Raw genomic sequence first — 144,179 nt, forward strand, 5'->3', positions numbered from 1 at the left:
TGGTTCGCACGTATCTCCTTAAAACTTGAACAAACAAAAAAACTCACCAACACAATATGCGACATAGGAATCACCTTGAATCGGACGGGCGCTTTAGCCGAAGTGGTTAAAGTGTTGGACCTTCAATCTGAGGGTCCCGGGTTCGAATCTCGGTAGCGACACCTGGTGGGTAAAGGGTGGAGATTTTTTCCGATCTCCCAGGTCAACATATTATGCGCAGACCTGCTTTATGTGCCTGAACCCCCTTCGTGTGTGTACGGCAAGCAGAAGATCAAATACGCACGTTAAAGATCCTGTAATCCACGTCATCGTTCGGTGGGTTATGGAAAAAAAAAAAAAAGAACATACTCGGCATGAACACCCCGAAAACGGAGTATGGCTACCTACATGGCGGGATAAAAAATTTTAAAAATTTTAAAAAATAAAAACCGGACATACGCGTACAAGCCCACTCGTGTACATACGAGTGAACGTGAGAGTTGCAGCCCACGAACGAAAAAGAAGAAGACTGGGAGGTTTTTTTGTTTTGTTTTTTTTTTTCCCCTCAGAGGGAGAGCATGGCTGGGACCCAAGATACGACCCGTTCATGTACCCCATGTTCATGGCCATGGGGCCGGCCTTCAGGAAGGGCGTGAAGAACGCCGACCCGTTCCGCATCGTGGACATCTACCCCCTGATGTGTCACCTCCTGGGCCTGGACCCAGCCCCCAACAACGGGTCCCTCAACAACACGGCACACATCCTGCGCTCTCCTCCTCCTCCTCCTCCTGCTGATCGCTCCGTTAGTGTTGGAGGTGGGTGTGTATCTATCTGTCAGTCTATATATCTATCTATCTCTCTCTCTCTCTCTCTCTCTCTCTCTCTCTCTCTCTCTCTCTCTCACACACACACACACACACACACACACACACACACACACACATATATATATATATATATATATATATATATATATATATACACACATATATATATATCCATGTATTTTTGTCTATATGTATATATCTATCTGTATATCTTTGTTTATTCATTTATATTATATATCTATATGTATATATTTGTTTAATCATTTATATGTATGTGTATATAGATAGGTAGATAGATATAGATAGATAGATAGATAGATATATGGATATGTATATAGATGTAGATTGTGTGTGTGTGTGTGTGTGTGTGTGTGTGTTAAGCTGAATGCTGGTTGGCTTGTTGCAAAAAGTATCATGTGTGTGTGTGTGTGTGCGTGTGTTGGGGGTTAGGGGTGTTTTGTGTGTGTGTGTGTGTGTGTGTTCGTGTTGTGTGTGTGTGTGTGTGTGTGTGTGTATTTGCTGTGGGTGTTGATTGTGTTTTTGTGTGTATGTGACTGTGTGTCTCTGTGTGTCTGTGTTTGCTGTGGGTGTTGGATGTGTGTGTGTGTGTGTGCGCGCGCGCGCGCGCGTGTGTGTGTGTGTGTATAGCATCCGTTTTGTCACCAGCTTTGAAAAGCACATATTGTCATTATCATTGTTATGCTTCGCTAATCAAAGCATCCGTTGAATTCATGGAATGAGTTGACGCAGGGCTCAGTGAACCGATGTCATGAGTGTGGGACAATGTTTAACGTAAGTAATTATTTGATGGAGTGACATGGTACATGAGTGATGGCCTAGAGGTAACGCGTCCGCCTAGGAAGCGAGAGAATCTGAGCGCGCTGGTTCGAATCACGGCTCAGCCGCCGATATTTTCTCCCCCTCCACTAGACCTTGAGTGGTGGTCTGGACACTAGTCATTCGGATGAGAGAATAAACCGAGGTCCCGTGTGCTAGCATGCACTTAGCGCACGTAAAAGAACCCACGGCAACAAAAGGGTTGTTCCTGGCAAAATTCCGTAGAAAAATCCACTTCGATAGGAAATAACAAATAAAACTGCACGCAGGAAAAAATACAAAAAAATGGGTGGCGCTGTAGTGTAGCGACGCGCTGTCCCTGGGGAGAGCAGCCCGAATTTCACACAGAAATCTGTTGTGATAAAAAGAAATATAAAGGAATAACCACGCAAATCCAGCTGCTGACCAATAAGATTTCCACTCATATAATTACTGGAGAGTTCCTGAAACTGTAGAAGTTGGGCACAGTGAAGGAAGCTTGCTGAAAAAAAAAAAAATTTGTAAACGTGAGCACTGGTATAATGTATTCGTTCAACCTGTGTTATGTGTGATACAGTTGTATGTGGGAAATAGAAAGTTTAGGCTAAAATTATTATTATGTTTGGAGATCGAATTCGTGGGCCAGCTTTGAAAATGATTATGTTAGTGGCGGTGCTGTTCGTGAATTTGTTTCCATATTTGGGGTTCGCTGTTCTTGTGTGTGTGTGTGTGTGTGTGTGTGTGTGTGTTATAATTATTACATGAAGTTGAAGTCGGACTTAGATAACTTTTTATTCTTTCTTTTTTCTTCTTTTTTCTTTTTTTTTCTCTTTTTTTTTCTTTTTTTTTTTTTTTTTTTTTTTTTTGAAGGGCAGTGTTATAGTATTTTGATGAAGAGATATTTTACAGGAATAAGCATGTAGCTGTTGAAATGAATTTTTTTTTTATAATATATATATATATATATATCCACTCATATAACCAGACTGAAGAGATGACTGTCAGCTGTGGGACTGTAGTTATAATTCATGTGTGACTGATTTTAGAAACAGATGAATTACATGGAGTGCAAGCAGTATTATGAACTAAGTGTGTGTGTGTGTGTGTGTGTGTGTGTGTGTGTGTGTGTGTGTGTGTGTGTGTGTGTGTGTGTGTGTACATGCATGTGAGTGTGTTTCCACATACATGTGAGTGTGTTTGTGGAGGAATTTTTGTTTAATGTCCCGTCACACATATCGGTGATTGAAGACATTTTGTTAAAGTATTTATGAATACATCTGAGTATTATCGGTTAGAAGGGGTGGGAGATGTGGATGTATGGAGGGTTGGGGGAAACTGGGCAAATGAGGGTAAAAATGTGGGTGAAATTTGGAAGACAAACAAAACAAAACAAAACAAAAAAAACAAACAAAAAAACCCCTCTAAATACAGTTACAGGAAATTACTTAAAGGACTTCGTAAGGAGTGTGTTTGTGTACATGCATGTGAGTGGAGTGTGTGTGTGTGTGTGTGTGTGTGTGTGTGCGCGTGTTTGTGTGTGCGTGTGTGAGCGCGTCTCTGTGTGTGTCTTTGTGTCTTTATCTCTGTGTGTGTGTGTGTGTGTGTGTGTGTGTGTTGCAGTCATCATCGGAGTCTTTGTCGCCTTTCTTGCTGTTGCCGTCATCATCTGGGGTGTCATCAGAAAAATGCGTCAGACTAAAAACGTCAGAGCATCCTACAAGCTGGCCTTCACCAAGGACGGTTCTGCCGAGGACTTGATTGAGGATGGAGAAGTTGTTCTCAGTGACGAAGAACTTTGAAAGGATGAAATGAGATGTTTGCAAAAAATCTGGATGTTTGCAAAACTGATGTGATTGCAAAAACGGTAATCCAGTAGTACTGCGGTATTTGTTTTCATCGTCCATATATCAGATAGGGCGAAAAAAGTAAACTTTTATCTTTTTTTCTTTCTTTTTTTTTACATTCAAAGTCGTATAACCAAAGCATGATTTTATATTTGATAATACAACAGCAATATCAGATCATAATATAATCAGCAAAATATGATCACGACCTTTGACGTCAGCAATGGGTAGTAGTTCTGGCCACACACACACACACACACACACACACACACACACACATGGCTTATATATATATATGTGTGTGTGTGTGTGTTTGTGTCATGGCTTCTATTGCACTCGATCAACAAACGATTCATAAAGTGATATCTCCCAGTGTGCAAGATCAATACGCAACGTGCAAATAAAAATCACAGCGCATACTTCAGTTTATGGAATCCGTTTCAATAAATCTCACCAGCCAACATAACCGTCAATGCGTTTATCACAGTTTAAATCAAGCACTGAAAATGAAAATGCAATGTCAAAAGAAAGGGGACATTTTGATATTCTAAGAAATACAATCTAATCATAAAGGGGGAAAACCACAATTTGAAAAGAAATACAATCTAATCATAAATGGGCAAAACACAATTTGAATAACTCTTTATTTAATTAAGTTCTCGTAGGATGAAATCAATGAATAAGCTTTTGTTTATTGATTGCTTTGGTTGCAGTCCATGAACGAACAAATAATATTTCAAGGTCCTTTTTTTTTCTTTTTTCTTTTTTTTTTTTTTTTTTTGCAAACAAGCATTTGTCACCCTTTTGGGAGCTGAGCACTCTTTGGAATTACTTTTTTTTCTCTTTTTTTCCGATTTGTTGTTGCTTAGACCTCAGACTGGACGTTTACTTTCAAAGGAAGCTAACAACATTCTTTCCCGCGACTGCAGCTTCTAAAGAAAACCTCCAAGATAAAGCTGACAGCGGAGAATTATTACCTGGATAGACTCTGATGGAATTTATTTCAGTTCATCATTTTTCTATTCTTTCTGTCATTCAATAAATTGGAGAGGAAAAAAAAAAAAACAACAACAGATTTTATACATCAACTAACGCTGCGTTAAACCAAAAATCTATTCAGACGTACCACCCAATTCAACAATACAAACTGTCACTTCCCAAGGTGTTTTTTGAATTAATACTGTTATGACTGGTAAATTTAAGACGCTTTCTTTCACTGTGAATGTGTTTGGTGAAAATAGAACCGGTTTTATTGTATGGTTGATAATGTGGGCTATTGTGAACACTGATGCTTTGCTTACACTTTCTGCAGCTTTTTGGCTTGTTTGTTTGAACTTTATTTTGGCTTATTGACGCACGTGTGTAATCAAAGTTGATCGAAATTATGTGTGTGTTTGTGGTAAACTTAATTTTGCCTCCTTTGTAGGGTAAGCACGGTGACAGGTCAAGGTCATTGTTTGCCAAAAAAAAAAAATAATAAAAGAAGTTTGAAAAAGACTGTATCATTCATCCACTTTTAATCAAACTCGGTATTGCGACTGGCGATCGGTACAAGAGCCGTGAAAAATAACGAGGTCAAGGTCACAACATGGATACTTAGTTTAATTTGTGTGTCCAGAAATTTGAAAAGCATGATAGAAGAACTAAGGTTTTGCTTCTTCTGATTTTTATTATAAACTTTTTCTTCTTCTTTTTTTCTGCACCATCATCTGCGCCGTTTCGATGGCATTACTTCCACGCCGCTTATTCCAAATCCCCATTACACAGCCACACCCAGGTTTGTCTGTCATACTGAGTCCCAGCGCCGGGAGTTCACTAGGAACTATGGATGTTAGGTCGCCAGAAGGCCACACACGATAGGAGACCCTGCACTGCTACTGAGTCATATCGGTGTGTTCAGATCAGTGGTGCCTGTTCTGACTTAGGAAGGACGCCACCTACAAAGCCACCTTCTGATGACCGAATAATCGATAAGTTGAGGATCCATACTGAGTGAGCGTTACCCTCAGAGTGGAGACCGCCACCACGCCCCTCCAGCGACAGTTCCCCCATGAATCTGCCGACACTGAAGACATTGACAGGACTCACCCCAAGCATAGAAGTGGAGGGGGGTCGAAACTGAGGTCACTATAAGAGCAGGTCATAAAATGGCACAGAGAATGGAAGGTGCATTAATCATGGTATGTCATAGCATGGTTTCTTTTGGTGAGAACATCAATGTTTTGAAAATTTAAAGACGAAAGGTCAAGGTCACACATCAGTGTGTGTCTGTTTGCAAGATGAAGTTTTGAGGGATGTCCGGGTTTCTTTGTTGTTTTGTTTGTTTGTTGTTGTTTATTGACTAAGTGTGAATCACACGCGAGTCTTGAAGGCCGTGCCTCTCTTGTTCATCATCTTAAGAAAGCGTTTTTAACGGTTGATGATTACAATGACGAGTAAATGTCTGGCGAATGTTTTCTTTTAGCTGATCACGCACATATACTTACTGATTCTGCATATACATATGACATTGAAATGAATGATTGAATGTCATTTTGTGTCCCATGAATAGGGGCGGACGCAAAAGTATATCTTCCTATACATTTCAATTATGTTTAACAAAAATAAATGAACGGGAAAATACACAAAAATGATAAATATTGCTTTGGTTATTGTGCGCACATGTCACTTGATACAACTGGGAAAACATTTGCAGTGTTTGTGTGTACTGGTTCATGAATAGTTCAGGTATGTGCGTGCATGTACGCGCGCGCGCGCAGCACGCCTGTGTGTGTGTGTGTCAGTGTGTGCGGGGAATTTCTCACTGGTGTTTTTCAAGTGTATCTATTGTTCATTTCTTTTATGCTATTCGGATTAATTCAAATTATGATGAATCTGTTTTTCAAAATGTATAGCATGATGCATAGCATGTAAATTGCCTAGTTTGGTAGCAGTTTGATTTTCAATGTGTAAATATTTAAACGAGCGGGGCTGATTATTAATTAGTCATTGCTTTGGTATATAAACAGCTGTGTCAGAATATACTGCACACACACACACACACACACATGGAGATGAGATGAAGAGTTCTTGTGGTGATTTCATAGTCATCATCATCGTCGTAAAACAGGTTGATGCCGCAATAAAACCAATATGTCATACTTGTTTTCTTTGCCATTTTGTATATATATATATATATAGAGAGAGAGAGAGAGAGAGGAGACTGTATATGCAGAGTTAAATCTCGCGCTTTCGTAATCATCATAATCATTATCACCACCGTTATCGTCTCCTTGTTCTTATTGTTGTTGTTGCTGTTCTTCTTCTTCTCCTTCTCCTTCTTCTTCTCCTTCTCCTTCGTCTTCTTCTTCTTCTCCTTCTTCTTCCCCTTCTCTTTCTTCTTCTCCTTCTTCTCCTTCTTCTTCTTCACCTTCTTCTCCTTCCCCTTCTTCTTCTCATCCTTCTTCTCCTTCTCCTCCTCCTTCTTCTCCTCCCCCTTCTTCTTCTCCTTCCCCTTCTTCTTCTCCTCCTTCTTCTCCTTCTTCTCCTCCCGGCCCCCTTCTTCTTCTCCTTCCGCTTCTTCTTCTTCTCCTCCTTCTTCTCCTTCTCCTCCTCCTTCTTCTTCTCCTTCTCCTTCTTCTGCTTCTTCTTCTCCTTCTTCTCCTTCTCCTTCTTCTCCTTCTTCTTCTCGGGGTGAGGGGGAAGCGGAAGAGGATGTGGGGCGGGGGGAGGGATAGGGAGACTGAGACAGACAGACAGAGAAACAGACAGACAAAAAGACAAAATCACTACTTGAAACAAAACTATCGAGTCATGTAGGTATTATATGAAATATTTTCTTCTTCTTTTTTTTAAAAATTTTTATGAACTTTTTTCTTTTACATTTACATTGTACGAGTACGTACTTTCAAGTAATCAAAACAAGCACTGAGAAAGAATAATTGAAACATTTAAGCAAAAGATATATATATATATATATATTGTGTGTGGGGGAAAACACATTATGATCATCATCAACATCAATAACATGTGTTTCACAGAGAAGTGTGATTACACCTCTTCACTCCCTTGACTGACCCTCCGTTTCATATACCTCTCATGCTTCTCATGCAACCATTCACCCGTTGGATTATTTTCTTTCTAGTTCATACGAATTACAAAGAGAAAAACCCCCTGACTTTGACTCTGACATTGATGCAGATTTATTCACTGATTTTCACTTGAAAAAGTAATTTTGTGAGCTTTTTTTTCTTTTTTTTTTCTTTTTTTTTTTTGGATATTTTCGGGGGTGGCGGTGGGTAGGTCAACGTCCAGTAAGAAGTCTTCTTCTTCCTTATTGTTCTCTTCCGTTTTCCAGTTCGTCCTCCCCCCCGAACCCGAACCCACTATTCAGTCATTGCTTTCAACACAAACCAAATGAACCCTAATACGCAAAGCAAAGCACCGTGACGCGCGCGCTCACACACACACACACACACACACACACACCGGCACACACACACACTGTCACACACACACACACACACACACACACACACAGATGCATGCTTTGCACAAACTCATGCACACCGTAACACATATATGCATGCAAGTGTACACTACACACACACACACACACACACACTGACAAAGATACTCACACACACACACACAGGCGCGCGTGCACGCATGCACCCGGCCCACGCAGGCACGCACACACACACACACATACACACACACAGAAGGTTTGCTGCATAGTCCTATAGGACATTTGTTATAGATGTTATAGTTGTTTGATGTTGGCGTTTATAACGTTTCCATTTTTCCTAGCGTTGTCTTTCCCTATTCACCCTCCACACATACACACACTTTTACCCCTCCCCCTCTCACAGCCCCTACCCCCACGTTTTGTTGTTGTTTTTTTGTTTTGTTTTTGTTTTTTTTGTTGTTTTTTTGTTGTTGTTTTTTTCTTCGTCTAATATCACTTCAAGTGGAATGACGTTAAACTGAAGACAACAACAACAACACACACACACTACACACACATACACATACACGTGTCACTCACGGCACGCAAACGTGCGCACACACACACACACACATGTCGCCGCGGCACGCACAAACACACATACAAACGCACATACTACACACGGCCAACACACGCAGAGACAGATATACATGTCTGAGTGTGTATGTGTGCGTGCCTGAAATCTGATTGAATGACACAGGAAACGAATCAGTGATGAGCGCCTACTGGCAGTGGCAGCCGTCAATCGGCTCTACCCAGGTAGCAGGCAGCCAGTTGTGCAAATGACCCCGTGTTTGTAAAGAGCTTGGTCACCGACCGAGGATAGGCGCTATAATTATAAGTATCGGCCGCATATCAATCAATCAATCAATATACATACAGTGGCACTGCCGGGCACTGACTCGGCGCAGGCACACAGACACGCAGAAGTGTGTATCACACAAACACACACTACACACACACACACACACACACACACACACACACACAGAGAGAGAGAGTATATGCATGTATACATACTTAACAATGAACAGGACAAACTGAAACCATAAAGGTCCAGTTGGTGACAAATACAGTACAAACACACGCACATGCACGCATGCACAACGCCCCCACACCGCTCCAATCCTTCGTCATCACTTTCGTCTCTTCCACGCACTCGCGCGCGACAGCGCACACACACACGCAAGCACTGGGACCTGCGTTCCAACCACCACTTTCTCAACCCCCTCACACATAATACACACCTGTTCCCAGAACAACTATAGGTGTACTGAGTATCATGATGCCAAGATTTCTTTTAATAGCCAGTTCAGTGAAATGATTGGTAATTTCCATCAGTTTCTGCGCACAAAAACTCGATTTCAAAACCAACTTGTTTGACTGATTCCCTTGTGTTTTTAAAAGTAAAACTGAACAGATCTGAACGAGCTTTTTTCGGCACCTGCTGAGTGTTATTTTAACTCTCTCCATACGAACGGCGAAAGAGACGACGTCAACAGCGTTTCACCCCAATTACCATCATCAAAATATTGCAGTCGGAAGGCTCTTATACTGAAGAGGTAAATTGTGACAAAGAAAACCACAATTCTGACGATGGAAGCTAAAGGTTGGGTCATTCAGACACCCACTGGACATCCGAGGGGTCTGTGTAGAGGAGAAGAGAGGACTGGCCGTACTGAGTGAGTTAAAGATGTTCGTTTGATTAAGTTTCAGTTTCAGTTTCACTTTCTCAAGGAGGCGTCACTGCGTTCGGACAAATCCATACACGCTACACCACATCTGTTGAGCAGATGCCTCACCAGCAGCATAACCCAACGCGCTTAGTCAGGCCTTGAGTGCATGCTTACATATTTGTGTACCTATGAAAGTGGATTTCATTTTACGTAATTTCGCCAGAGGACAACACTCTCGTTGCCATGGGTTCTTTTTCAGTGCGCCAAGTGCGTGCTGCACACGGGACCTCGGTTTATCGTCTCATCCGAAAGACTAGACGCTCAGTTTGATTTTCCAGTCAAACTTTGGAGAAAGGGCGAGAGCGGGATTCGAACCCACACCCTCACGGACTCTCTGTATTGGCAGCTGAGCGTCTTAACCATTCTGCCACCTTCCACCTTAATCGTTTGATTAAGCAAACGAAAACACGCCTGTGTCTTACCCTGCGATAGCGTCGATTTTACTGACATCTACCCTTTTTTTTTTCTTTTTTTTTTCCTCAAGGCCTGACTAAGCGCGTTGGGTTACGCTGCTGGTCAGGCATCTGCTTGGCAGATGTGGTGTAGCGTATATGGATTTGTCCGAACGCAGTGACGCCTCCTTGAGCTACTGAAACTGAAACTGCATCTGTCAGGCAAGCAACTGCATGTGTCAATCACAGATATATATATATATATATATATATATATATATATATATATATATATATATATAGTTGTATATGTATCTCAGTGGTGTCAATGACACACCCTGCCATTTCCATGCACTTTCGTTTCTTCTGTGTTTGCAGCAAATATTAGGTGTTGTTTCATTGGTGTTTATATTATGACGTCAGAAAATGGCTGCTTTCGAAGAGTGAACAAGGTGAAGTCCAACTTTTCTTTCGCGTAAGTAATCGGAAAGTAATGCTAACGCAAACCTTGATTTCTGTCTTTTAAACCGCTCCATCACATTAGTATGAAACGACTATCAACAATAATTGCTGAGTTGCAAACTGATTGATTAAAAGTTGTGCAGTTTGCTGAGAATAGTTGTATGTGACTGAGCGCGTGTTTTGATGACCGTGTTTGGTCACGGATCGAGTTGTTACGGCTCAGTTGCGGATTCTGTCGAAGTTGCGTTGCTGCTTGTATGCCCTATGTAAGTTGCCTTTCTCATTCAGAAGTGTATCACAGTGACATTTCGCTGTATGCCGTTACCATTAGAATGTAACCTCTGACATCAAGGCATTTCAGTTGGATTATCCTTCCTGTTCGGGCACGCAGTTCTGGAACATGTGCACTGTCATGTTACTGCTATTCAGACATCTCAGCTACAGTAAGAACTGCTGATTGAACATAAAAACTTTTTACCATACATATAGCTATTTGTGTCCAGCAGCACATGTGAAATTTAGATAACCATCCACATTGTACATCATATAATTAAAACTAAAAATTAGTGAGAAATAAAAAGTATGATCATTTGACAGGTGAGAGTTGTTTTAAGTTCCTTTCAAAGAGATGTCAAAGTCAGCAGACTGATCCATATAATTATGCTGTTCTTCATCTGCTTAAAAATAATAATAAATGCCTGCTGTACAAATAGACCCAATGCACTGGTCAGGCCTTGAGAGCCACAATATTTATTTTCCTATTCAGTGTAATAAACTATTAAACTAAAGGCAATCTGTCGCTACAAACACACTCCCCAAACCAAACCAGGGTAGGAAAGTGGCTGTCTGACATTTTTTGCTTATAGAATACTTTGGCTTAGGAATTATTTTTGGGGAAAAAAGAATTCCTGTAATGCCCCATTATAGGATTCCAGAACATCAAACACAGGACTGATGTCTGATCCTCTTAATGAATAAAGATAAAGTGTTCTGTGACTATGAGTATAATTTATAATTTCATTTCAAGAGGTTGTTTATTCAGTTTTGTGTAGCAGCAGAAACATTATTTTAGTGGAAAATCTTTAGTTACATTAACTTCATGTGTCTCTGATTTGTTCTCCAAAGCTAGATTAGGTTGGGTTTGTGTGTGTGTTTGTTTTTCTCAGATGGAAAACTAAGGAGCTACTGAAAATAACAGGCCATGAACAAATCACATTATTACAGAGTTGTCTTTTTACATATTGGGTCATAATGAAAAAATAACATCTTTGTCATAACTAAAAGTATTATGATACTAATCTAATCATGGACTGTGTATATATTAATAGATGTAAGTTCATGTGTGTGTCAAGAGAAAAGTAGGGTTTCACTTCACAAATGGTTTTATAAACAGGGGTAAATCACATCATTTGTGAAAATTGTGCACACAAGAAAAAAGAAGAAAAAAAGCAAAAGTGTGGAAGAACATATTAATCAAAACAATATTCAAAAGGTATGAACACTGAATTTTAACACAAAGAGTATGACTGCTAAAACTGGTTCCAGTCAAAAGAAATGTATGACATTGCAGAAAAGTTGATTTTGCCTTAATCAGGCTTTAAGAGACCTGAATGGAAAAAAAAAAGCTTTTTGTTTAATTTGAAATCAGTTAAGGCCTGGTAACTTGTAAGTGATATCTACTTGTCAGAAGTATATGCACACACATTGTATTTGAGCATGCACACACACACACACACACACACACACACACACACACACACACATACACACATACATACATACATGTGCACACACACATGCACATGTATACATGTGCACACACACATGTGCACACACATGCACATGCACATACACACACAGAATAACTTTTGCACTCGGTGACACACATGTATAAACAAACACAAGCATGTATCAGTTAAGTAGCTGAAGGAGGCATCACTACGTTCGGACAAATCCATATATGCTACACCACATCTGCTAAGCAGATGCCTAACCAGCAGTGTAACCAACGCGCTTGGTCAGGCCTTGAGATACAAAACAAGCAACAACAAAAAAGTTGAAGGTCTAACTCTGAATCACTGGGGGTTTTTTGAAAAGTGCTGGTCAAATCAGAGCCCAGATCCTGGAGAGAAAAAAAAACAAACAGCTGTACCCTGCCAGAGAGAAGAGCACAAATGAACACTGACAAGCATACCTGTATCCCACTGGGCCATGACTTACCATGATAGGTCTGTGCCTCTGCCACCAAATCACAGCTGTATCCTGGCAGCTTTTGTCCATTAGTGGGGTGGGAGAAGGGGATGGTGGGGGGGGGGGAGCCTAGCTGACCAGGCTCAGATGTCTTTCAGTGGCAGTAACGTGAAGGTGTTCAGTGGGCATGTAAATGTATCAAGAATATGAGTTTCCCCCTGTGTGCTGAGTTTGTGTTGATGACATTTCTTGAGTTGTATGTAATAATTTTTTTCATGATTTTTTTTTTCTTCGGCAGGCTCTTGTAGTTGTAGTAATGTCTTTCACCAGCCCTTGATTCCGTCTTTGAGGCTTACAAATGAGTTTATTCCATTGTAATGAGTGAATTTCTGTATCATGTTAAGAGAGAGTGAGTGAGCAAGTGTGTACTTGTGGAGATTTTTTCTTTCTTTTTTTTCTTTTTTTCATATTTCCATTTCTCTCTCTCTCTCTCTCTCTCTCTCTCTCTCTCTCTCTCTCTCTCTCTCTCTGTGGCTGTCTTGCTCTCTCTCTCTCTCTCTCTCTCTCTCTCTCTCTCTCTCTCTCTCTTGTTCTTTCTGCTCACCATATCCATAACAATATTCAGTAGACTAAGTTAAAGGGAATAAAAACTGCAAGATCATTAGTAACAAGACCATAGTCCACACACACACACACACACACACACACACACACACACACACACACACACATACACTTATACACACAAAAGACACATAGAACCCACACACTCGCACACCACACGCAATCGCACACCCAATATTCCTTGTGACCCCGGTACACTTGGTAATAAAAACATATTCTATTCTATTCTATTCTTTTCTGTTCTATTCTATTCTACATACATATACACATGCATGACTAAAAGAACAGAGACAATAGTGTGTAGAACCAGAAGTCTAGTGGGACAGGTTCCACTGTACATTTTTGAAGGAGGCAGCACAGGTGGATCTGTCAAGCAGGCAGGCAGAATCTCACACAAACACACACACACACACACACACACAGAGCATGCATGCCAGAGCCAATGGCGGGAGATGCTGCTCTCTCCCAGTCTCCCAGTGTGCATTTCTGCTGTTGGTACCAAAGGCACCCCTCGCACTGTGGCAGGCATGTCAGTCATACCTGTGTGTTTCCGTGTGCTCCACCACGAGAGTTTTGAGTGCGCTGTGCAGTTTTTTTTCTTTGGGAGGTGGGGAGAGGGGAGGAAATCTGCTTATGCTGCATACCTCATTGTTCCTGTTAAAACATAGTCTCACACTCACAGTTGTTTTGTGGTTCTGGTGGTATTTTGATACTCAGGGAGTGGTGGAGGAGAAAATTCGTTTCTGCTGAATTGGTTTTGTGTGCTTAGTTGTTGAATAGTGATACCTGGGGGGTGAGGGGGGGAGGTTATAAGGTGTGTGTGTGTGTTGTAGTAGTAGTAGTAGGATTTGTGGATTGATTCAGCGTCAGTTTTGTGATTTTTTTTTTTTTTTTTTTTTCATAATTTCTAATGGATTTTTTTTTTCTACGCGTGAAGCTCACACGAAATAGTTTTGTCCTTTACACGTGCATGTGTGTGTGCGCATCACATGCAAATGCACGCGCACGCACACACACACACACACACACACATGAACACAGAAGGGGAGAGAGAGAGAGAAGAAAAAAAAAGAGACCGAAATATCACTCTTTCAGTAGACTGCCGAGCCATTGAAGCATTGCATGACATTTTGTGGGGGAGCTTATTGCCCGGGCTGCCGGTTGTTAACCAACTGTGGGAGTGGAGACATTTGTGTTAGAAGTGAATACTTGCTGGGCCCGTGCTTACCTACCTGACTGACTGGTTGGGCCTGTCCTGGTTTCCTGCCTGCATAGTGTGTGTTGTGTGGGGGGGTGAGGGGGGTACATGAGTATAAGGGGCTAAAGGATGGGCCCCACCTTCTCCTATATCGCCTGGGGATGTGGAAAAGTAAGCTGGCTGAAGTGCATTGCTTGCATGTTTATTTTGTGTGCATGTGCTTTTTTTTTCTTTTGTATAAAGACTGTTGCCTTGACATTAAGACAGTCTAGTGTTGTTACTGCAGATGTAGAAGTGTTATGTAATAATGCTCTTTTCTATCAGATGCTTTTTTTTTTTTTTCTTTTTTTTTTTTTTTGTGAAAATATTAGTGAAGTTTGTTCTTAAATGAGTAAAGGTTCATCGTCTCAGTAATGGATGCTGGATGTTTGTTGTGTGAAAGTTTTATTATTATTATTATGAGTGTCATTATTAGTGAAGTTAGATATGTAATAAGCAAAGACTTCAAATTCATTGATGGAGACTGGATGTTGTGTGTAAAGTTCTGTAAATATTTTGATAGCACTTTGTGGTTTGTCTTGGATACATTATGGTGTGAAATACAGAGTCAGTGGTGCAGCATTAAGAGATATAACTTGCATAAGTTTGTTTCAACATTCATCACATGTCACTGATAATTAAAAATTTAAAAAAATTCATTGTCATATGTGTAATACTAATTACTATTATTAGTATTACTAGTATTAGCTTCATGATTTTGTGTATGTGTGTGTTTTGTTGTCGTTTTTTCTTGTTTAGATGGTTTGCGTTGTACTTTTAATTTTATTTTCTTTCCTATTTAAAGATTGATCATGAATCTCTTTTTCAAAAATAATAGAAACAGTAAATTGTAGGGTTCTTTGAAAATTTTGTTCTCCTCCTCACCAGTTCACAGTGCTTTGATCTATTTGTATCCTTTCTTTTTTGTGGTCTTCTTCTTCTCCTTCTTTGCCTTCGTCTTTTTTTCTTTTCTTTTTTTTTTCTTAGGTGTGCCGGCATTCATTTCCAACCACCCCTCATCAATCTCACACCTTCTTATCACAAACCTTTGCTTCAGAGAATCAAAGCAGTCCTACAGCGATGGGCTCCGCTTCCATGTTTATTCATGAAACCTTTGTCCACAAAGCTAGGGGTAACACTGTAAGCTGGTTCCTGTTCCGTTCACTGTCAGGGAGCCCTGTTTATCTCAGGCCATTTCATCTCTTGTTTATTTCATATGGAAGTTGGAGAGCCCTCTCTTGGTGAATCTTTTCGTTCATTTATTTGTAGAAGCTTTGTACGGTAAGCCATTTCCACAGATGTACGTTCACTTAAGAAATTACAGCAGTTACAGGGTAACCATCCACTCCATGTTCAGTTTAAAATCTTCATGCACAAGTTCTGAAACTAGAAAGGTTGGAATGGGTGTTAAGGTGTGTTGGGGAGGGGGGAATGGGAGTGTGGACTGGGGTGGTTTCAGGTTGGGGATGAGCACAGAAAAAAAAAAAGATTTTACTTTGGAACATTGATAGAGATATATAGAACGTGTTCCTATTTTGCTTTCTGACATTTTCACAAACTGTCTCCCAAGTTTCTTTTGAACAGTTGCACAAAACATCTCCCTTGTTTACTATGTAACATTTCTAAACTCTCTCTCTCTCTCTCTCTCTCTCTCTCTCTCTCTCTCTCTCTCACTTTTTAAACATTTGTACTTTTTTCCTTTCTTTTTTAAACATTTGTACATTATGTCTCCCAAGTTTACTTTGGAACAGTTATAGATACAGAGCAGTTATACAGAACATCTCCCTTGATTACTATGTAACATTTCTGCAGAACAACTCCCTAGGTTTTTGGGGGGTGGGTTTGTTTTGGTGGGGTTTTTTTGTTGTTGTTTTTTTAAATACAGAATGTTTCCTTAGTTTACTTTAGACCGGTTGTACAGAATATCTCTCAGATTTACTTTGGAAACGTTTTACAGAATATCTCCCTACTTTGCTTTGGAACCTCTTTACTGAACATCTCCCTACTTTGCTTTGGAACAGTTGTACAGAACATCTCCCTGCTTTGTTTTGGGACATTACAGAACATCTCCCTACTTTGGAACATTTCTACAGAACATCTCCCTGCTTTGCTTTGGAACATTACAGAACATCTCCATACTTTGCTTTGTAACAGTTGTACAGAACATCTCCCTGCTTTGCTTTGGAACATTACAGAACATCTCCCTACTTCACTTTGTAACAGTTGTACAGAACATCTCCCTGTTTTGCTTTGGAGCATTACAGAACATCCCCCTACTTTGCTTTGGAATATTACAGAACATCTCCATACTTTGGAACATTTCTGCAGAACACCCCACTTCTTTGCTTTGGAACAGTTGTACAGAACTGCTTCCTGATTTACTCTAAGTTGTTTTGTTTGCTTAGAACCAAGAAGACACACACACACACACACACACACACACACACACACACACACACACACACACACAAAAAAAAAGATGGCTGGGGTCCAGACTGCCAACTGAACCTGTGCAAACACAAGCACAGTTGCCTTTGTACTTTCAGCAGTGATGAACATCCACCTGTTTCAGTCTCTTCTTTTCTGCGAACCTTCTGACATCTTTTTTTCTGTCTTCTCTCTCTGTAGTCTCTGTCTTTCACTGTCTCTGCCCATCGGTCTGTCTCTCTGTGTCTGTGTCTGTCTCTCTCTGTGTTGTCTATCTCTCTTGGTCTTTCTCACTTCTTTGTTTTGTTTTACAATGATGGTTTGTTAAACAGTGCAGCAACTTCTAAGAAATTTTCAATTATGCACCAATAGCATACAACTACAAGACAAGGTAAATACCGAAAGTAAACTAGTATTACTGCAGAATTAGGCCTATGTAATTTCATAATCGGTGAATGAAGAAAAGCATTATGTTCAGTTCAGTCTTTGATAGCCACAATCTACTAGTAATCTACTAGTATAGTCATACTCATAGACATATATATAATAAGAAATAAACAATTAACAAATATTAGGTCTAGGATAGTCACAATCTAAGATACAGACTTTATGGAAATCTATGTAGTATATATTTTTACATGTATCATGTATTATATATATATAGAGAGAGATACATACAGATCTCAGTAGTCAGGCTGTATAATGTATATAAATATATTTGGTATTTTACTTCCTTTGATATTTATATAAACTAAAAGGTTTTTATGTTTAGATGTTGACCTGTCTGAGATACCCACGATATGATGTCAAAGAATGTCATACAAGTATGCTGGTGGAAGGGGGAGGGTGTTTGTTTTGTTTTTTGTTGGGTTGTTTGTTTTTTTTGTTGTTTTTGTTTTTTGGTGTTGTTTTGTTTTTTTTGTCCTGGATTATCAGTCTGCTCTAGGATAGTCGAAGAATGTCAAATATATCATATATTGTCCTGACCTGTTTGCGTTAATACCGTTCATTGTGTGTCTGCAACTAGGAAAGAATCCATTTCAAAAAACAACCAACCAACCAACCTGCCAAAAACAAAAACTGGTATATTGTCACAAATCATGACTGCCAGTGTCAGTTTTTTGTGAAGCGTCATGAAAGCGGCACGCCAAGTGTTGGTGCTTTCCTGTGTGATCAGCAGGTTTCAAGAGGCAGCCTGAGCATGTTTATTTTTAGATTTTTAGAGAGTATGAACCCCAAAAAATCTTGGCAGCTAGAGGGGGGTTGAAGCAAAACTTTATTCTGCCGTCTTTTTTGTTGTTGTTGTTGTTGTTTTTAATGAAAGATATCCATTTTAACTTTTTGGAGAGGGGAGATGGGTGAGTGGAATTGGAAATGCCAAAGAATTAAAGTCTGATGAAAAGCAGAACTAGGTAATAATGCACAAGAACTCTGTGTGTGTGTGTGTCTCTCTCTCTCTCTCTCTCTCTCTCTCTCTCTCTCTCTCTCTCTCTCCTGTTTTCTATCTTCTCTCTATCTGTTTATCAATTTATCTATCATCTCTCCATCTGATATATATATATATATATATATATATATATGCTCCTCTCTCTTTTATGCTTCTTGCCTTTCATCCCCAGCCATGCCTAACCTCCCATTTCACCCTTGGCCCTCCTCCCACCCTCCTTCCTTCCTCTGCCCCCTTTCCCGGCTCCTTACCCTGCTCATTTGTAAACCTGATCTGACCTTGTGTGTTTGGCTTGGCTCCAAGTCAGATTGAACTTTTTAATTGAATGGTGCATGTGTGTGTAAGTGCATGTTTGTGAATGAGTGTGTGTGTGTGAATGAGTGTGTGTGTGTGTGCATATATATATATATATATATATATATATATATATATATATACACACACACACACACACACATACATGTTTTTCCACTTTAAGTGATATCAGTTTGTGTGAAAGTGATTGTGTGTATGTGCATGTGACATAGATAGATAGGGTTGACGGATCTCTTTGGCTGCAGTTGTTATTAAACTGTGAAATATGTATCATGTGTTTACCACAGGAGCAAGAAGAAGATCCAGAGGATTTGTCGGCCGATCAAGAAGTGAAAGAAGCTGCCAAACCCATCGACGGTCAACAGGGTCTGCCAAAAGAAGAACACCATCACCCCTCCACAAAGAAACCGGAAACACACACAAAACCAGAGAACATCCACACTGTTGGTGAACCGTCTGTCGCTTCCAGCGGTGAAGAGACTGCAGCCCACAGAACAGTTGGAGATACACCAAAGTCACAAACAGAACCATTGGCAGCAGGAGATGTGCATGTTACAACATCAGAAGCAAAACCATCCGAATCTGCTGTAACGTCTGTCTTTCCTGAAACTGTAGAATCTTGTGGCACTACTGGTAACGTTGGTAGTGCTGCTGCTGATAACACGTCATCAGTTGACGAGAACTTCAGCATTCACAACCAGTCAGTTTGTGCAGGATGTGCCAGTGAAGAGGACAAATCAGCATTAAGCAAGGATACTGTCTCAGATGAACAGGCAGATGATCACGCACAAATTTTACCAAGCCAGGACACTGCGTTGTTGAAGTCAGAAACAGATAGTCAAAAAGAAGCTCCATTCGGCCAGGATTACAGCTTGGACATTGATTGTCAGAGAAAAGAAGCACCATCGAACCAGGATATCATTCCAGGTGTACAAACAGACTCTGATAACAACTCGAGCACAAAAGAAGACACCACACATTCACAGGAGACTGGTTCACAAGCACAAGGTGTTATTCACCAAGAGCACACTGTATCATTGCATCAGAACAGCAGTTCTCAACAGGACAGTTGTTTAATCACACAAAGAGACCACACCAAAGAAGAACCAGCATCAGAGCAGCCTACCCAGGCAGCACCTGAATCCCTGGAAGCAGCATCAGGCAGCACAGTCCCAGACAGCACAGTCTCTAGTCAGGCAGATTGTCATTCCCAAACCATGGCCACAGAGGTTGCTGAGCCCTTGGCGACACATCAGGAGGCAAGCATGGAGGACCGCTCTCCACAAGACGACCTCCCACCTGTCCCAAGCAAAGAAACGGACAGTGGCAGCTCACCGGCGGAAGATCGCCTGTCTTCTAGCGAGTCCCCGGAACCGGCAGGGGAGAGCAGAACAGCAGCAGAGGGCGCTGGGAAAGGGGCAGGGGGGACAAACGGGAGCGCAGCGGCAGCTCCGGCGGCTCCAGAGAGCAAGTCTGAACAGGAGGGCAAAGCAGCAGCCGCCAAGACCAAGAAGAAGGAAGACAAGAGCATTGGTGAGTGATTAATTAAGGCTGTTAGGTTTAGTTTAAAGGAGGTGTCAAAATGTGCAGACTGATCCATGTATGCCACACCACATCTGGTGTTTTTGTTGTTGTTTTTGTTTTGTTTTTTTTGTTTTTTGTAAGGGGAAGGAAGAGAACAGATGCCTGACCAATGCATGGACCCAGCCTGCTGGTCAGGCCTTGATGCGGGCGAAACCCAAATAAGTAAATTAATTAAAGTAGAACAAAAAATGAAAAAAGAAATTTAAAAGGCAGCTAATTGAGGTAAGAAACCTAAATAGATAAATAGATTAAAGTAGAATAATAATGAAAAAGGCAGCTAATTGAGATAAGATTTTCAAAATGGGCCATGTTTTGCAAAATGGGGAAAAAAAAAAATGGGCCGTGGGAAATCAGGAGGTAACTAAAAGTATGCATCAGGGGGAAGTATGTGGTGATAGAAGAGTTTAGGGTGCTTGTACAATTGAAAGGTAGTCCTGAGAAGGGAGTAGAGAAAGGCGAGATAAGGAGAGGAGGAATCGTGGAATACATGGATGAATTTTTTTATCAGTCTGCTTGTCTCTTACTTGAAATATTAACTTGTGCTGTTGATTTTTTTTTCCCCCAACACATACTTGTGCATTTAGACACACACAAACACACACAAAACAAAACAAAAAAATACCCATACAAACACATCATGACATATAAGCATTCGCACAAATTTCAGAATACAAAATCATTCATTGTTTCTCGATCAAATATAGTCGGGGTTTTACAAGTAGCAGTTAATTGCTTATAACCTAGACAGTGTGATATATATATATATAAACTTGTAATGAAAATAAATGTTGCGTAAATCAGATGAATTACAATAACGTATTTTTACGCATCATTCAGCAACTGATTCTGGATTAGTATAGATGATATGTTTACAGAGTACATCCTGCGAGCTCTGAGCAGCCTGAACTCCCCTGAGGAAAAGTTGGCCGCCTTGTGCAAGAAGTACGCTGACCTCCACGAGGAACATCGGGTCCTCCAGACCTCGTTCAAATCACAACAACGTAAAATGACCGTGGTAAGTGGAGATGGTAACATGGTTTCATTAACAGTCCTTTTTCTAGAGTAGACAGTTCAGATGTTTTGATGACATGCTGTAAATTGCTACTTTGATTTTTTCTTGCCTTGATTAAATGTTTCTGTCATGTGGTGTTCATGAGATGTATTCACAAACTTTTTTTTTAATGTTGCATTACCAGTATACTGTTGATATTGTTGATTACTCATTGTTGATTATTCATTGACGGGCGCAGTAGCCAAGTGGTTAAAGCGTGGGACTTTCAATCTGAGGGTCCCGGGTTCGAATTGCGGTGACGGCGCCTGGTGGGTAAAGGGTGGAGATTTTTACGATCTCCCAGGTCAACATATGTGCAGACCTGCTAGTGCCTGAACCCCCTTCGTGTGTATACACAAGCAGAAGATCAAATACGCACGTTAAAGATCCCGTAATCCATGTCGGTGTTCGGTAGGTTATGGAAACCAGAACATACCCAGCATGCACACCCCCGAAAGCGGAGTATGGCTGCCTACATGGCGGGGTAAAAACGGTCATGCACGTAAAAGCCCACTCGCGTATATGTGAGTGAACGTGGGAGTTGCAGCCCACGAATGCAGAAGAAGAAGATTATTCATTGATTATACTAGATACATTACATACAAGAACAAATGCGCCATGGCAGAATATTTTAAAGCATTGGACTTCTGAGCCAGTTTTCAACAGGGGCCAGAGTTAAGAGGCCCTGATCCGGTATGGTATTGTGTCCCAGGGAAAGGCGCTTGTCTTCAGTTTCCTTCACCCAAGTTGTCAACCCATAAAATGTGAATGGGTACCTGACTTAGTTGGGGAAGGTTAACTCACTTGGGACAAGTTTTCTCCCTTGCTTTTCCCCACAGACGGCCCATTTGTAAGGGTTTGGAAAAAAATTACAAACAATACAAAATACAGAGTAAGAAAATGAAACTTTCAGAACTGGTTTATTACATGTTGAGCTATTACATATAAAAAAAAATCAAATTTCTCATCTTATTTTTACAGTTTTGCCATATGTAGAAAATACTGCCAATTTTTCACCCCGAATCACCATACCCATGCTCGCTTTCTGCATTAAATTCGCTTTCTTCTTCGTCATCATCCACCTCTTCAGTGTCCGACCCTTCAGTTTGTAGCATTTCAAGTACTTCGGCAACCCTAAAACGTTGCCGTCGCTGCCTTGTTCGCTTCACAACATTTTGAGAAGAGCCCGCTTTGCTAACAGGCTGGCATGCGAGCAGACGACCGGTCAGTGACTTTGTCAGCGTGTGTGCGAGACGGGCCACACATGGCAGGCTGACCAATCTTGCCATTCGATTGTGGAGTGACCCAGAATAGCGCACTCTGCTTGGCTAATCACAAAATCACGTGTACAGCTCATGATGGATTTTTATTTCTTGAAAATGCTATTCCATTCCGTCGTCTGAAACCGAATACATTTTATGTAGGAATGCTCATGCATTCCTTCGTCCGGAGAGAGTTAACTTAAAGTGGTAGAAGGAGAGCGTTTGGCCCCATTCCTGTGCCAAGCCCCAGACACAGTGAATAGGGATTCACTGTCCAGGTAACCATAAAAGTTATCTGTTGATGGAATAGATTTTTTTTTAAATGAATAAAAGATTGAAAAAATTTTTAAAAAAGAAAGAAAGGGGTGTGGCTTTGACTGACTAACGGGGTGTTGACTGCATGGGCAGGTTCAGCGAGAGAAGGACCAGCTGCAGGCAGAACACACCAAGGCCGTCATCGCCAAGAGCAAGCTGGAGTCACTGTGTCGAGAACTGCAGAAACAGAACAAAGTTGTCAAGGTAGGTTGGTCTTGAGGTCAGTTATTCCAGAACAAAGCCGTCATGGTAGGTTGGTCTTGGGGTCAGTCATTCCAGAACAAAGCTGTCATGGTAGGTTGGTCTTGGGGTCAGTCATTCCAGTGAGGGGCTCATGGTGATTGTGTTAGGTTAAGTCCATGCTGACACACAGTTTTGCAGATGTGTTTGTGTACAGACACACACATGCATCAGCATGCACTCACAGAGACACATACGTACACGCACGCACGCAAGCATGCACACACCAAGAACGCGGAAGATTACTGAAAACATGTGCTTCCCAGCTCTGTGACTTGTTCTGTAAAATTTCCAACTGGTCTCTCTCAAGGACTGCTCTGTCCCCAACATCTGGAAAAAAATCCACTTTCTGTCCTATCTCCAAGAAAAAGAACCCAGCTGCACTAAATGATTACCGTCCTGTTGCCCTGACTTCAATGGTGATGAAATGCTTTGGAAAAATTGTTCTCCGCCATCTACTTCCTTTCACTAAACGGCATCTTGACCCTCTTCAGTTTGCTTACAAACCACACAGAAGTATTGACTGTGCTATCCTAACTCTCCTTCATAATGCTTTCCTTCATTTGAATAACACAGGATCTTTTGTTCGTATCTCTTTTTGTTGACTTCTCTTCTGTTTTTAACACGATACAGCCTCATCTCCTTGCCCTCAAACTGCTGGGCTTGGATGTTGATCTGAAGCTTACTCTTTGGGTTATAACTATAAGCTTTCTCCTCAGTAGAACTCATTCCATCCGTTTTCATTCTGCCCACTCTTCTCTAAACTCTACTTCTGCTGGTGCACCCCAAGGTACAGTGCTGTCCCCTGTCCTATTTACACTGTACACAAATGACTGTAGAGGCACAGAGGAAACTCCCTGTCATAAAATATTCTGATGATTCAGCTGTTGAAGATATGTCCAACTCTGATGCTATTTACTTTACTGAAATCAAAAAGTTCTGTTCTTGGTGTGAGGAAAACTATCTGGATCTGAACATATTGAAAACAAAAGAAATGTTGATAGATGTTCAGAAAGACCCATTGCCTGTAGCTTACCTTGTTATAGATTGTCAAACAGTGGAGAGGGTGAATGAATATAGATATTTAGGGATTGTCTTAGACAGTAAGCTGACTTTTGACAGGAATGTTGATTCCATTCATAAGAAATGCCACCTATTTATAATATTTTGTTTGCAGAAACTTAGAAATATTGGTATAAATTCCAATATTCTTCAAAGTTACTATCAATGTTGTATCAAGTCCGTGCTCACAGTTTCATTCTTGTGCTGGTATGGAAGTTTGGGAGTGAGGAGTAAGCATGTTTTGAATGATATCATGAGTGTGTGCAGTAAAATTGTGGGAGTGAAACAAGCCAGTATGCAAGAGCTGTATGAGAAGCAAATGGTTGAGAAAAGCAGGCAGACAACAGCTGACGACGCACATGTTTTCGCCAAGTATTATGAGCTACTGCCATCAGGACGACGCTACAGAACTTTTAAGTTGAAATCCAGAGTACTGAAAACTTTTTATTCCATGTTCAGTCCACCTCTTAAATTCTTGAGAACTATGTGTGTGTGTATGTGTGTGTTATGTATGTGCACGCGCTTTCATGTGAATATATGTGTGAAAGTCTGTGTATGATAGGTTGTACCTTGTTCTAGTGTTGGTACTAAGCTTAAAAAATAGTTATTATGAATGTGCAGTATGCAGGATGAATGTACAAGCCTAATGTTGACGTTCATATATTGAATATATTTGCATTACTAATTATGATGTAATAATGATTAAATTGCAATGTTTTTTAAAGCGAATATGTGAAATGCTTTTATTTGAAAACATATGTTTATTACTCCTGTTTAATCAAGTAATCCGTGTGTTTGTGTGAGAGCGTGTGTGTGTGTATGTGTGTGTGCTGATTATCTGGTTGTGTTTTGCCGCTCCCGATGCAGTTTATCTTTATGAGATAAGAAAGTTATTTATATGATTTATAATCAATGTGCAGTATAATTTGTGCTGATTATCTGGTTGTGTTTTGCCGCTCCCGATGCAGTTTATCTTTATGAGATAAGAAAGTTATTTATATGATTTATAATCAATGTGCAGTATAATTGGTTATGCTCATGATTATATTCAAAATAATGTTTATTAATTCTTTGTTTTTACATTTAGAATATTACCTGCAATGTGTGGTCTCCATGTTGTTTACTTGTCTATGTTGTGATAACGTACCTGACCAAATTTCTCTGGTTGCCTGTTGGAGATAATAAAGTTATTCTTATCTTATCTTATCTTACCTTATACACCAAACACACACACACACACACACACACACCCGCGCGCGCGCACGGACATACATCTGTACACAAGCATGTGCACACTCTATCTCTCTCAGTCTTAGAATGGGGGATAAGGATGGCATGGTTTGGAGCTGTGAAGCATACATGCATTGGGGTTTCGTTTGCATTTTGTGCATTACCATAATCATTTGCCACAGTTTTGAACGGATTTGCTGGTGTTATTTTCCATAGCTTTTCTTACAGATTGGTGTATGTTTGTGTGTTATACAAACATGCAACTACTCACACACATACAACACACACACACACACACAAACACACACACACACACACACACACACACACACAGCATGCACAAACATACACATTCTGCCATATCGACACACGCACTAGAACACTGTCACAGATATCAGTGCACATCATCCATGTGTGCACTCGCTCATTGCCACACACAGACATGTACCAAGATGTTCCTGAAAAGTGAAGATTAACAAATTAATGTATTGTTATGTTGCAGGAAGAAAGCATTCTGCGGCAGAAAGAAGAGGAGGAAAAGAGAAAGGAGATTTCTGCCAAATTCCAGGTAATTGTGGTCACACACACGCCACACTCCCTGACGGGTACAGTTGACTGATTAAAGCGTTGGACTTTCAAACCTGAGGGTCCCAGGTTCAAATTCGTTGAAGGCACCTGGTGGGTAAAGGGTGGGGATTTTTCCACTCTCCCAGGTCAACATATGTACAGACCTGACAGTGCCTGAACCCCTTTCATGTGTATACACAAGCAGAAGATAGAGTACGCACATTAAAGATCCTGTAATCCATGTCAGCATATGGAAACAAGAACATACCCAGCATGCACGCCCCCGAAAATGGAGTATGGCTGCCTACATGATGGGGTAATAACAGTCATACACGTAAAAGCCCACTCGTGTACATATGAGTGACAAGTAACAGCCCACGAACAAAGAAGAAATATTCCCACTAACTGGCTGACTTGACCGAGAATGGTCGAGTGAAAAGATTTGTTTGCATATGTATATGTTGTTGACTGCTGTGCAACGTCTGTTTACAGCACAAAAATGATCTCACTTCCACAGAAATTTTTACTGTTGTACGCAATATTGAAATGCAGTAGCATTTTTGCTCCTTTAAATGAGGCAGATACATAGGTGAGAGATATTTGAAAGCACTTTATGATTGTAAAATATTTACTATGATCATTACTACTAGTACCAGTAGCTGAAGTATTAGTAGTTGTTGTAGTTGTAGTCATAGTAGTAGTAGTAGTACATCATGCCAGTGCTACTCAGCTCTTCCAGTGAATGTGCAAGCAGGTATACATGGTGACAAAACAGTAAAGAAAAAAAATCGCTCACAGTTGAGTACAAGTGAGAAATGAAAATACATAATAATGAACTCTTTGTCTTGAAAATGACTTGGCAAAGAAAAGTATCATCATTACCACCACCCCTTTCCTGGCCCCCTTGACTTCACAAAAAAAAAATATCATCATTATCACCACCCCTTTCCTGGCCCCCTTGTCTGGCAAAATATATCATCATTATCACCACCCCTTTCCTGGCCCCCTTGTCTGGCAAAATATATTATCATTATCACCACCCCTTTCCTGGCCCCCTTGATTTGGCAAAATATATCATCATTACCACTACCTCTTTCCTGGCCCCTTTAACTTTGCAAAATATATCATTACCACCACCCCTTTCCTGGCCCCCTTGATTGCAAAATATATCATTATTGCCACCACTCCTTTCCTGGCCCCCTTGTCTGGCAAAATATATCATTACCACCACCCCTTTCCTGGCCACCTTGATTGCAGAATATATCATTGCTACCACTCCTTCCTGGCCCCCTTGTCTGGCAAAATATATCATCATTGCCACCACCCCTTTCCTGGCCCCCTTGTCTGGCAAAATATATCATCATTACCACCACCTCTTTCCTGGCCCCTTTAACTTTGCAAAATATATCATCATTACCACCACCCCTTTCCTGGTCCCCTTGATTTGGCAAAATATATAAGCATTACCACCACCCCTTTCCTGGCCCCCTTGTCTGGCAAAATATATCATCATTACCACCACCTCTTTCCTGGCCCCTTTAACTTTGCAAAATATATCATCATTACCACCACCCCTTTCCTGGTCCCCTTGATTTGGCAAAATATATAAGCATTACCACCACCCCTTTCCTGGCCCCCTTGATTTGGCAAAATATATCGACACTATCACCACCCCTTTCCTGGCCCCTTTAACTTGGCAAAAAAAATTTCATCATTATCACCACCCCCTTTCCTGGCCCCCAGACCTCGAAAATGACTTGGCAGAACATATCATCATTATGACCACCCCCTTTCCTGGGCCCCTGCAGACGACGATCGGGGAGATCCAGACGCAGATGACGGAGAACCACGAGAAGAACGTGAAGCTGCGCGAGGAGAACCACGACCTGGCCAGCAAGCTGAAGAAGTTCCTGGAGCAGCAGGAGCTGAGGGAGCAGCAGCTGGACAAGCTGACAAAGCACCGGGAGCTGGAGAGTCAGCTGGCCGAGACCAAGCTGGCCCACGCCGCCGCCATCATGAAGGAGCAGGAGGAGAAGCACCACAAGGAGAAGGAATTGGTGAGGTCATTGTGGTGGTGGTGTGTGTGTGTTTTGTTTTGTTGGAGGTTTTTTTTTTGGGGGGGGGGGGGGGGGGGGGATCTGGATGCTTTGTTCAGAGCCATGGAAGTCTTGGAAATAGAACTGGTGAGGTGGGTTGTTTCTGGTTTTTTTGTTTTAGTGTGGGTGTGTGTTTTTTTTTGGGGGGGTTTTGTGGGGTTTGGGGGGGCGTCTGGGGTGTGGATGCTTTATTCAGAGCCATGGAAGTCTGGAAAAAGAACTGGTGAGGTGGTGGTGTGTGTTTTGTTTTTGTTTTATGTTTGGGGGAGGGGGGGGGGGGTCTGGGGGCTGGATGCTTTATTCAGAGCCATGGAAACCTGGAAAAGCCTCGGCAAAATGAAAACAATTTCCATGGCTGTTTTGCTGTTGATAGTCAGTTTTGTGGGTAGGGGGCGTGCTTTGGTACTGCTGAAGCACCTGAGGAAGAAAGAACTGATTAGTTTGTTTGGCGAGTTTTTTGTAGGGTGCTTTACTTCTGAAAAAAAATTGTGAGCTTTTTTAGGGGGGTGGTCCTTAGCATTGAAAGCTCTGGTAAGGTTTTTGTAGGGTGCTTTAGTGACAAAAGCACTGGTAAGATTTTGTGGGGGTGCTTTAGTAACTCTCTCCAGCTGTCTGGATCTGGAAAACAAGGTGAAGAAAATTTAAACATCAGTACCAGGATATCCACCAGTCACTTTTCTGAGCAGTGTACCAGACGATTTTTTTTTCAAATTCATTTTGGCTTTGTGTTTTGTATAGAAAATTTTCTGGTATTAAAAAGTATGGAATTTTGATTGGTGGCACCTGAGAACCTTGTTAAGAATAACAAATTTGTTACAACTGTTCACAGTTTGTTATGCATGTAATTTTTCATGTTTTCGTTTTTGGTTAAACCTCATGCATGTGCACTTTAGACAGAATCTGAAATGTTAACTTTCGCCCTCCCCCCCGGGTTGCTGTTGCAAATTCTATTTCTGTCATACTTTGTTCAGAAAGTTGTTGTCCTTTTTATCTTTCAACTTTCTTTGCTTCTTTTCAGCTTCTCTTGCAAACTGCAGAATCACAGAAGAAAAATGCCATGTTGGAAGCACAGGTGAGTGTGTCTTTATTTTATTAATTTTGTTTCTTGTTTTGATTATTGTATTGAAGAAATCATTTTGCCAAAAAAAAAATTCACACCTGTTTCTGAAAAGGAGTTATGTCCCTTCCCCTGGTGAATGTTCTTGTTCAGACTATCAGTTCCAACATTTTATTGGACTGGTTGCTTTTATGTCTTGGAATTTGTATGGGTGTATCTCTAAAAATTTAGTTCATCTTGTTGATAATTAGATGGTAGGGTGATGTCAAGAATGCTGTATATGGGAGAGAAAAAATTGTGTAGAATGACTGCTGTTAACTTCACCAACTTACATGACACAGTCATGATTTTTGTGGCAGCATTGAAATTGAAATTTGAGACCTGGTTGTGCATATGTATGAACTACACACACACTGAAAATGAACGAGTGAGTGAATTCATTATGGATGCTTCTTTGTTTCGTGTGCCTGCATGCATAGATTTGTATGAATGCAGGTTTGTACCCAGGTGTGCTTCCTTCTTTGTGTATCCATGTTGCTGTTTGTACCCTGGTGTGCTTATGTCTGTGTGTATCCGTGCTGCTGTATGTTAGTCAGAGAGTTTTGTTACGATCCTTGTTTTTCTGTGCTTGCAGCTCAATATGTATAAGGATCGGTACGAGGAGTTCCAGGGAACCATCAACAAAAGTAACGACATGTTCCAGAAATTAAAGTCAGAAATGGACAAGGTACGTACATCAGAATGAATGTACCTCACTCATGCTGTTCTTGGAAAGCTCCAGTGTGTCTCCGTTTTGTATTTGAAAGTTTAATTTGTATAAGAATATGCTTAAAGCTGTTCTTTGAGAGGTCCTGTCTGTCTTAGTATTTGGAAGTTCATTTGTACATTTTGGATCACTTGGGGTGAATGCACAGGTGCAGAATAATCATAGTAAAGCTTTTTATCATTCAAAGTGAGCTCATTCATCTTGCTTGATTAATGACTACGGTGTAGTCTTTGAGCAAGCAAGGTGATTATATCGTGACTTGTTCTGTGACAGAATTCCTTTGCTTTCTCTCTTGGTTGATTGCGATTTTTAAAGGGTGAAGCTTGGAACTTAATACCACCATATGCAAAGTAAGAAAGGAGAAATATCAACTGCAGAGTATGCAGCACCAGGCAGTCTGCCTGTAGAAAATATTGTCCGAAGGTACACCACATCGTTCCATTGTACATTCGTCCTGTCCATAGAAAATGCCCATGAGTTCCTGGTCATTGTCTGTTATATAACATATCTTTGTTCCTAAGCACTGATATACCACAGTCATTGAAAAATCTACAGAGGTTTTGGATTCCACATGGGTCTGTGAGGAAGAAAGGTGTCTGAGGCACATGACGGTAATGGTTGATGCGAAAGTGCTGCGCCATGAATGAGAGTATTGACGTGGAAACAAGAAGGGATATGTGGAAAGTGTGTGAGAAAAAAGTGCATGGTGCACTTAAATTGTGACAAAGATGGTTATGTTTGTTTTTGTTTTGTTTTGTTTTTTTTAATGCTGGATGACTGGCAGGATGTAAAATCTGAAAAAGAGAGAGAAAAAAAAACACTGACAGTTAGGAGGATTAGGTGTATTAAACCCTTTCGATAGAAAGCGGTAAACATTTTGAGCTTTGCTTTTTCCATGCATCTTTTGTTAGTGTCCCTATGTCCAGGAGAGTATGGCATAGAAAGGGAATGTAGTGAAAATGTCTTTTGGCATTTTTCCCTTTCTTTCATTGTACTTTCAATCTTCTTGTTCGTTCGTGGGCTGCAACTCCCACGTTCACTCGTATGTAAACGAGTGGGCTTTTACGTGCATGACCTCTTTTTTTTTTCTTTTTTTTTTTTTTTTTTTTTTTTGCTGCCCCATCATCTGCACCATTTCAGTGGCATTACTCCCACGCCGCTCATTAAGATTCCCCAGTACACAACTACACCTGGGTACGTCTGTCACAGTTCCATCATCAGCAGTCCGCAGGGAACCATCAATGTTAGGTCGCCAGGAGGCCACACACCAGAGGAGACCCTGCACTGCTGCTGAGTAACTTCGGTGGTGTTCAGTGGTGCCTGTTGTGATTCAACATACTTAGGACAACACCTACTAAGCCACCTACTAATGACAATAATAGCTTAGTCGCAGAGCCAGACTGAGTGAGCGTCCCTCCCAGAGTGGAGACCGCCACCACGTCCCTCAGACAACAGCCCTCCATGAATCTGCCGACACTTACGACATTGACAGAACTCGCCCCAAGCACAGAAGTGGAGAGGTATCGAAACTGAGGTCACATGAGAGCAGGGCATGAAAGGCCACAGACTTTGTGACTGTTTTGTTTATATTGATGATGATGAAGGAGGAGGATGACGATGACGATGTTGCTATGGAGGTCCATTTTGGTTTGGGACGGCGTGACAAGGCTGTACTCTACGCTTCCTGTCATAATGATATCGTGGCGTTAACCAGGCCCAAGAGAAACAGACACTTGCAGTGTTGGTCAGGTAATTAGAGCAACACACCCAAAGACGCATCCTTGAAGTGGATGACACTCGACTGTGTGGTCCCAGTCTCCCCATTTAAGCCCACAGCACACTCGACTCTGGGTAGAAGCCGGCCACGGGCTGAAAAACCCACCTCCGCTGGGATTTGAACCCACGTCCTCCCAGCCGTCAGTCCGCGACGCTAACCACTTCGCCACAGCAGCTGGTGCATGACCTTTTTTTTTTTTTTTTTTTTTTTTTTTTACCCTACCATGTAGGCAGCCATATCTCCTACCTTCACCCACCAGGTGCACAGAACTGAGATTGAAAGCACTCTGCTGTCGCAACCCTTTGTGGCCCTGAAATGATGGCCGTGCTGGGTGTGCAGATGGGCAAGAGGATCAAGAAGCTGGAGAAAGAGGGAGCACAGTGGAGAGCCAAGTGGGAAGCCAGCAACAAAGCCCTCCTGGACATGGCTGAAGAGGTGAGTGTGGCACAGTGAGAGTGTGTTGGGGGGGGGTGTCGGTAAAGACAGGGGTTTTGGTTAGAGTCGGAGTTAATGACTTGATGGCTGATGCCCTTAAGGTCAAGTTGGTTCAGGTCACGTTGTTCGGGGCTAGCTCGGGTTGTGTTTATCGAATAGGCAAGTCCTGGATGTCTTATCCAAGTTACAGGTCCGCCTGGCATTCCAGGGCAGAGTCCTGACTGTCTGTAGGGAGGTATATTCCTGGAACTTCCTCTGGTGTCACATGGACAGGGTTTGGGTGTGCTGAGAATATGTATATATATTCTTACATGACTGTCCTAAAGAGATGGCACATTGTCAGTCTTGTAGAGACAGCAGGCTTCACTTTATGCCAGTTCCTAAAACTCATCTTAAAGCCAAACTTTAATGGACTCTCAGATCAGTGTACATGTTTTCATGCAGCTCTTTTTTGTTATTCGTTTATTTTTAGATAATCATTTCTCTTTTTTTTTTATGTTGAAAGATGTTACAGATGTAACCTGATCAGCGATGCTCAGAACAGTTAAAGTGTGATATTTTTAATAATAATAATAATAATGACATTTGGTATGCCCAATCTAATGATATGAAAGCCCTGGAGCCAGTTGCATTGCTTGGACAGAAGAGCCTAGTATGTTCGTAACCCGCTACTGACTGTGTGTAGTATGGAACTGACCAACGGCATAGTTCGGTCAACCTAAGCATATAGTCACTTTTGACTGTCAAAAAGTTAGAACCAAGCAGTGCAACTGGCTCCTGGGCATTTACGATAAAAAACGCAATGGCATGTGCATACTAGTAACACACAGATACACCCACACACGCAGATCATCCCATTCCAACTCTATCCCACAAACCCACACCCACTCCACACAAAATGTAGATACACGCACGCGTGTGCACATGCACATCCCAATTGTTCGAGGCATATGAACATGAGTATGTTTAAAAATAGTAAAAACAATAGAAGTATAAAAAAAATATATATATAAAAAAAAAAAAATAAAGATGAAAAAAAACCTTCATTAAAACAACAGTGAAGGACAAGGAGTTATTTACTGATTTGAATGGCTGGAAATGCATGAGTTTTCAAAGAGGTTTTGAAAGAAGGGCAAGAAACAGAATGACGGACAGGAAACGGGAGTGAGTTCCCTGTGGAAGAAGCCTGGAAAGAGAAAGTGCGTTTTCCGTATGATCTGGTTCTGTAGGAGTGAATTTTTAAATGATATCGTTTGATTGACAACATGAAAAAACAGAAGTATTAAAACTGACTGTTACACTGGAAGCGATAATACTATAGACTTTGAGAATAATGAACTCAGATTTTTGCCTTAATGCGAATGTTCGCTTCTTTAGTAATACTTGTACAGTTTGTTATAGTATGCCATTTTATCTGTACCTATAAAGGTACTATTAAGCATGAATAACACAGCAGAAATAATAGTGAAAATACAGACTTTGTCCTCTAGAGAAGTTACTTGAAAGTTACCACACAACTATGAAGTGTAAATCAAATTACAAAGAATTTCTGTGTCATGTTTTAAATGTATGGATTCATTTCATGTGTTTTTTGTTATGTTATTAGTTTTTTTTGTTTTTTTATTATTATTACTACTACCTTTTTTATATTATAATTATTATTTATTTATTTATGTAAGCTTATCTATTATTTATTCACCTTTTTTTTCAAGGCCTGACTGAGCGCGTTGGCTAACACTGCTGGTCAGGCATCTGCTTGGCAGATGTGGTGTAGCGTATATGGATTTGTCCGAACGCAGTGACGCCTCCATGAGCTACTGAAACTGAAACTTACACATACATATATGTGTGTGTGTGTGTCTTTCCCTTCCCCAGAAAACGCGTTCAGACAAAGAGAAGCAGTTGCTGCAGACCAAGATCATCAAACTGGAGTCCTTGTGTCGGGCCCTGCAAGGAGAGATGCACGGCAAGAAGTCAGCCAGTCCCCAGCCCTCCTCCGCTACAGGTGGGCACTTCTCACCTGCACTCTGTGTGAGATTGTTGTCATCTTTGTTAACCCGGAGAGCGCGATGAGCCACGATCGTGGCTTTCCCGGTAAAGTGCGATGGGCCACGATCGTGGCTCTGTTTACATAAGGTCTGACATCGTACGGCTATGCTCGGCAGCCTTCGTAAAACTGCCTCGTTCTGGTGTTACTGCCTCCCTGCTTGTGTTTGCACAAACTTTGACCAAGTTTATAAGTCCAGATCTTTGTATTTTTTGTAAACAATGAGTGACACTGAAGTTGACAAAGCTCAGGAAATGAGTGACCTTGTCACTAGTGATGATTCATTTGCTGACAGGGATTCTAGTGAAAACGGCTTTGTTATTTTGACACTTGGGCATGCTGGCTTGCTTGTTGTTCATTCAGTTTTGTGTCTCCAGCCACAAAAACTGGGGGGTGGGTGATGGGGGTGGGGAGGGGTGGTAAAGTGGGTTAGGCATGGGTCTATTGCGATTTCTTGACCAAATCAAGCTAGAAAACTGGAAATTATTTTGATTTAAAGCATTCTTGCTGCTTTTGAAGGCAACATGAGCTAAAAGAAAACATTTATTTATGTTTTTGCCTGTGATTGCATAAAGTATTGTAGATGTGCGCGTGCGTGGCGTCGGTGGGTGTGTTTCAAAGAAATAATACAGTGCTTATAATTTCATTGTTTCAGTTATATTCATTTCATGATTCTGCAGCCAGAACATTTTCTGCACAGTTTAATGCCAATTTTGAGATTTTGACTCTGTAAAAGATGTGAAAATACCTATAAACATTGTGGTTGACGATTTTGGAAAACAAGTTTGCAAAATTTGTTGTTTATATCCTGTGGAATATCTCCAACTACTTACAAGGTACAGCCTTTTTCTTACTTTTATCTGATTCTTCATTCACTCTACTTTCCAAAAATGTATAGGTTTACCTATTTATTCTTACTGATAAGCATACAAATGCCCCAAATCAGAGCACAGGTAGCGGAGGCAAACTATCCCTTTGTTTTAAGCATGATTTCTGAAAGTATGTTTTATTATATCCAGCACTTTGAGGGTTAATATGTCTCTGCTGCACCCTTGTGTGAGAATGTGTCATCTTTGTAAATACATCTCTGCTACACTCTGCATGAGAATGTGTCGTCTTTGTGAGAATGTGCCGTCTTTGTTAATACACCTCTGTTCCTTTTTTTTTTTTTTTTTTTTTTTTTGCCCTGCCTTTATTTGCTGTGCCTTTTATAAATTTTGAATATACTATAGTGTGGGCCACTGATGCAGACACTGACAGGGGTCTGTTTCCGGTCTTCTACAGAATACAGGTCCATCCAAGTGGGCAAAAGCAAAAAGTAGCTGCCACTAAAATCCTCCCACCCTTGTATATTACCTCCCTTGGCAGCAGCCCTCTTCCTTTCCTTTCAGTTTCATGAATAACTCACAAAGTTTGTTGATAGGGGACTTGGCAGCTGGTCGCTGTATCAGCATCCTTAATCATCAGTGTTGGTAAGTGAAAGAAGCAGCATTTGAATCTTATCTCTTGGTCTTCCAGAGGGAATTTTTTTGGTTCTTGTTGCCCATTAACCTGCACCGTTTCAGTGGTATAACTTCCATGCCACCCATCCGGATTCCCCATTCACAGCCAACCTAGTTTCATCTGCCACAGTCTTTGTACTGGCAATCCACAGGCTGTCAATCAGTATGTAAGGTCGTCAGAAGGCCTCACACCAGAGCAGACCCTGCGTTGCTGATGAGTCAGCAGCTGAACATTGTTCAACATTCTTGGCTTTTACCAGAAAAGTAATGTATTTTGTGTGTGAGATCAGTGAATGGAAGTGGACAATAAAACCTGTGCTTTCTCTCCCAACCCTCTCCCCCTTTCATTCTTCACCAGACACCCCCATCAAGGTGCATGTTGCGTGGCTGGTTGGTTTCACTTTCAGCATTTTTGTCCCCATCCCATGAATGCCAAGGATGTTTTCTCACAGTTGACTGTCATTGCATGGTGTAGTACCCTGTGGTTCATACTGATGATTGAACAGGACAACAACAGTTAAAAGTACTTTATTATAGTAAGTAGAAAAACCTGCAAACATGCTTCTGAAGTTTCAATTATAAATCAGTCCAATGTGTTGATTATTACAGGATGGTGTAAGTAGAAGAAAGGGGTGGAGGTATAGGGAGGAGAGTGTGTTTTGCAGATAGATTTTTATTTTCAATTGCTTTGAGGAGAAAAAAAGAAGCATGTTTTGATCAGTGAATAGGATGCTTTTGTCAGTCATCTCACAACCCAGGTATGCAGCGTACAGTAACATTCCCCCCCCCCCCCCCCCACCACCCCAACCTTCCTCCTTCAATTTCAGACACTGCCCAAACCACCACCACCACCACCACCACAGCCCCTGCAGAAGGCGCCGCCCCCGCCAGCACCACCGCCACGCCGCCCAACACGCCCGAGGAGAACACCTCTCGGGCCAGCCCCAACCCGGAATCCCCCGCCTCCCTCCCGTCCGCCCTCCCCACCGGTCAGAACGGTCCCATCCCTGCCTCCCTTTCTGCTCCAGAGGCGGAGTCCGGGTCAGGGTCTGAGGCGGTGGGGGAGGAGGAGGAGGAGGGGGAGGAGAGCTCAGCAACGACAGCGACTGAGGGGGATGAGGAGGAGACGTCATCAAAACCTCCTCCAGTGCCTGTTGAAGCAGTAACGACGACGACAACGACGACGACGCAGCTGTCTGAAACATCGTCTTCTTCTGCCCCTTCGTCAGACCAGCAGCAGCAGCCTTCTGCCCCTGTTGTCCCATCCAACGAGGATGAGGCTGTATAGATGGTGGAGGGTGTTTTTTTTTTTTTTTGTTTGTTTGTTTTTTTGTTGTTGTTTTTTTTTATGCAGTATGTATACTTGTTCAGTGGAATCTGCTGTTCAGTGCCCGGCTTTCCAGTGTAACTTTGGGGGACCGTAGCAGCTCACATCATGTTCGGTTTAGAATGTTGTTTGGGGTTATTTTGTAGAAAAGGTGGGGGGAGGTTTGTTGTTGGTCTTTTTGGGGTTTTTTTTTTTGTTTGTTTGCTTTGTTTTTGTTTTTTAACGAGAACCTGGGGTTAGTGAAAGAGCCTCTTATTACCAGTGCACAAAGGTCTGCTGTTTTAGTCGTTGGAAAGTAGACATCCTTTCGTAGCTATGTTTGACAGCAAGCGTCTTCTGTCACATGTTGTTCAGTGCTGGTTTTGTTTTGTTGGGTTGTTTTTTTTTTTGCTTAACCTGGCAAATCCTTGTCAACAGGCACATAAGGGAAAGAAGATCTATTATAACATATATGTATTCATGTATATATAAGTATATAGTTGAACAGAATTGGGGGGTGGAGGGGGAGTGTTGAATGGTCAGGTTTGCTGAAGGATGAAGTAATTTTTTGTGTGTGTGTTCTGCCCCCAAAGGATACATTTCATCAGTTGTGTTGTGTTTTTCTTTTCTTTTCTTTTTTTTTTGTGCAGTGTGAATGTGTTTGCTTCAGTTGGCTTGTTTAACCATTCTGCCTTGTTTATTTATTATTTCTAATATAAGTAGATTTAACTGTTCTGGTATGTGTTTAGTGAAGGGTGCATATTGAAGTATGATCCTTTGTAAAAAAAAAAAAAAAAAAAAATGTTTGTTTTGGGGCTTTTTTTTTTCTTCTTTTTTATTGTAACCCAACCTTGTATTTCCCAACTTAAAGGTACGGATTCCGCAACGTGATAAATACTTGATAAAGGTAGATGGAGGTTCTGAAGAAAGATAATTAATTTCACCAGCCATTCACCCTTTTTCTCACAGTTTGTTTTTTAGCTGGCACAAATCTGTTAGTGCTGCCATGCGTATACCAGAAACAAAATTCATCCCTTGGTATGCAGAAGATACAGAAAATCTTTTTGAAATTATTTTTCCCCTCCCAGCTCAGCCCATCGTGCACCAATTTATCCTTGAAAACCTGGGAGTGGAAGAAGAATGGGAAATGTTCCAGCTGTGCCATTATGATTCAGAGACCAGAAACAAAACGCATCCCTTAACTTACTCAGTACAGCCAGTCTTCTCTTCTCCTCTACACAGACCCCCTCGGATGTCCAGTGGGTGTCTGAATGACCCAACCTTTAGCTTCCATCGTCAGAACTGTGGTATTCTTTGTCAGCATTCACATCTTCAGTATAAGAGCGTTCCACTTGCAATATTTTGATGATGGTAATTGGGATGAAACGCTGTTAACGTCGTCTCTTTCGCCGTTCGCATGGAGAGAGTTAAAATGAGGGAGTAATATAGGGGACGGAGATTCCTTCCCATTCTTGCCTTTGACAGACTAAGAATGAAATCCATCCTTTGAAACCACTGGAGGTGTGACTCTTACATCCACACTCTGGAAATAGAATGATGAATCATGTGAAATCTAAGCGTAAACGATGATTTTTTCCCAAAAAAACTTCTTTGGGATATGGAGCCAGAGGAATTATTTTCATGACTTGAAGATGGACTAAACTACATTCTGGATAATAATAGATTAATTCTGATACATGCTTTTATTTTGCAGCAAACTGTTAGTGGGTTTTTGCAGTCTTCTGTTAAGTGACAGGATTTTGAGGAGGTGGTGGAAGAGTAGTGAAATTATCTGTGACAGAAACTCCAATCTTCTCCCATTCATTCATATGAAAAAAAATCAGGGCACAAAGACTGTTTAATGAATCATCTTTCTCACCAAATGAACTGATCTACATCTCTCCTACCAAGGAGCAAAATTCATCTGCAATCTCCATCTCTGTAAATAGGTTGTGACATTGGTTGCTTTACAAGCAAAATGTGCTATATGGGATTTTGTCTCCTTGTCTTTGAGTTGACTGGGTTTTTGGGGTTTTTTTTTCCTGTCTCATACCCTGTGCTTGAATTATGAATTCATTTGCTAGACATACATGACACCATGTAGCTTTCGAAAAGCTTTTTTGTGTTGCTTTTTGTGTGATATCTGTCAGATTAGGCATTACTCTTGACTTCACTTTAAAAAAAAAAAAAAAACATCACTGCTTAATCGCAGACACAAAAAATTAACCATGCTTTTGTTCTGTTTTATCTTGTATTGAATGTTAAGAAAGAACAACAATTTTTTTCTGTTTAGAAAAAAAAGAAGAAAATGTTAAAAAAAAAAATGTGTCACATGAGAATGCTTGGCTTGAGTTTGCATGGTGTTCCCACGGTACATGTTTGACTGATTTGTCCTTATGAAGGAGACCTGTCTAAAATGTGCAAATAAAGTGCCGTTACCCTGCCTCTTAAATCTGTGTCCATCTTGTCTGTTCTATGCAGGTGTTGTAGGAGCCGATGAGGTTTGCTGTGAAAGCGGTGCTGTCGGAGTGATCATTCATAATGGAATTTCAGTTTCTAGGAGAAGTCAAAGCATACATGCTGATCCATATACTCTGCACCAAATCTGCAGGGGAAAAAAAAACAGATGCCTGCCCTGCCAAACAACATACTCAAGGAAAGAACTTGAGCATTTATGGGCTGCAGCCACCACGTTCACTTGTGTGTTTGAGGGAGCTGTTATGTACATGACTGTACGTGCAGACATTCTCAGTTTTCAGGGATATGCCAACTGGGTATGTTTGTGTTTCCATAATTAGTGATAGTCTGCTTGAATATACACACAAACATAATTATGTGTAGACCTATGAGTGCCTGAACCCATTCCGTGTGTTTACGCATGCATAAGATCAAATCTGCACATTTAAAATACTGTAATCCTTGTCAGCATTCAGTGGGTTATGGAAACAAGAACATATCCCCCAGCATGTGCACCCCTGAAAACTGAGTATAGCAACCTACATGGTGGGGTAAAAAATTTATAAACCACTGGCACATACAAGTGAACATGGGAGTTGCAGCCCACAAACAGGGAAGAAGACCGGTCTGAGTGCTTAGCTTATAATAATTCTGATGTAATCCAGGCCCAGGAAATACAGACTGCTGAAACACTTGTCAGGAAATGTGAGCAACACTTTCAGTGACACATCCGTGAAATGGATGACGTGCTCCATTGTGTGGTCATCCTAAGTCTTCCAAATTTAATCCTGCAGCACATAACTCTTGGGTTGACGCCAGTCACAAGACAAAAATCCCATGACGATTAGGTTATCCATTTCTTTTGTAATCTGAAATCCATGTGATGTGGGGGGAGATAATGGTTATCCGTATCATCAAAATGATTTGGCTCCCAGTTTAAATTGGTGGAAAAACCAGCATGGAAAGTATTCATGGTCATGTATGTCTAATTCAAATTAACTGTTCTTTCTTAGTTAAGCCAGTATGAAACATACCTGATTCTATTATTTAAAGTGTCAGAATGAATATCGTACTTTAACATACTTTATTAGCAGTAAAAGTCTGTTGTAGTTGTTGTTGTCTACATTCATACGGGAGCAGTACTGGACAAGGAAGTATAGGCATAAAACTGCACGATTTTTTGTTTGATCCGTTATGAACGGAATAAAAGCGAATAAAGCTCTGTCAATGATGTTAAATGCAACATGGCAGGTCATATTCCGTGCACGTGCGCGGCTCACATACGACTTCCAATTCATTTACTTGTGCTGGAGCATGTTTAAAGCATACAAAGGGCACTTAGAAAATGAATAAATAAATGAATTTTTAAAATTTAAAAATAACTCTTAAGTCACTCTGCGCTGTTGATGATGTAATTAATCAACGTTGTCGTCGGTGATGTGATTCACGGAACACTGTCATAGTTGGTTCTGTCTGTGATGCAACCCTGTCGCAGACTCCCCAAGTCACACACACACACACACACACACACACACACACAACGATGATTCAGAACAGACCGACGACGCGACGGATTGAGATAAGGTCAGCGTGACCAGCATCGTGTGGCCTTCACCCTGTCACTCCACCAGGCGGCAAATCGGGAAAACTAATACCAAGGTCACGCGGTATGCTACGCGCGCGTGCAGCGGCAAGTCGTCTGCTGTTCCGTAAGCCGCCAAGGTCACGCGCGCGCGAATGCAAGTCATTCGTCGACTGTCCGGTCGTTAAGCGCGTCGGCACCACTAAAAGTTGACATGATGAAACGTGCAAGCAGCAACCCGTGATTTACCGGCGGTGATGCTGTCTGAAAGCGAATGACTCACAAGATGCACGTGGGTGCAGGCCCGGGCACGTGCTTTCAGTTCAGTCAGTGGTGTAAAGATTTATTTTTAGATGGCACGAGGGGTGGTGATATTACATCAGCAAAATATTTAAACTGGCTTCTGGGATTGAAATTCTTATTGATATATTTTCAGTGTGCCGATTTTATTCAACCAAGGCCTGTGCGCCTGTACGCACTGCTGAACACACGCAGCCACTCACTCACACACACACACACACACACACACACACGCAAACAAACGCGAGCGCGCGCGTGCGTGAACTCAGTTTCGAACTTAAGTGCACACATGTGCGCATACATTGACATACTCGGATGCCCCGGTACACATACACGCGCGCTCGCACACGCACAAACGCACACGGATCCGCGGCACACACACACACACACACACACACACACATGGACAAACACACCGGGGCAGACAATTGGACAGTAGCTGTCTGACGTGTCGCCGACAAAGGCGAATTTCACCTCGTGTCTGTTCGATCGCTTCTTGAGCTGGTGTGTGTGTGTGTGTGCGTGTGTGTCTGCAGTGTTTGTCTGCCGGTGGGTCTGTCTGTCTGTCTGTCTGAGTATGTGTGTGTGTCAGTGTACACGCGAAATACCTTCCATATTCCTCTCTCTCTCTCTCTCTCTCTCTCTCTCTCTCTCTCTGTCAGTCATTCTAGTCGGGCCGAGCCAGTCACTGACGTCAGTTATCAGGCCTTCTAGTAACCCACCTGTGACAGGAAGAGTGATGCACAACTTGGCGGCAGTCACTGACTGTACAACTGTCTGAGTGCAGCCGGCATCGATTCTGCACCACTGACGACCGTGACTGACTCATCGTCGTCTGCTTGCGCCGGATCCGCGGCGGCGGCACTGAAAACTGACGTGCGCCCTGTACAGTGACTAGCTGGGGTCTGTTCTCCACCCCCCTCAGTCCCAGTACCCCTTGTTACCCTGCCTCCCCCCCCCCCCCCCCCCCCCCCCCCCACCTGTTCCCCCTCCCTCCCCTCTCCTCTCCTTAGTTTTCCAGCACATCTCCTTCCAGTCACACGGCCTCGTCCACACACACACACACATACACGTGTTCACACACACACACACACATCTCAGTCTACTCGGGCCTGTCTCATTCTGAGTTTTGAAATATGTTTAGCGTGATTTGATTTTTCTTTCTTTATTTTTTCGTCTTTTTTTTTTTTTTTTTTTTTAATCTGATTTTCCAGGTGAAAAGAAAGACTGAAAGATCAATGTAAACAGTTTTGCTTTCTTTTTCATTCCACGCAAACTCCACCGTGAAAAGCTACGTTCTGACGCATCTACAGTTGTGCTTACTGGCATTCATTGTGAAAGTACACTATATGGGAGGGCAGAGTAACCTTTATATGTGGAGTGATGGCCTAGAGGTAACGCGTCCGCCCAGGAAGCGAGACAGAATCTGAGCACGCTGGTTCAGTCGAATCACGGCTCAGCCGCCGATATTTTCTCCCCCTCCACTACACCTTGAGTGGTGGTCTGGACGCTAGTCATTCGGATGAGACCGGATAAACCTAGACCCCGTATGCAGCATGCACTTAGCGCACGTAAAAGAACCCACGGCAACAAAAGGGTTGTTCCTGGCCAAATTCAGAAGAATCCACTTCGATAGGAAAAACAAATTAAACTGCACACAGGAAAAAACAACAACAAAACAATGGATGGTGCTGTAGTGTAGCGACGCGGTCTCCCTTGGGAGAGCAGCCCGAAGTTTCACACAGAGAAATCTGTTGTGATAAAAACAAATATATGTATTTGTATTTCCGGAGCCGGCACTATCACAGATATGTATATACGTCGATTACCTTTCGGGGACTGTGAGACAATGGACTCTGAAACAATGGCGACTATTGAAAAGGCAGAATGATATCCCACATAAATGTCCCCAGTGCGCAACAGCATTTAACTAATTGAAGTTTAAAGTTTTCATAAAACTGTGATCATTACTGAATCACATGCGTGCTAAAGTTCTGAAAGGTTATTATTATTATCATGTTATCATTATTGTTATTATTATCATTATCATTATTTATAAATTAACTGCTTACTACAAAAGAGTTAAATGAAAAAGAGGAGGATAACTTTTGATAGAGACAATTTTGAGTTCCAGTACAATTTCAGTAGTATTGGCGAAGTTGATGTTATCTCGGGAAAAAAAAATCTTCATAGTAGTAGAGTCTATAGTACTTTTAAAAGGGTACGTGACTTTTGTTACACGTTTTGTATATTTTTGTGTTGCTGCAGCTTTTTTTTTTTCCTTGAAGAACAAAAAGTATTTTGACATTTGTTGGAGAATGTGGCCACAGTTTTACTACTTTCTACCTGGCGTTCCCGGCCGACTGACAGGCGTAAGTGAACTGAAACTGACCGTCAGTGCAGGAACGTTCAAGTTATTTTCAGTTTAAGTAAGTACATTGTTATGAAAACGTTTGACATATACACAGCCTAGCATTGTTTTGAACTGCAGCATGTTGTGAAGTGCATGTACGTAAACGCGCCAAAGTTTCATTCAATTCATTTGTCAAGTTTTGCCGGGTTCCTTCAGAAGCAATTCAGTCTGCTAAATCAAAATCCGGCAGGTAAAGGTTACTTCCCCTGTATCTGCCCCTTATCGCCCTGAGGCAAAGGCTATTATCGGCAACCATGTATTTGTTCTGTATTGTCCATGTGTTCTGTGTGGCTTATTCAGGGTTAAAGAGGCTATGCCAGTCTTGAATAAAAGCTAATGTCCATGCGTTCTGTGTGGCTTATTCAGGATTAAAGAAGCTGTGCCAGTCTTGAATAAAAGCTCATTTGTGTTTGCACATTTCTTCTGTCTTTGCTGCTGTGTGCACATGTCAAATGATTGGTATAAGGACAGGCCCGGCGCTTCCTTTTTGAGGAAGTGTCTGGGTTTGTTCCAATGTACCTTTTACTTACCTGTGTGCTAGCTGAATCGGCAGCGTAAGCATCACTGACTTGAAGTTGTGTACCTTGTGTAATGGAGAGAGTTACCACTCTTTACTATTCAGTGTTAATCATATCGTCTCCTGGCCTCATTATTTGTTAATTAAAAGGCCTAGTCCTCTGAGTTGTATTGTATTGTATCGTATCGCATTGTATTGTCTTGCATTTTGAGGCACTGCAGTGTGTTGTATTGCATTGTATTGCATCACTCCTCACCACAACACTTCTCGGTGTATAATTATGCCTACTGTCTTCCCCGAGACCAAATCAATTTTGTATGTAATCCTTTCTGTGACAGAAGAGGCTTAACCTATTCATGAAAATGCTGTAGTGTTATCCCGGGCTGGAAAGACCACAAGAGCTGATATAACCTTCCAGAGATAGAAGCTGAGGACTCAGTTCAACAGCCTTAGTGTTGAACGGTTCACTTTCCCGAGATCCATCCTGGCACTGAGTTTACAGTGAAGGAACCAAACCAGAAACTCTCAAGAGTAGCAAAGACACCATCAACCATACAGTGGAGTGATGGCCTAGAGGTAACGCGTCCGCCTAGGAAACGAGACAGAATCTGAGCGCGCTGGTTCGAATCACGGCTCAGCCGCCGATATTTTATCCGGCCCTCCACTACACCTTGAGTGGTGGTCTCGGGACGCTAGCCATTCGGATGAGACGATAAACCGAGGTCCCGTATGCAGCATGCACTTAGCCGGCGCACGTAAAAGAACCCACGGCAACAAAAGGGTTGTTCCTGGCAAAATTCTGCAGAAAAACCCACTTCGATAGGAAAAACAAATAAAACTGCACGCAGGAAAAAATACAAAAAAAAAAAAAAAAGGGTGGCGCTGTAGTGTGCGACGCGCTCTCCCTGGGGAGAGCAGCCCGAATTTCACAGAGAGAAATCTGTTGTGATAAAAAGAGAAATACAAATACAACACTGTCACAACTGAAACCTATCATGGTAGGACAACATCTCCATGAGACACAAGATCACTAAGGCTCCTGTGTGTACTGGCATTGTAATGTTTCGTCATTCGCCAAAGACGTGGAACAAGCTCCCTGATAACCTCCGTCATTCTGATTCCCTCGCATCTTTTAAATCTCGTCTCAAAACTCACCTTTTTCCTCAGCAATAAGTTCAATTGTGGCAGGTCCACTTCCTTTGCGTTAGCTGTGCTTAACTATGTGTGTATACATATGTATGTGTACATAACTACATGCATGTATATGAATGTGTATTGTGTGTGCGTGTGTTTATGTAAGTTTGTGCCTGCCTATGTGTGCGTATGTGTTAGGGTAGCTGTTAGATACACATGTATGTTAAAATGTATGTATGCAGCGTGTGTGTGTGTGTGTGTGTGTGTGTGTGTGTGTGTGTGTGTATGTGTGTGTGTGTTTGTGTAGTCACATTTTGGTGTGTGTGTATGTAACATAGATATAATGTTTTATGTTAACAAAAGCGTTTTTGTAAAGCACCTAGAACAGATTTCTGGATAGTGTGCTATATAAGTATCCATTATTATTATTATTATTATTATTATTATTATTATTATTATTATTATCCTGTATGCATCAGTGTGAGACATGGACCCACCTGCATGGTGGATTTGGAAAGAATCCGATCCACGGACATGAGGTGTTATCGCAAGGTACTAGACATCAGATACACTGATAATATATATATATATATATATATATATATATATATATATATATATATATATATATATATATATATATATGTGTGTGTGTGTGTGTGTGTGGTAGTCAGTCGTGTCCGACTATGACCATCAGAACAGCAGAGGTGGCAACTGCTGTTCCGACTATTTGGGCTAGAATTTGATTATAGTGGAGAGTGTCTTGCCCAAGTACATCCCCACTCTCTCGGCCAAGAGGGTTTTAGGACAGTCGGCGTTGGGATGGTTCCCAAAGGCCATCTAGCCCACAAGGCTGCAGCACTAAGAGCCAGTGCAATTTTGCCTCCAAGTTTAAGAGTCATAGTCCTTCACAAAAGACTAAGCTGTAAATGGTTTCCCATTGACTGGAGAAATCTGTCAATCTGTGATATAAGCCGAGTGTTGGGCCTACTGATAATAGATACAGTGCATGCAAAAGCATCCACACTGTGCACAGTATGACAAGTAACAGAACATCTGCTGCAGTTTCTGCACCCTCCATGAGGTGAACAAGGATGACGCACTGGCACCATGACCCAGGCTACTCCAGTGACCAAGAGGCTTCATTTACGGCTGTGTGGAGGACTGACCTGTAGCGTACACACACACACACACACACACACACACACACACACACACACACACACACACGTACAGCTGCCTTCATCGTGGAGTCTGCGGTGTCCATCTGACGAGCGAGAAGAAGAAAGAAGAATTAAGATACACCGTGATCATACAGCAACTGATGAACAAGTTCCGCGCCAAAAATTAATACGATCAAGCGGTACATTGGTTCAAAATCGGACGTCAGCCGGTGTAAAGAATAAAGAATAATAATATTCGTTGGTATGGCCATGTAACAAAATCTACAGGCTTTGCAATAACAATCTTCAAAGGAACTATATTGATGGAGACGGGCGAGAAGACAGAAAACACCCACACATCCACACACACACACCCACGCACACACGACCATCACCACCACCACCAACTGAACAACAACAACAACACAAAAACCAAAAGCAAAATAGATTGACTGTCATTACCGAACGGACGGGAAAACCACTTGCAGAGACCAAAGTTTGACACACAACCAACAGACGTGGACAAGAATCTGGTGAAGAATTCTTCACCCATGCGGCGCCATCGGTACTGACCGAATTAAGAAAGATGAAGAAGTATCTGGAAAGAATGAATGAAGCGACTGGCGGTTTTTTTGTTTGTTTGTTTTTGTTTTGTTGTTGTTGTTGTTGTTATAAATTAGCTTTCTCAGAGCACTTCAGGTCTGTTGCAATGGTCAAGTCTTCAGAGTTAGTTAATGTGTGATGAATATACTTCATTTTGGTTCCTATTGTTTTACTTTGTTTAAGCTGAAAAACTCTCATCCGTAAAGTTTGACATAAACGTGCATTCCTGCAAACAAACAAACAAAAACCAAAAAAAAAAACCAAAAAACAAACAAACAAACAAACAAAAAACAACGATCTGTTTTGGTCTTTTTGTTTCATATTTTATTCTTCACATCATAATCATCTTCACTACCTTTTAAATTTTTTATTTCAATTTTTTATATATATAGATTTCCAGTCAGTTATTGCTTGCTCTTGAGCCCGGCGAGCTTTTGAATGACCATGCATGGTGCTACAGGAATCTGCATTGTCTGTCTTGTGCATTGTCTGCATTGTCTGTCTTGTGCATTGTCTGCATTGTCTGTCTTGTGCATTGTCTGCATTGTGTGTCTTGTGCATTGTCTGCATTGTGTGTCTTGTGCATTGTCTGCATTGTGTGTCTTGTGCATTGTCGGTCCTGTGTGGGTTGATGTCAGTGGCAAATATTTTTTTGTATTTATTCTCTTTGTTTCATTTATTTATTGTTCGTCCCTCTTGATTAATTATGAAACTTGATCAGGTTTGCGAATAATTATTTGTCCGGCAAAGGCAGTGACGCCTCCTTGAGAAATTAGCAAATAATCAAGGGAACAGTTTTTTCCCCATCAACCATCCCCGCCTGGAACTCCCTGCCTGCAACAGCAGCAGAGGCTCCCTCCTTGGTAGCTTTCAAGAGGGAGCTGAACAAGATCACAGTTTAGTCCACCTTTTTTGGAGGTGGTGGGGGTGGGGATCCTCTGGAGGGACGCTGCGAGTGACGGTGGGAGGGAATATGTATACATGTTCCTTCTCATTGTCACCCCCTCCGGTAGGAAGATAGGTTCTACTTAGGTTCTGATTAGGGTTGTTTTTTTTATTATTATTATTTTTATTTGTTTTTTTACGCCTCTGCGCACACAGGTCATTAATAGTCAGTAATGACGGCTGACCTTCCAATTTGAAGATTGAAGACGAAGGAGTCAACCTGAAGAGTTCTGTCCTTTGTTCAAGGAAAGAGGAACCCCCCCCCCCCCCCGCCCCCCCTCACTCACCTCACCCCCACCTTCCACACTCAGTGTTCATGTTTTGTTGAACTTTCAGGTTTCTATCTGCTGCGGCTATCCACTTTCATATCACCCTTTCCATTATTTTTCATTTCACGGTGCAGGTAGGTCTCTTGGATGGAGATGGTGGGCTGGTGAGACTGAACAACTGGAACAGGTTGTGCAAATCAGTTGGCTCTTTCTTTTCTGGAACTTGACAAGTCAGGGAACGGATTTTTTTTTTAAGGCAGGAAAAAACAACATTGTTATGGCATGACATAAGTCTGAGTTTGAGTTATGATTGATTCGTGTACTGCGTCTCGTATACCAGATGTGCATGAAGGATTCATTATGCTTATGCTTTACTGATGGGGACGACAGTTTTACACACATTCTCAGCACAGTGTTGTGTCTGCAAATGTTTCTGTACCACGCTGACAAAACGTCATTTATTTATTATTATTATTTTATTATTATTATCATTACTACTACATTTTTTGTATTATAATTATTATTTATTTATGTAAGCTTATCTATTATTTATTCACCTTTTTTTTTTCGAGGCCTGACTAAGCGCGTTGGGTTATGCTGCTGGTCAGACATCTGCTTGGCAGATGTGGTGTAGCGTATATGGATTTGTACGAACGCAGTGACGCCTCCTTGAGCTACTAAAACTGAAACTGACAAAACAACATGAGACAGAGACAGAAGCAGATGGGGAAAAGAAAAACAACAACAAAGAAATAGAAAAACAAAGTGAGACGGAGAAACAAAGATAGGGAAGGAGATAGAGACAAACACAGACACACAGCACTCATGCAAAACAAAAGCACAACCACTGGTCTTCCAACAGGTCCAACTTTATTTACACTTGATATTACAACCAGGATGAAAATGGTCCATGATAGTGGCTCAACAACACAAGCCATGCCTATAACACTTCTGTACAGTTTATGGTTCAAGTACGAAAGCACCAAGTTAATCAGTGACATATTGACCATCTTCATAATCATCGCCGCATCCTTCATAACCTATTCACACTGAATGCCATTTCAGTCAGTCAATTCCTCTCCAAACATGCCTTTTTTTTCAGTACAATCTTGCCAAAGCTGGAAAGCGATGTGTATCTGGACCACAAAAAGGAAGGTAATCAATAAAGAAAAAACAACAACAAACAAAAAAACAACCAACAACAACAAAAAACAAACAAACATGGGTTTGATGTGCTATTAAGGGTCACTTTCTTCTTTGCAAATTGATTTCCATTGCCAACTCAAATTAAGATATAAGTCTATGAGACAAAATACAAGTTCAAAGGCAGACTAATGCTAATAATAAGGCAAACATAAATCATAAAAAAATTTAAAAAAAAAAAAAAATCAAAAAAAATCATAGTTATAATTATTCATAACAAGTAAAGGCAAATGTCACAGAAATACTGAATCATCAAAATGGAATAAACAAAAGCAAAAAACCCAAAAGAGACAAAAGAGAAAGTGAAATTACAAAAACATAAACACATAAGGCCAGAAGCGCCAACAAAAATTTCTCCCCAAACATTTCAAACCCAAACCCTACAAGCAAAACAAGTTATCATTTTGACATGGTACAGTATATGACACCAAATATCAATTTAACAGTATTATCATTAAAACAAAAAACAAAACCAAACCATACATACATACATTGTTATTTTAAAATAATGGAGGGGGGGGGGGGTAGATCTCCAAAATCTCCTAGAGATGGGAGGTGGAGAATGTGTTATATATATATATATATATAAAGAACAAACAAAAAACAAACAAAAAAACAAAAAATATAGATATCATGTCAAAACATTCTGGGAAACCCTTGAAGCAAATAAAACAAAACCAAAATATTTTTTTAAAAAGGAGGGGGTGGGTGGAGGTTGGGAGAGAGAGGTGGCAGGGCACTGATCTTCACAAACTTTTAAAGATCTCAGATGAAAAAAAAGAAAAAAAAAAAAGAAAAAAAGATGACGACGATGACGACGGACCACAGCTCATTACATGTCACTGCATGGTGCTCGGGGGAATAAACCAACTGCACACTGGAAACAATTTGTGCTGTGTTATCATGGGGGGGAAAACGCAAAGGAATATAAAAGAGAGAACACGCAGGGAGACGGAGGAGAGGGTGGGAAGGAGGGGAGGGGAGGGGAGGGGAGGGGAGGGAAGGGAAGGGGGAGGGGGAAGCCAGCCAGACACAGAAAGAGAGAATATGAGATATGAAAAATAAAAATGTAAAAAAAAATTATTAAAAAAAAAAAAAAGAAAGGGAAAAAAAAAGGAAAGATAATTTTGAAACTTACGGAGGACCGAAGTGGGGAGGACATGTATGTGAGAGAAAGACAGGGCAGGCTAACAGACGACAAACTTCAATTTTTATGTACATTTTTTTTTTTTTTTTTTTTTTTAAAGGTTCATTCTTTTGCTCAGAGTTTAACCGGAAACAAGTAACGGAAATAGCTAAAATGTAACTTTTTTTCCTTTTTTTTTTTTAACATATTTTTTTTAAACAAGCAAATCAGTTCTGAAACATCCAACAACAATAATAAACGTGAGTGCAAAAAAAAAACAACACAACAGAATATTAAAGAAAGTCAAATTCTATGGATATAATCTGAATATCCTCAAACTAATCTGTTCTGTAGTTCTAGGCCTGATAAAGAACCTCAAACTTACCCTATTAACAGATCCTGCAGACATCATTATATCATGGAAATGCAGATTCTCAGAATTAGGCACCACCTCTCCTTTTCCGATAGAAACGTTGTTGGAAAAAAATTCAAAACAAAAATTAATCTGGGAAGAGACAATGAAAGCGAAAGACAGCAAGGATGATGACATAGGGTGTGGGGGAAAGAAGATTGAGCCATCTCCTACATTACAATCCTCTCAACCCCCCCCCTAACCCTTTATGTAAAATACCCTTTACTTGCTCCACATGTACATTCTGTGTGACAAACCTACCACCGTCTCGTATTTTTGAACCACTTGCAACAACAGCCTACACAAATGACACGACAAAAATTCCTGGTAACTGATAGTCAAGAATGTCACAGCCGCACGCCTGCTGGGGTCAGAGGAGAGAGAGACACAGAGAGAGAGAGAGAGAGAGAGAGGGAAGAGGGGGCAGGTCAGACAGACACGAAGCGACTGCTTGTTAATGCAGTGCGCAGCAAGCTTATTACACCACAGTGGTGAAAACAGCAACGGCAACAACAACAGCAGGAAGAAGAGTAAACAAACAGATGAAATAAAGACTTTGGACACGTTCCAAGTTGGCCCCTCCACACTCACACATGCATTATCAATGAATCAAACCAGGCCTGCAAAGCATGCACAAAACTGACTCGGTGTTGGTGAGCACTGAGAAGATCCGTACTGACAAGCGCTCACAAGAAACCCATTAACTCACTCAGTACGACCAGTCCTCTCTTCTCCTCTACACAGACCCCTCGGATGTCCAGTGGGTGTCTGAATGACCCAACCTTTAGCTTCCATCGTCAGAATTGTGGTATTCTTTGTCAACATTCACATCTTCAGTTGTAAGAGCCTTCCACTTGCAATATTTTGATGATGGTAATTGGGGTGAAACGCTGTTAACGTCGTCTCTTTCGCCGTTCATATGGAGAGAGTTAACAAATGCACATACACCCCCATATGGTCAATATTCTCACTTTCAGGTTTTGTGTACATTCCTTGTTCTGTTTTCTGTTGGTGGTTTTTTTTGTTGTTGTTGTTGTTGTCATTATTCTTCTTCCCCAACACATTCCGGTATTTTTCTCTACTGTAGAGTCCTTCAATTTTTTAAAGTATGTTTTTCATATTCCTCTGAAGTCATATGTTTGGACTTTTTCTTTCCGTCTGTGAAACTGGTGGGGAGGAGAGGGAGGGGATTGATCAGCAGCAGTGATTTGGCAACCTAAAGTTATTTATAACAAAGTTAAGGGGACAAAAATCCTACACCAGAGTCTTTTTTTAATTTTTTATTGTGAATCTTAAATTTCATTGTACAATGCTGGTAAGTTATTTAAAGTACCAACCATGTATACTTTTTCCTTTTCTTCTTGCATTAAAAAAAACAACAAAAACCCGATTATCTGTTGAAAGATAGGTGATAAAATGTGTTTCCATCCAATTTGTGCACCATAAAAAAAAGAAAAAAAAGAAAGAAAAAAAAAGAAAGAGAACCCCGCCCCCCAAAAAAAAATACAGATTACAATTAAATGTGTAAGAGACAAAAAAACCAACCAACCAACCCAACAACAAACCAAACAAACAAAAAGGCTGAACAGAGAAAGACAGAAAAAGACGCACACAAAAAAGCAAGAAACAGCAGACTGGAAAGAAGAAAGGCACGGAGAAATACAATCTGTACATGATAGTCAGTCGTGTCCGACTATGGCCATCAGAACAACAGAGGAGGCAACTGCTGTTCCGACTATTTGGGCAAGAATTTGATTATAGTGGAGAGTGTCTTGCCCAAGTTACATCCCCACTCTCAAGTGGGTTTCAGGACAGTCGGCGTTGGGATAGTTCCCAAAGGCCAACCAGCCCACAAGGCTGCAGCACTAAGAGCCAGTGCAATTTTGCCTCCTAGTCTGAGAGTCATAATCCTTCACAAAAGACTGAGCTGTAAATGATTTCTCATTGACTGGAGAAACCATTGATAACACAGCTCTCTTTTTGCTGTTGGTCCAAATGTAAACTTATGTCAATCTGTGATATAAGCCGAGTGTTGGGATACAATCTGTACAGAAAGAGCAAAAACGTAGGTGTTGGGAGGGAGCAGTCAAAAAACAAACAAACAAACAAAATCTGGCTTATCAACCTCCACAAATCTCAACAACGGCAAGTTTCCAGCTGAACCGCTAGCTAGCTTGCACCGTACCCTTCAGCATCACAGAAAACCTGCATACAGACAAGAAACAGAAAGGCTCGGCAACATTCCAGTGACAGGATAAAACGCTTGCCAATTCTGTCTGTTACAAGAGATTCTGACAGGTAATTTGACCACGTTCCAATTCAAGCCTTTTGTCAGTTACTGGCTGAAACACACACACACACACACACACACATACGTACACACCCACCCACCCACCCAAAAAACCTTGGTGAAAAAAGGAGGCAAGAGGGGACAGAGAAAAGAGAAAGTAGTAGAGGGGAGAGAGAGGGGGTTGGGAGAGAGAGGGGGTTGGGAGAGAGAGGGGGTTGGGGTGGGGGGGGGGGGGGGCAGAGAGATATATAGAGAAGCTGAAAGAACACATAATCATACACATAATACAAATAGAACAGTACAAGACAAGACAAAATTCTTTATTTCGTGGATAATAGATAAGCACTGGTGTGCTTTTTTTTTTTTTTTTTTACAGTCCAGTCCCTGCCCTGAATACGGTCTACACTACACAATACTAAATAAAATGAAAGCATGGTGTTAGTAGAGATACATATAACAGGGAAGAAAATAATGAATAAATAAATAAAACAGAACAACAAAAAAACAGAGCTTGATGGAGACCAAGATCTTAGGACATTCCACTGGAACAATCTATCAATATTTACTTCAAATAGAAGAAAAACATGCTTTATTTCCAGAAAGACTGGAAAAGACTGATAATCCAAACTTAATACCTAGGTACCAAGCATTGCAAAATATGAAGGACAAGGTAAAGAAAATACTGACAGCGGAAAAGTGGTTACAACGCTGGACTGTGTTCCTTCTAAGACGAGTGGTTCAAATCCCTGCAATATCAAGTATGGTGTATTAAAAGTTGAGGTTGTTCTTTTTTTTCCAATCTTCCAGTTTCTGTACATGTGCACACCAGTTGATTCCAATCATCTGTTTACGCATGCTGAAGATTGAGTCCGCACACTGAAAGATCCCATAATCTGCGTCTGCATTCGCCAGATTCAGAGAGTTATTATGAAAACAAAAACATAATCCAGCATGCACCCGTACCTGAAAAATGGAGCGTGTGACTGCCTGAATGATGGGGCGGGATGGGGGTGGGGTTGGGGGGGCGCATCATACATGGAAAAGCCCACTTGTGGAAACGAGTGTAAGTAACTGAAGAAGCTTATAAATGTTCAAGCATCTATTGTAATTTCTGCGCATAAATAGGAAATATAGGCAATGGGCAGACCGTGGTTGGTGAGGATAATATTGCATATCTATGACATCCATTGTAATACCTTATAAGATGTCTGAGGAATGAAACAAAATCCATTCTGCTTTTAAAATGAAAACTCATGGAACAGCAGCAATACACATTTATATAAAAAAAAAAAAAAAGAAAAAGAAAAAAAAAGGCATGGGACAAGGAAGAAAATAATCCTTCATCCTACTAAGAAACATATTTCACATTTTCATAGCTGTGCTACGACGCTTCGTCCTCTTAATTAATGACAAGAACTGAATGTAAAATGAAACAACCCAGTGCAATCATGGTCAGATTTAAAAACTGATAACCAGATACAAAAGACCCAACTAATTTACACACACACACACAAAAAGCAAACAACAGACCCAATCCACCACTGAACAAATGTCAGTCTTATAACAGAAACAGATCTTCCCCTCCAAACAAAAAAAAAAAAAAACAAAAAATAAAAAACAAAAAAATAACTTGATTCATACACAAAAAGCAAAAAAAATGGAATGCAAGAGCTATAAACACAGCTGAACAAGTATTGTTACTGATCAAATCAAATCAAATTATGGTGCTTAGAGCCTCGCTGACCATTATGGTCAATGTTACTGATCAGTAGCAATGAAACATGTTAAACGCAGGTAAAAAAATACCAACAGTCTCTTCCCCAACTGGGAAAACAGACTGAGCCAAAAGCAGAGGGAGAAGAGGCCAGAAAAAGAAAAAAAAGAAAAAAAGAAAAAAAAAAAGTGAACCCACATTAACAATAAAATACAGCAACATCTACAGTCGATAGCAGTCAGGTTTTCTACTGATAAATTATTTGTTTTTTTTTCCCCATGTAGAACAAAATCAATCTTCTATGTAGAGTACAGGGAAGATGTGATAGTGTGTATATTACATGCGTGGGAGTGAAAGAGACACAGAGAGAGTGAGAGAGAGAGAGAAAGAGAGAGAGAGAGAGAGAGAGAGAGAGTGCGTGCATTTCTGTGTGTTTGTGAATGTATGTATGCATGTTTGTATGCATATTCACCAATATGTCTGTTCTGTGTGTGTGTGTGTGTGTGTGTGTGAGCGTGCACGTACCTGACTGCATGTTGAACTTGTATATACATGTATGTAAACTAAAAGGTGAAGCAATTGTGTCAATCTTCCACACAAACACCATACTTATAGCATTGCAAAATAACCTAATGCTGTATGATGACATCTGTTTTAGGGGTTATTCAAAACAAGGAATATAAAAAAAACAAAACAAAAAAAACAAAGAACAACTCGTGAATTACAAAGAGAGGAAACAAAAGCAGAAAGGCAACACAATTATACAACACAATGAAGGATTGTACTAGCAACAACACTATGCAAAGCACCAGGAAATGTTTTTATAGTACCAGCAACAACGCTATGCAAAAAGTACCAGGATTTTTTTTCTTTTTCTCTATTTATTTTTTCTAAGAAAAAAAAAAAGTTGAAGATGAGTCAGACAGATAATTTGATTACCTGGAAATAAAAGACTTCTGCACCAAAAGAGTGCAATGGCTTACTTCTTCTTCTTCTGCGTTCATGGGCTGCAACTCCCACGTTCACTCGTATGCACACGAGTGGGCTTTTACGTGTATGACCGTTTTTACCCCGCCATGTAGGGAGCCATACTCCGTTTTCGGGGGTGTGCATGCTGGGTATGTTCTGGTTTCCATAACCCACCGAACGCTGACATGGATTACAGGATCTTTAACGTGCGTATCTGATCTTCTGCTTGCATATACACACGAAGGGGGTTCAGGCACTAGCAGGTCTGCACATATGTTGACCTGGGAGATCGTAAAAATCTCCACCCTTTACCCACCAGGCGCCGTCACCGTGATTCGAACCCGGGACTCTCAGACTGACAGTCCAACACTTTAACCACTCGGCTATTGCGCCCGTCTCAATGGCTTACATGTAAGGGTATCTGCAATATTCTCTTTTCTACCGAGTTGTGAATAACCAAGAGAAAACTTTTCTCACGAGGGGCTGCTCATGAGACGTGGTTCGTGAGGCTGCTTGGGGGGCCCCCTGTGGTCAGTGTCCAGCCTCCCAGCATCCTACTATATACTGAGCCAAAATTGTGGGGTTTCGTCGCTTGTAATATTTGTCAAGCTTCAGCGATGCCAACATCGATTATTCCAACGCCACCATTCATAACTGATTCCCAGGATTCTACGGACTATTTTTTTCGCAGCGATTCATCTGCGGGGAATGTGTCTGTTCACGATGTCACATCGGGACCAGCGGATACCGGCTTGAATCAGAGGGAAATCCATGCTAACTCGGATGCAGTGTGGAGACAAATGTCTCGAAAGATTATTTCCCCTTCCTCCCAGCATCCTACTATATACTGAGCCAACATTGTGGGTTTCGTCGCTTGTAATACTTGTCAAGCTTCAGCGATGCCATCATCGATTATTCCAACACCACCATTCATAACTGATTCCCAGGATTCTACGGACTATTTTTCACAGGGATTCATCTGCGGGGAATGTGTCTGTTCACGATGTCACATCGGGACCAGCGGATACCGGCTTGAATCAGAGGGAACTCCATGCTAACTCAGATGTAGTGTAGAGACAAATGTCTCGAAAGATTATTTCCTTCTCTGCTCTGTGTCAATAAACAAAACAATTGAACTCAAGTGTGAAAGACAGAAAACTTGAGATTTTAAAATGAACAACAAACAAAGAACAAATTTCTTCAAGCAAATTTCAGACCACCACCAACAAAAAAGAACAGAAATGATATTTACAGGTTTACAATGCAATTATACATACATGTCATACATAGCACTGATAACAATGCAAAAAGCTATTTACAAGATTCCCATGGAAGAAATATAGAGAAAATAAATGTATGGATTTTTTTTCCTTTGTTGTTTTTTGTCTGTTTATTTTCTTTTGCTTTCTTTCCCAGACTGGTGACATGACATTCACACAACAAAGGTCACCATCAATCAACCGATCAATAAAAGCTGCCTTTTAAAAAAACATGAGACTGTTGTAATCCTTCTCTCTTTGTCATCAAGCCACTGGCTCTCACAATACAAACTGTACAACTCTTTTACGTCGCAAAATACTGCAAGCCGGGGAAAATCTTGCATCCACAAAGAGTCTGGCAACATGATCATGCCAAACACGCATCAATGTTCTTCTGCTGACAAACTTAGGATGAGGGGAGAGGAGAGGAAAAAAAAAGTTCTACAAGCACTTATAGTAATTGTTCATGTTAAGAACACTCCAGTTTCTCAATATCCAAGAACAGCTGATGACGGGGGCAAGAAATGGGAGGTTGGGGGGGGGGGGGGTATCCTGTCAGAAGGCACCCCAAAAAGAAAACGTTAAAAAAAAAAAAATTTAAAAAAAAAAGAAAAAAAAGAAGACAAATGAGTCAGCAAACTAATGAAGATGAATACATGCTGTGTTAAAGTCACTGAATCAATGTCAACACCGATCATTTAATTTTCACAAGAGACTTCAATACATGTGCCCATTTTGATTAAAATTTTGAATGAAAAAAAACAACATAAGGTGGGAGTGAATCTGAATGATGGATTTCAGATAGGTCTTCTCTTAACTTTGAATTAAATAACATATTATTACTACAAACAAACACAAAAGATACCACTACTAAAGTGCACACAGAACACCAACAAAGATTCTGATAATTTGAAACTAACATTAAACCTTTTAAAATCCAGCTTGGGACACAACTGAAGCATGTGTGAAAACGAAAAGCAAGCAACAACAGAAAATAAATAGCATGTATTACTCCCCCCCCCTCTCTGTAATTGGGTAAGAGATAAACAGGTTCTTCATGATGGCACAACGTCTGCAATTCAAAGGCAGGAGAGGAAAGGTTAAAAACGTAGAAGAAAAATGAAATGCGCAATAGCTTAAAAGGTAGTGATCATGCCAGCATTTTTTTTTCAACTTTGTAATGAATGTAGATGATTTTTTTCATCCCAAACCGACATAATGATGGATGTTAAATATTTAAATCCAAAACCAAACGGTAATGGCTATAGTTGATAATTGATAACCACTTTTGCTAAGCAAGACTCGCAAACAAGCACAGCAAAAAAGAAAAGAAAGAAGGGGGGAAAAAAAAAGAAAAAAAAAAGAATGACAAAAGCATTTCATGAGAAATCAAATGATAAATGTACTGCATCAACGGGATACAAACTCGGTTCCATTTTCCACTCCACATCATTTTGGTTTGCGTGAGAAGGCCGACAACCTATGGTCCATCAATATGAAGGCTGCAAACTACGCCAGCATCAACTACATAACATTGGGGACCGCAGCTGTTAAAGACATTATTGAGTCTGAGGGCGACACTGATGGGACACGCAACAACATACGACCTTCGTCTGGGGCAACGAGCTGTGCGAGAGAGAGAGAGAACATCAGGAGGTGGTTGTGGTGGTCAAGCTACAACAGTCATCCTACACCATTACTGACATATAAGCCCTCGCAGACCACCGCTCTCCTCCGACGTCAGGAAGGTTTCCGTCAGGCTGCGAATGAAATGGTAGTCGTTGGCCTTGCAGTACGGGCAGATGATCATGTGCGAGTACTGGGAGTAGTAGTCAAGGCCTTTGTTGATGTCGATGACAGCGCGACGACAGCACTTGCAGGTCAAGCGTTTCTGGCAGCAGGGCACGGCTGCGAAGATGTCGTAGGTGTACATGGAGCCTATGACCAGGTTCCGGCCGTCCCAGGGCTGCTTGCAGGCCACGCACTTGACGATGTTCTGACCTTCCAGACAGGCGATGCATGCTGCGTTCAGGAACTGCAGGCGACCGTCCCAGATCACCTGGAAATAAACAGTAAATTATTTACCTATTAAATGCTGTATTCACAATGTTTGGGAAGTTCTTGTGGCTGTTATCAAATGCTATGCAAGACGGGCACAAAAGCTGAGTGGTTAAAGCGCTGGACTTTCAATCTGAGGGTCCCAGGTTCGAATCTCAGTAACAGCGCTGTGTGGGTAAAGGGTGGAGATTTTTCCAATCTCCCAGGTCAACATATGTGCAGACCTGCTAGTGCCTGAACCCCCTTTGTGTGTATATGCAAGCAGAAAATCAAATACCCACGTAAAAGATCCTGTAATCCATGTCAGCATTCAGTAGGTTATGAAAACAAAAACATACCAGCATGCACACCCCCCTAAACAGAGTATGGCTGCCTACATGGCTGGGTAAAAATGGTAATATACGTAAAAGCCCACTCGTGTATATAAGAGTGAATGTGGGAGTTGCAGCCCACAAACGAAGAAAGAGAATTAGCAAAGAGTTCTATTAAATGCTGTATTCACAATGTTTGTGAAGTTCTTTGTGGCTGTTATCAAATGATATGCAAACTCTGCAGGTGACCATCCCAGATCATCCGGACATAAACAGTAAATGAGCATAACATTGTTTATCAAATGCTGTATTTGCATTTATTGTTTGGAGAAAAATTGCTGGCTGTTTTCATATGCCATGCAAACTCAGTAACTGAACAGTGCTGTTTTACCTTTTTCCCTAATACCTTTTGACAAGTTTATGTGGTTTTTTTTTTTGTTTTTTTGTGTGTGTGTGTGTGTACTTTGTTTTGCATGTAAAAGTGGAATTTATACAAATTCAAGTATGTTCAACACTTTTATAAACCCCTTTGAGTCTGACAAATTATTTGTAACATTGTATTTATATAAAATTACATATGCATGCACATCAGGCAGTATTCACGTCTTTGCGTGAGTTCATGTGTGTAAGTACTTGTTATCTGAAACAACTGGTGAGAAGGTCTACAAAACAGTTTCCCTCCTGAAGATTTCCAACACTGCTAAAAGTATTACTTTAGTTTTAAAAAACGCAACAACTTCAAACCCTTAAAAAAACAAAACAAAACAAAACCCCTGAGTTGGAAAACGCATGGAGGTCTATGGCGGATTGCCAAATGTGTAGATCATGTGTCTCTGTGAGAGTATCTTTCTGTGCAGATCTGTGTGTGTGTGTGTGTGTGTGTGTGTGTGTGTGTGTGTGTGTGAGTGAAATCTAGTCACTACAGCGGCATCACGCAAAATCAATTTGTTGTCGAAGTAGAAATGAAGCTTTAAGTATGAAACAATAGCAGAACAAACAAACAAACAACAACAACAACAAAAAACCAAGCAAAACAGAGGCAAACATTTAAATCTATGGCTTGCATTCAGGAAAACAGTCATGACTTTCCACAAATAGTACTTGTCTTTTCCCACAGATCATTTGTACAACACGCAGCTGGCACAATTTCTCTCTTAATAACTTGTAAAAAAAACCCAAAAAAAACCACCAAACAAACAACTAAAACACAGTAATTGTATGCAGTATTTTCTGACGGCACCAGAAATGGCTTATCAGTATTTAAAAAAAAAAAATCTATGGCTGCTTATTTTCTGAAATGCTTTTCTGCACTTGGCAAAAAAAACAAACAAAAAAAAAACAACATCCAAGCGTGCATGATTTCTTGTTCTCCCTGACCGGAATGGCAGTTTGATGTAATTTCACTGAACCTGCTTTGGCTGGGGAGCAGAAAGATGTCTGACAGTTCAAAGTTTCTAAAAAAAAACAAAAAAAACAAACAAACAAACAAAAAAAAATGTTTTGTTTCCTGCCGTCTCCTCACATTTTTATCTTTATAGGGAGAGGACTGAGGGGAGTATACCAAAACATTCTTTGCTATGCTTCAGCTTTCTGTTTTCAGCATTTGCCTTTCGCAGTCTGAAAAGAATGTCCGAGATGAAGCCGACAGCTGGTGATATTCAGTGCTGCTGACGTTGGCAAGAGAAAAGTACATCTTTCTCTTGTTTTTTGTTTTGTTGTTGTTGTTGTGTGTGCTTATTTCTTAAGAAATTATATGACAAAGCAAAATAGCATACGGATGGTAATATTTTAGAATATATATACACGTTAAGTTTATAACCGAAAAACCACACCCCACAGCAAATAATGTATGGCATTTCCTTGTCGAGGAAAAATCACATTTGTGAAACAGCTTGTGATGTGCATTTAATTATTTTCATGGGCAACACGAGCACCAGCAAATTTTCACTGTGTATTTTGTAAGAAATAATTAATTTCTTGTGCTGACCATGACTTTAGAAAAGACTATATCAACAAGGATCTTGATCTCTGTTATTCCAGAAGCTTAATATATGATTAAAATCATACATTCTTCTGTGGAATTTCTGCAATAAATAAAATTATACAAACACACACACACACACATATATATATATATAGAGAGAGAGAGAGAGATCTGGTTCAAGCAAACTCACCTGTATGGCAACTTCATCGTAGGACTGCGGAGACAAGAAGAAGGTTCCATCCAGCAGAGGGAAGCAGTCAAAGACTGGCAGATGCACCTTGCAGAGGGCGCAGCGCGTGCTGCACATCTTCTTGTTCAGCAGGTTACTCAGAACAAAGTTGCGGGTCTCCACATCACATCCCCCAGCCTCAGCCGACATGTCTGCATGGGGGTGCACCTTGGCCGCTCCAATGGAACAGGAGGAGGTGAAGGCATAGGCCAGGGTGTTGGCATCTTCCATGCGGATGTGGTAAGGGTTCTGCTTGTTGCGGGGCAGGGAAGCAAAAGCTGATAAATTCAGGCGCTGTCTGAATCCCATGGCTGAGACGGGGCCGTTGTCTGTGGATGCATCGCTTGACTTGCGCGTCTTGAAGAACATGTCTCCGCTGACTGGGGAAGATGATATCGGAGAGGCAGAACCCGCAGAGCTGGGAATGCTGCTGATGCTGCTGCTGTGGCTGCCAACACTGCCTATACTGCTCACGCTGTTGGTGCGATGGCGCATCTGAGGGTGGGCATTACTTGAGAACATGTTGAAAACAGCGTCGCTGGTGTTCTGCTGTGTGCTGGTAGGTATATGGGTGGATCCACCGGTCTGGTTGTCCAGGTAATCTTGTTGCTCAATGTTTCCATTGTTGTCATTGCTCTGGTGTTCAGGTCTGGTACTGGTGCTGGTCTTCCTCCCAGTCTTGGTACGAGAGCTGCTGCTTTTACTGCGCACACCCGCGCTGCTGACTGGGTTGTTGTTCACCGTGGTGGACGCTGAATTTCCATTTCCATTCAGGTGTTGTGCAGCCTGACTGCTGTGGCTGTTTGATTTGTGGGTTGTGCTGACCACAGGCATGGGTTTGTCATTTTTTTTCTTGTGTTTCTTGTGCTTCTTGTTCTCATTGAAGGGTGGTGGGATATAATCCAGATCTTTTCGCAAATGTCCACGGCCACACTTGCAGTCACAGGCTTTAAAGGCCAAATCATATCCCTTCTTGGTCCACAGGTTCTGCAGTCTCTGCTTTTCGCTCCAACTTCGAGCACGTCCACATGAACGTAGGTAGGCCAAAACGGACTGCTCAAAGTCCTCAAAGCAGTCTTTATGCATCCACGTGCCTTCCCCGCAATTCTCGTTGTTGCATACAACTTTCACAGCGTCGAATGCGTCCTCCGGGTCTATCGCTTCGTCAGGAAAACGACAAGACCCAGGGGAACAGCATTTCTGCAGTTGCGCTCCGTTGTTGTCGTTTTGACGCACATGATGTCCCGTAGTATTCCCCACTCCGACCTCACGCGGGTTTACGGCCGGTATGGCCGCCGCTTGCTGGTTATTATTGTGAGCATCTTCATCTCTGTGGCGGTGATTGCGCTGATGCCGGCTATTTGGCATGTTGACAAACCGTTTATAGAACGTCGTAGAAACAGTACACTTATCTGTCACTTGCAAAACTCTCCGTTTTCCATCAGAGAAGTTCGCCTTCTGTCACCGGTTCTCGCTGGCGTACTTGCTTGTTTTGGTCCAGAGAAGAGGTGTGTCACAAGCTTTCTTCTCCAAGTGTAAGGCTGAATGTGATTGGCTGGTTTGTTATTGCAGCCAGAGAAGGCTTTTTCATTGGTTGGCTGTGCGTTATGGCCTTGAGGACCTCAGACTGAGATATGCAAATGAAGCATGTGCTGTTTACATCGCGTTGTTTTAGGTCAAGGTCACTCAAAGCGGCCCGGCAGAGCCGATTATTTTTGCACCAGTACTTTCAATGCCAAGCTGCCGTTCCGCGGAACTGCTGGCGTTTTGCTTTTATCTTACTTTGAAACAAAACTGAAAAAACTTTCTCCACATTTACAGCTCACTCTCACTAACAAAATCCTCATCATCTAGTCTGAACGTTAAGGGATATACTTATACTTTTATCAAGTAGATTTTTATTGCCTCCATTTGTTGAGTTTAAACAATTAATTACATTGAAACCTTGGGCCGGTTGTAAAGGCAGGTTAAAATTTTGTAATCGATTTTGTGACTAACTGGAGAAAAAAAAGGCCAAAGTGCTGAAGTTGAGAGAAAAAAAAGAAGAAGAAGAAAAAAGAAAAAAAAAAAAGAAACGGAGAAAATCCTCTCTTGCCGTTATGCACTAACATGAGCTCACCTTGCAATCCGGCGAAAACTGTGAAATCAAGTTGGACGTTATCAAAACAACAATACTAATAATGAAACATTTTCTGTAGCGCACTCCTCTGATATAGTACGGGAGATATACTCCCTTCTACTGACAACGAATAATGAATGACGTGGTAACACTTCGTGAATGAATTCAACACGTTATAAAGCCCGGGGAGCGCGGCGAATCAAGTTAGACGGAGTTCCTCAGTTTCAGAGTGTCAGAGTTTAAAATAGCAGCTTAGGACAAGGATCGGCTGGTCTATTAATTCGAGATACTGAAAATATCTTTTAGAAAAGAAAAAAATATATATATATATATATATTTGTGTATCAACAGTCCAAAAAAGTCATAATCTCCGTTTCCAGATCTGAGAATAGGGGGAAAAAAAATGCTATACTAAAATTTTCCGTGCAGTGGCTCTGAACGGTTATGACGGTATGTTTATATAGTCATGTGCTCATCACGGTTTGACATCACCGTGCCAACTGACTGGGGCTGGAAAAATGTCAAAACTGAATACAGGTTAACGGCGTTTTTGTTCCCCCATAACTTTCCCGACATAACTGACAGTTTCACTGACATTTGATGAAATGCATAACTGTTCAAATAAATGAAGAAAAAGACACGTTTTGCAAATCGTATATAGCCTACGCTCTCAGTCTCAGTCTCTCTGTCAGTGTGTGTGTGTGTGTGTGTGTGAATGAACGCAAAGATTAATACTGTGATACCTTCCTTCTTTCTTTTCATTAAAAAAAAAAAATTTCTAAAGAAAATGAAGGTCCAACCTGGCCTTTTTAGTTTCTGAATGAAAAAAATGTTTATAAACTGAACAAAAAGACAAAAAGATTATCTTTAAAACAACAACAACAAACAAACACACACAAAAAACCCACTGAAACAAACAATAACCACCCCCCCCCCCCACCCCCCACCCCCCGAACTGAATAACAGATGGCAGTAGAAAAGCGAGAAACGGCGAAGGAGAAAGGGAAGTTGGAGGCCGCATGAAGACAAAAAGATTATATGACATTAAAGGGGCATCAAGTGCCTAAACCATGTTAGACGTGCAGACGGAGAACTGAAGACGAGTACGTGACTGGTGAGAAGAAGCGATGAAGATGAAAAAAGGCCTCACTGATGCAACTGAAGAAGAAGACTACTATCTATCGAGTGCCCGCAGCAGTCGATACGAGAACACATCAAGTGCGGGCGCGGGGCGCCGCGTTGGGTGGGAGGAAGGGGGTGGTGTCAGTCGGCGGCAGAACTGCACCGGGCCGGGCCGTCGTCGACTCTCCGTCGCCTTGACCCAATAAACTGAAACCAAGTCGGCTGCCAGTGCAGAACAACAATATCCACGTCCCGGTAACCGGCCCGCGACCCCCTCCCCCCCTCACCCCCTCTGCTTCCTGGCTCCTCAACCCCCACCCCACCCCCCTCTAGAGCCCCACGCTGCACTTCCTGACACTCATTGGTGCACGTGCCTAGCGCGCGACACACGTGCTCAAGTCATTGTTAGTGCCGGTGGTGCACGACTGAGTTGTTTAATTTGACTGCTGCCATGATGCCATACAGTCCGCCGGCCTAACTCTCCCCCCCCCCCCCCCCCCCCCCCCACACACACACACCCTTTCTCTCTTTCATGCAGGTTGTCGATGTGCGTCTGTCAGTCTGTGTGTCCGTCTGAATCAGTACTGACGACGACCGCTGCTGCACACGTGGTGTGAAGGTTGTGATGCGGATCGTGCAAGCGTGTCACGTGCGCACGATATTCACTGAATAGTTGAAAGTTGTCATTTCCATGATCGCTTTACCATTTTGTCGGTCCGTCGAAGCTGATGAAGATGTCTTATTTGAACACAGCGGCACAACTGCAACCACCACTACTACTTCAGCTACTACTACTAGTACCAGCGGGGAAGGGGTGGGGGGGGGGGGGGGGAGGGCCTAATCAGTAACTACGCGGTTGTGATCATCGACAAAGACTTAGCTTGAAGTAAGAGGTGAGGGGCTAGGAGGGGCAGTGGGTTGGGAGTGAGGGGTGGGGGAGGGGGGGAGCTAGGAGTTGGGGGGTGGGGTAAAACAAAACTGGAGAAGACAAAAAAAATTATTTAAAAAATTAAAAATAAAAGAAAGAAAGAAAAATCCGAGAAAACAACTCACAGACACACACACACTCACACCGAAACACACACACACTCACACCGAAACACACATTCACACACAGAGCAAGGCTACAGCCTGTTACGCAACTCACGCCGCACAACCAAAGACCGCGTGCAGGGTAGCCGGCGAGCGCGAGCATCACGTGCAGGTCATCATAATGTCAGGAAGAGTGACTGAGACAGACAGGCAAGACAACACACAGATGCAACTTTCAGGGGCACGAGAAGCACATATATCAGCAGAGCTACTCTGTTGAAAGGCTCGACTATCTCTTTCCAACGTTTCTGTAGCCTGAACAATTGGCTGTATCAGTGAAAGATAAATCGAACTATACATGTAGGGAATGCTTGGACACGACTGAGACAGACGGACGAACGTAATAATAGTCTTATCTCGGTTGGTTGGGAGCCGGAGATGTCGAACATAAAATAGATCAGCGCTGAGTCTTGTTTACTTCTGTGCCAATCAGCACTCTCCCACAGTTCCAGTTGAAGCCAGGCAAGGGCGGACTTTAGCGAATTCAATTGACTTGCGAACCTATACTTTTTTTCTTTTTTTTTTTTTTGCCTAAATTTTGACGCTTTGGTCACGGTCGTGTCGTCAGTCCTAATCTTCATTGAGTCAGACTGATGTGATCGAGTGACACGGTATAATTCACCCAATGGCCTTGCCCTTCGTTACATCTTTTAATTTGAGAAAAGAAAAACATATGCGTTCAGTCGTCACGGTGACAGAAGAAGCGATTTATCAGAGGGATTAAAATCTATGTGACCTTGCCAAGTAATCCATTATCTACTTTATTTCCTCGCATGTCATGTGGTGTTGCATAACCACATGTAGTACTGGAGAGAAGACACATACAGGGGCCAAAGCATAATATAGGAGTTTGCGGCGCCACATGCATATATAATGTATAGTGTATTATGTACGTACATGAAAGACGTAGAATTAATTGGAATATATTAAGATGTAGCCTACCGAGTTTAGAAGGACAACAACGAAAATGGTGAAGAAGAACATAAAAAGCTCACAAAAGACGGACACTGGATTGAGAAAGAGAGAGAAGCATGCATGCATGCAGACAAACGACACGCAGAAACAGACACTCAAACGTCTCAATCTCCATCACCCACGCTCACCCTCCACCCCTCCTCCCAACTCCCTTCCACTTCAGATAGTTCAATGTATCAGGATGACGGCTGCAGTGGGAAATACTATTAAAAAAGAAAAAAAAAAAAAAGCGATGACTGGGCCAGTAAGCTCAACGTGGCCAGAGGTGGCCGCGGACGTGACGTATCCGATACCTCCCACGGCCTCATTTGCTGGTTACTGGCCTTTATCGATTCCAGAGCTACGATTGAAGAAACGCAGTCAGACATGGCAGCTAAATCGATGACAGCGAGGGACTAACGTTCCTGTGTGACCTTCGATGCCACGATCACTGGCACGACTGACTTCTCTCTCTTATTTTGCCTCTTTTTCTCTCTCTGGAGTGTTGTGAAGAAGAGAATAGTGAATACTATATAATATAAAGTGTTGACAGCAGTTGTCAGCACGTACCACTAGTCACGCCGTAGTCATGCTGCATCTACAATCTCCCCCCATTCAACCTGCGGCTCTCCCCCTTTTAGAATGAACACATACACACACACGCGCGCGCGCGCCGGCGCACACACACACACACACAACATAACACATATACAAACGCAAAATCAAAACAACTGAGCACTTTTGTGCGAGATGAACACGCACTCTCGTTAAAACCAAACCAAACCAAAACAACCGCTGGGCCTACGTATATTCATACACTCTCTCAAATAGCCTGCGCACAAATCAGATCTCTCTCTCTCTCTTCTTGTTTTTACTGGTCAAGCGAGCGTGGGAAGAAGTTTTTCTTTAGGGGCCTGGATGCATCCGATCATGGTGATGAAAGGTATCTCGTCCCATCACACACTTTTTGGGGGAGAGGGGAGGGGGAGGAAGGAGGGAGGGCAAGGAGAGGTATAGATCATCACAAGACTGATCCACGAGTTGCTGTTAGTCTATGTTTGAAGACTGGTGCGACATCGGAGTAGTTAGAGTATTGGACTTTCAATCTGAAGACCCGACCCTCAGTTCAAATCCCATTCACGGCGCTTGGTGATTTAGAGGTGATCAGTTTTAATTTCTTCCTGATCTCCCACGCCAACAATAACTGATATGCTGATCTACGTGTGCTTTAACCTCCTCACTGACAAGTGCAGAACACATAATACGCATCTTAAAGATCCCATTATGCTTGTTTGGCGGGCTCTTCAGTAAACACTGACGGACATGACCAGGTGCACACTCTCAAAAATGGGGAATGGAACTGTTCCAAGTTCGGGGTAAAACCGGTCACATGTAAAGATCGACGACCTCATCCACAAGACTGTGCAGCCCACGAACGCAGAAAAATGTGCTAACAAATACCTTTTAGCAATGTGTCCGCTTTGTTCTTCATTTTCCAGGTGCACGAAGAGAAAATTAACTCGGAGTCACATTCTTTGTTTGTGAATTTACAAACCTGTAAGTGCTAGATCCAAACCTCTCTGAAATACCAAATGTTCGTTTAAAAAAACTTGACGACAACAACAACATGAGCTGAGGAGATTCGCTTATGCAAATTCCCATTATAGAGCTATACATTTTTTCCAGCCGTAAAATAAAAGACTTTTCTCCTCTGTCGTCCGAAGGCTGCATACTTCAAAAGACAAGGAAAGAAAGAGAGTAGGAAAGGTTGTTGCACTTCCACAAAACATTCTCACGTGCATGTCTACGTGCATAATTTAAGTGTGTGTGTGTGTGTGCGCGCGTCAAGTCGCCGTGACTTGACAAAGAACAGAAAAAAAATCGAAGAAGGAAACTAATCAGGGAAGGAGAGAAAATCAAAACAAGACCCTGACCGACTTCCAAACATCGTAGATCTCCGCCCAAAAGCTCATGACCTTGATGCGAGAATAACTTCCGGTATAGCGTCAGGGTCGACAACTACTACCAACGACGGATCCGGGCAGCGGACAGGACAGGAGACAGCGGTCATCATAATTCAGTGGCGACGGCTGGGCGTTCTCAGTGTAATTATTTGTGGTTGGACGAGGCTGGCCGCAGCAGCCAATGAGGGAGTCAAAGACAGGATGGCATGAAGGTTGGAAAGGAGATAGGGGTGTGCAGGGTTTAGTTTCCGTGTGAGGTTTTGTTCAAATTGGCAGTTCAAATTCATACGCACACGCATGTATACACGCACTTACGAAAAAAAAAAATGCATACACGCGCGCGCGCGCGCACACACACACACACTGATGACGACATCATTGTTTTTGCTGCGATACTACCGTAGTTCAGTGAAAGAACGTTTGATGCTCCTTTTTTTCCGGAAGATTGAAGAAACGCAGTAAATGTAATTTCCCCACAGAATTGCTAAATAACATGTTTGAAAGATAAGATTGTGTGTACCCGATAACGTACTCACTGACGCGAACTGATGGATGTGTATTTGCTCTTTGTGTATACCAATTTAAAAAGACTGAAAATAGAGCAAAATCACATTGGAAATTTGTTCAGTTATCTATTTAATTTTTATTGTTGTTTGTTATAACAAAAGAAGAAGAAGAAATGATGATACTGGACGGTGACGATCATGGGTTGATGGATGATGACAATAACGATGGTCATAGTGATGACGACTGATCAATCATGATGATAGTGATGAGAGGAAAGAGCTAATAAACACTGGATAACTTCGGGATTCATGTGGCGATGATAGAAGTGCTGATGATGATGATAACGATGGTCGTGATAGTGATGATGACGCTTATGAAAGGAAAGAGTCAGTTTATTGTGTGGGTCAGCATAGGAATAGGCTGCAGCTGATGGACGATATTACCTCCCTTTTCACCATTATCCCCCGTGCCATCCAACCCGGCCACCCAGTCTCCCCGCCCCCTCCCCCCCCCCCCCTTCCTGTACCCCTTTTTCGTGAATTCTCAGTAAAGTATCAGTATATAACTGTGGGAACACAGTACGTACTTCTAACAGCCCATATGTTCGATTCGTTACTGAACCTTTACCCTACAGTCATCATCATGTATACAAATACTCTCCGCTCATCATCATCACCATCATCAGTCATCGTCGTCGTCAAGATCGCTCTCCCCTAACTCTCTCTCTCTCTCTCTCGTCTCTCTGACATAACGCGCGCGCGCGCGCGCGCACACACACACACACACACACACACACACACACACATGGCACACACAAACACAAGGCGGAAAGTTATTTTTATTTATTTATTTTTATTTTTTGGCTTTGCATAGAGGGTGAAGGGTAAGTGGAGACGGGCAGGTGGGGGAGACCTACAAGGACATCAGTGGTCAGCCGGTGTCAGCGGTCACACTGTCTAATGAACTGAACAAAGCCGTTTTGTCAGGGGACACTGCCAGGGGGTGGGGGGAGGTATGGGGAAGGGAGGGAGGGCTTGGGGGGGGGGGGGGGCGGTCGTCCATTCGGGCAAACTTGGGGTCAGGGACGTGGGTATTGACAATGTCCGCCGGAAGAGGGATGGGGCCACAGAGAGAGAGAGATCGAGAGACTGAGAGAGAGACAGAGAGACAGTGGAAAGAGATGAAGGGAATCAGAAAGAGACAGACAAACAGACAGATAGAGAGACAGAGCTGAAAGAGACGGGATGCAGAGCTTGGAAGCCCAGAGACGAAGAGCGGAGAGAGAGAGAGAGAGAGAGAGGGGGGGGGGCATGGGAGAGAGAGGATAGAGAGAGAGAGGGGGGGGGCATGGGAGAGAGAGGACAGAGATTGAGAAAGAAACGTACAGAGTGGAGAGACAGACAGTAGGGAAGGTGATTCGCGTGCACACACACACACACACACACACACACACACACACACACACACACACGGAGAAAAAGAAAAAAAGGAAGGATAGAGAAGAAAGCGGGAAGCCAGGGGAGCTCACCCAAAACAACACGGCAACGAAAGGGAGGAGATCAACAAGACGTGACGAATTGACAGGTCAAGGCCCCGGCACTACATGACCTTGACAACAGCTCGCGGCCTTCATGTTATTGAGTTGAGGACGACAAGGGGAGGGCAGTGGAGGGGGAGGTGGGGGAGCGAGTCTCACAATGTAGGGCCCAATTCCATTTCATTTGTGAAGCTTCACCTCGCAACGGAACCAAGAGGCTGTGGATCCAGTTTTTTTGTTTTTTTAAATTTGTTTCTCACTTTCTTTGTTCATGGACGTATATATCATTTCCGATATAATGTTTTGGAATTCCTTAGGGACAATTCCTTCGCCATTGCACACTAGTGCTGCCAGCTGTGGGGTGGGAGGGTGGGCGGGGGGGAGAACGGGGGAGGGACAGGGACATGAGTCCCGCGGCATGAATTGACATGCACTGTCGTTTGCAAAACTCAGTTTAATTGCCGAGCTGAGCTGACTGACTCAGGAAGGAAATTGGATTAAGTTCGAGAATGACAGATTATATTGAGTGCGTGAATCAGCCGCGGCCTCGCTAATGGTCTTATCTCGAACGAAATAAAACCAGAAGCGTTTACCAAATAGTGACAACAATTCGCAGCAAAATGCATTACTGTTCTCACCTTGACAACGTAAGTGCACACAACTCTGGTAAGCATAGCATTTTGAATAATTATAATGCACAAGCTGACGAAATAAATGGGAACCAACTGTGTGGTAAACTTTTTTTTATCTTTCTGTCGGGTAAAGTTTAGTTACATTCAGGACAACATCCACCTCCTGCATGTGATATGGCCAACGGGGATAATTGTCTCAGAAGCAGGGAAGAGGACCTAGCTAGCACTGACTGCACTGACGCAGCATAGAGCAACACGTCAAGATGGACAGCCTGTCCATCTGGCGGCCAGAATGTCAGTGTTTTTTGGGGGGCACCGTGGAATCCCGGCAGCCCCAAACGTTCCCATTCTAACCCGGCGCTCAAGCAACTGATCAGTGTTATAATAACACATTTGAAAGAGAGTCCGTCTGGAACAGTCACAAGATCCCATTGATGATTGTGGAACACGTACACCCAGCAAAAAGCAAAAGTGCGATCACAAGTTATCTATCCTTTATGACTGACGGGAATATGCCTTGTGTCTTGACGTATTTCCTTCCTATTGTGGAATGTACACATGAAAATGAGTAAATACCCCGCCGTACAAAGAATAGTGTGTACAGTTTGAATCAACATCTAACACAGATTTAGAAACTTGACAATGTCGGCGGATTCGTGGGGGACTGCCGTTGGAGGGAAGTGGTGGCAGTCTCCACGCTGGGAGGGACGCTCACTCAGTCTGGCTCCGTTTCTAAGCCATTATTGTCGTCAGTAGGGGCCTTAGTAGGTGGTGTCCGGAGTAAGTTAAATCAGAACAGGCACCACTGAATACCACCGAAGTGATTCTGCAGCAGTGCAGGGTCTCCTCTGGTGTGTGGCGACCTAACATCGATGGTTCCCTGCGGACTGCCAACGCTGGGACTGCGATGGACGAACGCGGGTGTGGCCGTGTATGGGTGACTCGGAATGAGCGGCGTGGGAGTAATACCACTGAAACGGGGCATATGACGGGGCAAAAAACAACAACAACAAAACAACAACAACAAAAACAAACAAAAAAACTTGACATTGAATCAACAGAAAATAAATGGGAAAAGACAACGCCTGTTACTATTAGTTTTAACTTTATCCGTCATTACAAGGAAAAACAATAAAACAAAAACAAAAAAAAACAACAACAACAAAAACCACCACCACCACCACCACCAACAACAACAACAACAACAAAAAACAAAAAAAAGAGAGAGAGAGAGATACAAAACAAAGAAAAGAACATGCATTTGGTTCCTGCTTCAAATTCATTTTTTGAAATATACACACCGTCATAGAAAACCCACCTGGATCTTATATATGCTTTAAATGAGAGAAAAAACACACGAAACAAACAAACAAATAAAAAACAAAACAAACAAACAAAAACCGCGAAAAAAACACACACACACAAAACACAAACAACAACAACAACAGCAAAACATTCAAACATTCTAACTTTCAGTTTTGCCATCAATGCACCACACATCATCTTGATCGGATTTTCCATTCACTGGCAGAACAGGAACACCACTCAATGGAATCAGTGTTGGGGGAAAATACACACACACAAATTTTGGACACTGTAATTTCAGAGTTTGGGTGGAAATTGAATATGTCAACTGAATTTTATTCGTTTTTGTTTTTTTTCAACAACACTGCGACCTTGAACACAGAACAAGTCCGATCAGAGTATCAGAGGGGGAAAAAGAAGAAGATGAAGAAGAAAATAAAACGGATCGTAAACCAAAAGTGGCCCAAAGCTTAGTGACAGACAGATCGTTCACCTTCAGGCAGATTAATGTATTTGGCGTTCTTTCCGGAGATGGAACGCTGATTAATAAGAACTGAGTTACCGCCCGTCTGTGCCAAGCACCGATCGACACAAGCGACGTGCCGTTTTCTACACCAACCGTCAAAATAGGACCCGGGGTCTCCGGCCAGTCCCTCCCGCTCCACCCCTCTCCCCCCCCCTCTCCCCCCCCCCCCCGCCCCCACCTTCCCCTCCCCACAAGCACCCTCACCCCCACGTACTTTCCCCTGTATCCCACAATTTCCCTTAACAATTAAGAAGTCTGGCCCCCCCCCCCCCGAAAATCTGTACCTCTTCCCCTCCGTCCCTCAGCGAGGGAAAACGCCGGTGTACATACCGCACCGCGCACTACACTGGATCGATGGAAGAAGCAACGTGACTGAAGCAGATCGAAAGGAATAGATGATGGTAAAAATAAGAAGAGCTGTTTTTCAGTTTTTTTCAGTTTTCAGTAGCTCAAGAAGGCGTCACTGCGTTCGGACAAATCCATAGACGCTACACCACATCTGCCAAGCAGATGCCCGACCAGCAGCGTAACCCAACGCGTTTAGTCAGGCCTTGAGAAAAACAAACAAACAAACAAAAACAAAACAAAACAAACAAAAAACAAACAAACAAAAAAAAGGATACTGTTTGAGAACGGTAGGAAAATTGACAGTGCCAAAAGATATGTTTTAAGGAGATGAGTTTTTAGCGAAGAGTGACAGGCAGAGGCAGAAGAGCTGTAAGTATGGGAAGTGGCCTCAGTAAGAAAAAGAGCAGTTCAATAGTTATATACGATTTTGTAGCAGACAAAAACAACACACGTAACAAATAATTAGTTTACATCGCCGAAGTGAAAATACAAACTTGGTTATGACTCAGGACCGGTGCGACGGAATGGGGAGAGGGGAGGGGGGTTGGTCAAGAGTGGGAACATTCCAGCTATCCTTTGACGGTTCGAGGCAGAAACCATGGACCTGAATGTACGTTCTTATCCTGTTCACTGTCAGCACGTCTCTCTGTTCAAGGATTTGCTTTAATATCTGGTAGGCCTGTAACCCGCGTAACATGATTATGTATACGGAAGGGCCGCCTCACAAAAGAAGAGATGTAGATTGGGGATTCGTTGTTATAAGGAAGAATTTGAATCTTGTTCTCACGCTAGAATATGAGAGTGACCATAATGTTATTTTGATCAAATGTTACACAAATTGACAACCATACAGAGAGAGAGAGAGAGAGAGAGAGAGAGTGTGTGTCTTTGGGGAGACGCGGCAGCAGCCTTCAATGCAATGCAGAGGGGACGTTCACACATTGTGGCTTTTTTCACCACTAACCGATTAATGTCTACAGTAGGTATACATGATAGTCTGTCGTGTCCGACTATGACCATCAGAACAGCAGAGGAGGCAACTGCTGTTCCAACTATTTGGGCTAGAATTTGATTATAGTGGAGAGTGTCTTGCCCAAGTTACATCCCCACTCTCTCGGCCAAGAGGGTTTTAGGACAGTCGGCGTTGGGATGGTTCCCAAAGGCCAACTAGCCCACAAGGCTGCAGCACTAAGAGCCAGTGCAATTTTGCCTCCTAGTTTGAGAGTCATAGTCCTTCACAAAAGACTAAGCTGTAAATGGTTTCCCATTGCTACAGTAGGAGGGCTCAGTTAATATGCGGCGGTGTCCTCAGTGCGTGTGGTGGATCAGAACAAGCACTATTAAACACCACCTGAGCAGTGCAGGGCGTCCTCCTCCTCAACTGTGTGGCCTCCCGACGACCTAACATAGATAGTTCCCGTGAACTGCTAGCGCTGCGACTGCGGCAGACGGCGGCGGAACTGGAACCAGGGTGTGGTTGTGTAAGGGAGGAATCAGGATGAGCGGCGTTGGTGTGATGCCGGCCACTGGAACCGGGGTGGCAGACCATCGATGGCCAGTTCAGTCAAAGAAAGGAAAATAAAACAAAAACAAAGCTACACATTCTTTTAACGAATTATTTCCCGGGACTAAAAAAAAAAAAAAAAAAAAAGGGGGGGGCGACCGGACGTTTTACTCAGTGCTGCGACACCACCGCAGCTGTCGGTCGTTACTGCTGCTGCTGCATTGTCATTTCAGTGCAAAGACGAAGCCCGGTGTAACAGGCCAGAACTTACCCTGGCCAGAGTTTACCCCGGGCAACTTCTTCTTCTTCTTCGTTCGTGGGCTACAACTCCCACGTTCACTCGTATGCACACGAGTGGGCTTTTACGTGTATGACCGTTTTTACCCCGCCTTGTAGGCAGCCATACTCCGCTTTCGGGGGCGTGCATGCTGGGTATGTTCTTGTTTCCATAACCCACCGAACGTTGACATGGATTACAGGATCTTTAACGTGCGTATTTGATCTTCTGCTTGCATCTACACACGAAGGGGGTTCAGGCACTAAGCAGGTCAGCACATATGTTGACCTGGGAGATCGTAAAAATCTCCACCCTTTACCCACCAGGCGCCGTCACCGTCCGTGATTCGAACCCCGGACCCTTAGATTGAAAGTCCAACGCTTTAACCACTCGGCTATTGCGCCCGTCTACCCCGGGCAACAACTCGGGTGATATGGCACTCACTCAGTGACACGAAGATTCCCCCACAAAGACCAAGGTACTGAACATGTAACAAATAAAAAGAATCACACGCGCACATGAAACGACGTACTACCCCAGCCCCATACTTGAGCTGATGAAACCCTTGTTAATTAACCCTTGTCCACTGACGAAGAAGCACTCAAACTGAAGCAGGAAGCTGACACTCGACAGCCAAGATCATTGTTGGTGACCCTGACCTTGCACCTTGACCCCACTGCCCGCCCCCCCCCCCCCCCCCTCACCCCCCACTCCCTCCTTGTTGATTGACCCGCAGGGTATCTTTTGATCCGCTGTGTATGATGGTCAGGGTGCATTGTGTATGGCCATGCAGACCCTGATCGGATTTTTGAAGCGCATGTTGGTGACCATCTGCCCGTCTGCTGTGGTTGTTCCCACTGATGCACGCTTCGTGAGGCCTTCGTCGAACACACAATGAATATGCCTGGGATACAATACAATACAATACAATACGATACAGTACGATACGATTCAACACAATACGACACGATGCGATACAACGCAGTACTACAACTGAATATGCCTGGGATATAATACAATACAATACAATACGATTCAACACAATACGACACGATGCGATACAACACAATACTATATAATACAGTTCAATGCTGTGCAGCTCGACTGATCTGCACTGCACTGCAAAATGTGCAGCATAATACATCACACTGCAACACAACACAACTGACAAGTATGCGCCACGGCTACCGGGTACAATCCACGATATATGTGGATTACAATTCTGTGTGTTGAAATAACTCCATAGTTTCTTTGATTAAAACTACACAAAACTTGACGAAAGAAGAAGTAGAAGAAGAAGAAAGCCTATACTGAAACACATTTTGCAATGATTCTTTTCTAAAATGAGTTGAAGACTTGACCCGGAGAGCGATGTTATATTCGGTAGAACTTAACGTCGGTGTGTGTGTTGGCAGTGTTTCAGTTGTTGCGATTGATCAAAGCGGGCGAGTCCATTTCATTTCTCCGGGGAGGTGCGGGGGGGGGGGGGGGGGGGGGGGATCTGATCAGGCTTGTGATTCCTGCCAGCAGTGGTTGCTATGTGCATGCATGAGTTCCCAGAGAACCAAATGGACCGTCGATCGCTTGCTTTGGCGAGTGAAAACCACACAGCGTATCCTGTTGTGTCCCTCACCCTTTGAAGATCGTGCGTGTACTAGTACGTGCGCGGCGCGTGCATGCATGTATGCATGCATGCGTGTGTGTGTGTGTGTGTGTGTGTGTGTGTGTGTGTGTGAGAGAGAGAGAGAATACGAATGTGAATGCGAGTATTCATTTCAGGTGAAGGCCTCAGTCCATATTGAAGGAATTTATGCGTATTTGATTATGTAACACAAGACACGGTTGTTTTTCAAGTAGTAATTCAAAACTAAATCTAAATAAAGGAAAGTTTATAAATCCGAATGCATGATAGAAATGAATTTGTGTTTTCCACTCGTTATTTTACAGTTTTGTTTTTTCTTCTTCAAAAAGTCACGTCCTTTGACAGTGCCCTCATTTTCATGATTTGAGCTGGCTGAAACGTGACTGAATTTATATATGGACGTACAATCACAGAGTGATGTTAAGAAACAGAGGGATAGACAGATAGATACAGAGAGAGAGAGAGAGAGAGAGAGAGAGAGAGAGATGAATCATTTTCCAACGATGGAGATATCAGCATTATGACCGACTTATCAGAGAGAGAGAGAGAGAGAGAGAGAATCCTTTTCCAACATGGAGACTGCAACATTTTGGCCGACAGACACTGACACTGACAAATTTTATTGTCCAATAAGCGGTTAAGCCCTGAGAACAAAGAGGTAATAATTTCATTCAACAATAATATCAGCAGAGCTCAAACTCCAACATGAGCTGGCGCGCCCACTCGCGCATGCTCAATACACACACTGACACACACGCGCGCGCGCGCGTGCGCACGCACACTGCTAAATGTAGACTAGATCATCTTGAGATTAACTAACACTGTGTTCAGAAATATTTTTTTTCTAATACGCATTGCTTCTGCATTGTATTTAGCAAGACTTATACAGAGAGAGAGAGAGAAGTTCTCTCCCTCGATCTCTGATTTTCTGTCCATACGTCGCCTCTCAGTTGACAACATTCGACCCGGCCAAGGCCAACACCTCCCCTCCCCCAACCCCCTCCTCAAAGACACTTGAATTGTTCTATCACGATCTGAGTAACGTGAACAGGTCTTAGATTTAACTTGACAAACACACATTTCCGAAAATTCAAAAAAACAAAAAACCTCACACAAAAACACACACACACACACACAAAAAACACGTCTGTTTCTGCAACAGCGTCAGAAAGTAAGCAAAACACAGAAGCTGAGGTCGCCAAATGTGGGGACAGCTATAGTTTTATTTCCATGCAGTGCCACAGAGAAACTGGGGCAGTGGAGCAGGGCGAGTAGACTTGCACGGCGGGGGGGTGGAGGTCGGAGAAAAAGGAACGGGTAATTTTCGTCATGATTAGTAGATGCGCGCGCCAGCTCTCACAGAACAGTGGCTAGCTCAGCATACATTGTGTGCACCTCAGTCGTTCTCAAGAGAAGCTATTTGGGTAGTGAACCGGATCGGTTATAAGTGTTATTTGACAAAAACAAAAACACACCCAACAATAACAAAAAACCGCTTTGCAAATGCGATTATTCAGTTACCGGACAGTGTGTAATAACAGAACCAGGAAAACTGAAATAGTATTTTATCTAAGCTCCATGACCTTGAGAGCGCTCATGCACAGACATTGTTGTTTAGTGTTATTTACGTATGAATGGCTGAGGTCCTAAATTTGTTTTTCTCTAGTGTTTTCACAGTGGAAGATGTCACCAATGTTCCTTCTTTTGAGTCAGAATGCAAGGCTTCAACAGATTATGTTGAAGTTTCAGAAAAGATTATTAGTGACAAACTTTCACAGTTAAAGGTAAATAAATCCACTGGTCCTGATGGAATGCACCCTTATTTGCTAAAAGAATTACATAATAGTTTAGCTATTCCCTTAAAGATTCTGTTTGTTAAGACTGTATCATATGGTAAGATCCCACAGGCATGGAAAGTAGCACAAGTAAAACCAATATTTAAGAAAGGTAACAAACAAGACCCTGGAAACTATCGACCAGTAAGTTTGACATCGGTTGTATGTAAAGTTTTTGAAGGTTTCATACGTGATACTTTGAATAAACATTTGATTGATAACAACTTACTGTTTGATTATCAGTTTGGCTTTACCAGTGGTAGATCCTGTGTGACTCAGTTGTTGAATACTGTACATGACTGGATGCAGTCACTTGAAAACAATAAACCAATGGATGTTATTTATCTGGACTTACAGAAGGCGTTCGATAAAGTTCCACATAATAGGTTAATTGCTAAATTGCAAGGGTACGGTATTTCTGGTAAATTGTTGGAATGGATAAAAGATTTCTTAGATGAGAGAACACAGTACGTATCAGTAGGGACTGAGTCATCGTGTCCTGTTAAGGTGAGTAGTGGTGTTCCCCAAGGCAGTGTCTTGGGGCCCACACTCTTTGTATATTATATAAATGACATGCCTGACATACTAGACTGTTTTGTGAAAATCTTTGCAGACGATACAAAGATCTATGAGGAAGTAGATTCTGATGTCGGTAGATTGAAATTACAAGTTAGTATTGATAATTTAGTACACTGGACTGATAGATGGCAAATTAAATTTAATAACAATAAATGTAAAGTTTTACACGTAGGCAGAAATAATCCACATTATAAGTATTATATGAATGGTACGGACTTGCAGGAGACTTCATCGGAGAGAGATCTTGGAGTCATTGTTGACTCTGGTCTCTCTTTTGATGTTCATATTAATGAAACCATTAAAAAAGCCAATAGATTGACCGGAATGCTAGTTGGAAACATACAGTGTAAAAGTAAAGACATAATGGTGCCATTATTTAAGTCATTAGTCAGGCCAGTCTTAGAATATGGGAATGTTGTTTGGAATACGGGTTTAGTGAAACATACAGACAGTATTGAAAATGTTCAACGAAGATTCACTAAAAGAATCATTGGCTTTGCTGATATGGACTATGAAAGTAGGTTGCAAGCACTTAAGTTACCTAGTTTAGAATATAGAAGACTGCGTGGTGATTTAATAGAGATGTATAAAATGACACATGGATTATATGACAGCAGAACCATAAACTCTTTGTTTACATTGAATGAGAACAGTACCACAAGAGGCCATTCATACAAACTATTAAAAGTTTCAGTTAAAACTTCCAGATTTGCACATTTCTTTACTAACAGAGTAACAAATGTTTGGAACAATTTGTCACAAGATGTTGTTTCCGCAGGAACAGTGAATACATTTAAAAATTATCTTGATATTCATTTGAAAAATTTAAATTACAAAACTCATTTACATATTTATTGATTTTTCAAGCATTGCGCACTCAATGTTGAAAAATGCATCAGACATATGTGGGGACTCTCTTTTTCTTCCCCACATCAAGCGGGCAAAAGGCCTCGTCAGGCCTGCACGCCTTGATATGATATGATATGATATGATAATGGAGGGAGAAAAGGTTCTCGGTAATCACATCCACATCGATAGATCCCCTCGCCGATAGATCTACACATTGATTAATCTCCGCGTCGGTAGTTCTTTACATTTTATGTTTACCGTCAATGAATAGTTTATTTCTGTTTTCTTTTATCTTTTTAGAAGGATAAAAAAGCACCGTCAACCCTAAAAAAATTATTTAAAAAAAAGAAGAAAAAAAAAGAAGAAGATTACTTGCACTTGTTTCATCCATTGGTCTCCCTTGTTCCACTGCCTCTCTGGCAGACACTCAACAACTATGCAATACTAGCTATAATTTGTGAGTTTTTATTGATGTAACCATTCAGTTTTGGATGATACTGTGTCGTCAAAGGTGAGGGGGCGAAAGTTGTCAATGGTGTTGGGGAGGGGAGTCGATTTTACTCCATCTGGGATGCACGAACGTTGCGAAGTATTGTGTACAAGTACTTAGGGTCAAACCGATCAAATCACATTTTCCCGAAAGACAAGAGCGAACGTTGCACAAAGTATGGTGAATTGTTTGGGTCAAACCGAACAAATAATACTATGTTGAAAGACGGTCTGACAATGAAGGCAATACCATGGTTAAAAAACAGCAACAAACAAAATAACTACTATAATTCACTTTCAGTTTTTCTCAAGAGTTCTATTTTAAGGTCGTTCAAATGAAATATGCAATTTAGTTTTTCTGCTAAAATGATTTCCATATATTTTGGACACATATAGTATATACTGCACAATGTTTCAAAGCCTGATCATGTCAAATGACCCTCTCCTTCTGAGATAAATCAATCCCCATATGCTGTTTCTGATGGCTTAAAAAAAAACCCAAACAAACAACCCCCCCCAAAAAACAACAACAAAAAAAAACAAACAAAAAAACCAACAATATTGTAATTCTTTATGGCTTTGTAGGGAAACACACCCAACAACCTGTTTATGCAGTATGATATGCAATCTTTGATCATAAATCTATGTATTTGACACCACCTTTCTTGAGATATTTCTTTCCACGCTGTTGACCATACTTTGACTACTCTGCGTCTCCATTCGTTTCTTTTCAGTTGATCTGGCAAACAGTACATTAACGGCTTAGACAACCCTCACACATAGTGAGGGAGAGAGGAGGTGAGCAGAATTTGGAAAAGGATTAACCTGGATATATGTAAAAATAGCTGACCGCAATCATGGTGGCATTGAGGTGGATTTCTCTGAGCCAGCTTTAGGACTTGTGCTTTATCATTTTCTGCTTTTAAGTTTGTCTACATCAGTTTGAAAATGCAACCACAGACACAGTGTAAATGAACCGACAGGGCTTTTGAATATGAAACCCACCATGAAGAAGGAAGGGGAGTGGGGGTAGAGTGGGGAGGGCCAGCACATTTATGAGAAGAGGTATGTCTGCAATGCAAGAGGGCATTTCCAAGCCATAGTGATTTCCTTTTCAAGACGTGAAAATGTGGTATTTCGGAAGGTTTTCAGAGACATACCATACTCCTGTGATGCAAGTGGGTAGTAGATACCGAGAATAAAATATGTGGGGGTATTCTCTGAGGCTGTCACCATGATTTGAATGATACATAGCCTATTTCTCCTCCCCCCCCCCCCCACTCCAATAACTGAAAACAGCAACACCACCAAAAAAAATGGGTATGGTGGAGGGAGGGGGGCTCTGTGTGTGTGGGGTGGGTGGGGTGGAATGGGGTGGCTGAGGTGGGGCGGGGCAGAGACGTGGGATTTTGCTTAGACACATGTTGACCATGAGGGCTATTCCTGTTATCTATGGGAAGGTACCTAGCAATATGGCAAAGGTTATTCTTGAACTTTCAGAAGATATTCCTGTACAGGAGGAACTGACAGTGTGTTCAGAGGGAATATACTTGTTGAGGACGGGAGAAGTATCAGAAGGTTGGGGAGGTGGTGTTTCTAAGGCTTGACTGATATTTCAACACAACTTTATCTGGGACTGTTTGAGACATTCCTTTTTTTTCAGCATGACAAAAACATTTATTTTGTACAACCAAATCCAAGGCGAAGCAAGTGAACATACACAGTCTGATTTTGCAATGTTTCAAAGCCCGAGTTTTGTCGAGCATAGCAAATGACCCTCTCCTGAGAGAAATCCATCCTTCCCAAGCCACTGTTTTCTGAAGGCTCCAAATCATGAAAAAAACATTATGGAGACACATTAATGTCATTTTTTACAGCTTTATGGGGAAACACATCCAACAACCTGTTTGTGCAGTTTGCAACATTTGATCATTTATCTGTGTATTTGACAAAACCTTTTTTGAGATATTTCTCTCCATGCAGAAGACTATACTCTGTTCGACAACTCATGTATCCATCCATTTTTCAGCTGATGTGGCAATAGCACCCAGTCTGATTTTACACAAATATGCTTCATGAAAATGGGATGGGTTTGGGGTGCTGGGGAAGCAGGTGGGAAGAGGGAAAAGTAGTGATATTTAACCCTTTAACGACCCATTCATGGAGACTGGTCTTCGCAAAAGGGGCTGAACATCTTTGAAAACAAAAGGAGGAGTTTGTATTATGCTCCATGTTTGGTGTCATATACTGTACCATGTCAAACTGATGCAAACTAGGCCTATCGGTTTGCTCTGCTTGGCCAAATTTCGTGCGGCTAACAGTGAAAAGACGCCCCTTCTTGCCCGGTCCGCTCTTCGCCGAACGCCTCTAAAAGCTATAAGCAGAAACAAGGGACTGTGGCCCTGGACTCTCTTCCATGCAGTGTGTGTGGACAGTTGTGGGCATCTAGGACAGGTCTTCATTCCTACCTGAGGACCCACTCCAGCTAAAAAGATGAAGTCTGTTTTTTCTACTCAATCATTGTGCTGACAGAGAGACTCCAAGAAGAACCACTTTGCGTTCAGTATTTCAGCCATCTATTTGTGCCATATATAAGGGTCTTAGCTTGTTCTGAGATGTGTCACACATTAAAATGTAATTTTAATTACACATACTTAACTGTGACCCACTAGTGCAGACTCCGGCAGGGGTCTGACATTCCTGTCCTGTGCAAACTATTATCCGCCTATGCGGAGAAAACGAAAGTAGCTACGGCCGATAACCTCCCAGAAGTGGGTAATCTCCTGTAATTTTTGAAGAACACTGGAGCATTTCTGGAGCATACATTTTCTGGATACTGAGATACTTGCTACATTGAACATGTTTGCAACTTCCCACCTACTAATCTTCACCCCCCCCCCCCCCCCCTCACAGGTTAGAGAATTACTTTGAGTATGGAGACAACTGCAATGTAGTCATACTGTGTGCACTTCCAGTTTGTGTGATGAGTGATTGCAGGTTCAAACCAAACATGTAACAAAGAAAAAAAAAAAAAGAAGAAAAAAAAAGAAGTCTTGCAATCATGACACGGAACCCAATACTGAGGAAAATCAAGCCCCAGGTATCCATGCACAAGAGACAGCTAAACCTATTACTTCTGTGGCTTTCGGATGTTGGAATTGTTGTGTGAAGATCCACTTTGTGATTGCGAAAGACACAGGCCTGTGTTGTGTGGAGAAGATGGAGGAATCATTGTACCAGCACTGAAGAACAGTTAAAAGAGAGAGAAAAATAGTTTTGTTGGAATGGAGAGAGAGAGAAAGAGAGAGAGAGAGAGAGAGAGAGAGAGAGAAGCATATTTTTGTTTATTCAGATTAGGCCATTGCCTCTGCATGAAAGGGGGTATTAGAGACAGTCGCTCAGAGAGAAACAGAGACACGAGGAAAGATAATATATTACCAGCAAAAAAAACACAAAGGCACCTTGTTAAACTTTTTATTCCCTCTATACAACATAACATATATTTTTTTTCTCGCATGCTCTCACACAAGCATCACTATTTTAAAAAACATCCACATGCATTTATACCGCCTGCATTATGTCAAGTGTACTACTGAAGACTGACATGCAAAACCACTTTTGGCGTCTGCAAATCTGTGCTACTGAAGACGAGTGGAAAACATTTTGCATCTGTGGGCCACTACAGATGGATATAGAACTACTTCCTGCATCTGCATACTCTGTACTAATGAAGACAGATAATGGAAGCTATTTTCTATTTTCAGCATCTGCAAAAAAACGAGGGTAACCGGTTTTGTTGTAGTTGAAAAATTATCAAATAGAATGATATTGTGTGAATGATAACTATCTGTGAAAACAACAGACTGGCACATCAAGCATGATGTTCTAACAGCAGACAGACAAAAAGTAACATCCTGATGAAATTACAATGGAACAGTTTCAGTTGGGGTCATGTGTCCCCGTGTATAAATTTTGTTTCAGGAGAAAGAAAGCACGAACGGTTTTCAAAATAATGTCAACATTATGTGCTTATTAAACTCACAACCTGATGTATTCTGAAATACACTCACAGTGTGGAGAGATGAAACACAATGGAAGAAAAGATCAATAACAGTTTTCCTTTTCTTTCCTGGTACTAACCAGATCAAACCGACTACCAGGGCTATTCCATTTTGCTTGAAAAAGTCTTTGCTGTTTCAATACATTTCAAGCTTACATGAAAAAAACCCCCCAAAACAAACAAAAACAAATATAAAAAAACCCACACACACACACAAAAAAAAACCCCACAAAAGAATAAAGCAAACAAAGTAAATCCCCCCACAAAACAACAAACACATAAATGAAACTTTTGGCTATCTTAACTTCTTTCTAAGTATTTTGCATCATACTTAATGTTATAAATCAGTTCCCCAAAAATGAGGAAATTGTGCCGTTTTAAAACACACAAACACCTGTCATCCATCCACACAAGAAAAATAATACATGTCATTTAAAAAAACAAACAAACAAAAACGGAAATCAATATTTGCATATACAGCCACAGATTTGTACGTAAGTACAAGGGAAATCTAGAAACCATCTCTGTGTTCATTCTCTTTGTTGTCCTCATCCAAACTTCAAATTACTTCATCCTTCTGAAAAAAACCCACACTAAAACCAATGAAAATAAAAGAAAAAAGAAAAAAAGAAAGAAAAGTTCATCTCATAATGAAAACTGAAATCAACCTTTTGACATCTGATACTGAGTCAAGACTGATTCTAAACTACCAATAAGCAATCCTGAAACCCCCGTTTTCCCCTCCTTGGTATGAACATTTCCTTTTTCTGAAACTTACCAGAACTTGCTGCAGAAATTCAATCAGTGACATTCCCCTAAAAATATAGATATATATGTATTTAATCCCTCTTGACTGGATAACATTAGACAAAATACCCCAGGAACCAATCATCAGAAATGAAAGACAAGCTCACACTTTTGCACACACACACACACACACGCACATGCTAACTACCTCCATGATCTTGTCATCAACTGAAAATAAATCCACATTGTACAGATATAAGTGTCACCATTAATTTCATTTTTTTTAAATCCCACCATGTCAAAACCAGACCGCCAGTGCAAAAAACCATCTTTCTTCTTCAAGTAGAGAAAGATGTGGGAAAGAGTAAAGAGTGAGTTTTGGAAACTGATGTGATATTAAGTATCTACAACAAACAACTGGGTGAATGATACCCAAAGGACTGAATACAAAACACCAGCATCATGAGTATGGAAGCAAGAGACCGTGAGGGGTGGCAGCAGGTGACAGGGAGATACAAATATATGTTTGATATTTCTGTTAGGAAGTTCCAGATCAGCACTATGGTGGATGATATGAAGAAGACACTTTCTAACACAAGAAACAAACACGCCCCCTTCCTCTCCCCAAACCTCATCACCATTCCAACAACAATAAACCAACAAACAAAAATCCCCTTTCTGCAGGCTTATAAACACACAGGAATATGTAAAATGACAGACAAACCAACCAACAAAAATCCACCTTTCTGTGGATTTGAAACACCCAAGACAGGAATCTGTACAATAACAAGACAAACAAAAAATCCCCCTTCTATATAGATTCAGAAACACCTAAGACAGGAATTTGTACAATGACAAAATCATCATGCCTACATATAATTATACACCCACGTAATATGAACTTACACTTAGGCCACATATTAGAATTACAATTACTGACACACACATACCAAGAAAGTTTGTTTATAATCAGAAAAAAAGCAGACCTCGTTGTTCAGTCAAGAAGTACTATTCATGATGGATGTTTGAAAGCATGAAGAGAAACAAAACATAGTGAAGCCAGTGGTCTGGAAAGCGTGGATTTTTTTACACTTTTTGAAAATATACCTGACACATGATATCCTCAATCCTCCTGCATTAAATTTCTGAGATATGCTCAGAGAAAGTAAGAGGCGAAATAGAGAGGGTGAGGGTGGGGGGGCTTGGAGAAAGACACAGAAATCTGTGTCTGTGTTTTTAAATGTGTGTCATGATTTATGTCTGGACATTCACCTATAAACAGTGCGTGTGTGTGTGTGTGTGTGTGTGTGTGTGTGTGTGTGCATGCATATGTGCATGTGTGTGTGCTGGCATGCACACATGCATGTTTGCATTCATGTGAGCATGCATGCAAATAATGTGAGAAATGAACTGAACTAAGGTATGGCTGTCTACAAAATTCTATCCATTGACTCAACAACTGTACAAAACAAAACGAAAATGTAAAAAAACGGAATTGCTTTTGGACAGAACTGCTTCCCACACCTTTAAACAACACTCAAAACGTTTTGATGCATGGACCTACAATTGCATGAATGTGCCCCATCTAAGCTGTCCTACACAGACTTCATAATGCAGATAAGCTACGTAAGAAATGGCATTCACAAAGCAAATTTCTCCCTGTCTTCTCCTTTGCAGCAATGTGCATCAAGATTCCAGCCAGACGCCTAACAGGAAGAAAACACCAAACACAGGCTAAATAACAGATATAGATATATATTCATATATATTCCTCATGCTAGATTATGATCACAGTGATTTTTTTTTGAAAAGAAGACCAACAGCCCTGACTTCAGATGAGTGCATGGAACAATGACACACACTGTAACATTTCTCTTCTTTCAAACTGGTACCGGGTAGCACTGAATGGAGTTGTAGAGACACAGCACAAGCAGATGTTCATATATATATGTATATATATCACTTGCAATAGAATGTCAGTTTCAAAATCAATGGAGACATGTATGCATCACCAAACACTGAACACCAAAGAAACAGAAACCAGGTGACCCCCTTCAAAAAAAAAAAAAAAAAAAAAAAGTCAACCACCCAAACAGTATCAAGAATCGCAAGCAAAGGACTCTGTTACCAAAGCATTTAAAATGTGTGAAAGGGGGCTGGTGGGGGGAGGGGGCAAGCGTATCTACAAAGTCAACAACAACAACAAAAAAAACAACAACCCAAAGCACCACTGCATTTACTAACTGAGGCCCCGGAGAAGGATAACAAAATTTAGCAGAAAACTCAAGAAAAAGGCTTTTTAAACCCAAAGAAGAAGAGCGACTTAAAAACAACAACAACAACAAAAATCAAGAAGAGAAATGGAAAGCATAAGGTGAAGAAAGAGAACACAGAAAAGAGAGAGAAAAAAAAAAAACGAAGACAAAACATTGGCGCAGAGATGGAACAAACCTCAGAAAGACAGACAAGGGCAGTGAAAGGAACAGAGAGGTACCCATGAGAATGAAGGAAACTGAACGGACTAAAAGTAGCTGCTTGGGTAACGTGTGACGGAGGGGAGGGGGTGCCTCTTTTCATCCTGTGCTTTTATTTACATGACGGGGAGGAAGGGGGGGGGGGGTCAGGGGGGGTAGGGAGGGGAGGACAGAGCCAGTGGTTAAGACAGAGGACAGGACAGAGAGAGAGAGAGAGAGAGAGGGAAAGAGACAAACACAGGGAGGGCAGGGCCGAGTGATAAGGAAAGACGGAGAGGACAGTAGAGAGAGCGTGAGGGGACAGAGATGGAAGCAAGGTGGACAGAGTGAGAGAGGGGAGGGGAAGATGCAGAGAGTACAGGAGAGAGAGAGAGAGAGAGAGAGAAAGAGAGAGACAGACAGACAGACAGACACAGGGAAGACAGTGAGAGGGGAAGGGAGTATAGAAGACAAGAGAGAGAGAGTGGGAGGGGAAGATGCAGAGAGTACAGGAGAGAGAGAGAGAGAGAGACAGACAGACAGACAGACAGACAGACAAGCAGACACAGGGAAGACAGTGAGATAGGAAGGGAATATAGAAGACAGTCAGTCAGTGGGAGGAGATAAACAAAAAAACGCAGAGTCAGAGAGAAAGACAGAAAGACAGAGAGAGAGAGAGAGATCAGGCAGAAGAGGCAAACACAAAAGAACAAAGCTAGAGAAAGATATGACACACGCTTGCATTCTGTGAAAAAGGGATCTTGGTTTTTTTTCTGCATCAGGAAATAATTTTCACCTTGCTTAACAACACGATGATAAACTTTCCTTAAAAAAAAAAAAAAAAAAGAAAAAAAAAAGGGCGCAAACAAAAGTCCACACATACTCCTCTGGTCCCTTCGAACTCCCCCCTCCCCATGCTCCTGCTCCCCCCCCCCCATCCCCCACCTTGAGCTGGTGGCTCAGGGTCAAACTAGAGGCTGTTAAGTGGCTGCTAGTGGCTAATGGGAGGTGGTGGTGGTTCCTTCCTCATCCTCAATCTGCTGCAGGATCTCTCGCTCCAGGTCAGGGTCCTCCAGGTCCTCCGTGCCTCTCACCATCTCATAGTCCTGCAGCTCCTGCTGAAGCTCCTTCTCCCACTCGTCCATCTCCACTGCACACACCACGACACAACGGTTTTCAGTTTCTCAAGGTGGTGTCACTCGCGTTCAGACAAAATCCATTTACGCCACACCACATCTGCGCTGACCAGCAGCATAACCCCATGCACTTAGTCCTTGCGTGAAATCTGTTATCTGTTTGCCTTTATTGAAAACGAAAGGAGCAATGAAGGGATAAAGCTGGATTTGGAGGAAAACAGGAGCCTTATGAAAGGGGGTTGAAACAAACATACATACATACAACAACAACAAAAACCCAACGAACAACAAAAAAAACAAAACAAAAATAAGCACCTCCAATCTGTGCTCAGATGCTAAGTTGTCTGCAAGTGTAAAACAGTTTTTGATGGCAATGAAAGGTGGTTAACGCTATTTTATTCTGGGAAGACTTGTCAGGTTTACTACCTCTAGTTGCAAACTATATAGTTTTTATTATATTAGGAATAAGAGGGGGAGAGAGAGAGAGAGAGGGAGAAGGAAAAACGGTTCATCTATTTCTTACCTAATGTAAACCATTTTACATACAATATGTCTGTACATTTCACTGACAAGTAGCATGGCTAAGAATGTTTAAGAAAAACAACAACAAAGAAACAAACATCTATAAATCTGATAACAAACGCCGATGACCTGTTCAGGAGAAAAACACCAGCGTTAGCTTTTGGAACCGAAGCACATACATTTTCAATCCATTCTGTCCCATTTCTCTCTAACTGCACCATACTACAGCAACCACTTTAGCCTGCTCTGGCTCTCCAAAGTAAAGAAGCAAACACTGGCATTACATCAATAAGCCTAGGGAGTAAAAGGTGAACTGCCGCAGCTGCAGCGAAAGATTATTTACCAAACCAATCTGCTGCTGTGCTTATAAACAAAAGCAGGCAAGCTCTAACACAGCAGTTTAAAGAAAACAAGAGGAATAACTAATCAACCCAACCAATGGCAAAACAAGCACCAAAATAAATACAACACACTCACACTGAAATATGTACATGTGTGTGCATACACACATGCATTAAACACACAAAAACATATCAATATCTGTGCCCAGGTAAAATGCTGTGACAGTTTATCTACTGGTGAATCCTTAAGGCCTTCCTCTTTTCTGACAATGCCAGAAGCAATTACATACCATTAAATGATTAACCTATATTCTAAACCTCTTGTTTATTGTTATCTTCAATACACTGTACAGATCACAAGTGAGACAGAAAAAAAAACCCATTAAAGAGAGAGGGGGAGGGGGAGTGGGAAGGGGGAGAGTGAGATACACATACATTATACACATACACCGGGAGACGGAGAGAGAGAGAGGGAGGGGAAGAGGTATGGATGGATGGAGGGAGGGGCAGTGGGAAATAAAGTGTTGTGCAGTGCAGAAGCAATTCATACAATCACCTTCCCTACACAGACATATGCCTCATCACTGTCTGCCAGTATGAACCTACCACCGCACTCCTGACCTCCTCCCAACAAGTAAGTAATTATATTTTCATGTCCATAGAAAGAGAAAACACTAATAACTCAAATGCAAATTCTGTCAGCATGGAATGGATAAACTCAAGATCAATATTTTCAGAAGCTGAAATCAGAGGGGTGGGGGGGGGGGGGGGGGGGGACAGCAAGGTCAGTGTTTTCCGGAGAGGTGGTTGCATTGACAAAACTTAGAATGTATCAGAATAAAATCAGCAATTCTGTTGGTATTACAAACCAGTTAAGTGAAAACGATATATACATAAAAAAAAGAGGAATGTTTATCAACCAAAAAATAAAGAAAAGAAAGGGAGAACTTCTTTCCTGGCTTAATTAATGTTGATAAAAATGAAGGATCTTGCTCCACGCACAGTAAAGTCAACAACACGCAGCAACATGAAAATAATGTGCATTGGAGAATAATGAAATTCTTGTTATGCTGTCCATATAAGGACATTCATGAGATTCAAGCTGTCTTGTATCTGGTGTAAGTAAGATATGAAAACCAAGTGAGAAAGGAACCACACATTCTCTCCCAAAGCTTTGGAATAAAAAAAAAAAAAGAAAAAAAAAAAAAAAGGAAGAGAGCGAGGGTGCAAGTGAGCCGCAGTCTACACAGCCTTTCAGAAATACAAGCCCACAGTGAAAACCAAAAGCTTTTAGACGCAAAGGTCTGGCTGGACCTTCACGTTATTTGTTGGTTGCTTGATCTGATCCTGCTCTGTATATAAAATTCTAAATTTAAATCATGAACGTCTCCAGCTCATTGAACTTAACAATAAAAACTACTGCTCAAAATTCAAGTGCATGCAGGTTTTGTGAATCAAATGTGAAAACATGCAACGAAAGGTAACTTTAGAAGAGAGATAACCTTGTGTCAAATTCTACAAAACAGACAGATGGTCATCCAGACAGCAGGATTTCATCTGATGAAGATATCCACATCCCAACTCAAACACACACCCACATACAACTGCTAGTGCCTGCTGTTGTCATCACCCATCAGAGTTATAAATTTTCATTTCACACAACAAAACTTTTTACCTTCACCCAGCTGTCCATCTGCAAACACAGTTTCCATGCTGGACTAAAAACTCTCCGCTTGTCAACGGATAGCAGTGCTAAATATCCACAGAAAGAAATGCAAACCAACCAACCAACCAAAAGAAACCCTCAGTTAATTAAAAAAAAACGACAACCCAAAACAAAAAAACCAACAAAACCCCCCCAAAGAAATGAAAAGTCTTTAGCATCTGCAGCTATCTCAGAGGAACCACCCACACTAGGAAGCGCAGTAGTCAGCACCATGGACTGAGGACTCCAAGGAGCTGTAGGTTCAATCTTCAAGGCTCAGCGGAATCCTACCATGCAGCATTTCTTTTTCTTTGTTGTTGACCCCCCTCCCTCCCCAACCCTTACCTCTTCCCCTACCACCAACCCTTTCCATTCCACCCAAGAGGGTTCCTTCCTTCCCAGAGATGGCTGTGCAACAGGCTGAAGAGACACAACCTTGGGACGACACATAGCTGTGGCAAACCAAATCCACAGATTTTTCTTGCATGCTCTTTGAATAGTGTTGCTCAGATCTCAAGATCAGCACTGCATGTGTGACATCTGTATCATGTGTTTAGGGCCTGGTTGAATGGAAGCACTGTATAAAACATGAAAGGATGCGCACGGGATATGCCAAACCACTACAGTAAAGTCTCAAACCTAAATGGATCGACACTGCATTATTTTCGCATTTTCACCCTCTTCAATCATGAAAACAACAAAAGCAACAAGAAACAAGCAAAGAAAAATTTTAAAAAAACCTCTCCTCTTCTTCTTCTTGTTCGTAGGCTTCAACTCCCATGTTCACTCATGTCCACAAGTGGGCATTTACCTGTATGACCGTTTTTACCCCACCATGTAGGCAGCCATACTCCATTTTCCGGGGTGAAAAGAACTCTCCAATTCTGTGCCTCTGGATGCAGAAAACCTGTCCATTCCAGAGGAATACGTGGAAAATGGGAAAGGTACTGGGAAGGGTTCAGGTTGGTTAGATTAATGAAAGAGCATTTGGGCAAGGTTATGTTAATACGGTACCATAAGTTAGATGTAAAGAGTGCATTTATTTGAATTAAAAAAAAAAAAAAAGAAAAAAAAAAGAGAAAAACCAGCAGCAAAAGAACCCAAGACAGGTGGGGAGGGAAAAACAACAACAACAGAACAAATAAACAAACACCACCAGATGGATATATGGACCTCCCCCCTGAGAAAAAAAAAACGAAAAAAAAAAGACCACCTGTGTGCACCGCCCGCACATTAACAAATTACACCAAATTACACCAAAGACCCCTTGGGGAGGAACACCTACCCCCCCACCCACCCAGCAGCCTAGCTGGGACCAAGGCGGTGGTGTGTTGTGTTGTGCATGCAGAGGGTCCTTCCTAGTCCTTCATCTCCATCAGCTCATCCATCAGCTCCTTCTCCCACTCCTCGTCCACCTGGTCCTCCTCCTCCTCCTCCTTCTTCCCTCCTCCACCTGTGTCAGTTCACCACCAGCTCCCCCACGTCACACATCTAGCTCTTCCCCCTTCCTATGGCACAGACGATGCCAACATCCCCACGCACCTCCCACCCCCCCCAGCCCCCTCCAAACATCAGTTTATCAGTTTCTGTATGTACAGAAATTAGAATCTATTATATACTTCAGGTTTTGGTTGTGACTGGTTTCTCTTCTTCATCGTCTTTGCTTGCTCATGGGCTGCAACTCCCATGTTCACTCGTATGCACACGAGTGGGCTTTTACGTGTATGACCGTTTTTACCCCGTCATGTAGGCAGCCATACTCCATTTTTCGGGGTGTGCATGCTGGGTATATTCTTCTTTACGTAACACACCGACATATATTACAGGATCTTAAACATGCGCATTTGATCTTCAACCTGCGTACTCACATGAAGGGGGCTCAGGCACAAGCAGGTCTGCACATATGTTGACTGGGGAGATCGGAAAAAAACTCCACCCTTTACCAATCAGGCACCGTTGCCAAGATTCGGACCTGAGACCCTCAGATTGAAAGTCCAATGCTTTAACCACTCGGCTATTGCGCCCGTCTGATTGGTTTCAATTATTCCGTGTTGTATGTTGTTTAGGTGGTGTCTGGAGGTGGGGGTGGGTGGGTGAATTAAGACTGATTCTCAGTATTTGTGATTTCAACTGTCTATTATTTTGTCATTGTGACTGGTTTGATAAAGCATTCAGATTTCTTTTTAAAGTATGGTGATATGGTTTTTAAGCACTGTGGTATTAGTGTTAAGTATTGTGACATGAAATGTGCATTATCAGGGAACTGGGATGTGGGATATATATGGCGAGTGTTGTGCTGTGAATGATGATTTCTGTAGGTGTCTGAACATGTTTAAGCGTTTGGTTGGATGTAAGTTTTTCATTTCAGTGTTCAAATGCATATTTTACTTGTCTGGTTTTTTTTGTTTTTTTTCCCCCAATGTACAGCACAATGGAGCATGTTTTACTAGAAAGGCGCTTTTCAACTTGCCGGGTCATCGCAGTTTGGTCACCTTCTGAAACTTTCACCAACTCTGCCATTAAAATTGACAAAGTCTGAATGTCTGCAGAATATCAAATGCAGTCTCTAATGATATTTTGGGTGGAGTGTTTGAGTAGCAGTCTATCTTTATTTCAGAACAGTCTGCACATAACCCGTTGATTTTTTTTTCTCTTTTGTTGTTAAAACTCCAAACATTGCATTAGTAATCAGTGTAGTTGCCCCATCACATACACTCACCCCAAAAGCATTTATACTCTATTACATCAGAAACTATGTCAAGGCATGCATTTTAAGAACACAAATTCAGATCATTCACATCACTAAAAGGACGCAAAGCAATTCACGCCTGTTCAGACACCAATAGCTGTCACATGTAAACAGTATGAAGAAAAACAAAAATCAAAGGCTGCAAAAACAAAACAAACAAGGGTTTGTGTTTTTTTGTCGTCTCCTTGTGTGCAGATTTTATGAACTGGCAAAGCCGTGATACAAGGTTTGGAAAGGAACTTAACACTCGCTCTTCAGTACATCTACGTGCTGCAAAAAATATACAAATCGTCGCCCCCCCCCCCCCCCTCCCTCCCCCCAACTCTCAAATGAATAAATCATCAAAAGATAACATTAACATATATTTTGTGTGCAAACAAAATATAACAAACATGCTCTGTGTGTGTGTGTGTGTGTGTGCGTGTGCGCGCGCGTGCGTGCGTGTGGAGATTTCATCAACTGCCAAGGCCATGACACAAGGTTTGTAAAGAAGCTTTCAAACAACATACTGCAGAAGTACACACAATCCCAACACCAACCCCCACTCCCCTAAAAAAAACAAACAACACACAAACAACCCTTCCACCCCAGAAAAAACAAACACACACGACAGACAGAAAACAAACAATAAATCTATCAACCAACCAAACAACAAATCAACTAAATACGAGCCCAGCTCTCACTTTCCCAGCTCTCACCCTCTCTTCTTCTTCTTCTTCTGCATTCGTGGGCTTCAACTCCCACGTTCACTCGTATATATGCGAGTGGGCTTTTACGTGTATGACCGTTTTACCCTGCCATGTAGGCAGCCATACTCCATTTTCGGGGGTGTGCATGCTGGGTATGTTCTTGTTTCCATAACCTACCGAACGCTGACATGGATTACAGGATCTTTAACGTGCATATCTGATCTTACGCTTGCGCATACACACGAAGGGGGTTCTGGCACTGGCAGGTCTGCACATATGTTGACCTGGGAGATCGTAAAAATCTCCACCCTTTACCCACCAGGCGCCGTCAGCGTGATTCGAACCCGAGACCCTCAGATCGAAAGTCCAACGCTTTAACCATTTGGCTACGGCACCCGTCAGTCTCACCCTCTCAAAATATATCCCCCCTCCACCCCCCCCCCCCCCAAAAAAAAAAACAACCAACAACAAACAAAGCCCCACCCCAGTAAAAAACAAACAAACAACAACAACAAAAAAAACAACAACAAAAAAACACATACAAAAACACACACCAAAAGCCAAAAAAACTAACAGAAACCAACAAATCAATAAAATCAATCCATCAATAAAAAAAAAAAAAAAAAGAAAAAAAAAAAGGATCCCATCTCTCACCTTCCTTCTTCTCGTCCTTGACCCCGAGCTGCTCCATCTCACGGCGCACGTCCTCCTCCGTGAGCTCCTGCTGGTTGTAGATGTCGCTGACAAACTCGTCCTGGCCCGAGGGGCTGTCTGGGGCCACCTCATCCTCCTTGCCGCCCGCCCCGGCCTCCTGCACTGATGAGTCTGTGCCGACAAAAACCCCCACCCAAAAAGATTCATTCTTTCAAACAGTTGGCGAGAATGATGATTAGATACTTCCATTATTTCTTCTGGAGTCCCACAAATCCCAATCCTTCCCCCCCCTCCTTCCCCAAACCCTTGCTCCCCCACCCCCACCCTGTCCAAAAAAAACTTTCTTTCAAAAGCCAGGAAGGAGTCCACCAATCATCCCCAAATCCTTCCTTCTTCATGTGTCCATAAATCACCCCCCCCCCCCCCACCCCTCCATGCCCCCAAATCCTTCTTTGAACAGCTTGGCCAGGAAGGTAGTAAGTTCTTCATGAGTCCATAAATCTCCCCAAACCTTTCAACAGCTGGACAGATAATTATTGATTCAGGTGTCCACTAAGCCCCAACCCCCCCTGAATCCTCCTCTGAACAACTGTGAAGATAGTTAATTATTTTTTCAGGAGTCCAAAAATTCTCCAAATCTCATTCTTTCAAGAGATAGGAAAACATTTAATTTTTCATTCTGGGGTCCATTAATAACCCCCCCCCCCCCACCCCCTCCTAAAAAAAGAAAAAAAAAACCTCTGCAGCTTGCGAAAACAGTTAATCATTTCTTTAGAATCTACAACTCATGCCCCATCTTGCAACTCCCCCCCCACCCCCCACCACCCCCAAAAAATCCATTCCACAGTTTGGAAGATATGAGTTATTTTTTCAGAAGTCCACAAATCCCCTACAGTGAGTTTCAGTGAGTAAAAAAAAAAAGAAAAAAAAGAATACAACACGCTGACATGCTTCAAACCGACAGTACAGCAACATTGCAGGGAAAAGACAAATGTGTGTTCAGCCACTTAAGGCAATGGCAGACCAAGGCACACATCAACATGGGACAACAAGCTGTATGAGTGTTTCAAGGACGAAAATGGCCATCGCTTGTTCTGGCTGCACACAATGTGCCTCTCCTGTGGATGACCCAGACAGATGATGGCTACCCTGTGGAGATATCATCTGCATTTTGATTTATCATCTCCTATTATCTAGACTCTAATTTTCCTCAGATTCAAATTATTTCTTTTGATTTATCTTAACTCTTTCCATACGAACGGCGAAAGAGACGACGTTAACAGCGTTTCACCCCAATTACCATCATCAAAATATCGCAAGCGGAAGGCTCTTATACTGAAGAGGAGAATGTTGACAAAGAATATCACAATTCTGATGACGGAAGCTAAAGGTTGGGTCATTCAGACACCCACTGGACATCCGAGGGGTCTGTGTAGAGGAGAAGAGAGGACAGGCCATACTGAGTGAGTTAAAGGAGGAATGTCACCTAGTGTTGCAGCAGGCTAGCTTGAGTGTAAATAATATGTAGACGACTGTATCATGCCCAGCTCTCTGTCCACAGATAATGATAATGATGTATTTATTTAAGGAAAGGCCACAGCCCCATTTGATGGGGGCAATTTACAATAAACATTATGTGCCAAACACATCGACAGAAAGAGAGTCACAGAGTGGGAAAGGGAGGGAGGGAGGGAGGGAGAGAGAGAGAGAGAGAGAGAGAGAGAGAGAGAGAGAGAGAGAGACTGACAGAATGTTTGTTTGTTATATTCATCTGTGTTGTGTGTGTTGGTGAGTTGATGTATGTTTGCACATGCATTCAAGCATGTCTGTCTTAGTGTGTATATATATTTTCAATTTTACATTAATGCGATTGCCACGTTTTAGACTATTAGAAAAAGCGCGCGCGCACACACACACACACACACACACAGTACAACCAGTTATAAGTTGGAGCCCATCAACTGATAAAACACCGCAAAAGAAAGCTCATGTAGTAAAAAAAAACCCCAAAAAACAAAAAAACCAAAAAAACCCCAAAACCTCTGCAGCTTGCAAGAAGCGGATGTGAAGCTGCACAAAGTGCATGCTTCAGAAATAACCTTGCAGCAAGTGGTGCAGCAATGATGACAGATAACCCAGTTCTGACTCACACAATTAACTTGTTGTTTCACTCAGCAAGGAAATGATATTACTCTCTAAAAGCTGTACACTGCTCCACAGAAAATATGCAATCCCTCTTTTCACAATACAATGCATGAGCAAAGCTGTTAACAGAACCCCGACATTCACATAGCCTCCTGAATAATTCAGTGCATATAACAATATGGTCAAGCCAGACAAATGTTCTTTCAGTTCATTACTCCCACGCCTCCCCTAGGCTGCGAGTACCTGTTTGGTACAGAGTGCACAGAGTTAATACACACCACAAAGAAGAAAAAGAAAAAGAAAAGCAGTTGCAAAAAGTTAAACACTTCCAACAGGTGTTGTGAATTATCGTGCAACTGCATCACAATCTGCACTGTTGTCAGCAACAGGATACCAAAGTATGAACTTGATAAAAGTTTTATCTGGACTGAATGAGGTGTTTGGTGAACTGGTATTTTTAATACTTAAAAAAACAACAACCCCAAACTATTCTAATTGATGCTTTGGCATGATTTGATTTTTATTTAACTGGTTATAAGAACCTATACTAACACACACACACTTACAGACAAGTTGCACTTAAAGTCACATCATGATTATGTATGTGCGTGAGCCACTTCCTCTTATTCACTCTCTATATTCTATTGTTATTTCTAATTATGCACACACACACACACACTCTCTCTCTCTCTCTCAATGATGCCATATACACATATACATATCTATCCCCAAAAAACATATACGTTTGTATGTATCTGAGGCATGCGCAATACATAAAATATTGATATCAAATCTGTGTGTGGATGCATGTACTATGTGCATTGAGTGGATGCTGTGTGCTCACACTTGCTCACTGCACATGCATGTTTACATGTGTATGTGTAAATGCATGAGCATGCCACGCCATCATGCGGCCCTGAACCAGCTTTGTCGTCACTCAGGGCTGGGGAGTGGGGTGGGGAAATATAAGGCAAGGAAAATGGGCTAAAACTGAATAAAGGGGTTTGGAGTGGGGCGGGGGAGTTGGCAAGGGGAACGAGAAGAGTTGACATCTGTGCAGCCTGGTCCCGTGACAATGAGTCTTTGTTGATCATCGATAAATGCTTCCGTCTCCCTTAACACACACACACACACACACACACACTGATAAATACATATACACAAGCACCCCCACAAACTGGCTGTTTGCAAGGGACACAGGCCACATCTGTTTGAACCAATTGGAAAGCTGCCAAGTGTCACATGTCTGTACAATCTAACAGCTGTGGTGTGTGCACAAACCGCTTCCAAGGGCATCCAACTCTGATGTGACAGCATTTTAGAAGAAAGAAAGAACCCCCCCCCCAAAAAAAAAACAAACAAACAAACAAAAAACCCAACCACACACACACACATGTCATTCAGAAACTTTTTAAAATAATGACCACAGACACAACCATATGTTATGTATACCTAGACCTAGAAATAACCTTTATAAATCCAGCTTCCTATGCTCTGGTGAAAACTTATGGAATAACCTTCCACCCATTCAAAAGAAGAAAAAGAATGTGTTTAAGAAAAATATGAAAAATCATCTTATCAACTGTGCAAATGATGAACAATAACACAAATGCATATCTATTAGTTACCACCAAAATCATTATTTGTGAAATGTTTTGTGTACGTTTTGGCTGGCGGTTCACTTGTGTTATATGAGGGGGGTATGTGAATGCTACCGTGTATTTCATTATCATGCAATTCTAGTATGTATGTATCTTCCTTTTCTTTTTTTTTCTTCTTCTATGTTTCTCCTCTTTTTTTTCCTTCTTTTCTTTCTTATCTATATTTATGTTTGTTTTGTTTATTTTCTATTATCTAGATGGCTTGATGTATAAAAAAAAAAAAAAAAAAAAAAAAAGCAGTTGTTGCTTATTCAATGACCATCTTGAAATAAAAATGTTGACCTGACTTGACACACACACAACACACACACACAAACAATGGGGAGATGGGTGTAAATGGGTAGGTGAGTGTGAGGCCTCAAGGTTAAAAAAATAGAAGGTAGGGAGTTTGGGTGGGGGGGGAAGCATGATCTGAAGAGAGGGTAATAAGAGGTGGGAACTGGGCAGTGTCTGTGGTGTGGACGGATGGAGGAGTGTGAGAGGATGGGGAAAGGTGGTTTGCTGAAAATAAAATGTCAAGTCTCTTTTCTTTCCCCCTTTCTTTTCTTCTGCGCGTCTCTTTTTTCTTCTTCTGGCAGCTGCTCTATTGCTTTCCTCAGGTTTTATGACCGTCCACAGGAACGTTAGGACTCTCCCTGAACAGTGCCCTTCACTTGTGACAAGGTTTTGGCCTTCGTAAAGGTGGGGTGGGTGTAATGATGGGATGAAGGAAAAAAAATCCAAAAAAATCCAGTGATCAATCTCTCTGTTGATAGCCAAACTGACAGTTTAGTCGATGTGTTCAAAGCACAGCCACCTGCTGAAAAGGCACGTGAAAAGGAGAAAGATGACGATGACGAGGATGAGTAACCCCCCCCCCCCGCCCCCAAAACAAAACAACAACAAAAAACAAAACATCATCATAACAAATGACCACTTTTTGCAGGGCTTTTTTTGTTTTTGTTTGTCTTTTCTTCTTTTCATCTAGCTTTTCATCATCATCTAGCTTTTCATCATCTAGCTTTTCATCATGCAGCTAAAAAGCGCTTCGCCTGCACAGTGAAGAGGCAGAGAGGTGGAACTCAGATCGATTTCATGGCGCAGTAAGAACTCGGATTTTAATTTTTTTTGGTAAGGAGAGGAATAAAAAGCGGCTAAAAAGCAGCTCAAGTACTTTCTACCAATCAACATTTTAATGGACAGGTTCTGAAACTGAAAGACAAAAGTCAGAATGACTGCCGTCATGGGTGTCTGTATATGCCCCCGAGTACAATGACGTACAGAGTCAACCAACAGTAATGCTGGAACCTGAAAAAAACTGACGGGGTCCAGAAGGCTGCCCCCACCAGACCAACAGTCAGACTCTGTGTGTGTGTGTGTGTGTGTGTGTGTGTGTGTGTGTGTGTGTGTGTGTGTGTGTGTGCGTGCGTGCGTGCGTGCGTGCGTGCGTGTGTGTGTGTGTGACGCTATTTAAACATCAAGAACAAACTTTATTTAGATAAAATATCTACCTCTGAATAATATATTCACAAACCATAATCTTCTGCATAAAAAAAAAAGGTGACTGACACGACAGCAAACCAAAAGCATCATGCTCCAGCACTGGTGAGAGTCAACAAACAGTTCAATTTTCCTAAACAGATAAGTGACCACACATAATCATCAAAGACTGGGAAGCAGTTCCTTTTCGCACCCTCAACCACATTCCTCCCAAGCTGCTTATTCCTGCTTTCCCGTTTACAGACAGACGGGGGGGGGGGGGGGGGGGGGGGGGAGAGGGTGTGTGTGTTTTACTGTTTGTCAGTTTAACTCACTCAGTACGGCCAGTCCTCTCTTCTCCTAAACACAGACCCCTCGGATGTCCAGTGGGTGTCTGAATGACCCAACCTTTAGCTTCCGTCGTCAGAACTGTGGTATTCTTTGTCAACATTCACCTCTTCAGTATAAGAGCCTTCTGCTTGCAATATTTTGATGATGGTAATTGGGGCGAAACGCTGTTAACGTCGTCTCTTTCGCCGTTCCTATGGAGAGAGTTAAGAGCCAACAGTCTGCAAGTAGTATCTGTTCTGCGGAGATACTGTTACGCACTTAATCTGCTGGTTCACTTGAGAGCTGAATACGAGCTGAACTCTTGATACAAAACCCTACACCATCTGCAACAGCACTCAGAAATTCTCATTTACACTATTAGGTACATACTTAGCATGACTGACAGTAAAGCGCGCAAGCGCACGCACTCACACACACACACACACACACACACACATTGTCATCATTTATCACTTATCAAGCACAATCAGGAATTCCCATCTACTGTCATAAAGACAATCTGTATCATCAATGCCCCTTTTTCCTATACTTTTTCCCAATGCACAATCAAAAGTTCACAGTTTGCAAGTTACACCCTGATTTTTAAGCCAAACGTGCTAACCAGACTATTGCATCACCGACTGGGCAGACGCGTGCCACGAGCGGCGCAATAAAGAAAGATTATCCCGCCCCCAGTCACTTGACAGCAGCGTAAGGGTGAAACCTTGTTTTGGCGAGCTGCCCTTTGTTGGGCCCACTCAGAACCCACCGAACCACTGGACACGTTGGCAAGCTCCATTGGCTAAACCTTGGGGGGGGGGGGGGGGAGGGGGGTTATTGGGAGGGGGGGGGGGGGAGAAAAAAAAGAGAAAAAAAGAGAAAAAAAAGAAAAAACGGTCAACAAGCTGGTGTCCCCCCCTCTCCCAGCTAACCTAGAGCCTTCATGACCACACGGTGCAACGTTCTAGATCTACCCCTCATAAACTACGGAACCCGGGACTTTCTCAAGTCAACACTCCCAACTCCTTCGTCGCACAGAACCCATATCCGCTCTTTTAATCCTATCACTATTATAATTATCATCAAAGTTCAAAGGAATTCCGTGGTGCTGCTTAATCTCTGTCCTATGGCCTTAAATAATCCTGGTTTCTATTCAGAATCCAAACCCATACCTCTGTGCTTTCGTGGAATAATGGGGGTTGGGAGGATGGGGTGGGGAGCAAAATCTCATGGATCAAGGGCAGTCTGCAAACATTCACCCCCCGAAAAAAACAACAACACGCACACAACCACCACCACGCAAAAACCAAAACACGGATCACAAACATAATGAAGAGAATTAGTCATTACAAATCAGCGAAGCGCTTGTTCGCGGAGTTAAAAACAAACAAACAAACAAAAAACAAACAAACAAAAACCACCCGTCTCACCCTTCTTCCCACAAACTAGAACATGACCTGATCTGATTTTCATTGGATTGCATTAGGCAAGACATATTTTGTTTAGCAATTATCATCTCCTTCATTTGGAGAGAGATAGAGAGAGAGAGAGAGAGGGGGGGGGGGGGGGCGAGAAGGGAAAAGGTGTTTGGCTTAACCAAAGTTTTTAAAAAAAATTTTTTTAATTTATTTTCTAAATTTTATTTCACCAAGACGGATCTGTATTTGGTGAGGGGGTGTGGGGGGGGGGGGAGTCCAAACCACGACATCCTCGGAAACTGCTAGCTACCCAAGGAATAATTCATATACAGACCGGCTGCATGGTGCACACAGGTAACAGGTACTTGAACATTACGTACTCTCCCAAGTCCTTCACCTCCCCCCCTACCCCATTCCCCCCCTCAACCCCAAACCCCCCTCCCACCCCCCAGCCACCCACTTTGTCCTCCCCCCACTTCACCGTAACAGCCCCGTCACAGACTTTTACCTGGAGGGCTGTTGAGGAGAAGGTAAAAAGGGGTGGGGGTGGGAGGAGGGCGTGTACTGCCAATGACCGTAGCAGGACCACTACAACACACACGCTGCAGCTAATAACCGCTAACAAACCATACGGGTCCCCAGGGGCTGATGGGGGTCACTGACCCGAAACGGCCTCCAGAAACTCGGTCAGCCAATGGCTTGCCAGTTGGCAGGGTTCAAGGACATTCCCCCCCCCCCCCCCCCCCCCCCCTTTTAAGCTCCCTCACTGAGGAGAGGAGAGAAGGGTCGGGGTGGGGTGGGGTGGGGGGGAGGAGCAGGTAAAGGGCAGAAGGTGTGTGTTTGTGTGTGTGTGTGTGGGGGGGGGGGGGAGGGTTGACTACAACAGAACTACTATTTTGTATCGTGAAGGGATAGGGGAAAAGTTGGGCAATTAAAGTGAAAGCACGTGCGTTTGTCTGCTGCCATCTGTCGAAAGGGCACAAATGACGAGGAGATAAAAAAAAAAAAAAAAAAAAAAAAAAAGTTCCTGCGATTTAGTCAAGAGCATTGCACTGAATAAAATATAGTCCACAACAAGGTTAGCTAAAATTCGTTGCTGTAGTTGTCGTTGTTGTATTACCACAACTATACTATAAACCGCAAGGCTTTACGAATATACTATCGATATCAAACTTCATCATCGAATTAAAAACCAATCAACAACAACAACAACACACAGACACAAAACAAACAAACAACAAACAACAACAACAACAACAAATACCTCAGTAAGTACGAAACGTTGAACGTGGAATTGACTGAAATGATAGTAGCTCTTCTTTGGAGACGAATCTGTCTGTCTTCAGATACATATTCCCTCTTGCAAAGAAGGTTCTCTTCTTTGAAATAGGTACATTATACTTGAGAAAAAAAATCCAACACACACACACACGCGCGCACACACACACACACGAAAACACACCCCCTAATCAAAACTAAATGATGAAGGACATACTTGATCAACATTAACACTACACAGACTTGCAAAACACTATGCACCGTAACTGATGCACACGTTTCCTTGGGAAATGGGACTGCAGGAGTATCCATAATCCCCTCACTTGCCTCGTCGGTTACCTCCACCCTCCCAAAGTCTCCCTCTTTCTCTCTCTCTCCGTTTCGGATCGAGCCCGCCATACAAGGAGGCTTTGTACGTGCAGTTAGGATCCCCAAAACACACCGGTAAAAAGGTCGGTTTCGGGAGAACGACGTTGCCAGTCGCCCATGGCAAATCTGGCAGGTAAGATTATACGACCGCGGGAGAGAAAAAAAAAAAAAAAAAAAAAGCCGTGCAGATAAGCGTCGTGCAATCGAACCGTGATGACCCCCGGGGGGTGAAAAAAAAATTCGGTCAGCTTTAATCATAGTACTACCGAGCAGGTCAGGGACGATTGGGTTGCTGCTATGGAAGACCAGCAAAGCTGCCACCGGCCAAAAATACACATTATAAATCAAACATTTTGTTATGTATATATATATATATATATATATATATATATATATATTAGCAATGTTTCTCGGTAAATACATTCATGGCGTGCAGTGTGAAGTCCCGGCGAAAATCATTATTAGCTTGAGTTTGAGAAAAAACAACAACCCAAATCAATAACAAAACAAGAACACACACACACACATACACACACACACACACACACACATATATATATATATATTGAGAGAGAGTTTTTTCTTTCCAATATATATATACATCACAGAGAGAGAGAGAGAGAGAGAGAGAGAGAGAGAGATTCTAAACATGTTCAACTATCTCTTTCTTCAACCAGTTTTTTTTTTATGTTCCATGGCTGTCAACGTTCTTCCATCAGTCCCCTTACATTCCATTCCACCCATAGTTTGATATCCCACCGTGTCCGCGTTTCACCTTGGATTCGTCCCAGCGTCAGTGTCAACATTCTACCATGTCTTGTCTGCAATTTGTGTCCTTGTATCGTTCCACCAATTCATGCTGTTGTTGTTGCATCACTGACAACTGCAATGCACATTCCCCCCCCCCCCCCGCCCCTCCATGCCAAGAGAGGATCTTACTCGATCCTTTAGTTTTTGACAGTATAGTACTCTCCAGTTCTCCACTTTTTTGTGTATGATGTTGTTTTTGCCTTAGACAGGTAACTGGCACACAGAGATGAAGAGAGAGAGAGAGAGAGAGAGAGAGAGAGAGAGATTTTAAACCTGTTCAACTATCTCTTTCTTCAACCAGTTTTTTTTCAAGTTCCACGGCTGTCAACGTTCTTCCATCCCCTTACATTCCATCCCACCCATAGTTTGATATCCCACTGTGCCCGCGTTTCACCTTGGATTCGTCCCAGCGTGTCGACATTCTACCGTGTCTTGTCTGGCAATGAGTTCTCTGTGTCCTTGTATTGTCCCACCAATTCATGTTGTTGTTGTTGTTGCATCACTGACAAATGCAATACACATTTCCCCCTCTCCATGCCGGGAGAGGATCTTACTCGATCCTTTAGTTTTTGACAGTATAGTACTCTCTTCAGTTCTCCCCTTTTTTTGTGCATGTTGTTGTTTTTGCCTTAGTAACTAGCATACAGAGATGAAGAGAAAGAAAGAGAGAGAGAGAGAGAGAGAGAGAGAGAGAGATTCTAAACATGTTCAACTATCTCTTTCTTCAACCAGTTTTTTTCATGTTCCATGGCTGTCAACATTCTTCCATCCCCTTAAATTCCATTCCACCCATAGCTGATACCACACCATGTCCGCGTTTCAAAACCTTGGATTCGTCCCAGCGTCAGTGTCAACATTCTACCGTGTCTTGTCTGCAATGAGTCCTCTGTGTCCTTGTATTGTCCCACCAATTCATGCTGTTGTTGTTGCATCACTGACAACTGCAATGCACATTCCCCCCCCTCCTCCATGCCGAGAGAGGATCTTACTCGATCCTTTAGTTTTTGACAGTATAATACTCTCCAGTTCTCCCCTTTTTTTTGTGTGTGTATGTTGTTTTTGCCTTAGGTAACTGGCACACAGAGATGAAGAGAGAGAGAGAGAGAGAGAGAGAGAGAGAGAGACGCTTTGACGCTTTGACGCTTTGATATTTTATTGTCATTACCTGCATAGGTCTATTGACAAGGGGGTGATAGGGTTAATTCTTATGTCACCACAAGTACCATACCACACTCTGCTTAATCCATCAAAACAAAACAAAACAGCTTTCATCGAAATACAACATCCTTACAATAAGGAAGCAACAAACATTAAGAAAAGAAAAGAAAAGAAGAAACAGAAACAAAAACAAAACAAAAAGACAAAAACACCATTACTCGACCATCCATTCTATCAACGATACCGTCCAATGTCTACCTTACCACTTGGCCCACAGTCTGAACACAAGACAACAAACATCACTCATTGCCATCCCCCTCATCCACTCTGGCACCGTTCTGAACAGTAAGACTACATCTTATTCTTTGTGCTTCCACAAGAAATTTAGCTATTGACAGTATTGTGAGGTCATCATCAGACGACAAAGCAGAAACAATGTCGTGCCTTTCAGCTACATCAGACTGAAAGAACTCGTACTTATCTCTTACCCTATCGAATGATTTACATTGAAACAAGTAATGTTTTTCATCATCTACACTAAAAGCACACAAAGGACATGGTGATTCTGTGGATGTCCCAGGCTGAAACCATCTTTTATTTGCATTAAACCCAAGTGTCCTTAGTCGAAATCTTGCAAAGTTTATTCTTTGCCACTTATCTGTAATGACTGTCAGGAATTTTTCTGTTTGAAATATACTTTTGAATGAAAAAAACCAACTATATTTTTCTTTAGTTTCCATATCAGAATGCCAATTTTGTTTAAAAGAACAAATAAGTCTATCTTTAAATTCCGAAATAAACTGCTGTTCATTTCCCACTTCCTGGGACATCCACACAATTCCAAAACCATGTTCAGACAAAATCTTTTTAACATAATAAGCCCAGTTTTCTCTACCTAAATCCATTTGTAATAACATCATATCATAAGAGAGAGAGAGAGAGAGAGAGAGAGACAGAGAGAGAGAGAGAGAGAGAGAGAGAGATTCTAAACATGTTCAACTATCTCTTTCTTCAACCAGTTTATTTTTTTATGTTCCATGGCTGTCAACGTTCTTCCATCAGTCCCCTTACATTCCATTCCACCCATAATTTGATATCCCACCGTGTCCGTGTTTCTCCTTGGATTCGTCCCAGCGTCAGTGTCAACATTCTACCATGTCTTGTCTGCAATTTGTGTCCTTGTATCGTTCCACCAATTCATGCTGTTGTTGTTGCATCACTGACAACTGCAATGCACATTCCCCCCCCTCCTCCATGCCGAGAGAGGATCTTACTCGATCCTTTAGTTTTTGACAGTATAGTACTCTCCAGTTCTCCCCTTTTTTTTGTGTGTGTATGTTGTTTTTGCCTTAGGTAACTGGCACACAGAGATGAAGAGAGAGAGAGAGAGAGAGAGAGAGAGAGAGAGAGAGAGAGAGAGAAAGTCTAAACCTGTTCAACTATCTCTTTCTTCAACCAGTTTTTTTTAATGTTCCATGGCTGTTAACATTCTTCCATCCCCTTACATTCCATTCCACCCATAGTTTGATATCCCACCGTGTCCGCGTTTCAAAACCTTGGATTCGTCCCAGCGTGTCAACATTCTACCATGTCTTGTCTGGCAATGAGTTCTCTGTGTCCTTGTATTGTCCCACCAATTGGTTTAAACATTTTTAATATCAAGAAACAAGGTGCAATACAGCGTTCAATTAAGAAGACTTGAGCAACAACAAGCATGAGCTTATATCGTGCCAATTCATGCTGCTGTCGTTGTTGCATCACTGACAATTGCAATGCACATCCCCCCCTCCCCATCCATGCTGAGAGAGGATCTTACTCGATCCTTTAGTTTTTGACAGTGTAGTACTCTCTTCAGTTCTCCCCCTTTTTTTGTGTGTGTGATGATGTTTTTTTGCCTTAGACAGGTAACTGGCACACAGAGATGAAGAGAGAGAGAGAGAGAGAGGGAGAGAGGGAGACAGAAAGAGAGAGAGGGGGGGAGAAGAGAGAGAGAGAGAGAGGGAGAGATGAAGAGAGAGAGAGAGAGAGAGAGAGAGAGGGAGAGGGAGAGAGAGAGAGGGAGAGGGAGAGAGAGAGAGAGAGAGAGGGAGAGAGAGAGAGAGGGAGAGAGAGAGAGACAGAGACAGAGAGAGTAAGGGGTGGGGAAATATATTTTTTTCTCATCTCGACAAGGAACTAACATTTCTCGCATGAGAAATTTTTACTATGAGTGAATTTTTCGGAGTGACAAAACAATGTCCGAAACAACTGTTCTCTTACTGAAGTGTATACTGATCAGTGTCACGCCGGTTTTCATTACAGTTATTAATAACCTTTCACAGCTCGATCATCAATGCATGTTTTTTTGTTATCTGACTGAGAAACAATAAACGGACACACAAACACACACACGCGTGCGCGCCCGCCCAAGCGTGGAAGGCCAAGGGAAGGCCACACACACAATACAGGCAGGGCGAGGAAAAAAAAGAAAAGAAAAGAAAAAAAAAAGAAAAAAAAAAGAGATGAGCTTTGATAAGCATGAAGGGACAAAGAAAATATACGGGAAGTGTTTGCAGTACATAGAGTATGTCGGGGAGGAAGGGTGGAGAGGGAGGGGGTGGGGGAGAGAGGGTGTGTGAAAAGAGACGGGAAGTTAAGAGGAGGAGGGTGGAGGGAGGGGGTTGTCACCAACCTAGACTCTTAATGCTACAACAAAACCATCGTGACCGATTTTCCATCACCTCCCTCTCCACCCTCGACTACCACCACCACCACCACCCAATTCCCCCCCCCCCGCCCTCTCTCTCCCTCCCACACCCACATACACCCCCTACCTTCTCCCCCTCTTTTAGTTCGGCTCAATACAAGCCCAGCGCGTGAAGTGGATGACCTCCCCCTCGACTGGACCTTCCCCTCCCACCACCACCACCACCACCATAACCGCTACTCTTTCCTACGGCGTGTGCGTTATACCGGCTATACACAATACGTCAATAGTCTTCTCGTTAATAACAATAACAATAATTATTATCATTATTATTATCATTATCCTAATCATCACCATTACTACTATTATCATAATCATCATTATCATTTATATTATCACTGTCATCATTAATGTCATTGTCATCATTATTCTTTTATTCATGTCCATGCATTCCCCCCCCCCCCCCCCCCCCCCCCTCCCCCTAACCAACCAACAAAGTACGCGAAGGAAGAAGGATCAACAAAAACAGTCACGGTCTCAATCTATACAGCGTTCATAGCCCAGCTGACCATGGATGGATGGTAAAACAATCACATTTACTTACTCTGAATGCTATGCAAAGCGTGACTTCACCAGTCTGTTACTCAAACGTCAATCTCCCAAACTCCACCAAAACGATTTACATACAACTCTTGTTACATCATTTGATGGACACCTTTTATGCATGTGTGTGCCTGCGTTTATATGCGTGCGTGTGTGTATGTAACTTAAAAAAAAAATGTGTGTGTGTGTGTGTGTGTGTGCGAGAGAGAGAGAGAGAGAGAGAGAGAGAGAGAGAGAGAGAGAGAGAGAGAGAGAGACAAAGGAGGAAACGGGCCTGATGAATGTGTGTATAAAATCAATACGAATCACGCTATCCAATGCAACTAACTAGTAAACCACCACCATCACATCATCAACAAAAACAATCACACACACACACACACACACACACACAAACACAAACATAGACACACCAAGAAACAAAACCCTATCCACAACAAACACACACACAAAACCCAACAACAACCAAAAAACACCGACAACACAAGGAATGAATGCGACCTGTTCAAAAACCCGCAATGAAAAAAACACAGGGGGTTGAATGACAACTTTGCTGTATTGGGGGGGGGGGGGGGGGGGGGACTCCTACTGTGCAGCAAAGTGATACACGGCCTACACACAAAGAAACACACAACAGCTATACAACGAGCCAGAGAAGGAAAGGAAGGAATGAGCTTTCAAGCGCCAGCTACACACACGCGCGCGCGCGCGCGCGCACACACACACACACACACACACACGCACGCACGCGCGCGCGCACACACACACAGACACACACACATATAGTCATGGAACAATGAGGAGAGGGACGGAAGAGATGGCGGGAGGAAAGACACACACAAACACAAACATAGACACACCAAGAAACAAAACCCTATCCACAACACACACACACACACAAACCCAACAAAAAAAAACCACAACCAAAACACCAACAACACAAGGAATGAATGCGACCTGTTCAAAAACCCGCAATGAAAAAAACACAGGGGGTTGAATGACAACTTTGCTGTATGGGGGGGCGGGGGGGGGGGGGGGAACTCCTACTGTGCAGCAAAGTGATACACGGCCTACACACAAAGAAACACACAACAGCTATACAACGAGCCAGAGAAGGAAAGGAAGGAATGAGCTTTCAAGCGCCAGCTACACACACACGCGCGCGCGCGCGCACACACACACACACACGCACGCGCGCACACACACACAGACACACACACATATAGTCATGGAACAATGAGGAGAGAGACGGAAGAGATGGCGGGAGGAAAGACACACACACAAACATAGACACACCAAGAAACAAAACCCTATCCACAACACACACACACACAAACCCAACCAAAAAAAAACCACAACCAAAACACCAACAACACAAGGAATGAATGCGACCTGTTCAAAAACCCGCAATGAAAAGAACACTGGGGGTTGAATGACAACTTTGCTGTATATGGGGGGGGGGGGGGGGGGAGGGGGGGACTCCTACTGTGCAGCAAAGTGATACACGGCCTACACACAAAGAAACACACAACAGCTATACAACGAAGGAAAGGAAGGAATGAGCTTTCAAGCACCAGCTACACACACGCGCGCACGCTTACACAAACACACACGCGCTTACACACACACACACACACACACATATGTTGTCATGGAACAATGAGGAGAGGGACGGAAGAGATGGCGGGAGGAAAGGGGGGCCGCGTCGCGACACACTGCCGCATAATGTATAAGTGCTATAACAGTGCATGGCTTTCTTTTGGACTCGCTTGTGTAAACAAAGTGAGTCTATGTTTTAACCCGGTGTTCGGTTGTGTGTGTGTGTGTGTGTGTGTGTGTGTGTGTGTGTGTGTGTGTGTGTGTGTGTCCGTGGTAAACTTTAACACTGACATTTTCTCTGCAAATACTTTGTCAGTTGACACCAAATTAGGCATAAAAATAGGAAAAATTCAGTTCCTTCCAGTCATCTTGTTTAAAACAATATTGCACCCTCTGGGATGGGGAGAAAAAAAAAAAAAAAAAAAAAAAAAAAAAAAAAAAAAATGAAGGCCTAATTATATGCAAACTGCATTTACTGTTATATTTTTTGTATTCTCTAAACTTGGCACTTTAATATGATATTCTGACACAACAAGAGCAGTCATTATTATTTTTTGTTCAAACAGGAACTTCTCAGTTTTGCTAAGCATGTAAGTTTTATTTATTTTGCAAACGTTTTGGTGCAGATAGTAACAAGAGAGGCAAGGCCTTCAAGACTCACTTGTGATACACTTTAAAAAAAAAATCCCAGCTTTTTATGTAGTTGAGTATAATTTCAAAATGTAATGTTCAAGATGAGAAAGATCAGTTTAAAGCAAATTAAGTCCCCTAGCATTAATTACAGAGTAATTTCCCTTTTTTACTATCTGCACCTAAACGTTTGCAAAATAAAGAAAACTTCCATGCTTAGCAAAAGAAGTTCCTGTTTGAACAAAAAATGATAATATATATATATATATATATATATATTTTATGCCTTTAACAGCAACGATTGGACGTCGCCTTTGAATGCTATTTCCCCCAACGTCTCCACTGAATAGTCACGTTTCGATGGAATATATATATATCTAAGGAAAAAAAAGGAAAAAAAAAGATCGTAACTTATCGGTGAACAAGAAGGACCCTGCCCTCCTCTTCTCCCACCCCATGCACTCTGAGGTCTCCCTCGCCCTCCCTCCATACCACCTCCCTACCGCCCGTGCGCGTCCCAGCAGTTCAGTGCATGACGTCGGGATCCCGTCCCCTCGAGGATCCTTCACAGTGGGATGGAGACAAACTCTGTATTATTATTTAAGTGTCAAAGGAAAAGCTCGACCACGAAATACGACCACTGACTGTACCCTTGGTCCACCCCAAACCTCCCGAAACTCACCCCTCTAACTTCTAGTAGCCATACACTTGAGTGAAGTACGATGAGTCACTGACAGAAAAGGGACTCCCTACAACCCGTCCAAGGGCATGAGAAATCTTTCTCATTCACGCATACGCGGCGCGTGCACATACATAGATTTGACCCGGGTCGAGAGAGAGAGCTCCAATTCGCCAGGAAGCTGATGATTCCCCCCCCCATACCCCCTCCCCCACCCTACAGAAACCGGGTTTTTGTTGACAGATGGTTTGCACATCAATCTTCTCACTCGGTGTTTTCCCCCAGCGGAGTCCTACAAACTGCCACACGCGCGCTGGTACTGTGTCATCTCTTATTGTACAAATTTACATTCCGACTTGCTGCAGACTGGCGAAGAGCTTGTTTTTTTTTTTTTTTTCCCCAATATGTGTGTTTAATTTTCTATCATCATTATCAAAATCGTGTTTAAAAAAAAAAAAAAAAGTGTCTTTATTTATTTGTTATTATTTCAAAAGATAATCATTGCTAAACCCATGTTATTCTTAAAAAAAAAGAAAGAAAAAAAAGTAGGTGTTGCCCACTTGAGTAAGGTATCAACAACAGTACTGTCTGACTGACCATCTGCGCAGCACAAGACGCAACTGCTGTCCTGAGCATATCCACTGTGTGTGTGTGTGTGTGTGTGTGTTTAAATCATCCAACCAACACGGTTAATCAAAAGCCCTCTGGCAGATTTTCCTGGGAAGACCTACTGAATCCGTGCCAAGCCTCTCATTAATGTAGATGGCTGCACAGTACGTTGGTCAGTTAACAAACATTTGATAAACAGTTTGGAGAACATCCAACTTAGCTTAAAAGCCAGGGTATTATTATCATCAACCCTTTTTAATTTGCCTTCAGTGTATCAAAATCTACTGTCACTAACCTGTAAAAACAACTGTATCTACCACTATCAGAGAGAGAGAGAGAGAGAGAGAGAGAGAGAGAGAGAGAGAGATTTTGAAGACCCTGCATTCATCGTTATCCTCATTGCAATTATTTTGGTTCTGCTCTGTGCATTTGATTTATATATGAAAAAGAAGATATATGCAGACATAACTCTGCAACATGAAATCAAATATTAGCTGACATAATGAATAAATGTGTGTGTGTGTGTGTGTGTGTGTGTGTGTGTGTGTGTGTGTAACTCAGACAGGAAAAAGACCAGGCCAAGAGATTTATCCCTGCAACTGTTTTGTTACCTCTTGCAGTAAAACAAGTCAAAGAGCAGGTGACCCAAATTGTAGTGATGAGTGACTCCACCTACCACTTTACCATAAAAGTAACCCAGTCTGCTTGCTGCATGATACACACAGCACAGCAACATGAGACAAGAAAAGATTTCACCGCAGCCAAGAGATGCTGAACGACAAAGCAGATAGTATGAAAAACCAAGCGGGGACACACCCATAAAAGATGCAGAAGAAAAAGATACAAAGAAGAAATGTGGTAGAGGAGATGGAAGAAGGAGGTGATGATGATGAAGATGAGGGGGGGGGGGGGGGGGGGGGGGGAAGAAATTATAATGACCAAGAAAAAGATAGAAGGAGTATGAAATTCTTCCTATTTATTTTTTAAAACTGTAGATCAATTTAATGATGACCAATATATTTTGTGGGGCTGGGTCTTGGTTTGAGGTCTGAAGGATCATGTTTCGACTACAGCCCATTTCTTCTGTCTAGTTTCTTCTTCTTCAATGTATATATTTTTCTTGCTTTTGTAAATGTTTGTATATATTGGGGTATCCCCCCCCTCTCTCTCCCTCCGCCCCCCCACCCCCCCATATTTGTTTTTCTTCAACACTTCTGAATACAACAATGGATTAACCGCCACAAGTGACCCAGACACTGACAATGACAACGAACAGGAAGAAGTGGAAGAAGAGCAGAAGTTTTTATTAAAAAAAACAACAACAAAACAAACAACTCTAGTTTATCAACTCTTTCTCTTATGGGAAGTATGTATTGGTTTAAAACTGAAGAATCATGTTTCCACTACAAATATGTTTTACATTCTTTTTATTTTTTGGATAATTTTTCTTTTTCTTGCATGTTTGTAAATGGGTTATCCCCCCACTCTTTTAAATTTGTTTTATATTATCTTATTTCATTTATTTATTCATCTATCTATTTTGCTTTTCTTCCAACACTACTGAATAGCAAATGATTTACTTGCCACAGCTGGTACGGCTAACTTACCCAGACATTCTGAAAAGCCATTCAAAACGCACAACAAAAGAAAATCACAAAATGAAAACGAAAGAATAAAAACAGAGAGAGAGAGAGAGAGAGGTGAATACTGACGCTTCTGGGGACTCATAAACAATACTGTGTGTGTGTGTGTGTGTGTGAGTGAGAGAGAGTGAGAGAGATCGAGTAGCGTGACCTTGACCTGGCCAGAAGTGGCCCACATTGCAACCAATCGGAGGCACGATTACATTCTGCCAGCAACAGCTTTTTTATTTTTTGTTTTGTGTGTGTGTGTGTGTTCACGCGCGCAGAACTAGATCAGTGTGTGTGTGTGTGTGTGTGTGTGTGTGTGTGAAGAGCTAGATTTCTCTGTGTGTGTGTGTGTGTGTGTGTGTGTGTGTGTGTGTATGGAGAGAGAGAGGGAGATAGAGAAAGAGAGAGAGAGAGAGAGAGAGAGAGAGATGAACGGCGGGTAAACAAATTATTCAGAGAAGTCACAGGTCCAACGGCAGCAAGCTAGATCGATTCACTTTCTCTCTTCCGTGCACTTGCCAGCAGTACATGTGTGTTTGGCTTGTCGTTCGGTCATTGTTGCGCGAGTTCAGTGAGGAATTAGCAAGAGAACTAACAAATGCGTTTAAAAAAAAATTAAATCGATTCGCGAACGCACGTCCGCGCGCGTGTGTGAGTGCCTGTGTGTGAGTATGTGTGCGTTTATTCGCACGTGTGTGTGTGTGTGTGTGTGAGTTTCTGTGCATGTATGCGCATCAGTTGTTTTAAGTCTGTTGAGAGCTGTGGATATTCATACACGTGTATACGCGAACACAAAATGTGCAAATATGCCATTGAAAGCGAGAGAGAGAGAGAAAGAACCACGTAGATAAAAATTTTAACGGATATGGTTTTATTATTGTGGAGGGGAAGAAAATGGATGGGGAAAAATGGACGGCAAAAAACCAACAAAAAACAACTGCAGCATTACTCTACTAGTGTTGGCTGTAGCATGGACAAAAATAGTAGTCCTAACAAACAGACCGTGTACAACAATTCTGACAAACAATAATTTATGACATCATTTTCAAGTGCAAGTGGTTTCGTAACACAACAACAATTTTCTTTATTCTAAATTTCACACCATATTATCAGTAACATTATCTGCACGCTGGAGTAAAGAAATGATCACACATATTTCCAACCACTGTTTCAGAACTTTTCTGGACATAATTATAACAACGCCATTCATCTGTCCACAGCGATTTCATACCATCCCAAAATTGAAAATGGATAAATACACTGATATCATTTGAGGACTCCTGAACTGACGTACGGCTGTGAAAGAAACCTGTTAACAGCAAGACAGAACCCCAAGGCTGGAAACGAACCCACCAACCTGACACAAAGTCTCTATATGGTTCTCGCGATGAAACACCAGTATTTCTTTGTTTATAAAAAGTTTCCTGAGATTTTCAGAGACTTTTGAGTAAATCTATGGAAGTTATATCTGTTTCTCCACAGTATGCTATATTTCATCTTAAACTGCTGGATCAATTAAGGAAATGTATCTATTTGGATCAATAAATTCACACTTTTGTTGTTGTTGAAAAATGTAAACTTCAAGCAAGTTTTACTTTGGTATATGCAAACAATGTACCATCTTAAATGATCTTTATTTAAAAAAAGACCAAAAAAAAAAAGACCAAAAACAAAACACCCCCCCCCCCCCCCCCCCCCAAAAAAAACCCGAAGGTGCTTCCATTGCAATAGTCTTTTACATTTTTTTTTTGGGGTCAAGTAATCAAAACAGGCTGATGGCTGCTTATTTATCTCTTGAATTCCATATACAGCCAAAACTAATACTGCATGCATCAGCTTTTCATGAAAAGCATGCGTGTGCTATCCACCAAGGGCATACCAACAATGCAGGGGAAGAATTGGGGGGGAGGGGGGGGCAGTGCTCTTGTGGCTGCATCCAGTATTATACTGCACATGTCAGCCATCAGACTGGTCTATCAAAAAAACCAAAAAAAAAAAAAAAACCCACAAAAAAACAAGAGACATAAACAAGGGCTGGCAACTATCAACAAGGGACACACTGCTATCAACAAGGGACACATCCGAAATGCACAGAGAGAGAATGGGGGACAGTGCTGAAGTCAGCAAATACCCTAATCCTGAAAAAAAAAAAACCCAAAAAAACAACAACTCCACTTGATGATTGCAGTGTTGTTGCACAGAGTCTGTCATGCCATATCTCTCTCTACCAGTGGCTCCATGATAATGTGCACAGGTTGTTGTGCAACGTTTTAAAGCGCTCGATTGCCCAACTCCAAATCAGTGCATCCCAGACTTGCGCAATAAAACGTACACAGAAACACACAAATAAACTTAGGAAATAAAAGTTTCTCAGTGTTTTTTTTAATATACATATCATATATATATATATATATATATATATATATATATATATATATATATATATATATATAGTGGTGATGGAGGTCTAGTCTACCTGCGAGTGCATGTTTAATATCTTTACCTATCAACTCTTCCTGAATGAAGCGCTGGAGGTGAAAATGTGATATGGCTTTTAGAATAAATTTATGAGTAAACAGCAAGTGTGGGGTTAAAAGAAAAAAAAGAAGATTTTAATCTCTATCTTTTTGTCTAAATATGTGAGTGCATTCATGCTTGTGTGCACGCAAGCGAAGGGGAAGTGTTGAGGTCATTAGCTTTTCACTTCATACTCCTGTCTTAAGACTGGGGCAAAAAAGCCTGTTGAATGTCTGCTGAATATTTCATCACTCCTGGCCTCCACTGATGGGGTTTGGCGCCATGACGGGATGAGGCGGAGGTAAAACAGACATAAAAAAAAGAAAGAAAGAACACCCCCCCCCCCCCAACCCCCTTCTGTCTGTATGCAAAGGAAAAGGACGCAGATTAATTCATATAGTTGTTAAGCACCAACGGGAAGCAGAAATATTGAAAATATTGTGTTGTAGCCCGTATTTCTTTTAACAGTAATGAAAATTTTTTTTTCAAGCAAAAGATCTCACTCAAGAGAAAACATTAATTCCAGCAGTCTGAAAAGCGATGCCAAATCATATCACAACACATAACATACTGACACAGCCAAACTGATTGCACAGGGGGCATCTCTGTGCTGAAAAGCTGCCAAAGCTAAAACCATCATGCCTTTTAGATAGATTCGCTTTCAGCACAGAGCAAGAACAGCCGTGTGGTGAGGGGTGGAGAGAGAGAGAGGCGGATGGAAATCACCAGGAAGGGAAGTGCTGAAAGCTGTTCCAATTCTGTCCCAAGAGGGCGAGGTGTTCCCATGCTGGAAACGAGGACCGAGGGGGAGCACCCACCACCAGTGGGGAATCGATCCAAAATAATGACGGGCGCAATAGCCGAGTGGTTAAAGCGTTGGACTTTAAGTCTGAGGGTCCCGGGTTCGAATCACGGTGACAGCGGCTGGTGGGTAAAGGGTGGAGATTTTTACGATTTCCCAGGTCAACATATGTGCAGACCTGCTTAGTGCCTGAACCCCCTTCGTGTGTAAACGCATGCAGAAGATCTAATACGCATGTTAAAGATCCTGTAATCCATGTCAGCGTTCGGTGGGTTATGGAAACAAGAACATACCCAGTATGCACACCCCCGAAAACGGAGTATGGCTGCCTACATGGCGGGGTAAAAACGGTCATACACGTAAAAGCCCACTCGTGTGCATACGAGTGAACGCAGAAGAAGAAGAAGAAGAAGATCCAAAATAATGGATCAGTAGAACACCCAGTCAGTGTCATGCAATCACTGACCAGAGTCAGCCACGACTGATGCAGACTAAAGTAAACATCTGGTGTGGCACTGTGTTCTTTATTTCTGTATTTATTTTTTAAGGCGAGGTGAGGAGGAACTGTTGTTGATTTTAAACACACCCACACACCCACACCCACACACCCTTACATGTTCATGCACATCTGGTGCAAAAGGAACTAACTACACAAAAACAACCTTTTCCTAACTCCCCAAAACAACTGTCAGTGCAACTGATTTACCAAATGCTTGCATGTGACACCAGACTGACCAGTGAAAAGCTAAAAACACCAAAATCAAATCAAGTCAAGTTATGGTGCTTAGAGCCAAAAAAAAAAACCCACCCTCACTATGACTGCCAGATGTTGTGGCAAAGCAAATCAACACATTCTGTCCAGTTTAAAAAAAAAAAAAAAAAAAATCAGGTTGATATGCAGGTGTGCAATGCTCACTCATGCAACCATTTGTCAAATGTTCGCAAAACAAGCAGCGATGCTTTGAAAAATCTCAATGAATCATCGACTAATTCCAGTTAGTAGACAAAGCAAACAGCACGGTGGTCACTGTTAATGTTATGTTCCCTGTTAAAAAAACAAACCAACCAACCCCGCAACAAACAAACAAACACAAAAACCCCACTCGCATTGCTCAGACTTTACCTTCAGGTTTCGCCTCAGTATTTGAGACTGACTCAGCAGCAGAGTCTGCAAATCATGTAAACTTGCAAATTTACCTGTTCTGCTGCGAGGCGACTTGTTCGGTGGATCAGAACTAAGCTCATGCGTGCATCACCATTATGAAGACTTAATAGAAATGGAGATGCATCATAAAGTATTTCGCTTTCATTCTCTGGGATATTGGAAACCTAAAAGAGTATGTATATATATATATATATATATATATATATATATATTAGGAAGAAAATACACGTGTCATCTGAACCTAAAAGAGATAGAATAGGATATATAATATACCATGAATAGGTTATATAATATATATGTATATATGTAAAGGAAGAAGATACAGCCACTGCTGCAGCTGTTGAGAAGAGGCAGGCCAGAAAGTCACGGGCAAACAAGCTCCCTGACAATGATATGCCTGTCTTTGTCTGCCCCAACTGTCAGCGAACATTTCATTTCGTGCGCAGATTGGACTATTCAGCCATCTGCGCACTCACAGATAGATTCATGAGCATCCTTCCCCCCACCCCACCACCACCCTCCCCCCATCCCCCATCTGGATGACAACGATGGTCATCATCGATCTCGATGGACACACCATATATATGTAAAGGAAGAAGATACATGTGTCATCTGTTCTTGCTGTTTCTCTTTCTTCTTTTATTGGTCATCTTGCAAGTCTCTTAAGTGGGTGTTATATATATATATATATATATATGTGTATGTGTATGTGTATGTGTGTGTGTGTGTGTGTGTGTGTGTGTATATATATATTATGAAGTAATTTCCTTTCATTCTATGTGATATGAGAATCTGAGAGACAGAAAGAAGATATTCTGGACAAGGGGGGGAGGGGGGGGAGGAGAGAGAGAGAGAGAGAGAGAGAGAGAGAGAGGAGTATAATCTCAACAAATGTCATATCTGTTGATTTACATGCACTGGGACGAAACAAAATGTGACACTGTCCACTGTGTGGAATGTGGCTGTCTGTGAAGGTGCTTAACAAAAACAACACCCCCCAAAAAAAACAAAACAAAACAACAACAACAAAAATAACGAAACAAACCAAACAACAACAACCATCTCTTGTTCACACTGGCTCAGCTGGTTTTGAAATACAAACATGTCTCCAAGTTACCTCTAAGATGTCACTTGGCGCCATTCTACAGGTGTGTACATGTGTACATGTGCGCACACATGCACGTATGTGTGTGTGTGTGTGTGTGTGTGTGTGTACAAAATGTTTGTGTGACTGTGTGTGTGTGTGCGTGTGTGCCTGTCTGTATGAATCAATATATGCTCGTTCATGTGCATGCAAGTGTGTATCATGTTTTGTACATTCAGTGATGCACACTGCAACACAGTCATACACAACAGTCATCAACTTACTGCCACTGCATGTCCCCACCACCACCACCGCCACTACCCCATGTTGGAGTTCTCCTGGCACCAGCTGACATGACGTGAACTTTAAAGTGACAGGAAACCATACCCAAAATAAAGACACTGCTCTAGACATGTATCTCCAAACACAACAGTACAGGCTGACCCTGCTGTCAGCAGACAAGATGTGACTGCAAGCCTCTCCATCACACAAAAGGCCTTTGTTGGACCAGGTAGCCTGGTATAGTAGGCTATGTTTATAATTATATTCAAATGTTTCTTAATTCTTTCTGTTTTTACATTAAGAATACTAGTTATTACACCACAGCCCATGCATTATGAAATATATATATATATATAAAAAAGGATAAACTTTTTTCGGATGGGGCCCACGTTTTTCATACTTTTTTTCTCTCCAAAGTTGCTGAGTTGCAAAACTCCCCCCCCCCCTCCCCCCCACTACTGAAACTCATCCCCCTCCCCCCCCTGCATTTCCCAACACACAGATGGTTACACTAGTTACAGCCACTAAAATCCCATGTAAAGAAAAGCGTGGACATCACACAAAACAGCTTTATGTTCGCTATGACGACTTAACAGTCAGCAAACCCCTGTTTCACTTTTCAGCTAACTGTGCAGGATCCAGTATACTTGATGACTCAGAAAGAAACACACACACACACACACACACACCTGTACATGCACACGCAAGGAATACCAGTCAAAAACAAACGAGCAATAATCAGAACAAACAAGATTTTCTAACTGGAGTATCAATGAACTTAAGTCATTGTAGACGTGAAGTAATAAGCTGAGGATAATAAAAATAGAAAAAAAAGAAAAAGAAAAAAGAAAAAAAAAAGAAAAAAAAAGAAGAAAAAAAAAAAGGTGAATAAGGAAACTCTCTAGCAAGGAACAGTGATCATCTGACTGCAACCCTCTTGCAAAGAACAGAAATCAAAACAGAGCTTAGGACAGATTGTTATAATCTTTTTATGTCTTATGTCTACTTTTAGTATGCTATTTTATGCCTTATTTTTTATTTTTTTTTAATTCATATCCTTTAACTGATTTTGTGTTGCACATGTATGGCTGTGATGATGTATGAATGATTTACTCTGAGTTACTTTTTAAAGGTTTCTGTTGTGTTGTTGTTATCTACCGTGATTATTTATTGTATGCATGGGTTGCCATCTGAACATTTTGTCTTTTATATACACATGTTGAATGACTGTGATTTCCGTGTATTGTTTACATGTTTTACACCACAAATGAATTTCTCATGTTGAGATAAAGTATTCTGTAATCTGTAATTATACAACCCACCCAAGAGAACTTGCAAGATGACCAATAAAAGAAGAAAGAGAAGTCGCAAAGACCAATGACACATGTATCTTCTTCCTTTACCTTCATGTGTGTGTGTGTGTGTGTGTGTGTGTGTGTGTGTACACACACATGCACACACACACACACATCAAGAAACTGGTCCATCAAACCATCCCTATACACAGATACTCACCCCCCCATACCCAACCCCTCAATCATGCATGTATAAAAGGAAACAAACAACAGACCTTTCTGTTCACTGCTGTCTGAGGACCTTCTCGAGCTACTGCTGGACCGACTGTCACCTGAAACACAACAGGAATATAATATTTACAATATTATATATATATATAGTAATATACTGAAAGTTTTAAATCATTACGCAGCAACAGAAGATACCGGAGCACACAGTTTTCATTTCTGTTTTCATAAGCTGATAGAAAGATCCACAGACCCTTCACAACCCCCACCTCACCACCACCACCCCTCCTGAGTTGTTCAGGTATTTTGCCAAACACATAACTCAACCTACAGACTGAAGCTTTCCAGCTTCCACTGGAGAGAGAAAATAAGGGAAACCATTGACATGGATATGTTAACTGTGTGTGTGTGTGTGTGTGTGTGTGTGCACTTTGTTTCAATTTCAGTTTCTGAATGAGGTGTCACTACATTCAGACAAATCCATATATGTTACACGGCATCTGCTGTGCAGATGCCTAACCAGTAGCATGATGTAATGTGCTCGTCAGGATTTGAGTGCATACATTTATATATATATATATATGTGTATCTGTATATCAATCAGAGTACATTTGGTTTAAACATTTTTAATATCAAGAAACAAGGTGCAATACAGCGTTCAATTAAGAAGACTTGAGCAACAACAAGCATGAGCTTATATCATGCTCGTTCATATGTAACAAGCAATATACAAATGCAATGGCGAAAATACACACATTATTTGACAATGAAAAGAAGGTTGATGTGCAAGACAAAATCAGAGTACATTTCTTACAGACTTTCTGCCAGAGGACAACACTTAAATTGTCATGGGTTCTTTTTCTTTGCCCCAAGTGTGTACTGCACATGGGACGTCATTTTAGCATCTCTTCCGAATGACTTGATGCTCAGTTTGACTTTCCAGTCAACCATGGGAGAAAGGGTCAGACCAGGACTCAAACCATGACCCTCACAGTAACAAGACACTGGGACTGCACTGGGACTCTGGCAGACAATGTGATGGAGGAGTCTCCCGTCGGTCCGACGAATGAGTAGGCAGGGCAGGCTTATCTGTCGGTGTGTGTCACTACATTCAGACAAATCCATATATGTTACACGGCATCTGCTGTGCAGATGCCTAACCAGTAGCATGATGTAATGTGCTCATCAGGATTTGAGTGCATACATTTATATATATATATATATATATATATGTATGTATGTATGTATGTATATTTGTATATCAATCGTTTCTTACAGACTTTCTACCAGAGGACAACACTTAAATTATCATGAGTTCTTTTTCTTTGCCCCAAGTGTGTACTGCACATGGGATGTCACTTTAGCATCTCTTCCGAATGACTTGATGCTCAGTTTGATTTTCCAGTCAAAACATGGGAGAAAGGGTCAGACCAGGACTCAAACCATGACCCTCACAGTAACAAGACACTGGGACTGCACTGGGACTCTGGCAGACAATGTGATGGAGTCTCCCGTCGGTCCGACGAATGAGTAGGCAGGCAGGCTTATCTGTCAGTGTGGTGTGTCCTCATATGGGAGAAGAGGCCCGATTCTGGATGCGCAGTACTTCCCCACAGGTGTTGCAAGGGAAAACGTCTCCAGAAGTTGAGCCCTGCTTCCTTCGCTCACGCTTCTCCTTAATGGCCAGCGTTCTCTTGTTTTCAAGTGTCTTTATGCCACTAGAGCACAGCATCCTCCAGTGACAGCGGTCAAGGGCATCAGTTTCCCAGGAAGCGATGTCTATGTCACAGGCTTTGAGGTTTGTCTTCAAGGTGTCCTTGAAGCGCTTGCAGTGTCTTCCAAGTTCACGGTGGCCTTCCTTCAGCTGGCCATACAAAAGCATCTTCAGGATCTAATGTACATGCATAACAATATACATGGAAAACAATGTTAATGAATGACATTGTTCATTAATAACCTGAGAAGGCAACTGGAAAGATAACTGTTAAAAAACAAAACAAAAAGAAACCTGAATGAACAAATTAGAAAAAAAAAGACCAGAAGATATAAGGCCCCACTATCCAAACACACAAATATGAAACACCCATACATAAATACATTGCTTCCTTTTTTGCTGCCCACAGGCACATGAAGGCCTCATCATCCACACACAAATCCATCATTCACACACACATACACATGCTTGCACACACATGCACACACATGCATACACACACACACACACACACACAGCCACACACATTCATGCACATTCACAGTAGGTTATGGGTGCTGCCAGTGTATTTAAGCGTTTGGGGGAAGTTCCCCCCAAAACTGCCCCATTCTGAAGTCTGCGCTTTGTTGGTGTGAAATTCTTTTTATCAATAATGGCCATTGTCTTTCCTTTCAAGTATGATGTGCAATTGCTTCCCACAGATCTCCATCCTTTCTTTTTCTTCTCTCCTTGGAGTCAGAGGTGACCGACGGGCGCAACAGCCGAATGGTTAAAGCGTTGGACTTTCAATCTGAGGGTCCCGGGTTCGAATCACGGTAACGGCGCCTGGTGGGTAAAGTGTGGAGATTTTAACGATCTCCCAGGTCAACATATATGCAGACCTGCTAGTGCCTGAACCCCCTTCGTGTGTGTATATGCAAGCAGAAGATCAAATACGCACATTAAAGATCCTGTAATCCATGTCAGCGTTTGGTGGGTTATGGAAACAGAACATACCCAGCATGCACACCCCCGAAACGAGTATGGCTGCCTACATGGCGGGGTAAAAACGGTCATACATGTAAAAGCCCACTCGTGTGCATACGAGTGAACACAGAAGAAGAAGAAGGAGTCAGAGGTGACCAATGGTGTGACGGTGCAAACACACACGTATTTACATGACAAAATAGCCACACACTTCTTCCATCTCTTACACGTACACACACACACACATGCATCTTCACATGGGGAACAATCCACCCTGAATCATCTCAGTTTGACAGGACTATAGAACCTGTGCACAATAAGAAAGGAGCATCGGTATCATTACTCAGGAGTTGAAAGAAAGAGAATGTAACAGAGAGAGAGAGAGAGAGAGAGAGAGAGAGAGAGAGAGAGAGAGAGAGAGAATGAATGAATGAATGAATGAATGAATCTTTATTTTCCAACGGTGAAGATATTAGCACTTTGGCCGACTTACACATCTGCTGTTGTTCTAAGAGACACACAAACATGTGCGCATATAAATGTAGTTATACTGAATACTTAATACATGTATAATGTACGAGTATAACACAGCGTCAAACTGAGAGACACAACATCACTCACATCTGTACGGAACGGAAGCGAGTAACACACACACGCACACACAGAGAGAGAGAGAGAGACAACTCTGCTTTCAATTTAGATTAGTATACATGTAGCGATGTACCTAGAAAAGCTGTTTTATGAAAAAATAGTATACAACCAACACCGCCACCCCAAATCATATGCTTATATCATGGTCACACATTTTCATGACTATTTTGCCATTTTGCCCGTGTCAAGAGGGTGGGTTGGGGGATCCGGTAGTGGCAGTTCAGGGACAATTATGTTGGCAATATCTTGAGTATGAAAGACAAGTTATCGCCGTGAAACATGTATGTCTGCTAGAACCCAAAAGAGAGGTTATGCAATTCATGGAACAAACAGATCAATTAATATACAGAGAGAGAGAGAGAGAGAGAGAGAGAGAGAGAGATCGAGAGATCAGAAAAAAAAGGACTATCAGACAAACAACTTGCAACAAGTTGAGCAGCCCCCCCCCCCCATCCCTCTCAATCTCCTTGCTTCCACAGTCACACTACTCCTCTCTGCAACTGCCTTCTTTTCCAAGAGCTGCAAATGAGATACGCCGACATGATAAAACAACGCCACAGTCAGAGAGAGAGCTCTGTGTGTGTGTGTGTGCCCTACATATCCAGCTAGCTGGCCAACTCACATAATTTCCATCCAAAGCAATGCATGCATACATGTTAAGGCCGGGCCGCCATAATGGCAGCGCGGCCGTACCTTACAACAAAAAAAAAGGAATGAGGATGAAGGTGAAGCAGTGTATTTATCAGGCAGGTGATCGCTTGCTGGAGTGAACTGTTCAATGTTAGTGGAGCACGAATTACAGGCATTATGATTAAACAGGTTTACTAGGACAGGAAGAGACAAAACAGGGATGGATGGATGGATGGAGGGAAGATGGGTGGTGGGTGGGGATTGGAAAAAAGGGAAAGAGGGAAGGATAGCAGGAAACAGAGGGTGGGAGGAAGGGAGGCAGAGAGACAGAGAGACAAAGAGACAGAGAGAGAGAGAGAGAGAGAGAGAGAGAGAGAGAGAGACAGACAGACAGACAGACGGACAGAGATATGAAGATATGATGACCTATTTTTTATTTTATTTTTCATGTTATTGTACTACAACATTTAATCAAGTACCAATAAATTGAAAAAGACACCTATTGCTATTTCTTTTATGCACAAGTGATTCCAGTTTACATCATATATATATATATATATATATATATATATATATATATCTAGAAAGTTTAAGGCTAAAAACAACAACAAACATTTGATGTCTGTCAGCTGTTGTTAGCTATACCTGTCTTAAATTAAAAAAAAAAAAAGTTGTTAAAACAGTGAGTATGCATAAATCTTTTCCAGTGTTCATCTCGTGTCAACATCTATACAGATGGGTCATAAATGCTAATGTTCAGTTTTACCTGATAAAATTTGTAGTAGTCTTCCACTTTAAGTGATATTATATTGTATGCACATCATACAGCGTGTTGTACGCCTGCTTTTAAATTTCCAACAGCTTTTTTTAAAATTATGCAATGAATACACTCCAAAGACTGCCCAGAGTAAAGTCCAGTTGGTGTTTAAAGTGATCCATATGTTAGATGTCAGTATCTGTGTGTGTGTGTGTGTGTGTGTGTGTGTGTGTGTGTGTGTGTTGTGTGTGTGTGTGTGTGTGTGTGTGTGTGTGTGTGTGTGTTCACAATCAACAAATATAAACATAATTCTTCTGTTGCCCCATAAATCACACAAATGCAGGAGCTGTGAATCCTCCTGCCTGTGCCAATATAAAGACATCAGAGAAAAATGCAAAGAAAAGAACAGCAGTTTTGTTCACTTGGATTTAAAGAAAAGCAGGGATGGGATTTGTGTGGGAATGGGAGTCACTTGGCTGGTTGGTACATGTATGTATGCAACAACAAGAGAATTCTATACTCGTGTGTTTGATCTCAAATGATGCGTGATTGATACTTGAATTTTAAACATGTATGCACCAGTGTTTTATAGAAGTCTTGGGATTCCTCTCTCTCTCTCTCTCTCTCTGTGTGTGTGTGTGTGTGTGTGTGTGTGTGTGTAAATTCAAAATTCTAAAACCCCTTTGAACTCTAACCAAACATCCTCAGATCTGAATAAAATAGCATACTTCTGTCATTTATTTATTAGTATTTCTTAGAAGGGAATGCCAAATTATTAACATTTACCATATTATCATTCCTTTATATTCTCCATTATATTATCATTACTGATGACACTATAAAAACATGCCACTGTGTTCCCACATGATGAATTTCCTCCACTGTATACATGTTATTTTGTTTCTTTACTTTTGGCATATAATAACAAACAACAAATTCCTTTCCTCTCATGATATAGGACTTTTTATCTCATGATCAAGAATGTTTTAAGACTCTTTTCCCTCTGTTCACAGAGAGTGTGACGTGAAGTGGGATATGTGTGTGTCTGGATGTTGATCAATACTCAAAATGTGTTCGTGTTGTTTGAATCACTGAGTAATTCTCCAACTGTTTTTGGGTTTTTTCTCCATACCCCCCCCCCCCCCACAAAAAAAAGACCCCCCCCCCATTATGGAGCAGTATGTGAAACAAGAACCGAAACACATATTCCATTAGCTTCCCTGTGTTAACACATAACCACCATTACCAGACTGAAGAAGATAAACAATAGAGACAGACTGAAAATAAACAAAGCTGTGATGCAGACCAGTATGATTTAACCAACCATTTCCTTCCTTTTTTATAATTTTTTTTTTGCAGCGACCATGCACGCACCCACAGCGTGAGCGGATAAACATCAAGGACAGGAGGGCAAACAAAAAAACAAACAAACAGGAACCCAATACGGATCAATGGACCCACGCCATTGTTTTGCTTCAACCAACACCATATGGAGTCTTGGCAATCAGCCAGAAAGGTGTTTTGGAGACACAGAACAAGTCCACTGGATAGTTAATACTTTGAGCGATATGACACACACACACACTCTTTTTCCTTAAATGAGTGGCCACGATGGCAGACAGACAGGGCAAACTGCTGATGTAAAATATCAATAACTGTTTTAGAAAAAAAAACCCGCCAAAGTGCAGACTTTGGCAGAATGTTTTTAGTCCTGTATTCTACAGTACATGCATAACGCAGAGTTTGTACTAGCTTGTTCAGCACTAGTTGTGCACACTACAGTTTACTTCTGTCCATTCACTTAAGACTACTTTAGTACAGATAAGTCCTACTTTGGTTTTCCTTCCTTGAGAAGTCAAGCAGAAATGTATACGATGACAACTGCGTTCATTATTTCCTTCCTGAAATACACCAACTAAAAAGTGACAAACATTGTGCTTGAAAAATACCATGGTTAAAAAAAAAAAAAAAAAAAAAAAAAAAAAAAAAAAAAAAAAAAAAAACACTCAGCAAAAGTCAGATTCATAGGGCTTGAAAAATATTTAATTATCTTTTAAAAGAATCTGACAAGTAAAACACATGTCATTTTTGACTCACTTGTGTAAACAAAGTGAGTCTATGCTTTAACCCGGTGTTCGGTTGTCTGTGTGTGTGTGTGTGTGTGTGTGTGTGTGCGTGTGTCTGTGTGTCCGTGGTAAACTTTAACATTGACATTTTCTCTGCAAATACTTTGTCAGTTGTCGAGTTGACACCAAATTTGGCATAAAAATAGGAAAAATTCAGTTCTTTCCAGTCATCTTGTTTAAAACAATATTGCACCTCTGGGATGGGCACAAAAAAAAAGAAGAAAAAAAAAAGAAGCCTAATTACATGCAAACTGCATTTACTGTTATATTTATATTTTTTGTATTCTCTAAACTTGGCACTTTGACCTCTTATTCTGGCACAACAACAAGAGGAGTCATTATTATCATTTTTTGTTCAAACAGGAACTTCTTTTGCTAAGCATGGAAGTTTTATTTATTTTGCAAATGTTTTAGTGCAGATAGTAAAAAAAGGGAAATTACTCTGTAATTAATGCTAGGGGACTTAATTTATCACAAGTGAGTCTTGAAGGCCTTGCCTCTCTTGTTATACTTTGTAACAGTATACTGACTGATACCAAACACTGTAAAATGCATTACTGGAAATTCTTTTTTTCTTGCCTGTGTTGCCTGTGTCAACTTTTCCCTCAAGCTTTATTTGCTGGGTAAGTTTGAGTACTACTGTAGTACCGTCGAGTGATGGCCAAGAGGTAACGCGTCCGCCTAGGAAGCGAGAGAATCTCAGTGCACTGGTTTGAATCACGGCTCAGCCGTCGATATTTTCTCCCCCTCCACTAGACTTTTTTGAGTGGTGGTCTGGAAGCTAGTCATTCGGATGAGACGATAAACTGAGCTCCTGTGTGCAGTATGCACTTGGCGCACATCAAAGAACCCACGGCAACAAAAGGGTTGCTCTTGGCAAAATTCTGTGGAAAAATCCACTTTGATAGGAAAAACAAATTAAACTCCATGCAGGAAAAAATACACACACACACACACAAAAAAAAAAGAAAGAAAAAAAAAAAAAAAGGGTGGCACTCTCAGTGTAGCAACATGCTCTCCCTGTGGAGAGCAGCCTGAATTTCACACAGAGAAATCTGTTGTAACAAAAAAAAAGAACAAAAAAAAGAACTACAAATACAATACTGTGTAAAGCAGTGTGAGTGTGAGTGTGTGTGTGTGTGTGTGTGTGTGTGTGCACCAGTGTGTGGGACAGAGAGAGAGGGAGAAAGAGGAGAGAAAGAAAGAGACAGGGAGAATGAGAAAGAGAGAAAGCTTGAGTGAGAGAGAGAGAGAGAGAGAGAGAGAGAGAGAGAAAGACAGAAAGAGAGAGAGAGCATGCACATGCATGTGCATGTGAACGCTCATCTGTGCGTGTTTTTGCTAATGTGAGTGGTTGTTTGTGCATGCATGTTTTGAGTTTGTGTGCTTGCGTGAGAGTGTGCTGGCATTTCTTTTCTTTGATTTAGAACCACATGGACGGGCGCAATAGCCGAGTGGTTAAAGCGTTGGACTTTCAATCTGAGGGTCCCGGGTTCGAATCACGGTGATGGCGCCTGGTGGGTAAAGGGTGGAGATTTTTACGATCTCCCAGGTCAACATATGTGCAGACCTGCTAGTGCCTGAACCCCCTTCGTGTGTATATGCAAGCAGAAGATCAAATACGCACGTTAAAGATCCTGTAATCCATGTCAGCGTTCGGTGGGTTATGGAATCAAGAACATACCCAGCATGCACACCCCGAAAATGGAGTATGGCTGCCTACATGTAAAAGCCCACTCGTGTGCATACGAGTGAATGCAGAAGAAGAAGAACCACATGCCTTTCAGCATCACCTGCTTGTTCCCATTCAAGTCATGTCTGACATACCATTCGGTCCAAATCACGGCTTTCATGATCTGCCCACATTTTTTATTCCACAGACAACTGCATCATGTCCCTGCATTTTCTCAATAAATGAGCATGCATCGTTACAATGCTCTCTCTTTTCCACACAATCAAACAAGAATAAAAGCTTTGTACCAGTGACATTTTATCACCGTGTACTGTGACATTTGTTGTTCTGCAATGTAATTCTTGAATGACATTTACAATGTTAGGCTGACCCATTTATGGGTTATAAACAATCACAGAGAGAGAGAGTGAGTGAGAGAAAGAGAGAGAGAGAGAGAAGAGAAGAGAGAGAGAGGGATAGAGAGAGAGAAGGCTGAAAAACTTTCTTATTCAAGGATAAAGATTTTGGATGGTACAGTAGATTAGTCATCCAAACTATCCTTGCAACGATAACAACAACAATAATGGAAGTGATAACAATAATACTAAGTAGAATATAAAAGAAACATAATAATAATGAACACACAAATGATAAAATTAAAATGACCACTCAAACACAGAATAGAAAGTAAACAGAGATAATAACACACTACAGTATAAATTAGGGAAATGGAGCACAAATTATAAAATTAAAATGACCACTCAAACACAGAATAGAAAAGTAAACAGAGATAATAACACACTATAGTATATAATATGGAAATGGAGCAACAGACATCTCAACACAAAAGATCAACAACTTATTCATAAATGTGAACAAAGAGATAATCATGATAAATGATGATTAGTTAAAAATCAAAGGTTAAATCAGTGTAATGCCTGAAGAAGGCCTTATACTCTGATCACTGAATCAGAAGCTAGATTATACCTAAAAGATTCTGCCATGGTGCTCTGATTAAGTGATTGTGAAAAAAAAAAAGAAAAAAAAAAGAAGAAAAAAAAGGAGAAGACAAACAAAAGGAGAAGACAAACAAAAAGAAAAATGCAGAGACAACAGACATCAAAGGATATGGCAGATGAACAGAGACTGAGAGTGAGAAAGAGATGGAGACTCTGGAGAGAGAGAGAGAGAGAGAGAGAGAGAGAGAGAGAGAGAGAGAGAGAGAGAGAGAATATGAGCCAACTCTGCTTTCAATTCAGATTAATATACTGTTTATACATGTAGCGATGATGTACCTAGAAAAGCTGTTTTATGAAAAATAGTATAAAACCACCACCACCACCACCACCCCAAACCATTTGCTTATATCATGGTCATACATAAGCCTGAAATGATCATGCGCTCAGAGAAAGGACACAAAAAATGCACACACACACGCACACACACACACACATAGTGACATACACAAACACAGATGGATACATAGATGAGAGAGAGAGAGAGAGAGAGAGAGAGAGAGAGAGATGACAAGACAGAAAGACAGTTTTGGGGAAGATTATTGTTTGTTTGTTCCTTTTTTCTCTAAGAAGACAGAAAGACAGTTTTGGGGAAGATTATTGTTTGTTTGTTACTTTTTTCCCTAAGTCTAAGTGGCAGCCGCCAGAACAATTGTTTTACATTAATTAGTTGATTTTTACTGACCCCCCCTCCCCCCCCACGTCCCCCCTCCTTTCCCTCTCAAAACTAGTTATATTAGAGGGACAGTTTTCTTCTGAGACAAATTTTAGTGTTGGCAGAATAGAAGGAATGCCTCAGAATGTTACTGGTGTTATGTTCTGCACCTGATTCAGGTATATTTACCAAAACACCTCAGGAAGTGCAGCAAAATTACTTCATTTCCTATTACATACACAAGAGGGAAGAACAGAGGATTTCTAAAAAGAAAAAAAAAAAGAAAAAAAAAAAGAGAAAAAAAAAGAGGAGGAATGAGGATAAACACCTGTGAACTGAATGACGTGTCTGCATCTTATCAACTCCTTCTACTCCAGGTACGAGTGAACTTATACCATGATTACTTCCCCTGTGGGCCAGGTATGAGTATTCTTGTTCCAACACACTATTTTAATTTCGCTCGTTCTTACTCGGTACAGCTGGCATTCTAAACTGAACTCTTTACCGATTCCGGAATCATGAAAAGAAGGCTTTGTTTGACCGATTAAATCAACAATTCTCCCATCGATTTTCACGGCTTTCCGTGAATCACCCTGTGTTTTCTGCAGTGGTCACATGCAGTGCTGGTCAGGAGAAGTTGTGGAAGACATGTAGCTATGGGATAGAATGAGTTAAGAGTTACAGCACTAACAGGAAATTTTCTATCTAAAATTACATTTAAATAACATATACCGTGACCCAACTAGTGCAGACTCCGGCAGGGGTCTGACATTCCTGTCCTGTGCAAACTACTGTCCGCCTATGCAGAGAAAACGAAAGCAATACGGCCGTTAACCTTCCAGAAGTAGGTAACCTCCCCTTTGTCCCACTAGCTAGCGCCCTCTTTTTCCGGAAGCCATCATCTTCTTCTTCTTCTTCTGCATTCGTGGGCTTCAACTCCAACGTTCACTTGTATATACGTGAGTGGGCTTTTTATGTGTATGACTGTTTCTACCCCGCCATGTAGGCAGCCATACTCCGCTTTCGGGGGTGTGCATGCTGGGTATGTTCTTGTTTCCATAACCCACCGAATGCTGACATGGATTACAGGATCTTTAATGTGCGTATTTGAAGCCATCATGACTTTTGATACTGTGGAGGTGGTTGAAACAAAACCATGGCGAAAGATGATTCATCTGCGAGAAAGTCCACGTACAATTTTTCTCTCTCTCTTTTTTTCTAAGCATTCAATGGAGAAATGTAGGAATTTAGGTTGGGACAGGTATCATTCAAAACTGACATATCTGTGAAATATGTCAGTTTTCTTCTTCTTTTTATTTTATTTTTTTAATGTTGGGGATTTGGTCTGTGGGAGAAAAACAAAGGCACCTTTTACATCCTTCGTATCTCAACATTTAAATAATTTTTTTTTTAAGAAACAGGCCATCTCACTGTGATAAACAAAGTTAAGGCAGTGACAAAGCAACCTGTCATATTCAAATCATCTACATGATTGAACATCATATATGATTTAAAGCTGAAGCTTTCTTCCCGCCTCACGGGCAACCTTTCAGAATGATGATACCTGCAGCAGAGGGCAGACACAGGTGCAACAAACTTTCAGAAAATAAAAGAGAAGAAGTGGAATGACATATCACACCCAAGTACATACCTGCTTGCTGAGTGAGGGCGGTGAGCTGCGTGGACTGTTTGATCAGCGACACACGGTAGAAGTAATTCCTCCAGAAATTCTCCTCTGTTATTCTGAATCATGAACACACAATTTCTTAGATATACAAAAACCAGTAAAATAAAAACCAACAAAAAACAATAACAAAAACAACAACAAAAACATCGAAAACAAACAAAAAATACCCCCCCCCCCCCCCCCCCCAAACCCAATTAAATTCCCCTCTCCATGGCCCCAGAGAAAAAAAAAACAAAAAACGGTGTCACTGTTTACTGTGACAGTTTCCTGTGGATAGAATTTTTGTAAATTTATCTTTTAAAAAACAACAACAAACAAACAGTTTTTGAAAAGTTGCGTTTGAAAAGCAGAAAAATCATCAAGAAAAGAGCAAAGTGAAAGGTCAATTTTATGAAAAACTGGGAACCACGAACATGAAAATAGTTACATTTGGTCTTTCACTACTGCCCAAAGCTTTCAACCACTTGGCTTATCTGCAGTGAAATCAAATTTGTTTACTTACACAGCATATACTTACTCTTTATTTCAGGTTGTCTGGAATGGTTATATAAATGACTGCATTTACAATCAATGGACAGTTTTGTCCTAACTGGTCTAAAAAATCATTGAAAAAATCTAAGAATCTATCATTAAAGAAATTAAGGAAATCATTAATAAAAACAAATGAAGAAACCCCCCCCAAACCCCCCCCCCCCAACAAAACAACAACAAAAAACATGATTGTCCCACAGGTTAGCTAAAGGGAAACCACTCACTTCATGTTGACTGCACAGTCCTGAAAAGGGAGATCACTCAGTTGCAATAAAAAAATGTTTCCAAGATATACAAGGAACTGTCTTAGCCACAATCACTGGCTGACAAATCTTTCAGCCAATCTGGAGAAATATAACCATGTCACTGGATATGCAAGCTCCTTACGCTACAAAAGAGTTGTGAATGCAAACATATCCTGGCATTGTGGTGATTAGGCGTGTGGTGGCTCATGCACCACATCTCAGAATACAAAAAAAATTCAGGATGGAATGAGGTTAATCATATTTTTCATGCCCTGAGTAACTGATGATAAATGCTGATGAGTATCAGCACATGCAGTCTTCAACGCTTGCAGCTGAGAATGGATAAAACTGACAAAGGACCTATCCAACATGGTGTGGTCGGAATTCATTACTGCCACTGAACATTCCTTTTCTTTTTTAACTCTGGTGGCTTTTCTTTCTTTCTTTCTGCTTCTGTGGGCATACACTATTCCCATGTTCACTGGCATAGATCTACAAGCAGGATTTTACAAACCAAAATGATAGTTAATCAGCCATAAACACTATGCTCTGCTGTTGCAAATACTTGCAAATTACAGGCAAATATTAAAAAAGAAGATGAGAACACACACACACACACACACACACAAGAGAACTCACTTTTTGGGAACAAGTTCAAATCTCATTTTCTGCAGATTGGGGTCTTCCTGCAGGGTAGCCAAAGCTATGGGGTAGGCAGTGGCAAAGTCAAACTGATACTTGACACCAGAAGGGGGGTTCCTCAAGAAATTCCTCTTGTCCTGCACATACACACACACACACACACAAACATGTATCCACTTTAATACAGACAAAAAGGGGCAGTCCTTTCTAAATCTGCATCAGTTCTTTCCTGCTTGTATTCACCAAACACGTAACACAAATCAACCCTGAACCCATAAAAAACTCCAGCTAAATAGAAAACAAACTTTTCAGTCTTGTTATAATAATATTTTAAAAAACACACAAAAACAAAACAACTTACAACAGTAAAAACCAAGGTTGGAAATCCAAAATAAAGAAGACCACTATGTCTGACTCTATGACTTAGCAGTTAACACTACCATTAGAGGGGCTTTAATAGATTGGTTTTTTTTACTTATTATATTAAAATATATGTGAGCACTTTGGGTAGGCTCTAATGAGACATACAAAACCCTCTCCCAACTAAAAAAAAGAAAGAAGAAGAAGAAGAAGAAGAAGAAGAAGAAGCAAACACAACACAATAATAACAGAAAAAGGAGAAAGAACACACACACAAACATGCACACACCAAAACATATACACTTTGAGTCCAAAAACAAAAACAAAAAAAGGACCAATTGCTATTATCTGCACTTCTTCATACACACTTTGAAGATCACAAATTCAAAAAAAAAAGGAAAGAGCCAACAGCTGCTTCTTGTGCATTTCTTCTTATCTATTACATTTCAGTGTGTCAAGTCCTTCTGTAATCATCACCCAAACTGGGATGAACATGGAATAATCACAATGCATTTCATCCAAGCAAAAAGTTGAAAACTGATTATACATTTTCCTTCATAAGAAAAGGACATGTATCCACAAACCCAAATATTAGCCTGCAGGCTGAACGTGCATGTATTATATTTATAATTATGTGTCAGTATATTGTGTACAGAGTTTGTGCATTGTCATGGTGATTTTTTATCCATTGTCTGTTCTCTTCCAAGCCTAGAAGAAACTATATAAAATATTAATGGGGAGGGAGGTGAGGGGGTATTATATTAGAAAGTACCCAGCCAAGAGACAAGTTAGATAAAGTATTAATGAGTAAATATATTATCTTAGGGTATTGAAACGGTGGAAATGTGTCAGACTCTGCTTTTATCATCTGACAATAGTCGGTTTTTTTTTGTTTTTTTTTTTTAAAACAAACATCAACACCCCAAACATACAGAGTCCATCAATGACTATCTCTGAGTCAATTATCATCACTCCCTTCATGCTTTACCTTTTAATGAATTAAAAAAAAAAAAAGAGAGAAGACTTTATACCTTATGTATTCTCGTTTGTACTTTGCAATGGAAGGGAGAGTATTCCATATAAAGCATAGTTTAATAGAGATTATTCCCCCTGAAGGAAGCTTACATTTTGTTTCTATTTCTGTGACTCTTCCCCTCCCTCAAGTTATTTCAGATTGCTTTTGGGCCACCAAAAGAAATGCTATTTCATACTTTCTTCTGTTTGGAATATATAAATGTACTGTTTTAGTACCTTCACATAAGCTTTGTAACAAATTCTGGAAAATACAATGACTGGCTAGCTCTCTGCTTCTCTTCGTTTTTTTGTTTTTTTTTAGGTGAAAATTCTGCAACACTGACTAAACTAATCAGCCCAATCAATATACACCACTACACCATATCTTCTTTAACAAAACAGAAAAGGAAGAGAAAAAGAAAAAAGGGAGGAATAGGGGGTGTGGGGGTAGCAGATGCTTGACCTTGGTATAGACCTATCAAAGTATCATGCTCATCAGGCTCTAAGAGCCTTTGAAATACTGCACGAAAAACAAAAAACAAACAAAACAACAAAACCATTCAAATCAAATGAACCCCCCCAAAAAAAACAACAACAACAACAACCAAAAACAAAACAAAACAAACAAAACCAACAACAAACTAACGGCAAAAACATTAAAATCTAATGAAATACAAACACACCTACATGAACATATAATCTCAGACTGGCCCAAAACAGTGGCAGTTTTTCCTTGCCCCCCCTACTGTACATGCCATTGGGCATAATGGGCAGTAAATAAGTAAGAACAAATTATGTTACTAAGCCAAAACTGTATAAAAACACACACACACACACACAAAACAACACCCCCAAAACAACTAGGGTAACTCACAGAGGACAGAGCCAGTATCTGGGTCTTCATGGTCTCCTCCTCATTGTAGCCGATCCAAGGCGCCACCGCTGCCTCTTCCTGCTTCTTCTGCTCTTTTTTCTCTGCCAGAAACTTGTCCTGCTCTCGGCTGAAATCTCCCAGAAGGGTCTGAAACGCAAAACAGATGCAACATCCTGGTATGCACGCACGGTCAACGAGTAGGTACTGGAATTTCATTTTGTTCTTATAGCTGAAATGTTCCGGGAAAGGGGTTTTGAAAAGCACCCTCGCAGCTGATACATGGTGAACTGTTACAATGCCATGTCAGAATGATCAACTCAGGTGATCAGATATATATTCTTTCTTCTTAAGACATTTTTTCATCGCAAATGCAAACATCACACAAAAACAGAAACAGATTATCATCATCATTATACATCATCACCATTATATTAACATCAGCAAATACTTATAATTATGATCATCACCTTTTCTTCCACTGTGGTCTTCAGTTTGTTGGCTTGCTCAGCCACTGTTTTTCCTGCTGCTTTGCCAAAGTTGAACAGAATGTCTGCACAAAGCGAGGCAAGAGTAAAACATGTAATTAAATCATGAAGCACTGTAACAGCAAAATAAAAAAAAACACACAAAGAAACAAAAAACACACACACACAAAAGTACTTGTTGAAATTAATCAGTTCTGTAAATTTTGTAACTCATTAATTTTGTATAACTCATGCAACGGTTACATAGGTTAAAAATCTCTTGCACTGCTAAGAAAATGCCAATGGAGAGCTTAACATGGACACATTCAAACATACCTAGATAGGACAGACAGACAGACTGGAAACTGAAATAAGGTTTTAATACACACAACTGAATATTATACACAGACTGATTTTTTGTATACAAACAAACATGAATCTATCTTAGTATCTCTCTCTCTCTCTCTCTCTCTCTCTCTCTCTCTCTCTATATATATATATATATATAAATAAAGTGTGTGATTGTATTACTACTGGTCAACATTACAAAACAACAACCTCTTAGGTAAGGAAAAAAAATCAAACAGCTTGTTCTCTTTCAAAACATCACAGTCTGGGAAAGCAACATAAACTGGCCAAAAGATGACTTGGGCAGATGTCCAACCCAAGCTGTTGAAAATCAATATCAGCAAAACAACTAAAAACATTTCAGGTACGCTGGGCTTATATATTATATATTCAGCATGATGTATTAATGATATTATCTGACTTGAATAAATCTGAAAATAAAAGTCTGCATATATATATATATATATATATATATATATATATATATATATATATATATTTATACACACACACACACATGTATTTGACTCTACTTGGACAATTTAAGTGAATCAATAAGAGTTTCAATTTTAATTACAACAAAGGAGGTCAGTGACTCATTTCAGACAAAGGCACAACTTATGTTAACAGTATTGTATTTTTATTTCTCTTTTTCACCATTTGCTTGCACCATGGGTTACTACTGTGTGGCGCAAAGAGCTTACACTTTTTATTAAGTGCTGTGCAATACAAATCCCTTGCATTATTTCTTCTTCATATTATTATGATGAGAATAATAATAACAATAATGATCATTTATCATTATTATCATTATCAACATCATTATTATTATCATTTACTAAATATTACCAGTGGCATTAGTTGTAAGCCTTTGTATTATGAATACATGAACTGGCAACATAAAAAAAAAAGGTCCCATGGTGATATTTGCTTTTCTGATTTGCATTTCCTGTAACTGTAAGATAACAAAACGTACTCTGCTACTGCTAGATAAAGTACACAACAACTGAGTGAAAAGTTTGCAGGATCTGACAGATCTATATTCATTCACACACACACACACACACACACACACACACACACACATCAACAGTAATTTAAGTACTTAAAATAAAAGTGAAAAGATATTCAGTTAGACACAAACACCAACACACATGAAAAAATATATATGATGTATACATTATAATTTATATTCACACATATTCTCTCTCCTAAGACAGGTATGTCTTGATTCACTTCACTGATAACATTTCAGAGAAATCTTCACTGACTTCCATGTACCTCAGGCTCAAACCACATACTCTGTCTTGAGATTAAGATCATGGTGAACCTCTGTTCTATATATATCTATGATGTTATAGACCTAGATACACTTTTGAAGTGAATTTATGTAAAAGAAAGCCTGAGGATACTGCCTTTCAATGATTACAATCCATGAAAATTTCCCTCAGGTCAATGACTCATGTTTCCTTGTTCTTTGTTTTGCTTTGTTTTGTCATGTTTATATGTACATTATCTATGCTATTGTTCTGTTGTGCTCATGAATCATGTATTTGTGTTGAAATTTTAGCAACAACGATACTATCTCTTTCTCTCCTGGTGTGTTGTTATCTCATTAAGAAACAACAACAACATACCTATAGATCAATAGAATAGTGGTACTTGGTAGCTTTAGATACCACAAGCCTGAGGCCACAAAACTGCTAAAGATACGATCAGTTACTCATTACTTCCCTCTTACTTGTATTAGAAAAGAAACTTGCATCACTACACAAAAACCAAATGTTTTTAAACAAAAGTCCCAAGGCAACATACAGAGTACAATACCTTTGAATCTGTAATACTTTAAAACATAACCTAACAATAGTCCCAGTCCGAAATTATGCCATTGTTCAAATATGGACATTCCCAAAATGAGTACGTGTGATAAGTCCTGGATAACTATTTCAGTCATAAACCATTTATCAATCAAATCCATAAAAAGAGATGTTTCACGTTTTCAGGCACAGTGTGTGTTTTGCCAATCCATGTCCATAACAGTTACTGAACTTGGATGGGATTACAGATTGTGTAATAATCTTGTGCACATATTATCATGTGTCTTCAACAAGTTCAAGCATGTATTCTAAAAATGTATAGTACTGTGCAGTGTACACAAATTATGCAATATATCAGCAGCTGATGCATCAAGTGCATATGTATGAGAATTGTCTGAGTGTATTATATATGCACATGTCACTGTGTGTCTGAGAATAATTATGAATGTATACATCTGCTTGTATGGACAGTGGACAAGTGTTAACATGTGCTCATTTTGTGAAAAAGTGTGTTTGTATATTGGAAAGGGTGTCTGCAAGTATGTGTTCCTGTGTGAGCGCACAGGAATGAATGTGTGAATGACCTGTTGTAAGTGTGCATTTGACTGTGAAAGTTGAGTGTGTGTGTGGTTGTGTGTGTTGTGTGTGTGACACTGAATGGCATGTATGACTGTATGAGTTACAACTCACTTCCAAATTCCTTGGCAGTGTTAAAAGCCTTGGAGGACACATCTTCCAGGGCATGCAAAGCTGAACTGTCCTGAGACGACTCCTCCTCTGAAGTGGATTTGCACTCCTCAGAGTCACTCTCTGGCAAAGACTTGGAACTGGTGGAAGTTTCCACTGAAGTAGAGCTGATGCTTTCTCTGCTCTCTGAGATGGGCTTGGCTTCTTCTTCTTTGTTTTCCTTGTTTTCATCGGAAGGATCGGGGTCCTTCCCTTTGATATTTACCCCCAGCCAGTTTGTAACTGAGCTGAACATTGTTTCTGTTGTTGTTACTGATGATGACGTTCTAATCTGATGGCAGAAGGGTTTATAAACAGTTGTCACGTGACAATGTCGTCATTTCTGGTGACATTGTAAATAGATTACTAAGATGTTTACATATTTTAGGGGATAATTGTACAATCATAATCTTTCTGTCAATATATGTGGTTAATTAAAAAGAGACAATACTAGGAAAAAATAAACCGCGAAACCATGAGACGGAAACGAGATTTGCAAGTCATCATGGCGACATTCTATGGAGAAGTGCTACCTGTCTTCTCACGTGCTGTCGATGACGATGAAGATGAAGATGAACTTGTTTCAGAGCTCGGGTAAAAGCAGTTATTAAGTTGATTTGTGATATTTTGTATTGTTTGATCACGAGACCGCTATTTTTTTCCTTTGAAACGGGGATGCTCGTATGTTTCCATAGACGCCGGCATTGTTTGTCATGCTGATCTCATACACTTGATCAGTTCATGTTCGCAACAACAACAGCAACACAAAAACAACAGCAGCAGCAACGCAACAACAACAAGAACATCAGCACAACAACAACGACGAACAGCAACACGCACGCGCACACACGCGCGCGCGCACACACACACACACACACACACACACACACACACACATGTTCTTTCTCATTGTCACCCCCTCCGGAGGAAAGATAGGTCTACTTAGGTTATGATTAGGTATTTACGCCTCTGCGCACACAGGTCATCAATAGTCAGTAATGATGGCTGACCTTCTAATTTGAAGATTTGAAGACACACACACACACACACACACACACACACACACACACACACATTCTTTCTTGTCTTCTTTTGATTATATTTCCATCAACTTGCTGATGTTGCGTTTAATGCAGGCTGGGTATTTTTCAAGTTTCAATAACCCACCAAACACTGATGTGGATTGAAAGATCTTAGATGTTCACATTCGATCTTTTGTGTGTGTATACACACACAGGAGGTTCAGGCATATGCAGGTCTGCTCTTATGTTGACTTGGGGGATTTGAAAAATCTTCACCCTTTACACACCAGGTGTGCCAAACAGGGGATCAAACTCAGGAAACTCGGGCAAGAATCCAGCTCTGTAACCATTCATTTACGGCATCCGTCACACACACACACACACACACATTCATACACTCACACACACACACATACACGCATTCTCACACACACCACATACACATACACACACACACACACACATACACGCATTCTCACACACACCACATACACACACACACAAACACGCGCATGCGCGCGCACACACACACACATACTGCTCCTCTCTCAACACACACACACACACACACACACACATTAACTCAAAATCTTTAGGTGCACCAAGACTGATTATTTTATTTTTGTCGAGGTTTGTCCCTTTTTTGGTCTTTGACAAAGATTTGCCAAATGACTGCTTAGGACTGGGGATTGAAAGACTAGTGAAAAAATTCACACAAGTTTTATGCATTTGAAGGCTGTGTGTTTATGAATAGGGTGCATTTGATTCTTTTTAAAATGAAAACTTGTTTGTAAATCACTCTATTTTGTTGGATTATCTGTCTCTCTGGTAAAGATCTTAGACATAATTACACATTCAGAGTGCTTTGGGTTTTGAAAAAGAAAACAAATAAATGCACAAATGAAAAGAAACTATCCTGTAAGTGTAACCGATGTAAAGCACTCTGAGAAATCAGTATGTATTTGTTCTTATCATCCGTGCATTTTTATTATGAATTTCAGTGATCCATTCATTCACTGGTCCAGCAGAACACAGAACATCATGCTCCACTTACCAAACAATAAACTGGAATGCAATGTATTGATTGTTGCCATTGGGCCTGCAGCTGTTGGTAAGCATGAAATAGATTTGTATCTATTCAACTGCAATATTTATCTTTCTGTTTCAGTAGTCTCTCAGAGTCAGATTTGTCTCTTTTCTTTCTTTTTGTGTATGCCTATATTGTATTGTATAGGATTGTATTTCTCATTGTCACAGCAGATTCCACTGTGTGAAATCCAGGCTGTTCTCCCACAGAGAGTGTGTTGCTACTGTGCATCTTTTACATTTTTTTTTCTGTGTGTAAGTGTATTTGTTTTCCCGTCAAAGAGGATTTTACTCCAGAATTTTGCCGCGGACAACCCTTTTGTTGTCGTGGGTTCTCTTACAAAGTTGCATGCACTAAGTGCATGCTACACAGACGGAAGAAATA

The 144,179-nt window shown here is 41.5% G+C and overlaps 5 protein-coding genes across 10 annotated transcripts in view; 3 read left to right on the plus strand and 2 right to left on the minus strand.

The window, feature by feature from the left end:
- LOC143283018 (bis(5'-adenosyl)-triphosphatase enpp4-like) overlaps positions 1–4,238 on the plus strand; it is a 12,232-nt gene extending 7,994 nt beyond the window's left edge. Inside the window, exons 4-5 of the mRNA XM_076589009.1 lie at positions 549–794; positions 3,243–4,238. Of these exons, the coding sequence (XP_076445124.1) occupies positions 549–794; positions 3,243–3,421 (425 nt within the window). The 3' untranslated portion in view covers positions 3,422–4,238. The remainder of the gene's footprint in view (positions 1–548; positions 795–3,242) is intronic.
- A 6,256-nt stretch (positions 4,239–10,494) lies between these two features.
- Positions 10,495–39,531, plus strand: LOC143283019 (beta-taxilin-like). 3 transcript variants are annotated; one of them, XM_076589011.1, is made up of 11 exons: positions 10,495–10,555; positions 19,070–20,315; positions 21,242–21,381; positions 23,088–23,198; positions 26,029–26,094; positions 27,902–28,150; positions 29,208–29,261; positions 29,881–29,973; positions 32,129–32,224; positions 34,100–34,229; positions 36,601–39,531. In XM_076589011.1, the coding sequence occupies exons 2-11, from the start codon at positions 20,000–20,002 to the stop codon at positions 37,059–37,061; spliced, it is 1,716 nt and encodes a 571-aa protein (XP_076445126.1). In that variant the 5' UTR covers positions 10,495–10,555; positions 19,070–19,999; the 3' UTR covers positions 37,062–39,531. The 3 variants fall into 3 exon arrangements, with proteins under 3 accessions (XP_076445126.1, XP_076445127.1, XP_076445125.1); XM_076589012.1 differs by having other exon boundaries at positions 10,510–10,532; XM_076589010.1 differs by lacking the exon at positions 10,495–10,555 and adding an exon at positions 14,504–14,725.
- An 18,498-nt stretch (positions 39,532–58,029) lies between these two features.
- On the minus strand, positions 58,030–63,504 carry LOC143283020 (headcase protein homolog). Its single transcript, XM_076589013.1, has 2 exons — positions 61,979–63,504; positions 58,030–59,494 (listed from the first exon to the last, which is right to left on the minus strand). Exons 1-2 carry the CDS (start codon positions 63,383–63,385, stop codon positions 59,132–59,134), a joined length of 1,770 nt encoding a protein of 589 aa, XP_076445128.1. The 5' UTR covers positions 63,386–63,504; the 3' UTR covers positions 58,030–59,131.
- Positions 63,505–84,758: 21,254 nt separating this feature from the next.
- LOC143283021 (synapse-associated protein 1-like) lies at positions 84,759–141,997 on the minus strand. Of its 4 annotated transcripts, none has more exons than XR_013055335.1 (10): positions 141,651–141,997; positions 138,799–138,881; positions 138,332–138,478; positions 136,081–136,220; positions 134,630–134,721; positions 122,839–122,895; positions 119,861–119,905; positions 96,355–96,525; positions 93,560–93,715; positions 89,573–89,708 (listed from the first exon to the last, which is right to left on the minus strand). XR_013055335.1 is itself a non-coding variant. In XM_076589014.1 (9 exons), the coding sequence occupies exons 1-9, from the start codon at positions 141,940–141,942 to the stop codon at positions 89,557–89,559; spliced, it is 1,179 nt and encodes a 392-aa protein (XP_076445129.1). In that variant the 5' UTR covers positions 141,943–141,997; the 3' UTR covers positions 84,759–89,556. The 4 variants fall into 4 exon arrangements, 2 of the variants coding, with proteins under 2 accessions (XP_076445129.1, XP_076445130.1); XR_013055334.1 differs by having other exon boundaries at positions 89,574–89,708; positions 93,548–93,715; XM_076589014.1 differs by lacking the exon at positions 93,560–93,715 and having other exon boundaries at positions 84,759–89,708.
- Positions 141,998–142,129: 132 nt separating this feature from the next.
- Positions 142,130–144,179, plus strand: part of LOC143283025 (proteasome assembly chaperone 1-like) — a 9,459-nt gene continuing 7,409 nt past the window's right edge. Inside the window, exons 1-2 of the mRNA XM_076589018.1 lie at positions 142,130–142,280; positions 143,710–143,819. Coding sequence (XP_076445133.1) covers positions 142,162–142,280; positions 143,710–143,819 — 229 coding nt within the window. The 5' untranslated portion in view covers positions 142,130–142,161. The remainder of the gene's footprint in view (positions 142,281–143,709; positions 143,820–144,179) is intronic.

Source organism: Babylonia areolata, chromosome 6 (assembly GCF_041734735.1).
Source record: "Babylonia areolata isolate BAREFJ2019XMU chromosome 6, ASM4173473v1, whole genome shotgun sequence".
NCBI classification, from domain to species: domain Eukaryota; kingdom Metazoa; phylum Mollusca; class Gastropoda; order Neogastropoda; family Buccinidae; genus Babylonia; species Babylonia areolata.

Coding starts and splice junctions, on each gene's coding strand:
- LOC143283021 (XM_076589014.1), bottom strand. CDS start 141,942: ATGTTCAGCTCAGTTACAAACTGGCTGGGGGTAAATATCAAAGGGAAG. Junction 138,882..141,650: donor CACTGCCAAGGAATTTGGAA/GTGAGTTGTAAC, acceptor CGCTTTGTGCAG/ACATTCTGTTCAACTTTGGC. Junction 119,906..122,838: donor AGACAGCAGTGAACAGAAAG/GTCTGTTGTTTG, acceptor CATGATTTGCAG/ACTCTGCTGCTGAGTCAGTC.
- LOC143283019 (XM_076589010.1), top strand. CDS start 14,684: ATGGGCCCCACCTTCTCCTATATCGCCTGGGGATGTGGAAAA. Junction 29,974..32,128: donor TAAAGTCAGAAATGGACAAG/GTACGTACATCA, acceptor CTGGGTGTGCAG/ATGGGCAAGAGGATCAAGAA. Junction 34,230..36,600: donor CCAGCCCTCCTCCGCTACAG/GTGGGCACTTCT, acceptor CTTCAATTTCAG/ACACTGCCCAAACCACCACC.
- LOC143283020 (XM_076589013.1), bottom strand. CDS start 63,385: ATGCCAAATAGCCGGCATCAGCGCAATCACCGCCACAGAGATGAAGAT. Junction 59,495..61,978: donor ACGATGAAGTTGCCATACAG/GTGAGTTTGCTT, acceptor GTTTATTTCCAG/GTGATCTGGGACGGTCGCCT.